This window comes from Rhinolophus sinicus, linkage group LG06, assembly GCF_036562045.2.
Source record: "Rhinolophus sinicus isolate RSC01 linkage group LG06, ASM3656204v1, whole genome shotgun sequence".
NCBI lineage: Eukaryota > Metazoa > Chordata > Mammalia > Chiroptera > Rhinolophidae > Rhinolophus > Rhinolophus sinicus.
In genome coordinates this window covers 55,473,520-55,617,698 of record NC_133756.1, presented here as the reverse complement: position 1 = coordinate 55,617,698, position 144,179 = coordinate 55,473,520, and the positions used below count along the sequence as shown (strand labels likewise).

Below are 144,179 nucleotides of genomic sequence, written 5' to 3'. Positions count from 1 at the left end.
CTAATGCACCTAAAATAGAATATAAGACAGGCCAAAATAGCCTAAGTGTCCACATTAGTATCTGCACATTATATTTATCTGTGCTACATGTTTTGTATGACCTTGTTATAGCTGCTAAATATATATAGATGCATAAACTCAATTTTTGCAACCTATTTCAAGGATTCATGGCTCCTCTGAAATCATGGTCTCTTAGAATTTATTCAGGTCTGTGAGCCATACTATTGGATTTCAACATTTTGAATCATACTTCCCTTGGCTGTGAGAGGAAATACATTTCATGGGAAGTAGTATTATAGTTCTTAATGCACCAAGAACAAGAGGGAAATGAGTAGCCCACCCTGTTTGCCTGGAGCCTTGTTTTCGGTCCTCACTATGTAAAGTATAAAATCATCGTGTTACTTACGGAAACCTAAAAAGAAAACCGTGGTAGCTAACATTTAGGAGCCTCCATTATGTGCTGGGCTTCTAGGTACTCTACACACGTTCTCTCATTTTATTCACATAAGCTTAAGAAAGAGGTTGGTGTATTATCCCTGTTTCACAAACAAGGAAACTAAGGCTTCATTAAGGCACTTGCCCAAGAGCACACAGCCAGTAACTGACAGAGCCAGGACTCACACATAGAATTGTCAGATTACAAAGTCAGGGCTCTTAATCTTACTATCAAATAATAGGTGCTAGTGCTTATGCAGTTTAAGATACCTTCACACGTCTTTTAACATGTCAAGACAGCCAAACCGGAGAATATAATGGAATTACCTGGTAAATTGACAACTCCGTTTCCCCTCACTGGCAAACCTCAGTGGGCGTGCCATTCCTTGCTGTCATTCCTTTCTTCTCACCTAGTTTTCCTTTCCCATTCCCCAACTCCCTCCCCCCACCCAACCTGCACACTGAGATGAAATGGGAAATCCAGCCTTCAGGGTCTCTGGCATCTCATTCTACTTATAATCCTCAGCCTGTAGACACATGCCAGCTTCTGAAACCCATTAAACAAGAAAAGACGCTGTGATTTCTATTGTGGAAATCACTAGTCTGGCAGGTGACTTATTCAAATGGGCAGAGAGATCTGACTGATGGGAAAGGCAATAGCATGGAGTTTATAAACCAGAGTTTATAAACTCTGGAGTTTCTGACTCCCAGAAGTGCCCGGGCTGGTGTTCTGTGCGGGTGTGTGAGGCACAGAGTCTAAGAACTTGGAGAACTCCTCCAGGTAATCTGCCTTTATGATCTGAAGACCCAGCTACAAAGATGGGAGGGCATTTGATATTTTTCTCATAGGCCACATTTGGGCAATGAGTATTTATGGATACAGAGGTGAAGAAAATATGTTTCCTGTGATGAATTTTCAATCTAGAGATCTCAAAAGCAAGCAGAATAAGATCCTCTCTATTTTGGTTCATTTACTTGAGAAATGGTACTATGGCTTCTTAGGCCCAGCTAGTATAGTGCTTCTTACGTTTGTAAACTATGGAATTCTTCCAGGTCTACATGTATGGTCCTGTAACATAAAATCTATTAATGTAATTTTACCTGGGGATGGAGTGGGGGTAACAACTTTAAATGTCTGCATCATACTTAATAGAGCAACAGGACTAGAAGCATTCTGATATAGAGAAACAACAAGAATGCCTATTGCTACTCCTAGTTAACTACCATTTAACATTGTACTAGAAATATTAGAAGTAAGCAAGAGAAAGAATGCAAAAGTAAAAAACTTGGAAAGGACAAGATAAAATGATCGCTTATTTATAGATGAAATGTGATTGTTAACATAAAACCGCAAAGAGAATCACTAACGAACTATAAACAATAAGAGAATTTGGTAAGATGATGGGAAATTTTAGGAAAAGGATCCTAACTGAATGAGTAACACTTAACAGCTATCTTGAAATAGTATCATTGACCCACCTAATAATAATTGCCTCTGGGAAGGGGTAGCTACACAATTGACTGTTCTGTTTAGAATTTCTGATTTAAAAACAATATGTTTATCCTCCCAACTCTGAAAATTCTCTTCAAGTCCGTGTCCTCAAATTACCCAAGAGAATCTTCCTGAACCAATATGGTTAGCTAATTAAGTATTTTTTCCTAAGCAGCCTATTAAAAAAGAAGCCAAAAAGCCTCAGTGGAATTTTTGACCTGTTTGCCATCTGAGGGCCACCTCAGTTTGCTCCCTCTGTTATAACATTGGTAGTCCTACCTGAGACTTTTCAATTTATGTGAATTGGGTCTTTTGAGCATTTACAAAGAAAAAGCAACTTTCCAGGCAAGGTTATTGCAGCGATTTCAATAATCACTGTGCATATGTCTCCTGTAATACTACTTAAAATCAGATGATGCTGACCCAGTTAGATAAGCTCAGGATTAAAGAAAGCTGCTTAGAATTTAATTGAGTCCACTAGAGTAACTGCCAAGAGAAATACCTTCCACAGAGTGCCCTTCAGAGAACCTCTCATTAGCCAGACTGCAAACCTTTGATTCCCTTACACTTGATACGTGACTGCCTGGAATTCATTTAAACATGCATGTAATGTATATTTGTACATGTTCACAGCATATTGGTTTAGTCTTTCATATTTCCTGGACAGCATATATAGTCTTATGTAGAACTTAGTTATTTGTAGGTCTACCCTAAAATAAAAATTAGAGGTCATATAATTTCAATACCAGTTGTATACACTCTAGATACTTTCTTTGTATAATTTTTATACAACTACATCAGAATTATGAAAAAGTTAAAGCATTACCTTTTAAACTAGAATCAGTTTTTCTGACTATAAGCCTTTAATTTGAAATTCAAAAACAAAAAACAAATGCAGAATCTATTACTCCTACCACCAACCACATGAAATAGAATCTGCCCAAAAAACAGCTCTGTGGGGACAGAGCCCCAGAGAGCACTTTCTAGGCTCTTGACCTCACGTGGAAAGGTGCTGGCTTGGGTAGTAGATGGCCATCAGCTGTAACCAGTCAGCCATTAGCCACTGATATAACTGCCATGGCTACACTAGGTGGTTGGTTGGTTGGCAGAGAAGTGGATGATGGATTGCAGCTAGCAGGTGTGGTTAGCAAGCGGATTACATTGCGGATCGTGTTGATCCTACTTCTGTGTCTCGCACGGCCTCCAGCGAGACTGGGGTGCAGGAAGGTTGCATTTGTGTCTCGACCGGCTGCCATCAAGAGTGTAGAGATGTGGCTCCGCTATTTGTGACTCCGTGGGTGTTCCTTTTTGGCCTCACCATAGCCTGCGTTCTTATGTGGGGAGCGGGAGCTGAGACCCTGCATGACATTGCCCCTAAAGCTTTCAGTTCAGTAGAGGTGGGATGGGCCCATACTTCAACATTTTTAAAAACCTTTACCAGTAATTCTGCTGCTCAGCTGAGTTGAGAGGCACTCTTTGTAAAATTATACCTAATTCTGTCCATAGCATCCAGCATCATTCCCTGGCACATAGACCCTCAAAAGCTGCTTGCATAATTGGCGAATTGGTTTGGGATTGAGCTTAAGGGGTTATTGGAAAAAATCATTACATCAAGTAAGTCCAATGATTTTAAGGAAATAAAATGCCAACAAAGCCACAGCGGCACTTGCTCAAGTTGTGTCATTTAAGTCCACCAAATTATTGGTTTAACCCAGACAGGCCCAATCTCTTCTGTAATTTTTTTTTTAAAACAGGTCCCTTTTTTTTTTTTTTTTGGTAAAGACATTCTGGTTGCTAACAATCTAAGACTGCAGAAAGGATAGACCTTTGTTGCCACAAAACATTCTTTATATTTATGAAGTCCTTTTTCTTGAATTAAGCATGAGTAAATAACCATGCACTCAAATAAGAAACTCACATAAAAAAATCCTAGAGCTGAGTTATATGGCTCCGTAACTTAAAATTCCCAAAGATTTGCAGGTGATGTAATGGAAATCAGTATTACATTTTCTTAGTATAAACCAATTCTACTCCTGGTGGTTCCTACAATAGCAATTAGTTTGAAGTAATCCTAAAACTGTGAGAATTAATTAGACTCAGATGCCAGAGACTGAAGGCAAACCCTGACACCCCAGTGGAAGCTTGGCCTGTCTCCCTAATCTCTGGGGTGCTTCTCAAATGCTAGCTGGATCAGAATCACCTGGAAAGCTTGTTAAACCTATAGATTCCTGGCCTCAACCCGAGATCCTGACTGAGTAGCTCAGCCAGCGAGTCGGGGCACTCTGCGTGTTTAACGGCCATTCCAGGTTGATTCTGAAGCAGTGGTTATGACACCTACAGATGCTCTGGGTTGTGCTTTGGTTTTTTCACATCCAGTAGCTAAAGGAAACTTATGCAAGGGCTTGACAACAGAGGCCGTTGTGGTAGTTTTCCCATGCTAGGTGTGTGTAATAGTGTTTTATTAAACCTGTTTTCTTAAACAAATGTATTTGTGCACCCAATAACCTTACATGTCCTTGGAGACATTTATTTCTGGTTGAAATTTAGTCTCAAGAGTCAATGTTTTCAAACCCAGTGAACTAAACTGTTTTATCAAAGCTGCTGGAAGTGTTTTACAAAGCCTACCCTTTAATCTGAATGAAAATAGAATGCGGACCCCACTAAAACAACTTCAAATATAATCCATGATCTTATCAAAAGAGGATACTACTAGGTAATCTGACACAATAACATTCCTCTACAGCTGGGAGCAGTTAGGAAACCACTTAATGTTGCAAAGGTGTTCAGCTAAAATGGTGATTCAGCTGGTGAAGCATTTGTAGGAGGCGAGGAGAGAGGAAAAGGAATACTAGTGACCCTTCCCGACTGCATCAGTACCACTGGATTTCCCCCACTTGGGGCTCAGGTGTCGTGAGAAGGACCTGAGGTTAGCGCCTTCCCTTCTCTCTGCTCTTAACTTTTCTAGTCGTTTTCCACCTCTCTCCCTTGCTCTCCATTTTGCTTTCCCTTACGTTTTCTCAGAAATGTGAAGTCAGACCTAGAGCCCTTTGAAGGGGGTTATTTGACCTTTTAAAAAGATAGCTGGATGATACACTCAGCTGCAGGCTCTCAGTCACAGATCTCATCTTCAGGATTAAAAGGGTATAACAGTGGGTAAAACCAACCCATCTTTCCCTTCCTTTGGATGCTCCCAGTGGTAATTAAAGTCTATTGTTATGATTTCTGAAATGGAGAGGAAATAGGAAGTTAGTCTCCAGAAGCTGTATTGGGACCCCAGACAAACTGCCAATATGTGGCTGAGTCACCAAAAGGTCTGCAAGCTATTTGCCATCTATCAGCACAGAAGGAGGTTAGAATGGAAATCAGCGAAAAACAAATGACTCAGTTTTCCCCTTTAGAAAATGCTCAATTCCAGCAGCCTGATTTCCCTATTGAAATAAAAGGGATAAAACCACGATTGACCAATGGCAGTCCAAGGTGGAGAGTTAAGGACTGCTTTCTGCACTGGTGTCAGTCGAAAAAAGGACGTTTCCCACTCATTGATGCCCTGGGTAACTTTTTGCAGAAGCTTATGACATTATGTACCAGGAAGAGGAGATGTAAGTCAAAGGAAGCGTCAATCATGTATTTATTTCCTGCTTTGTCAGAGACTCATGTGGTGGGAAAGAATGAGAAGGCCTGTGTTTCCGTCCCAACTTTTCTATTTACACACTTTTTTTGTTTATTTATGTGACCTTGGCACGTCATCCAACCTTTTGAGAGTGTTTCCTCATCTGTGAAATGAGAATGATATCAGCATCACAGGAGAGTTGTGAAAAACAGGTGAGTTAGTATGCTTGAATTAATGCACATTTTACGCCTTATGAAAATGAAAGTATCTTGGCTGCTGCGAAGGTATTTGGAGGGATGGTGATGGTTTCTGGGTCACAGAAATGAGGCAAGAGAGGAAAGTGTACTGTTATTGCATTGAGAGGGGAAATAGTAAATGTTTGAATGGACTTATCTAATATCACAGGTATATTTTTATACATGTGAAGATGGACCTCCACTTTAAAAGCTCAATCATGTCACCATTGATTTCAAAATATTACATAGCAAATGCATCAACAGTACATATTTCTTATCAAAAAATAATAGCCATCCCTTAATGCTCCCTTTAGATTGAGCGTGGTCTTCTTCTCGTATCATCTCAGTTAATCACGGCCCTGTGATGTAGGAGTTCTCAACAGCCACTATCGACAACAACCCTATGCAACAGATATTATTATTCCCACTTTACCGGTGATGAAACTGATCAAAATTAAAATTTTAGAAGCTTTCCTAGGTTCATACATAAGCAATGGAATAGAGTTTCAAACCCAAGTGTGTCTGACTCTAAAGCATGTGTACTTAATCACCAAAATCTTGAAGAGAATGGCAGCCACACTATTTTCCGTTGAATTGGAACAGAAGTCTTGTCTCTGTGACAAGTTGACCTTGACTTAAGTTCCTGCCTTTGATATTGGTACATGATGATGAAAGTAGCTTAAACTCATATACACACACCTGGGGCCCTGTCAACCATGAGTTTGCTAAGAAGGAGAAGTGTGATGTAACTTATGAAGTGTCAGAAAGCTCAAGTTCTTATTCCTGCCTTAATAAGGACGAGCTATGTGTCTTTGAGTAAGTAATTTAAACTCTGAGCCTTAATTGCCTCTATAAGTGCAGGTCATAATATTTATCCAAGCCCACCTTACAAGGAGTTGTGAGGATCACGTGAGATGGTGTACGTGAAAGTACTTTTAGATATTTAAGAGTTTCTTCAACCAGAAAGAGGCAGGGAGAAGGTTTAGTAAGTAGTATAGGAAAAAATTAAAATAACCATCAATCCCCTGCCTGTAATAGTCACTCCTTTCATGATATATTTGACCATCTAAAGAAGTGCCTTTCAAAATATGGTGTGCCTACTGGTGAGACATAAGATTATTTTGAGAGATACATGAACAATGTAGTTTAATAGTTCTGGGCTCAAAAGAACTCCAGAAAAATACGTATAACAACACCCCTGTGATTTCCCAGATTATTGTTGAGGCTTCAGCTAAGTATAAAAAGTGAGGCAATTTAAAATCAATTCAACTTAATAAAGTACAGGTGTTACATGGATCTGGCAAGCATGGTAAATTAAAAGACGAAGGCAAAAAATCTTAGGAAGCACTGACGAAAGCTTGCTTTGAAAACAGACTTATTTCAGAGGAGCTTGTCAGGGCTAGCTCTAGTTGATCTCTAATTGATCTCTACATGTCTCAAACAGCAGTAATAATAACAGTAAAGAGGTCTGTAGACATTCTATCCAAAGCTCACCCATGCCCCACCTCCCCTACTCTAGCTGAATTCACCCACCTCATAAGGAAGGCAACTTGAGTCAAAGAGTTGTTTTCTTCTTTCTCTAAGAAATATGCTTTTCACTCTGCATTATATAGAGCATGCAAACCATGGATGCACCTTCTATACAGGACGTGAGTCTGTAGTTTGAAAAGTGAGAATTTACTTTTGGTATCTTGAAAGTCCTGATCCAACAACTTTCAGAGGGAAAACCTAAATGCTCTGGAAAAGGATTGTAACAGCCCTGTTGGGATTCATGCCTTGGTTTAGGCCCTGAGTGTTTGCCATTCTTCAGTTGCAATTGAGTTGCTAAAGGTTGAAAGCTGGTGATAACTTTTTTTTTTAATTTTTCAATTACACTTGACATTCAATATTATTTATATTAAATTCAGGTGTACAGCGTAGTGGTTAGACATTCATATAATTTATGAAGTGATCCCCTGATTATTCTAGTACCCACCTGACACCACAGTTATTAAATATTGCTGACTCTATTCCCTATATTGTACTTTACATCCCCATGACTAGTTTGTAACTCCCAATGTGTACTTCTTAATCCCTTCACCTTTTTCACCCATTCCCAACCCCTCTCCCATCTGGCAACTATCAAAGTGTTCTCTTTATCTAAGAGTTTCTTTCTGTTTCATTTGTTTATTTTGTTCTATAGATTCCACTTATAAGTGAAATCGTGTAACATTTGTCTTTCTCTGTCCGACTTAACTATACTCAACATCGTACCCTCTAGGTCCATCAATGTTATTGCAGATGGTATTATTTCATTCTTTTCTATGGCTGGGTAATATTCCATTGTATGTATGTACCACCTCTTTATCCATTCATCCATTCAGGGACACCGAGGTTGCCTTCATATCTTGGCTACTGGAAATAAAGCTGCAATAGACATATGGATGCACAGGTTCCCTTAAAGTAGCATTTTTGGTTTCTTCAGATGAATTCCCAGAAGTGGGATTCCTGGGTCCTTCTTTGTCTCTTGTTATAGCCTTTGTTTTAAAGTCTATTTTATCTGGCATTAAGTATTGCTACCCCAGTTTTATTTTTTCTTTTGTTTCCATTTTCATGAAATATCTTTTTCCAGCCCCTAACTTTCAGTCTGTGTGTGTCTTTCAATCTGAAATGAGTCTCTTATAGGCGGCATATGTAAGGGTCCTGTTTTCTTATCCATTCAGCTACCCTATGTCTTTTGATCTGAGCATTTAATCCATATACATGTAAAGTGATTGTTTTTTTGTTTTTTGGGAAAGTTGGTTGACACTTTATGCTTTATTGCTTTGGGGGGTGCTCAGGAGCTCTGGGAGGGGCGAGCCCGCTTCCTCTTCAGTGTCATGACTCCTGGCTGTGCAGGTCCACGCGGTACTTGTTCTTGTGGATCATGTTCAGGAAGCTGCTGATGGGTCCAGGGCATGTTGATGGTGGTCCACACATAGGAGGAAATCCGCTGGCCAGATCTCTGCATCATGATGACCACCACACCTTTGCGGTCAGCCTCTGGTGCCACGTCCACCGTCTTGCAGTGAATCAGCTGGTTGTAGCAGAAGGAGTTGTGGGTCTTCAGATTATTGGGTTCGGTGCTGTACCTCTGCTTGTTCCTTTTGATCAGAACTCTGGAGCAGTTGCACACAGCCATCCATTGCAGATGCACGGACATGGCAATAGCACCTCTCGCTATGGCGGCTGGAGACGGAAAGAGCTAAAGTGATTGTTGATAGATATGTAGTTATTGCCATTTTATTATTCATAATTTTGATCTTTTTAAATGTTTTATTCATCTTAAAGCAGTCCCTGTAAGATGCCTTGTAATAGTGGTTTGGTGGTGATGAACTCCTTCAGCTTTTTCTTGTCTGGGAAGCTCTTTATCTGTCCTTTGATTCTAAATGATAGCTTTGCTGGGTAGGGTAATCTTAGTTGCAGGTTCTTACTTTTCATCACGTTGAATATTTCGTGGCAATCCCTTTTGGCCTGCAATATGTCTATTGAGAAATCAACTGACCGTCTTATAGCAGCTCCCTTTAAGTAACTAACTGGTTTTCTATTACTCCTTTTAAGATTCTTTCATTGTCTTTAAACTTTGGCATTTTAATTATGATGTCTCTTGGTGTGGGCCTGTTTGGGTTCATCTTGTTTGGGACTCTCTGCAATTCCAAGGCTTGAATATCCATTTCCTTCACCAGGTTAGGAAGTTTTTTGTTATTATTTCTTCAAATAAGTTTTCAATTCCTTGCTCTCTCTCTTCTCCTTCTGGTGCCTCTATGATGCAAATATTGGTAAGCTTGATGTTGTCCCAAAGACCCTTTTGGTTTTTTTAGATTATTTTTTCTTTTTGCTGTTCTTATTGGGTGTTTTCCGCTACCTTATCTTCTAAATTGCTGATTTGATCCTCTGCTTCATCTTATCTGTTGATTTCCTCTAATGTATTCTTCATTTCAGTTATTGGATTCTTTATTTCTGACTGGTTCCTTTTCATGTTTTCTATCTCCATTTTTGTTTCCTTTCTCTTTGCTGAAGTTCTGCCTGAGATCACCGAGCATCCTTATAACCAATGTTTTGAACCATGTCTGGTAGATTGCTTGTCTCCATTTTGTTTAGTTCCTTTTCTTGAGCTTTGTTCTGTTCTTTTATTTGTCTCCATATTTTGACTGCCTCCCTGTGTTTGTTTCTGTGTATTAGGTAGGGCTACTATGCCTTCTGGTCTTAGTAGAGTGGCCTTATGTAGTAGGTGTCCTGTGGAGTCCAGTGGTGCAGTCTCCCTGGTAACCAGAACTGGATACTCCAGATGTGTCCCTTGTGTGGGTTGTGCATGCTCTGCTATTGTAGTTGAGCCTTGGTTGTTGTTTGTACATCAATGGGAGGAATTAACCTTTAGGATGATTGGTTGTGAGGCCTGGCCATAACTAGGGGAGGAATTGTGGTGCATGGGCTTATCCTGCAGAGAAGGATTTGTGCTAGCAGGGCTCTGGTGCCTGCCCAGTGTACCCTTTGGGTATGTCACTCTTGGAGGTGGCCAGGTGATGATCTGGCTTGGTCCAAAGCTGGTAACTGGGTGTGCCAGCCCCAGGGCCTCCTGGGAGGGGTCCTGCTATAGGCCAAATTCAGCTGCACCCTGTGCCCTGCCCAGGGCCACCTGGCATGCGCCACAAAGCAATCAGCTACCTGCTCTTCGCTTGGAGGTGCCTTGAGAGGCCAAGCTGCAAACCAAGTCTGGCTCTCACTAGTGCAGGCTTAGGGCTGCTCAGCCATAGGTATGGGCCACACTGAAGCCAGATGCTGCTTGTTTGGGCTTTGTGAACCTTTATGAAATTTTAGAAAGTCTGCAGCTGAGCCAAAGCAGGCGGTTTGTACAAAAAAGCCACTGGAAGTGGCTGGGGTGTGCCCATAAGTTGGGTGGGGCAGGGTCTCAGAATCTTCATGGTAGGGCCAGGTTGATGGAGATTCAAATATGGTGGCTGCCTGCATCTGCACGCCAGGAAGGGGAAGGGCCCAACAAAGAAACAATAGCTTCTGCCAGCTCCTCTATCCGGGAGAAAACTGCCCCTCTAGCCCTCACCCTGCAGCCAGACAACTCAGTTTCTCCCCATGTGTCCCTGTCACTTTTCAAGCTGTTGCCCCAGTGCTGGAGCTCATAGTAAGTAAGTCCATCAGCAAGTAAGTACATGCTTGGGCCCTTTAAGAAGAGCACTTGGGACTGCAGCTGCTTTCTGTCCCTCTTAACCACAATATCTGCTGGTTTTCACAGTCAGAAGTTCTGGGGACTTCTCTCCCTGGCACTGGAACCCTGGGCTGGGGAGATTGGTTGGGACTGCAACCCTGGGTTGGGACCCCTCACTCCTCATGGGGGACTTCCACAGCCTAGATAACCCTCCTAATTCTCAGTGGTCACACATGAGTGTGGGATGAGCCCATTCCACATCTCTGCCCCTCCTACCAATCTCGAGGTGGCTTCTTCTGTACATCCTTAGTTGTAGGGCTTTGGTTCAGCTAGACTTCAGGTGATTCTCAATGACGGTTGTTCGGTAGTTTAGTTGTAATTGTGATGTGGTTTTGACAGGGGGTAAACATAGTATTTACCTATTCCTCCATCTTGACCAGAAAATCCAGTGATAATTATTTTACTGCAAGGTTTGTTTTGTCTTTGATGACAGGGCTTTCACTTAAGATGGCGTCTCCAGGCCTTGTTAGGAAACAAATATTGACCTCATATGACCTCTTTAAAAAGCAACACAGTCTTCTGTATTAGGGGACTTTGATGGACCATGTTCAATCTTTCTCCAAATACACGTATAATCTAACAAACGTAAATATGTGTTGAGAGAAAAGTAAAGAAACATCATTTATTTTTTTTAAAGAAACCTTCATATATTTTCTTCAGGAGCTCCTGGTTTAATGCAGACATTTTCTCTCATAATTTTAATAGCAACATCCTGCTTTAAAAAAAAAAAAAAATCACACAGCTAAGGGGCAGATCTGAGATCTGAACCCAGTTCTGTCTTTTTTCAAAGACCACGCCTTTCCACAATACCACAGTACTCAGACTCAAATATTTATTGATTGATATAGAGAAATAGCATTTTTCAAATAATTTAATTTCATTAAAGAATAAAGAGAATCAGAATTTGGTTAAGTTGTGGGGACGGAACTGCTTGCCCACCATTCATGGGGGCTTCCGGATGGCTACTAAGGGGGACTGCTTATACCCCAGTGCTCCACCGCTATCTGTGTTCTGTTAAAATGGCCAAGCAACATTTCCACTGGGTTTGAGACAGAGATGAGTCCAGGACAGGGACAAAGGCTGACACACCATGTGTCACTAAGCATATGGACCTCTTCCCCGTTCCAGCTTTCCTTGTCCCAAAGGATGTAAAGAGGAGGAAGTAGCGAGCCAGGGTGCTATGAGTCATTAAGGAAGGGGGTGATATGGAGCTGTTTGAAGAGAGAGAGTTCCCTCATCCAAGAGAGGTTTTTATCCCTTTGACAAATTTAGCCAAGGGAATCTGACAACAAGCTACAAGCTTTCTTTGTCAGGCTAAGCAGGCAAGAACCTTGGGAAATATTGTACCACGCTGCTTTTGCCACCTCACAGAATGGTGCTTATGTTGTTTCCACTTTCCTCTGTTTTCCTCATGCTCAAGGTCAAACAGTAACTGAAGAATTGACATCGTTTTTGGTCATTGTGTGGTTTTTGCCCATTGGCGGGTGAATTGGAAGCGAGCGCCCCCCGATCCTTTGCCTGTTGCAAGGTGGCACCAGGAGGCAGGCTGTGCACCTGTTGTGGAAAGTTTTGCAGACACACATGGCCCCGGTCTGGGGGAGGTTTCACTTGCCAACCTCCTGGTTGCAAATTCCTAAGGGCAGGTGCCAAGTCTTCTCTAGAATTGTGAGGAGGCCCATACCTCCCACACAGGTACTCAAAGCACTGTTATTATTTATCTTCTTTAAAAAATCACCACAAAGAAGTTGTTCCGAATGACTCCTGGTCCCTGATTCTCAAAAATTGTTTTTGGCACTAGAATGTCTCTTTCTCTGTGTTAAGTTTGTCATTGGTTGTGTTGCTTGACCCTGGCTGGCTGGAACCTTTTGAAATGTCTAACTCTTGAGGCCACGCTCACGATGCCCTAGGATAGTGGAGAGGCAGATCTGGCCAGGGAGTGGAGTTATTCAGGTGTTATCAGACTCAACGCACAGCCAGCAGCTCAAAACTCCTGCTCTAGCTTATGTGATAACAGCCCAGACTAATGGTCTGCTATGAAACACTCCTCGGCAACCCCTAAGACTCTGTTATCTGGCCAAGTATTTTACACTTAATACCCAGAAAACATAAAATCTCTGAGCTCTGGTGGGTTTTCTGAATGTCAAGTCAGCAAAACTCTAAACTGCTTTTGAAGTGAGGGTATAAAATGTGCTTGGAATAGCAATCTGCCTCCTCATGTTTGATAACAGCTTGATTTAGTTTTATTCTGCTAGAGCAGAGTTCTTCTTGCTCCAGTGTGTAGACTACCCCTTCCCCCACTTCCTAAAGTCCATGAAGAGCTTCCAAAGAAACATGGATACATTACAAATCTTTAATTTCCATACGAATAATTTCTTCCAAATTGATCTGCGTTCGATAGAGGTGGGGATGCCAGTAGATGCTCCATGCAGTCTGAAGAATGGGGAAAAAGTTGGACCAACTCCAGAGATAGGACTGGGGCTGGGTGCCCCGGAAAGAGAGGAGTACAGGGAAACCAACAGGGGCCTGGAGGGTGTGGCATAGGTTGAGGTGGACGTGAGACCCAGAAACTAGGACCTTGTTTTCCCAGGGTCAGCAAACCTTTGAAATGGTTCAGTTCTCCCAGTGCAGAAATAACTGTAACTGAGAAAAAAAAATTCCAGGAAACATTTTTATTGGTGCTGACTATTAGTTTAAACTATCAATCTGAATTGAATAACAAGACTACCTGTGATTTGCCAACTAATTAGATGAATATAATAGCGTGTGTGTGTATGTGTGTGTGTATGTGTTGGGAGGGGGATTGTCTAGGAATAATTTGGCCCCTAAGATCTACACCCTGTATATGAATTACTCTCCCATTTTAGGTGGCTAACTAAACATGTGCTTTGCTTAACAAAGAGTCAAAGGAGGGCAAAGAAAAGATGAGACTATCAATTTGCATGTTGGTTACCGATTTATAATTTATAAGGTATTTTCACATTATCTCACTGAATCTCCTTATTTTCCTATGCCACATTTAAGATAGGAGCACCTAGGGTGAACACCCTCAACTCCGGGCCTTGGCCTCCCCAATGAATCTGCACCTATACCTTCCTGGCCTCCTTCCTCTCATCCCTCTCACAAGTGTCCCTGGAATGCAACATGCCCCTCCCCCTGCCCAAGGCTAATTCCACCTCCTCTCCTTCCTTGGGACCCCATCAATCATCCATCAGGAACTTTAGCATCTTTCTTTCAACTGGCTCTTTCCCACGTATTAACATGGTCAAATCTCTCCTATCTTCAGGGAAATGAAGAACTGCTGGCCCCAGGCTCCTTCTAGCTACTGTCTCTGTCACTCTTTCCCTGCACAGTCAAGTTACTTGAAAGACCAGCTGCAGTCTTCATCTCTCACTCTTCAGCTTTCTGCTCTCTGGTTTCTGCCTCCCATTAAAACTCTTCTCTCAGAGGTCACTTATCAAACCCAATGGACCGCGTTTCGTCTTGATCCTTGTGCCTTTTCTTTAGCCATTTGGTCGTGAGGACCAATTCCTCCTTCTTGAAATATCCCCTTTCTGTGACTTCCAAGGCACCCCTCTTTGCAGACTTTTCCCCGTTATCTCTAGCTCATCCTGCTCTGGCTTCTTCACTGGGTTCTTTTCCTTCACCTGCCTTTTAAAAAATGATCATTATTGGAGGATAACATACATACAGAAAAGCATACAAATCAGATGTTCACAGGGTGATAATTTTCACAAACTGAACACACCCAAGTAACTAGCACTCAAATCAAAAGAGAAACTATTTCCAGCACCCCCAGAAACTCCCTTCCAGCCACCATACCCCGCCGAAAAGTAGCCATCATCCTGACTTTGACGCTTGTGCTTGAACTTTAGGTAAATGGGGACTACAAATGCTTTGTGTCGGGCTACTTTTGCTCAGCACTCTGGCTGGGAGAATTTTTGTTCATGCTCATCGCTATATGAGCTTTGACCTAGAGAATCCACCACAATTCGTTTATCCATTCTGCGATGGACATGATGGTGAGTTTTAGGTTTTGCTATTAGAAGGTGTGGTGTGATACAACACTCATGTGCCTGCTTTTAAAGAACTCCCTAGATTTCCATCCTAGACCTCTCTCTCTGCATAGTCTCCCAGAGCAGCTTTGGGGTGCTTGAGGAGCAGATGGGCAAAGATTGCTTAGCCATGAAAGCAGTGTCTCCTCTCACTAAGCAAGAATGAAGCTTGTGGAAATGTTTCAGGGGAATATTTTTTCAAATAGTACTATTTTCACAAACTAAAATTCAATGCCTGCCCATTAACCCAACAATAACAACCTGAAGTCCAAAAATCTTACAGGAAAGAAATTAGTGCTAGCTGATGGGCAAGACTCTCATAAGAGAGATTAAATTAGTAAAATATAACTTATTTCTCAGTATATGGGACCAGTGAGACCATAATACCACTGAACGCTGAAGTTCTATTAGTTTGGTTGCTAATTTCTACTCCACAATAATTAGTGAGGAGGCCTGGACCTCTTTTAACACAATGTAAATGTTGCTATCAATGTAAAGTAGAAAACGGTCATGCCTTCTTGCTGCAGTGACTGGTCAGGTCAAAGCAACAGACAATAATTCTAAACCACAAGACTCACGAATGGGACCAAGTCAAGTAAGAGTCAAGATTGGTTAAAAGATGAAATTGAGCTGTAGCTACATTAGGTAAAAGCCAAGTTCTAGGATTACACTCATATCAAGTTGGTAAAGGAATTTTTTTTTACGTCTTTTGATATTACTTTAGTTAATTCAGAAAGTATTCTTATTTTGGTATAATCATTCTCAGGAAAAAAATTGTAAATTTAAATCTAGTAACATAGTTTGTGATCCATATTAATAGATATTAATTTTATATTATCCTGAGGAGGTAGGAAAAAAATGCACTAACCAAATTCTTGTGATTTCTAATTCTTTCTCCCCCAAAGATGTTTTTAAATATGGGACTTTTAGAGATTATTTTTCTGGAGAAATTCCCACTTTGTGCCAAATGGTATTGACAAAATTCATCATTTTTCTCTGATGACCAACTATGTGGTATTGCTTCTACTTTTAAAAACAAAGGAGAAATGTGTTTACAGTTTCACTTTGAGGCTGTTTAGAAAGAATTCTTGTAACATTTAGTGAATGGTAAATAAATTTTAAACAAATGGTTCAAAACCGGAAACAAATATAAATACCCAACTTGATTCATTGGCCACCACTGTATTTGAAGGATTAGCTCATACAATTTTTAATGTTTTGATAAATTATGAAAGTGCTTCAGTTCCAGCTAATATGCACAATGAGTGATGTGTTTAGAACCTGCCACACATCATTCTACATGTTATGCCTTCATACTGCTTAGCATGTTTTAACAAATTGTCAACCTTTTCCTAATACATACAGGAATTGACAATATTGACTATTTTGAAGTTCTTTTACTTTCTTAAAAGATACGATGGTATAGCGCTTCTCCTTTAAACTTCACTGCAACTCTTTCTCCTTATATTAATATTGCAATCATGTACCTACCCAGGCACTTTATTCAGAGACATTCCAATAGGCTGCAAATAATTTGTTTTGCCTTATGTCAGTTAGTCCAGGTCATATCCTCTCCTCGATTAATATAACTCACATTAGTCAGGACTTTTGGTTGCAATTAATAGACCAAACTTGAGCTAAGTCAGGCAAAAGGAGATTTTATTGGAAGGATTGGGGTGTCTTACAGCTAAATTGCCTGAAAGAAAATCAGGGAGCAGCTGTGTCCCAAGGACAGCTGGAAACAGGGACACAGCTGCAGCTGGGACTTATGCTGTCTGCCTTGGCCTCTCTCTGTGCATTCTCTTCATTCTCTCTTACTGTAGATCAGATTTCTCCCCCTGGTGGGGTACATAGCCTCAGGGCCTTGACTATCCTGTATGGCATGTTTCTGCAAATTAGAAAAAGCGCTCCTCTGGGTAGAGGCAGTCTCCCAGTTGCATAGTTTGGTGAGCAGAAGGTACCTTTGTGAATTTTTCTTGGATGCAGCTCTGTTACACCAGGGCCCAAAATGTGGTCAGCAAAAGCCAGTGAGATTTCAGCCCAAATTCCACTTTTTACATGGGCACCTTTGCATGGAGTACAAAATGAATCAAGTGCCCCAGCATGGCTCCTAATTTCTCATAGCTTCTGAACTTCTGTAATGACGAACTCATGCCTCTCACAGGTCCATGGTCAAAAATTCTGTGAATAGGCACTGACTGGCCTAGCTAAGGTCACGTAACCACACATGACCAATCAGCTATGCCCAGAGTGCAGGGATTTACAGCATTGACACGTCTACTCTAGACCTTCCTTTGGCCTTGGGGTCACCCTCAGAGAAGAGCAAGTCTTTGTGAGCCAGGTAGAGAAACCGCTAGTAGCATCTACCCAGCCTTGAATTTTTTTTCTATATAATAGTTTGTAACTTTCATAAATGGATTTTTATTCATTTATTGCAGTATTCCCTCATCAAATATTATTGCATAAACTGAGGAAATATTTATGGTACTCATGATGAGCGAAGAAGTTTCAGGTTTTAATTGCCCAGTGATTTAGTTTTGAATTGGGTAGGAATAAACTCAAATTTAGAAATCAAAATATTTTTCCTTTATCTTACAGTTATGATGTCTCAAAGTTGTCTTTATGCTTATAACATAGATTCATCATGCTTCCTACCTCACCTCTAATCCCTGTCTTCAAACAAATATATATTTAAAGATGTGTTTGGGAGATGTTCTATTTTCCTCCGCTTGTTTCAAGTAAACTGATGGCTATTTATAGGTATTAATTCATTATCAAATTTATCTCCACTGCAAAATTACAGTTATTCTAACTCATTTAACTTGTACATTTTCCAGAACTTTCTTCCAAATGGAAAATTTTTTTAAGTTATAAATTATTTTTTTATTACTAAATTTTTGTTGGCATAATAACTGGTACAAGAAACAAAATGTCACTTTCTTATTAGCTGCATTTCAATCCTCAGAAATAGGAATGACAAAATACGAAAAACTTCACCATTGATCCTGACTTCTTTTACTTCTGATGATAAATATGGGTTGATATGATTCATCACTGAACTTCACAACTCTCAATCCATGTGTATGGTTCTAGCCTGAAACCACTGCATTCTCAACATTTACATCAATTCCAGATTTATCTCTATTAATTAGAGTTACTGGTGATAACAATGAAAGTGACATATGCAGTTATCAGCACCATTCTTGACTAACTAGGCATATTCTCAGAAATACTTGCGATAACTGAGAACAGAGGCTTTTATTTTGACATTGTTTTTAAATGCAAATCAAAATAACAATAACATGCCATTGAACACCCATTAGGATGACTATTATAAAACAAAACAAAACAAAAAACAAGAAAATAACAAGTACTGGTGAGGATGTGGAAAAATTGGAACCCTTGGGCACTACAGATGGGAATGTGAAGTAATATAGCTGTTTTGAAAAACATTATTGTAGTTCCTTAAAAAATTAAATATAGAATTAGCATTTGATCCAGCAACTCCATTTTGGGGTATATACCTCAAAAAATTGAAAGTAGAGACTTGAACAGATATCTGTGCACACGTGTTCATAGCAGCATTATTGACAATAGTGAAAAGATGGAAACAGCCCAAATGATTATAGATCAATGAATGATCAACAAAATTTGGTATATATACATACAATGAAATACTATTTGGCCTTGAGAAGAAAAAAATTCTGACACATGCTACCACATGAATGAATCTTGAAGATTATGCTAAGTGAACTAAGCCAGATACAAAAGGACAAATATCATATTTAATTTATGTGGGTAGCTAGAGTAGTTACATTCATAGAGACAGAAAATAGAATGGTATTTGCCAGGGTCAGATGAGGGGGGAATGAGGAGGTATTGTTTTAATGGGTATACAGTTTCAGTTTTGCAAGATGAAAAATTTCTGGAGATGGACAGTGGTGATGGCTGGACAACAATGTGAATGTACTTAACACGATTGAACTCTGCCGTGAAAAATGGTTAAAATGGTAAATTTTATGTTATGCATTTTTTTTATCACAATAAAAAGAGTAAGTGTCAACATCAACAGACACTTATTCAGGCAAGAACATCAGCTGGATGGGAATAATGATATTGGAGTCATATCAATACATTATAACAAAATGCTTATAGTTTAAGTTTTTCTTTTGTAACTCAACAAAAAATGGATTCTTTTAACACTATGACAGAACACAATTTATATATCTGATATCTGCTGACTACAACTTTTTTCCCTTTAGGAATTAGGAAGGAGGTATATTTCTTCACCAGCTGTCGCTCCCCCACAGTGACCCCCCACACACTCCAAGTTCATTGTCCTTTGGGAATCTGCTTAATCACGCCCAGGGTTTAATCTATATGGTGACCATTCCCATATCTGTGTCTCTATCCTGGAACTGCCGGCTGAATATCTCCATTCAGATGTTGTCATAGGGACCTCAAAGTCCATATATCAAATGCAAGCCTGTCTTCTCTCCCACGTCATCCTACTCCCGAGGGTACCCCTCTGGCACTCCCCTCAGTTAAGAGCACCACCATCTCACTATCCAGTGAACCAAGCCCTAAACCCCAATCATCTGGCTGCCTTCTTCCTCGTCTTCACCACTGGCTTCCAGTAAGCTGCTCTGTCTCCTTCCTCCTGTCACCCCAATTCCTCCCCTATTACTGCCTTTGCTGAGGCTCTCTGCTTCCCCCATCCACCCCACCCTGCTGCCAGAGTGAACTCACTACTCCAGGCAGCCGTTGGACCAAAATCTGCCATAGCCTCTTGCATGGTAAAACCCATACACTTCAGCATGCAACAAGATCTGAATGATTCTGCGCAGGGCTTGCTTCTCTTGGGGGGAGCCCTGCACCTGTGGGCCACTTAGAGATCTCTTTGGAGGTGCTCAGGAAATCTCAATCGAGTCAATAATTATCATCAGTTCTTGAGTCGGGTCCCTATGTCCCCTTCTAGCCTCTTTTTTCATCACTTCTCCATCCATACCCTCCACGCCAGCCATGATTCACTTCTTGTGGTTTCTCTGGGCAGGATCAGCTCTTCCTGCCTCCTTGTTTCTGCATAGGATGTAAATGACTGGAACCTAGCTTTGTCATGTGTGACCCTGAGCAAAGGACTTACTCCCATGAGGCTTCAGTCTCCTCATCTATTAAATAAAGTGAATATGTACCTCACAAAATTGTAGTGAGGATAAAATGAGATAACACGTGCAAAAATTGTTTATAAACCATCAATGTACCATAAAACATCATTTTGTAATCCATCAAAGCCTATCTTTAATACCACCACCTGCAAGAAGCCTTTTCCTCCTTCTCTTGGACAGCCCATAGGCCCTCATGGCTTCCATCACATCCCCCTTTAATTTGTCCAAGTTTGTGTTTTATGCCTACAGCCAGATCACAAACCCCGGGAAGTCAGCATCCATTCCTACTCTGTGGCTCTCCTTCCACGCTCTGTAGGTCTCAAGTGTCTAGAGTCCTTCAAAGAGAAGCAACTTCTGTTTTGAGGAGACAGAGACTAAAAGTTCCCAGTGGTGAAATAACAGGGAGTTTGGGATGCCCCTCAGGATCATGGATCCCTCTCCAGAGGAGACATACATCCATCAACTCCACACTGTGAGCTGCAATGACAGGAGCTGGCTCACCGGTTGCCTCTCCTCAAGCCCGGCCAGTTTCAGACATGGCTGGTCAGTCATGGGCGCTGTCCTGCTGGGCCTAGAGGGTTCCAGTGACTTTTACAGCACAGATCCAGGTAGCCATGACTTATAGATCAATTTTAGCACAAGAGATAAAAAATAAAATAAAAATTACCATCCACTAAGCTCAGAGATGCCACCAAATAGCTGATCTAAAGTGACTACAGAGCAAGCCAAAGGGCTGGAAAAAAAAAAAAAAAATGATGGGGGGTGGTGGGGAGGGAGAAATCACCTCAGATCTGGCAAGTGGGTTGATTGGGTTTACAGGCACAGTCAAACCCTGGATTACTCGGGGCAGGTTATTATGGAGGACAAAGCCCAGCCTATAATTATGCAAAGAGATTTTGTCCCAAATTCTAAGGTCACAGATTCCCAAAGGCTTCCCCTTCTAGAATCCCCTCTTTCACGGAGGCAGGAGCCTGAGGGTCTTGGTTTCCCATTAAATGCCCCCACCTAAGTTTGCTTAGTGCCCAGCCACTTGTGTCTGTAGGTTTCTCTTTCCCTCCCTAAAAAGGAGCCAGCCAAGTGTAGGCCTGCTTTCCTTGACAAAGGGTTTATGTATAATTAAAAGGGATTATGCTTTGAAGGGGGAAATTAGCCTTTAATCACCCAGCGAAAGACACAGCAGGCTGAGTGGGAGGTGCTCTGGGCAGCATTTACGTCCATTGCTGCCCATCAGCCTCGGCCATAGAGGGAGGGCTCCGACTGAGTTACCTGCCGGTCTTCTGTGGTCACCATCATGGGCTTTGCAAGACAGATCCAGCTTTTGCTCTGGAAGAACTGGACTCTGCGGAAAAGGCAAAAGGTAACAGGTGCAGTCTGTGGTCTCAAAGTGAGGTGTGGAGCGAATAAACAGGTGGAAAGAGTGGGAGAGGATGGGGACAGGGAGGGTGAGCAATCAATGGTCTGGTTGCCACTTAGCACTGAAGCAGCGGTTAACTGCCTGGCTGCTCCACGAGCCTCTCACAGGTAGACACGCTTCTCTGTCCTGAGATGGACGCTTTCCACCCGCAGCCCAGCATGGCCACATTCAAGTCTGCTTTTGCCCGCCCATCCCTCCCTGGTGTGTAAACCTGCCAGTCCAGTCCTCCCAACCTTGAGCCTCCATGCTGTATAGTGGAAAAAACCTAAGCCCTGAAGAACAGGCTCAACAGAAAACAATGCTCTCCACGGGCTTCCCAGCCCAGTGATACCATATTTCCCTGGTTCTATGAGGCACGCTGAGTTTTCACGTTGTCACATTTCTGAAATTGGGATGCTGCTCAGTCACGTGACAGTTTCACAGGACACATTTGTCTCTTCCGCAGAGTGTGAAAAGTAAGGGTGGATCTTACAAACTTGATGGTGTCTTAGATCCAATGAGATACAACACCTTATCAACCATCACAGGCATTCACTGAGCCCTTTCACTGGGCAGACGCGGGGCTGAGCTGCATCAGGTCCTAAAAGAATAAGACACAGGTTCCACCCTGGACTCGCTTCTAGTCTGGCTGGCAAAACTTGAAGTATGTTTTTAGACCAAAAGCAATAAAAGTAGCAGAAACCAAATATCCCCTGAGAAATACAGGCAAGAGCCCCAGGAGATCAGAGCACCCAGAGGTAACATGTAAATGGCAACGCTTCTAAATTGTTTCTGGAAAGGGGTAAAGAGTGAATAAATAACTGTAAGAAAATATGTGCTTTGCTACAGGCTTCCACCGTCATGCAAATGCCAAATAACTAAAAAAATGACTAAAGGAGCTAAAAGAGGAAAGGGAAAGGGGGTGAAGAGTGGGCAGGGCTGAGCTTAGAAAGACAGGAGCCAGACAGGAAGGGAGAGCTTGGAAGGAGGACAGGGAGAAGATCTTCTGTGGGGTATAAGAGAACAGATTTATTCCAAGCCTCAATTCAGGATGGATTTATGTAGGCAGATCAAGTTTTTCCTTGGTTTTGGAAGGAAAGTGAGAGAAGAAAGGGGGCCAATTGGTGGGACACCTGAAGACCTATGATTGAGCATCTCAGTCAGAGAATTTAATATAAAATAATGTTCGCTATGTACAAAGCTGGTAACTGAGAGGATAAAAGAGTACTGCAAGGTGTCAGGGAGGTAACAACGGCAGGACACAGCTACCAGCCCTATATCCGAGAGAACCAAAGGAAGAAAGCGGAATTGTTAAGACTTGGAAACCCAGAGGAGAGGTCGGTGGGGCTGAGACTTGGACCTGTGAGGAAAGGGTAGAATGAGGCAGCTGCTGGGGTCTCTGAACCCAGTCTCAGGTCCAGACCCATGAAGAGGGAGCCCTGGCTGGCTGGAGGGTTTGGACTGAGGGACAACTGCTTAACAACTAGCACAAAAGGGAGCAAGAAACACAATCCAACCAGGTGCACAGATGGTCCTTTCCTGTGTGTGGCTTGGATAGGATTTAGGGAGACAGGAGGGGGAAGCCAAGTTAGAACCTGCTCACCTGTGGGAAACACCACTGTTCTCAGGCTGCTTTCCTTTGTCAAAGCTGATGTGATTTTTCAAATTGGTGTTAAAGTTATTTGTTGTCCCCAGGAGCCAAGTGCTAACAGTAGTCAGAGACTCAATCCCTTGCTTCTAGGAGCTTCTCTTTTAGAATGAATACAGGCAAAACTGAAACAAAACTCGTTATTAAATTCATTCATTTGTTCCTGTAGTCAACAAATACTTAATAATCGCCAGGCACTGTGCCAGGTGCTGGGTACGCAATGGCAAACAGACAATCAAGGTCCCTGACTGCATGGCAGTATACAGAATGCCGAGGAAAAGCCAATATTGCAACATTTCCCCCCCTCCCCTTTTCCATAAGAAATTACGATTCTCACTTACTCTTACTCTCAATGTGCTCTTTGTGGCCATCAGAAAATATACCTGAGGACTGTGGCTGCTGGCCTGAAATGATCCCATTCCTGTGGCGAGCATATTGCTGTTACAGAGAATAACCCTCTTTTTACAGACAAGATTTGGCTCAGAGCCCCTCACAGTCTCTGCTGCCTTTCCTTGGCATTGGTGGGTGTCTCCTCTTCAGAGGTTCTGTCTTCTCTACCCCTCGAGCACATTACCAGTCCCTCTGTGGTGAGAGGGGGCCGTCCAGGCTGAGGACCGTCGCTGGGGGAATCTCCCAGGATGCACCAAGTCTGGGCTGACATTCCTTTGATGCCATCATGATGGCCTGGAAATTGAGATCTCTTGTCTGGGGTGTCTCCAGCCCACTTCCCCACTGCTACCACATTCCAGGAATTTCCAGGATGTCTGGGGAAAGATGAAGGCATCCTCCACAAGCCCTCAGTAGCTCTGAGAGGGGTCTGTGGCTCTTTCACTAAGGTTTTGGTGCTTCTGGGAGCTTCTGCCTGCACAAAATGGTGACTCTAAGGAAAACAGTACAACAAACTCAGCCCAAAGCTCATCTCCTAGGTTTATAATTTCTCAAACTTCCATGGTTTGGGGTGTTTACTATTATGAGTAAGAGCAAAAATAGATACCAAATTCCCCCATCCCTCCTCTTCCCATTCCCTAAAGGCACAAGGTGAAAGTCTTTACATGTTCTGCCCTCCCTTTTCTTTCTTCCTCCGTTAACATTTATCAAGTATTACTAAGTACCTGGCACTGTTCTGTCAATCTTATTTAACCCTCACCTCAATTCCGTGAGAGAGATACCACTATTGTCCCAATGGGAACTGATGAGTCATTGAGGCTTCAGAGAAGGTTAGTGACTGGCAGACATGGCTGTCACCCCACGCTGCCCCCATGTATCGAGCCCAGTCTAATAGGCTGGCCATCTAATTTTTCATCCATACCAAGGCATTATGAAAGTGAAAGGGGGCACTATACAATCGCACCAGGACAACAAATGTAAACTAACTCGGGACAGAGCAAACTGGGCTATATAGTTACCCCATACGTCCCAGGTGAGTTAGACACAGCCCCTGCCTTCATGGATTTTGGAGCCAGGAACAATTACTGAACAGAATAACATGTGCAACACTGGAAAGGAAGGAAGCCCGGGGTGGGAGGCGAGGATGAGCTCTGGGAGTTCAGAGCAGACCCCGGGGGTTGGAGCAGCTGAGAGATGACTTCTCAAGGACCTCATCCCTAGAACATGCATTCCAATGACAAGAGCTCTCTGCCCTGCTTGGGACAAATACACATCCACCCGTATTTGTGATGGGCCAGCAGACACTGGTAAGGAGAGTTTATAAAGACCGTTAAGTGTGTCTCTTGCCCCTGACAGCTCACCATCTAGGGCCCCTTGGTGTCATCCTTTGGTCCCAGCTTCCATGTCAGGGCAGGATATTTGGGGGAGGCCCAAGGACTCATGAGAGTAGGGGGCTTTTTATTTCCAGGAGCCCAGACCTGGGCACTGGGTACAGCTGCAGGCTTTGGTTCCTGGCCCAGCATTAGGCGAGGAGAACCTCGCAGGTGCAGGGAGGTTGGGCAGTTAGCTCAAGTGTAGTCAGGTCCTGAGTCATTCTCATCCAGGTTCAGAATCCTGTCCAGGCTCTGGGTGCAGAAGGGAGACTCACACAGCTCATTTCAAGCCTTGCTACCCACTTTTAAATTGAAAACAGAGTAGAAGAAAAAAAAAAATCTAACTGGCTAAGATTTAAAACAACAAGCACAACTCTGCCCTTCCCTGCGACCCCTCCTCCCCCATGTAGGTTGAGTGGTAGAGAGGGGGAGGGGAAGCAAAAAAGACAGAGAACAAGGAAATACCAGTTTGGGGGGAAAAAATTCCACCGACCCCTTCTGAGTTTGGCTGGGCTTAATTAAAGTTACAGACATGTTTAAAGGGGAAGGGTGGGGGTAGTCAGAGCTGCTCTGAAAACATGTTTTTAATTACGTTGTGGAATTTCTCCCTAGGGTATGCCCTGCACAGTGGAGCATCAAGGACAGAGATGTCACTCTGGGGTGTGGGCGCTGAGCACGATTCTGGGGGAGGGAGAAGAGGTGATTGCGAGGACCTGCCAGGCAGGAAAAGAATTGCCGGTGGTCTTTGTGCAGGGAGTGAGTGTGAAATGCAGCTCCTCCAAAACAAATGCTCACGGTGTTAGAACAATAACACTGACCTCTCAACAAATGTTTTTTGAAGATAACCAACCACTACCTATGCTGGTGGTTCTCAGCCCCAGCTGCACATTGGAATTACCATAGAAGTGCTAGAAAACAAAACAAAAAACAAAAAGTGATGTCCCACGACCAGAGGTGCAGGTGTAACTGATGGGGGGGGGGGGCATGGCCTAACCTCCCCACATGATTCCAGCACAAAGCCACTTGAGACCTAGGTAAGTGAAGGGGATCACGTCAGGGGCAAGGTTGCAGGCAGAAAACAGCAGCCCGAACTCAGAGATACAGTGAAGAGGAGCACCTTGCAAAGCTGCACTTGTTCTAGAGCCGGGCAAAGAGTAAAGGAGAAAAGGAGAATTCTGACTCCACGCCCCCACAGATGGGAGGACTTTAAATCACAATGCCTTGCAAAGACCAGATACTTCAAAAATACAAGGAGTGAGTGAGTGAGTGACTGAGTAAGTAAGTAAGTCAGTGAGTAGTGAGTCAGTGAGTCAGTGAGTGAGTGCTGAGTAGGTGAGAGAGTGTGTGATTACCATTGCAAAGAGGGGTGACACGCAAGAGCTAGGGTTTGAGAATTGTATCTGTGGGGCAAGGTAGGCCAGGCTGGCTGATGCTTGCCCACCTCCTCCAAGCCACTCTAAGATACAGAGCGTGTGTGGTTAATTTCTCAGGAAGACCCACGTTTCCAAACTGGCAAATGAGCTGTTCTGAATCCAGACAGGGAGAAAGGGAGGAAGCATGAATGTGAGGCCTAAGAGCTTGCAGATAATTTTAATTATAACTCCTGGCTCTTAGCCTTCACAACTTGCTGTCCCCTACAGTGTCCCAGTGGTTCTTGTGAGAAGTGAGGGTCAATAATAAATGGCTTGTGTTTATTGAATGTTACCTTGGGCCAGGTTCTGCTTTAGGTGTTTCACATGGTGAATTCACTTCTTCCTCATAACTGCACTGAGAAGTGTGTCCTGTTATCACACCCTATTTTACAGATGAGACCCTGAGGCACAGAGAGGTTGAATGGGTTACGAAGGTCATACAGCTAATAGGGAGCAGAGCCGGGTATGGACCTCAGTACTGACACACTCTTAACCCTCAGTGTACACTGTAAAACAAAATAGTCCCATTCCACAGATGTGAAAACTGAGGCTCAGAGATTAAGCAAGCCCGAAAGTGATTCTTAACCCAGATCTTCTCACTCCCAAACCAGCATCAACATCTAACATATCAAACTACTCCCAGATAGACTCTACATTCAAGGAGGTTGACTTACTTGGTAGAAAGACAAGATTGCAAGCAGTTGTCTTAAGGAAGAATCAAATGTGTAGAATCTGGACTGGTTGTCTCATTTCCTTGCTAAAGACACCAAGAACAACTTCCAGTTTCATCATTTGTATCTATTACTTACATTGCTATCTTGCCAGACTTGCTCCTCAACCTTACTCACTGATGGGAGGACCTGGGATGCAAGTTGTGCCAGACAGATTGTTAAATCTGAAAACTGTTGGTGACCTGAGCCTCTGTGTCACCTCCAGCTTTTCCAGAGGAGCCTCCTAGACCAGTCTTGACAAAGACTCACGCGTTCCATATTTATTGGGCACCTGTTATGAGCCCAGCCCTGTGTTGGGTGCTAGAATCACAGCAGTGACAAGGATAGATATGGTCCCTGCCCTCAGGAAGCTTACAGCCAGTGAGGGGTCCACTTACATGAAGGAATAATGACCCTGACACTGGTTGAGTGATAGGACAAGGGGAAGTGTGGGCTGCTGTGGGAATTCTTGTGCCGGTTTGATAAGGGCAGGGTGTTAACTATGAGATAGGGTAGCTGGGAAGAGGCTCAGCCCCTCCTCCCTTGATTTGCATGCCCGGGAGGAACTGCCACATTCCAATGGCTGTCAAGTATGCTTGGGGTCAGTCCCTTTAATACCGGATGGGAATTGTCCAATATTAGTGTTTTGCCTTCTTGTGGGAGAATGTGTAGGGGGAGCCCTGAGAAATAACTGCCTTAAGGAAAAATCTATTCTTTCTTCTTCCCATAATATTTGTGTGTGTGTTTCCTATGACACATCCTCCCTAGACATATTTTGGGTAAAACATTTTGTAATGTTACAACTGCATAATCACGACCTGTCCTAAACAGTTTTTGCTGTTTGTTTCAATGCATTATCTTTTTTTCATCATAGATTTATGTTACAATGCTCATAGATTTGTAATAATTCAGGAAAGGAACAAACATTTATTGAGCACCTGCTATGGTGTCCACAGTTTTGCTGAGAGTTTAAGTACATTTCCTTGGAAGGAATTTGCATGACTGAAGACCATGCAAATAGCTCCTATCTGATCTATATACTTGTATACTTAAGTCTCTACCCTTAGCCACCTGCTTAAGTTCCCCTTTAAATCTTATTAGTTTCCTTCCTAGGGTCTCTGGAGCAGGGCTTAGGCAAAAGAACTATCACATCCACCAATTCACATCCCCCTTTCCTCCCTGCCCACCCCACCCCCCCCATAATCCCACAGCTCCAGCCTCCACCCTCCTGTGCAAGGCCTCAGAGCGTGGGCGGCAACAACCAACTGCTTCTTCCTTTGGAGTCAAGAGTCCTTGAACTCTAAATTGAACCTAAATTTAAATACCAACTTTCAGCCATGTGTTGGTATCAGCAAACTCTTCCGGCATTGTAAAAACCCACTATAGTATGCCCTGCTTTGTCTACTCAAGCAACAAGAAATTGTTTAAGGAAAAACATTGGTAAACCCAGATTTCGATGGACTTTGCTATGGATCACAGTAGTTCATAGTCATTTGCGCGTTCATTCATTTATCAGTGACCATGCAAAGTCTAGTGTGTGCTGGAAGGCAGGGCAGTGGGGGAGGGGCAGAGCATTAACCCTGGAGACGTGAGGCTAGATTTTGGTTCCAATGCTGTCACTGCTGATGTGATGCTGCACAGGTCATCTGCCCTCCTTGGGCCTCTGTTTCCTCACCTGCAGGAGGAGAGGTAAGAAATGAAATCTTTACTCCCCGCAGAATCAGCATTCCTGGGAGCTTAGACATGCAAGATCTGGTGGGGCCCTAAGAATCAGAATCTGAATTCATGTACACAGCAACATCTGAAAAGCCCCGAAGTACATATGTTGATGACCCTTGATGAAAATCCTGTGCTAATGCAGTTTTCTAAAATTGAGGCAGAGTGACACCAAGTCTTGCTAGTCTGACATATCAGAGTAGAGGTAGGATGGGAGAGGGGATTTAAGAAAGGAAGTCCTGTAGGAAATACCCCACAACCAAGGTCCTATTGTATAGACAGGTGCTGAGATGAATTGTGTCTGCTCTGGGTATGTTTCCTATAAGCTCTTAGCATCACTGGCCTTTCTTTTTGTTTTGCTTTTTCAGATTCGCTTGGTGGTGGAACTTGTGTGGCCTTTATCTTTATTTCTGGTCTTGATCTGGCTGAGGAATGTCAACCCACTCTATGGCAAACATGAATGTAAGCATAACGGAGTAGCCTTGGTAGACCTGGCGGTCCCATCTTTTTAGAAAGGTCTTGGGGGTTGGGGGTGCCGGGATTGAGGGTCTTCTTATCATCGTTTCACGCCTGCAATGCAGAAAACAGAGATCCATTAGTGTTACACAAACTAATCTTTTATTCTTGCACATTCTATGCAAATACTTGTATGTGCTTACTGAAGGATCGTGTGATTATTTTTTGTTTGTTTTTATTTTCGTTGGGTTTTTTGTCTTTTTTTTTCCCTGTACCTGAGCTCTTACTAGTTTCAAAGGGAGCAGAGTATAGATGAGTACTCTAAAATATTTTGGAGACCAATTTAGGGATAGGTTATGCATGGTGCTAGAGAAGGACGAGAAAGGCTGCTATACAATCACTCTTCATAAAATGTTGGTTTTTGGACCCCAGTTGTCCTGGGACCTAGAGTGAGCCTGTCAGTACCTCTTTTATACTATAGGCCTCTGGGAAAATCTTCATCTGGTTTCTGGGCAGGATAACATCGTCGTCTAGGCAGCTGGTGTGGAGAACTCAAGTGATGCAAAGCTGCTCAGTCCCCTATTCTTGCTCCTCACCCTTTTCTTCATGAGTTCCAAGCCCCAAGTTCTGAGTCACCTTCCTGTCCTCCTGTCCATCAAATTCTTGCTGCTGCTTCCCCGCCCCTGACCCCCACCCCTCACCCCAAGAGCCTATAACCTTCTACTTTCTTGCCTGCTTGGGGGTAGGTGGTCATAAGAACAATTGTTGAAGGAGTAGGTGAACCTCTTCTCAAGTGTCAGCAAATCATGGAGGCTTCTTGAGCTAACATCCCTTCGTCCTTCCGACCATAGAATGATGCATTCCCATTCTGCTCTCCTTCTGTACTTCCACCCACGCCTCTACTCTGAATCTTTGCCTGCCCCCCCAGTACACTGGGAGCTGGAGAGAAGCGACCCTGTCTCTAGCACCCAGTGCGGGGCCTGACAGATGCTCCTGCTTCTTAAATGTTGACAAGTGAAGGAAAGCACCAGGGTTAAAGGCTTCTTCCTGCAGAGGCCCCAGCACCTAGGGCCTGTGTCCAGCTTGGTCAAGACGACTAACCCCTTGTCTTCATTTCCTGTCTTAAAGGCCATTTTCCCAACAAGGCGATGCCCTCAGCGGGAATGTTGCCGTGGCTCCAGGGAATTTTCTGCAATGTGAACAATCCTTGTTTTCAAAGTCCCACCCCGGGAGAATCTCCTGGAATTGTGTCAAACTATAACAACTCCATGTAAGTGTTGAGATTTCCACCAAAAGGGGAAAGAAGTTGTACACCCCTTTAGTCTTGTCATATGCTAGAACTCACATGGCACAGACACAGCATGTAATGCTGGATGAATGTTTTTGTGGCGTGCTGAACCCTTAAGCTCATAGGAGCAGGGCGTATTTCCTCTCTGTGGCTCATTCCATTAGCTGTCGAGGTGCTTGGGGAGAAAGCTTCAAACTAAGACCACATGACATGATTTCTCAGTCCTTATATTTCTAAGATGTGACCTGAAGTCTGATGGCTGCACTCCGCTGAGATGTGTCCAGGGGACTCCAGGTCATCCATCCACTTGGGTGGAGTCACTGAATGAGAAAAACTCCGTTCCCCTTCTGCTGTCTTACATCAGTCCATCCCAGTCAAGCATGACAGATCTCTGTTCCTTTAAAAGCCTTCTCGGTCATCTAAAGGCTAAGAAAAATGTCAAGGAATATTTCAAAGGGGAATGAAATCAGATTTGCAAGGTGAAGTTTTCTTCCTGGGAGAAAAGGACAAATTCCAAGTTTTCTCTTGTAGATGCCATCAGTTCTCTCGGGCAACAAAATCTTCGGATGTGGCGGGAGGGCAGTGGTTCTTAACCTGCGGTTGCTGAAGACCACTCCGAGAAGCTGATAAAACTGATGGCCCCTCCTCCAAGAAAAATGAACACACACACACACACACACACACACACACCATTACACTGATGTCAGGGCACTTGTGGACTCCAGGTTAATGACCACTGGTCTGGGGTCGAATTTCAAGCCCAGTCTTACAGGAAAAGAGTCTACCTTTGGAATTTCCTTTCAGGGCAGGAGGTGGGAGGTCATAATGTGAGCATGTCCTATAGACAGCGGCTCAGGAATGAGGACAGTGTTGTCCTTCACCCACTGGGCTGAACTTGAGCTGCAGCTTGTGAAACTTACACCCAAGGGTCACCCACGAGGACTTGGTGGAGAGCAGACTTCACGTTACTTGTATAAACACCAAGTCAGATGCAAACCAAGGTTTTTGGTTACTCCAGTTTTTCCTTAGAGGAGCTCTGGATATAATTCTAGGACAAAACTGAATTTTGGCTGAAAATAAAAGAAAATTTGGTAAGTCAGCCTAATGCCCAGAGGTAGCCTTCTCACCTGGAAACAAACTGTGGCTGCTTTTGCCCTACAATGGCATAGTTGAGTACTTGTGACTGAGACGCTGTAGCCCACAAGCCTAGAATATGTAACTGTCTGCTGACCCCTGGATTATAGGAAGGTAAAAGAGGGAACACCAGTCTTCCTGGGAAAGTCAGGGAGGTGACATTTCAGCTGGGCTCCCAGGGCTGCAAACACTGCCTGAAGGCTTTAAGTTACAATCTACGCTTTCAGCTTGAATCTCTTTGAGGTGCCTAAGAAGAAACACCTACTCATCTAGAGAGATCCCATGGGTTACAAGGTGGAATCCGGGAAGCCTTGGAGATGTCTCCGGGGAGGTTAGATGGAGCTTTGGTGGTGTCTGTAGGCTGAGGGGTGAGAGCTGAGGAAGAGGGCCTTCAGACTCCAGTTGTATGCTGCATTTGAACCAAGAAATTGGGGTTTCATATTTCACACACACACATTACAGGTGAAATAATTGGCTTATTCAAGTGTCTTTTGCTTGCAAGGCACAGAAACCCATTTAAATAAGCTTAAGGCCCAGAGTGAAATATATGATTTGGAAACTATACCTGCTCACGGCAGGTCTCAGGAGAGGTACGGCAAGAACTGCAGGGCTGTCAGTAGCTGTCAGGAGCGGCTCTCTGCCATCTGGCCTGAAGGTCCATCCTCTCTGCCTCTCTCTGGACATCCACTCCATTTGTCTCTCTCCATGGAACTGTGTCCCCTGCTTCTCACTGCTCAATCTGGTGCTGATTGCCCAGTTCCCAGCACCTTATCTTGGGCAATCCGAAGAGCATCCTTACATATCACTTAAATTCCTGGGAACGAATCTGGTTGGCTTGGCTTCATTCTCCTTGTCCAATCAGCCTTGGCAGAGGTGTGTGCACACACAAGGGCAGGGAGGGGCTTGTGGATCAAGTATGGCTGGCAGAACCTACCCCTGTGAATGGCTGGAAGGGCAGGTCTCAGTGAAGCTGGGGATGGTTGGGAAGAACCTCTAATCATATCTATGAATGCTAACCTGTTTAAGGCTTCTCTGAACAGGAGACACATAGAGAATGGGGTTGAGAGGTGACCTGGCCTTGCCAAAGTTAGAATACTGAGCAAATTGTTTATCACTCCTGTTTGTTATTTTCTATGTACAAGGAAGTAAAACTATCTTTCTCCTTTTGTTTTGGCAGTATTCTAAGGATACATTATGTAGTAGCTGGGAAAAGCAGGTGGTATCTTAAAACAATTGCACAAGGCGGGATGATGATGATGATGGTGATGATGAAGAAAATGGCAGCTATGTCTTTATTGATGAGGCGTTGTCTTTCTTCCAGCTTGGCAAGAGTGTATCGAGATTTCCAAGAACTCCTCGTGGATGCACCAGAGAGCCAGCAGCTTGGCCATGTTTGGACAGAACTCCGCACCTTGTCTCTACTTATGGATACCCTCCGGACTCACCCTGAGAGAATTGCAGGTAAGGTGGGCTTCCATGTTCTCAGCCATCCCCTCTCACTTGCCTCGTACATCAGAGACACGGAAGATACAGTAAAGAGTGGGGAGATTTGGTGAGAAAATATACTAGAGGAGACAGGAAGGGATGGCATCTAGAGGTGGTGTGAGGCTAACCTTGGTGAGGAGTCCTCTCCCTACCAGCCCAGAAGGTAGGAAGTTAGGAAGGAGAGCAGGCAAGGTCTTACCCTTACCCCTGGTAAGTCCAGAGACAGAAAGGGGCATGCCGGGAGAGCTTGTGCCCTGGGAAGTAGGGGAAAAGGGATTTGTGGAGTCAGGTAAATGTGTGGGACAGTTTTCATAGAGCCCTAGAGAGTGAGCTAAGCAGGAACATGGACAAGCAATGCCTAGTAGCACTAAGGACTCAGGGAGCTCAGAGAGTGTATGTTCATCATGACATAAATATGTATAGTCGTTGGATTTCTTTCAGTAATATTCAGCACCCCCGGCCCTGAGGCAGAGCAGGTGCACAGTGGGGGGATACAGGCGTGGGTGTGTGTGGGGAGGTACCACGAAAGGTCCAGGAGGCAAGGGGGTTGAGGGAGGTTTGGACTACACATGTCAAGTCCAGGATGCATAAGGGTGGACGAGAAGCCAGAAGTACTGAAATGGCCCAGGAGAAAATGGAGGGGAGTGGAAGTCTCAGGGGGTTCCATGACCCTGTTTAAAGACTGAGAAAATGAGCGTGATAGAAGGATTGATAGCTTTGGTCAGAAAGTGAAGTATGTGAATTCAGGATTTCAAAGGCAGGCAGAAAAAGTGAGAATGAGCCCTGAAGTGGGGACGTGGTGGTTGAAGTGGAGAGAGAGGAGGTAAGGGTTTAGTTGATGAGGAGGTGAAGGAAATGAGAGACCCGGCTGGATGGGTCACATGGACACTGAGGCCCTGTGGATAGGACAGCTGTTTGGGGTCAGGAACAGTGAGGAGGAATATCCTGTGTCTCTCCTCCCCAGGGGAAAAACAAGAAACAAACAAACCCAACCCCAGTAACTACTCTGACATCTCTTCTTAAAGCACAAGTGGATGTTGTGTGGTTGTCATATGCCCAGTAGGCTCCTCTGCAGACGGCCGGACGGACTGCACATGGCAGCAGCCTGGGCACCAGCTAGAACCCATCCCTTGGGAGGAGCAAATGAGTGGCTGGGAGGGAGCAAAGCCTACCAGGAACCCTGAGATCATTGCAGTCCAGGGGTGGAGAAAAGGCCGCTGGTGTGGGGAAGATTGTTCACGGGAGGAGGCGGACTCAGAGTCTGTGAAGGAAGCAGTTTGGAGATGGGAGATGTCTGCTCCTAGGATGGGGGTGGGGCGCTGTGACTCTCGGGATGGACTTAGAAAATGACCGGGATAAGGAAGGCGTCTACCAAGGGGACTGGGGGGGCTGGCTAGAGCCGCTCCTACTTAGGACTCCAGACAAGGAAGATTGGAGAATGGTACCCATCGGCCCAGGGAGCCGCACATATACAGCTGTCAACATTCAGCAGGTATTTGGCAAGCGCCTACTGAGCCAGGCGCTGTGCTAGTCCCTGGGGTCCGAGAGACACGTCCCACTATGTGCCTGCCCTGCTGCCAGGGCAGGGTGGAAGGACTGAGTGAACAGTGACCACACCAGGTTGAGGCGAGAGCCGGTGGAGCTTCAAGAGCTCAGGGGAGTCCGCGGGGAAAGCTCTGTAAGGAGATCTGGTCCTCCTCACATCGGCCACCTTCTCTCTTCTCACCCCACTGGAGCAAAAAAGGACAGGAGTTCAGATGGGACATTAAGCTTACTTCATCGCATTCTAATTGTTTCAAAAACAGTAAAGCATGTACTTTATGTAGTAAAACCAAATTAAACACTACATTCTTGGCTGCTTTGGATAGAAGAGTTTACTTAGCTCAATTAGCATTTTAACAATAAGGGGGGAAAAAGGGGTGGGGGGTGGGGACACCAACCAGAAAGCATTTTTTCCCTAAGAAGCAGTAGAGGAGAACGTGGCTCTCCAAGCCCTAGAGTGATTGCCCACCCCGTTCATCCAGCAGACATTTTATTTTGGTGTTTGATCATCAGATGGAGTCCAGCTGGGAGGACGTGTAAAGGAAGTCATTTCAAACCACAATTTCTCTGTGGTCTTTACAGTGTGTATGTGAGAACCACAATCACTACTTCCTAACCCCAAAGTAGGACACGGAGTGAATCGGCACACAGGTGGTTCCTTCTGCAGGCCTTCGGGGTCTGAGGGAAAATCCCTAAATGACATCTGAAGTCTGAGACCAGTTCAGGGAACGCCAACTGAGGTTCCCAACAAAATTTGGGGGAATGGAATGGAGACTATGCAGAAACCCTGACCTCAGTGGCCATCAGGAGGGACAAGGGACCAACCCCAAGTAAAGTCTGGGACACAGTCTCTGAAGGAATTCCAGGCTGGGGAATGAAGTCCACTGTCAGCACTCAGACGATTTCAAAGTCTGTCCCAGTGTCACCTGGGGACGTTGCTGGCTGCGAACATGGAATCCTCAACCCAAACTGCAGTGGATGGTTAAGTCATTGAAAGTGAGGTGGGTGTCTGTCACTGGTGTGTGCTTTTGCCTGTCAGTTCCCCAGTCACCTGGGAAAGTATGCTGATGGGAGACCAGGCAGCATTTTCCTTTCTAGCAAACCTGTAGTACAGCATTCTCCACAGGGGAGGATTAGTGGTAAATGACAGACTTGAAGCCCCCTCCCCTCTCACCCCAAGCAAGCTCTGCCGGTCTCTCAATCATCTTTAAACATCTTCTTCCCAGAAGCCTCACATTCTCCTGGCTTCCCTCCCACCTCAGCTCCCCTCCGATCTATCGGCCTCAGCAGTTCCCTCCCCCATACTCTAATCTTCTTGGGGAAGAGAACAAGAAGAACCACATTTTAAACTAAATTTATTTTTCTTTCTTTGGGCCCCCAGTTCACATTTCTCCCTTGAGAGTCTAGTGAAGCCTCTGTCTGGTATCGGCCACCTCTTACATTTTGGGCCCCACACTCTCCCTACAGGGTGGCCCCCACCTCCCCTCAGGTGTGTGGAATCAGAACGCCCCTTCCCCCTAGGGTCACAGCAGCTCAATCACCTGGGAAGGATACCGTGCAATGCCAGGGCAAAATCGCTCCCTGTCTCCCTCATTTTGTCCCTCTCCCCAGCAAGGAATGTGTAAGTAAGGTCAGGTGAGTGAGTTAAAGAATAACAAAAAGATAAACAGTCAAATGGGGTCCTAACTCTCAGGTCAAGACAACAGGTATTTATTGGGTGCCTCCTGCCATTCCATTTATGGAGGCCCTGATTCCATGTCAGAGTCTAATGCTGGGTGTCAGAAACAAGTGACTTCAGGGCTTATATCTGTGTGCCCAGCATTGATTGCTAGGTATGAAAAGGAGAATTAATAAAAGTAGAATCCATAAGCAGACGTGTGTGTGTGTGTGTGTGTGTGTGTGTGTGTGTGTGTGTGTGGTTGCTGGAGGCCAGAGTATACAATATAATGCTGTATATAAAAAAGTGATTGGGAGAAGAACAACTGAGCTGGTGCCCCAGGAGATGGACGAGAGGAAGCAAGAGCTGAGTTTGGAAGATGGCAGGATTTACATTATTGAAAAGGAGGGAAGGCAAGAACCAAATAGAGCAGCCCCTCTCAGAACCTTCCTCCTCCCTTCAACTCCTGCCTGTGTCAGATTGCCCTGCAGCCTCTGGGCCTGTCCTCTGCAAAGGGAAGTGATACTGGGCTACCCGGCTGCACGACTCTAAAGGACCCATTCTGGTGAGGAAGGCGGCTGAGCAGTGGGACTCAGGAGAGGTTGCCCCTGCCCTAGCTACATGGCCAGGCCTGTGGTTGATCCATTTCCCCTTTCAAGAGGAAATTAGCGGCAATATCAATCTGAACAAGGCACTATACAGGGAGAGTCACAACCTGCAAATGGAAGGGATGGCCCTGTCAAGCACTCCGGGGGCTGGGCCTCTTGGCTGTCTGGTGAGAGAAGCATTTGGGGAGGGAGGAGATGAGCTCTGTGGTGTTAGGGCCTGGAAAGAGCAGGAGCATTTGATGATTAAATTTAGTTAAAGAAGAACTAAGCGATATACGATCAAACGGGTTCCAGGAGAAGCTGGGATGTAGAGATAGGCATTGTCATGTAACCCAAACGCTTTCCCTTAATCTTGAAATGGTTCCGTAAATATCTGGGCCTGACCTTCTTCTCTGGCCTCATGAACTGTAACAGTGCGGCCCTGGAAACAGGTAGAAGAGGTAGGTACCCTGGGTGTGACTGCCCAGGGAGGGGTAAGAATAAAATCAGTGCAGTCAGAACAGAACAAGCATGTATTGGGTCCTCACTCTTTGCAGGCTTGAGAGCTAAACACTTTGTATTCCTGGTTCCTCGTCAGCCCTACAACAACCCTGAGCGGTAGATGTGGAAAGTTCATACACAGAGAGGTTCAATCCCTTGCCCCAAGGTTACCTAAACTGTTAGCAGTCCTTTATGCCTCCCCATAAAGAAATTTCTGCTTCCAACAGGTACTGCGTGGAGCTAGAGAGAATGTTACTGGAATGATCAGGGCAAGAAATTGCAAGCCCGACAATAGGCCATTCTCTTCTTTCCCAGTTGAAGCTTTTTTTGCCCTAAACAGCCTCGTCTCTCTTAGTTCATGTCGGTATCTTGAGCTTAGAGCCTTAACTGAGATGACAAAAGCACGAAGACGAATCCTGTACCCCATGACAAGGGCGCTGTGGACAGAGCACGAGTCTCCTCTAATCCTAGACTAACAATTTTCAACCTTGGAACTATTGGCATTTTGGACCAGATAGTTCTTTGGGTTTTTGTTTGCTTATTTGTTTTTTGGTGGGGGGAGGTTTTTGTCATATGCATTGTGGGTCATTTAGCAGCATCTCTGGTCTTTATCAACTAGCACCTTCCAGTTGTGACAACCGAAATGTCTCCAGACATTTCCAGATATTCCCAGGGGGACAAAATTTCCCTGCTCTAGTTCCTCACCCCCATCTCCTTGAGAGCCGCTGTCCTAGACCAACCCCCTAAAGTATCTGACGACCCTTCCCCCACCCTGAGCTAATGTTGTCAACCTTCTGTGCCTTCTCATTAAATTTGGCCCAACTGCTTCAGCAGTAAATGCTGTGACTATGTGGGTGACAGCCGATCGGCGGGACCCCTGACCTCCAGGCACTCCCAGGGAACCCAAGAACAGAGCCTTCTTCTGAGAGGCCAATTAAAAATGTTTCCAATCAGTTCTCCATGTTTTCACTTTTTTGACCTACCTCCCCTTCAACACCCTGATTTTTTTCTCATTCATGTACAGGAAAAGGAATACGAATCCTGGATGTCCTAAGAGATGAAGAAACACTGACACTATTTCTCGTGAAAAACATTGGCCTTTCTGACTCAGTTGTCCACCTTCTGGTAAACTCCCAAGTCCGACCAGAGCAGGTAGGACTTGACATGAATCCGGTCAGTTGTCCCTGAAGGGGAAGGGCAAGCGTGAGCCTGAAAAAGACAAGAAACACAGGCATTTTTTCCTTCTTGCTTTCATACTCAGAACCCATGATGCATGCGACATTCAGAAAAATACCTCGGGGTCACTTGAGATGATGAGTGTTCCCCTCCTAGGATTCTGAGTTGGTATAAATCCTGGTAACAGAACCTCTCCAATTTTTATGACAAGAAGGAACTTATAGATCATATGGCTCAACCTCCTCTTCTAGCTGTGGAAACTGAGGCTTATTTGTGTATTCATTAAATATTCATTAAATATCACAGTGGGAACAACATGGGCAAGGCCCTGACTCTAGGAGCTTATATCCAGTGGGGGTGACAGGAGATAACAAAGTCAGCAAAGGAAACCATGAGTTTCCAGGTTGAGGAAAATCTAGCAGGGTCAGGAGTTTGGGAGGCACTGAGGGGTGTGGGATGGGGAAGGTTTTAAATGAGGTTGTCAGGGAAGGCCTTCCTGAGGAGGTGGTGTTTGAGCAGCCCTGACTGAAAAGACGGTGGCCATGGAAATAACTGTGAGAGTTCCAGGCAGAGAAGCCAGCAGTACGAAGGGGCAGAATTTGCTGAGCTAACTCCCAGGTAACGGCAGCATGCAGAGTAGACCCCTGATTTCCTGCACCATTTCTTCTCCGTGCCAGGCAAACTCCTTCCTCGTATCCCCCTTGCACAGTATGGCCTACTCCCGCCACCACCCCCCAAATCTATTTCATCTATTTTCATACTCTCTTATATTTATTCAGAGCATTTTTACCATTGACACATGACTTTCACGTCTGTTAGCTGTGTGTTTTTCACATGAATCCTGACATGGGTCAAACAGATGGGGAAACTGAGGCATCTGGTGACTGAGTGATTTGCATGAGGCTTTAGAGCTAGAAATTGTCAGCATGGCAGTGGAATCCAGGTCTTCTCATTCCTAATCCAGTCGTCTGTGCTCCATCCAGTTCAGTGGTCCCGTAGCATCAGCAAGGACTGGGAACTTGTTTGTAATGCAAATTCTCAGGCCCCACCCCAGACCAAGCAGCAATCTGTGTTTTAACCAGCCCTCCAGGTGATTCTGACAGGCTCCAGGGTGAGAACCACGGCTATAGTTTGGGGCCTTACGGCTCCTGACCCAGCATTTTGGGTGTGTGTGGGTTCCTAGTGGGATGAACTCAGTGAGAGTGCAGGGTAAGCAGCAGTGAGAGTGCAGACACCCTTCCGCGCCTTCTGGCTAGGTCTGTACCTCCCACCCAGACTCCAGGGGAGACCAGACATAAACAAGAGAATTTTGGGGCCTGTGTCAGTCCTGAGATAAAGGTCTGCACAGGGTACTGTCTCAGCCCAGAGGAGGGAGGGGCACCCCACCTGCCTGGTTGGGGCTGGCTCTGCTGAAGGGGGTTTATACCTGCTTTTCTGGCTTCTCAGACCCTGAGGTTTTCACCGAAACTAGACAAGGGGAACTGAGGATAAGCCCTGGGGGCTGTGTGTCAGGGCCCTTGGAGCATGGCGCCCGCAGTACCCAGGCCTTGGCTGCTGTGGGCTCCTGGCGAGGCCCTTGGAGTCAGGCCTGGCTGCCCCACTCTACTTCCCCTCCCAACCCCACTGAGGGTGGGGGTGGTGGAAGCAGCATTGATTGTTCATTTTCCCTCCTGCTTTCTCTTCAGCTCATAAAACTCAAGTCCTGGAAATGCCTGTCATGACTTCCAGTTGGTAATAAAAGGGAGGTGCAGATAAGGGCAGGAATTTAGGGGAAATTTCTTTCCAATGTCTCAGAGACGTGACATTTGGATCGCTAGCTGCTGTGCTACTGGCGTTAGGGCTGAGGCCTTTCATGGGGGGAGAAGGAGCCAGGATCACTGGGTTATGACTTTATTTAGTAATGAGCTAATGCGTCCCTGACCAGTGAACCCAGAATTTAAGAGGAGCCCAGCGGTCCCACGCTTGGAGATGCCATCCATGCCCCCTCTTCACCCGTGCCACCAGCTTCCCAGCTGGTTGCCTCGTGCACCTGCCTCCTGATCTGTATGTTGGTCTTGGTCTCTGTTCAGCTTGGTGGATCTTTAACAGCATGTCCAGTAGAACCTTCCTCCAAGATGGCAGTGTTTTCTCTCTGTGCTGTCCGCTGTGGTAGCCAGTAGCCACATGTGACAGGCAGGCACTTGAAATAGGGCTAAAGCAGCTGAGGAACTGAATTTTAAATGTAATTTAATTTTAATTACTTTCAATTGAAACAGCCACATGTGGCTTACAGCTCTCTAACTGATTAAACATGGAGTTTTGTTCTTTACCATCAGACTGGATATTCCTCCTGGTCCTTTCTGCCTAGTGTCTGAGCATCTTTCTCCATCTAGGGAATTATTAGATGATGGAAGTGGTACAATTCTCTGGTTCATCCCTCATCCCACCCCTGCCCTAGCCCTGTAAACTCCTGGACTTTCTTCCTTAAATTGTTCATAAACCCTCCTTTCTTTGCCCTGACCTCTGCTTCTTCCCTACTCAACAAAGAGCTAACAGGTAATGATTAAGCACAAGCTGTAGGTTCAAATCTCAGCAAGGGCACATAGCTAACTGTGTGACCTCTGGCAAGTTAATTCACCACTCTGTGCTTCTGTTTCCGCATTTGTAAAGTACAGATAAAAAAAAAAAAGTTCCTACCATATATGGTTGTTGTGGGGGGTAAAAGAATTAATATATGTAAAGCACTTAGAAGAGTGTCTGGCACACAGTAAACACTCAATAAATGCTAGCTATTTTTACTAGTGATTCTTAAACCCCCTCTTCTGTGCTCTGGTTTCACTATATCCAATCATGCACTTACCGCTGTTTATATGCCTGCATTTCCAGTTAGCCGGTGAGCTCCTTGGAAAGCAGAAAACTCACCTGATTCTTTCTGTATCCCCAGTAACTACCCTAGTCCGGGCAGAATGGGAACTCAGTGAGTGAGTGCTGAATGAATGAGTGAGACTGAGTGAAAGAATGAGTGGGGACTTTCGTGGTGTCCCAGCTTTCCCAGTAGTCTGCTGTGTAACCTTCTCAAGTCACCTAACCACTCCTCCATCACTTTTCTCCCCTGACATATTAGAGGTTTGGTCAAAATGAGCTCATTGGTTCCCTTTACCTCAAAATGTTCAGACTCTGGAATCAGGGCTGGGGGTAGGCTTTTGCCTGGAGATAAGAAGCAAAATATGGGCAAAACAGGAAGGCTCCGCTGGAATGTGTACCCAGTGACAGTCCCCTGAGATTGACGAAGTCCACACCAAGCCAGCATCAGCCATGACGAGTACCTCGTTTAAGTACCAGGCTTCCATCTGTGGTCTGGACAGTCTCCACACAGAGGGTAGAGGGTAGCAGAGCCTGGGCCTGCTCTGCTTTGCAGCCTGGGGGGCTGGGGAAGCCATGGGGAGATTGCAGAAGCCAGGGAAGCTCGTGAACCTGTTCGTGGTACTCAGGGTCCTGTCCTCTGCTGGGAGGCCAGGACTCCAAGGGTGTCACTGTGCTGGGTGGCCAAGGATCCCTGGCCAGGGTTGAGGCCTCCTTAGCCTCTGGCGGCCATTATGGAGATTGTCCTTCAAGAGTCACTGTCCATGAACTCCACAGGAGCTGTAGGTTATCCAGGGGTTAGGGTCATCAGACAAAATAAAGGATGCCTAGTTTCATTTGAATTTCAGATAAACAAATACTTTTTTAGCATGAGTATGCCCCCTTTAGACTTTATTTGGGACACACTTGTACTAAAAAATGTTCATTATTTATCTGAAATTCCAATTTAACAACGTGTCCAGTATTTTTATTTGCTAAATCTGGTGAGAAAGGAGAAGGGGGTTGGTCATTCTCCATAACTCCAAATTCTAGCCACTCCCCCACCTCAGCTTCAGGGACTACGTCCTGATGGCCCCTTGGCATTGTGTGCTAAGAAGGGAATCTCTCAAATTTTAAATGGCTCTCTGATGAAATGTGGCTTGGGAGTAATTAGTTTCCCCTTGCTGCTGTAACAAATTACCATAAACTGAATGACTTAATGGTCTGAAAGTCAAGGTGTTGGCAGCACTGTGTTCCTTACTGGGGTGGGGGGCGGTGGTGTAGAGGGAAATCCATTTTCTGCTTTTCAGAGACTGTCCACATCCCTTGGCTTCCTTTCACCTACAAGGCCAGCAGCGGCCAGTCAGGTCTTTCTCACATCGCCTTACTCTGACATTGTTTCTTCTGCCTCCTTCTTCCACGTTTAAAGGACTTGTGATTACATTGGGCCCACCCAGATAATCTAAAATAATCCTGTATCTTAAAATCAATTGATTAGCAAATTTAATTTCATCTGCAATCTTAATCCCCCTGGCCAAGGAACGTAATGCGTTCACAGATTCTGTGGGTGAGGACGTAGACATCTTTTGGGGGCCAGTATCCTCCTATAACAGGCAGGCTTCCAGTGTTGCTTCTCCTCCCTGCAGTTTGCTCACGGAGTCCCAGACTTGCTTCTGAAGGATGTCGCCTGCAGTGAGGCCCTCCTGGAGCGCTTCATCATCTTCAGCCGGCGGCACGGGGCACGGACAGTACGTGACGCCATGTGCTCCCTCTCCCAGGGCACCCTACAGTGGATGGAAGACACTCTGTATGCCAACGTGGATTTCTTCAAGCTCTTCCATGTGGTAAGGGAGATTTTGAGCTGCTTGCCCCTTGGAAGGTCATTCCTGGGGCAGCGGGGCCTGGTTGCAGGCCATTGGGGGCTTGTGAATTGACAGTCGGGCAGGGCATAAGCCTGGTGTTCAAGAGAGTCCTTGAGGAAGCTCCAGGCTCCAAAGGCCCAAGGACTCCTGACTAGTGGCGCTTCTAAGCATTGGTCCAGTGGTCACCATTGGGTATGTGGCTGCGGCAGATCTGAGTTGACCCCAAAGATGGGATAAATCCTCTCCACCCTCTAGCAGCATGGAAAGGAGAAGGAGGCCTGGTTTAACTCCCTGCCCTGTCATTTCCCAGCTAGGTGATCATGGGCACCGTAGCTGACCTTTCCTGGTCCCATCACTCACCTGTAAAACAATATAATATTTATAGACTGATAGGAAAAGATACATGAAAAAACATATGCAAAGCATTTAATAAATTCCAATACAGAAGAGCGTCACTCTCCCTCATCTGGGTCTGTTCTTGACCCCAAATACTGTTTCTGGGTAGAAAAAAAAATAACAGAAAATTTCATAGTTTCAAAAATTTGGAAAGCCCTGATCTAGCTCAACCCTGTGTCCTGGAACTGCATCCCTTCTTGGGACCTGATATCTCTTCTTTTGCTAGAAGGATAGAGGTAATTATGTAAGGGAATTTTAGAGCAGCAGTTCTCATATTTCAGAATATATGAAAATCATCAAAGAGCTGGTAAAAGATGCAAGTTCCCAATTCCTACCCCCAGAGACCAATTTAGGAGATCTGGGCTTGGCCCAGAGTCAGTCCTATAACTTTAGGTAATTCTGATGTAGTTCACTGTAGGTCATTGTTTAAGAAACACTCAAAATTAGAATCCTTCAGAGAGAGTAACATATATAATGATTCCAGCATTGAATTGTGGTTTTTCTTGTGCCTGCATTTTAATTTCTGGAAATGTGTTATGGGAAATGTCAGTCACTAAGAGCTTGGTTGAGAAATTTGTGTTTTGCCTTTTTATGGTTACTCTTTCAAGTCCCAGAAAACCCCCTCTCAGCTTGTTTTTAAAAAGCCAGCTGAAGTCTTTTTAAAATTAAACAAAATAAAACAAGACTGCACAGTTTCTAGCAGTGTTCACACTTCACCCCTTTCAAAGTGTGACTTTTCTTAGAAGGTTACTCTACAATGTGCCCAGCTCATCAAGGTAGTAGTACAGTTGGGACCTGTGGAGGCCACCACCACTGAGAACCCAGGAAGGACCCCAGGAAAGGTTTCTCGGCTCCCCACACTGCAAGGAGAATAAAGAACCATGGGGTTCAAACTTCTCTGTCCAAAGTTCCAAAGGAACCCAATTTTAGACACACTCCTTGTTTTATTTTCAGAGTCAGACAGAATAGTGAGTAAGGTGAGAACCATCCTTCTTATTCTGGGCGGTGAACACCAGCACAGCTAGGAAACCAGTACCTGTGTTTGCAGAGCTGTTGGCGGTTTCCTGGGTCCCCAGGATCGTGCAATCCTCCGGTCACTAGAAAAGCGGCAGGGTCTTACCTCTCTTTTTCAACAACCTTGGCTGCTGGGATAGGTAAATGTACCTTTGTGGCATGACCAGCAATTCTGGGGGGCAGTTCTGGAAGTAGCCGGATAAAGGGGGACCTGGGTAAGCTGTTTCATTAGGAACTGGAACCCAGCACTGGCTTCAGAATGTTTATTTGATAGACAAGAAAGACCAGAAAGTCATTCTGACCTTATATGCTGCTCTGGCAAGTACTAGAGTTCAGAAGCCAGAGGAGAACTTGGGCCAATCACCTTCACTGACCTGAGACAGACCCTGCATGCTCGCTCACCACCTCTGTGCCCGTGTCCATGCACTTAAACCTGAACTGGGCCCCTGCGAGGTGCCAGGCATGAGCGGAGGCCAATGCTCCAAGCATGCCCCTCCCACCCTCGCTGAACTCTGTTAGCAAACAGGCCATGATGCCACAGAGGGCAGCTTAGAAACGCCAACATTTGGACCCTGGATCAATTGTTCCCAGCCACACTGCACATTGAATCCCCTGGGGAGCTTGCAAACACTGTGAATGCTCCGCTCCCACCCCTGGGTTCTGATTCTGTTGGCCCTTAGTATTTTTCAAAGCTTCCCAAGATCATTCCAATCTCCTGCCAGTTGAGATTTACTGGCCTAGAACATAGGAGTTTGATTCACAGTCTCGATCTCTATACAGCAAGCATCGTAATAATAATATTACCCCAAATGCCTCTAAGGCTTTGAAGCACTTTCATCTGATCACCCATAAGACCAGGGTGCTGTGGAGAATCATGCTTTCTGTGAAGCCAGCGAGTGGCCCCAGAGACGGCTTAGAGGAGAAACCTAGTGGGAGACAGGCCGAGAGGACTGCCCGCCCGCCATCTTCTTACTCCTGCTCATCTCAATGGGGACAGACCAGAACAATACAGGACCCATGGGCCCCAAGCAAACAGGACAAACACCCAGTCCGGTGCCCTTCAAATGTGCTTCTCCGTCTGACAAATGGACAAAGTGGCTAAACATTTTTTTTTAATTACTAATAAGGAAACCTAAAAGAAATTATAGGCATTAAGACAGGATTTTTGCTTTTATTGCTTCTATCACTGTTTCTAGAAAAACAACCCTGAGGCAGCACAGAAAGGCTCAGGGCAGACCCCCCACTCCCACCCTCTGAGAGGGGCATCGGGGAGGCAGGGGCTGCTCTGAGGCCAGGGGCCGGGGCCTCTCTGAGATGAGGCTGTTATTGCAGCTGGTTGGCCAGCAGCCACGCTGAGCTGCAGTGTGGGGAACTCTGGGCCTTCTGCTCTCCTGGGCTGTTTTCTCATACGCCAGTGTATAAATAAGGTTTTATGAAATGCCAAGTCAGTGCTCATTAACAAAGAAAGAGGGACAACCCCGGTAAACCACTGTGATGGCACCTGGCCTTGTTGTGTAAGGAGCTGGGGAGGTTTCTGGAGGGTGGGAGCGCAACGCACCAGCAACTGGGGAAGCTGTGAGAATCAGAGAGGAGGTTTGGGGGTTTAGCGCCAACTGGGGCCAGCTGTATTTTTCCTCAGCCCCTTGGAGTCAGTCAGTGTTGTCATCTTCAAATAATCCAAATAGAAGACCATGACCTTATTTCACCCCACCCATCTCCTTACAGATACTTACACACTCTCAAGCGTGCAAGCACATGCACGTGCGCACACACACGCGCGCGCGCTCACATTGGATGCCCAGTGACCTAGGTGAAAGAAACAAGCAGCCAGGTGGTTGGATTTTCTCCAGGGAGATTTAGCCCTTCTTGGTTTCACCTTGGTTGTGAATTGAAAGAGCTTGTCTTCACCTGTGGTCTTTCAGGCTTACCGCCCCAAGCTGGAAACCCAGCAGCTCAGACCTGGGCCCACAGTATCGTGACTGCCAACATTACCTGAAATGTTTCACACCTCATAAAAAATGGTGTGTCAGTTTCGGGAGAGGGGTTGGGACGTTTCCCATCTGATTTGGCCCGAGGTAAGCATGCCCCTCCTCCTCCTTCTCCTCCCTCTAGATCCTTCCTGTTTTTTCTCCACTCTGGTGCACAGCTTTGAAATCTTGCTGAGAAGCAAATCTGTCCCTTCTGCTCTGATGTTTATTTGTGGAAGTTCGGCAGGGGAACTGAGGCGGGTGCCAAGACCTGCCACACTGCTGGGAAATCTGAGTTTCCCTCCCTACCCCCCGTCAGTGGATGTTGATAGAGGAAATCTGGCCTCCCCGGCATTTGGGCCCATGGTTTTCCCCTTTGCAGTCTCTTCCAGTGTGGCATGATTCAGCTTTCTTTCCTTCCCCTCAACTATTACTCTGGCATGGTTTTTACCTTACTGACTTCATTTTACCTGAGTCTCTTTGAATATGGGGTGACTGAACATTGCCTTGCGGGAAAGAAAAGACCCAGTCTTGGGTGCCCTGACTCCATGCTCCTTTCATTGCCCTGCTTTGTTCTTGGCTCTGCTCCCTAAATTCCTGAATCAGGGTGAATCAATGTGGGTGGACTACACACTGCCTGGTATGAGCTGGCCATGGTTTCTGCCCTCTGTGATCATTCATTGAGGTTTGTTAAATTTCAACTATGTGTTTCAATTGGGGGATGATACTGCTGCGTCAAAATTCTCTGGAAAAGCCCCATGTCTCCAGGATTTTATAGTGAGGTCTCATTAATGACTTAACTTCATGATTTCCTCTCCCTTCCAATAACCTTAGTCTTTGGTGTATCAACTTTCTCCCATTTCTGTGTGACGGTTTTGGGAGGGCAGAAGAGACAGGAGTGAGGCCCAGTGCCAGGAGCCTGGAGAGGGGGTGGGAAGGCAGGAGGGCTCCCAGGTGAAAACAAAGTCAGAAAATAGGGTGTTTTTTGGTTTTTTGAAAATTATTAAGCCACAGCAAGCACATTTTATTTTCAGCTTTAGTATAATATTTGTTTCTGCGTACATCTACAAAACTGTGTCTATGACAATCAAACTCTCACCTGTGTAAACAGATTTCAATAAAGAAGACGTAAAATGGCAATAGGAGAGAGGAACATTAATGTGCATACATTAAATGTACATTAGGCCCATGGGCTTGACTGACCTGCCTTGATTTCTTTCAGGCTCCAGACATACAGTGGACCAGGGCTTATTTTCATGACAGATCCTATGCTGTTTTTGTGCATTTAAAGAGACAACAATACTGAGAGGTCAAAACTAAAGTCACTTAGGACACGAGCAGGCCCCAAGGCTGCTCTTAGAATAGCGGGTCCTGCGGTCCTGTTCTTTGTTCAGTAGATACAGATTTAGTGCCAGGTATTAGGTAGCAATCAGGTTCTCTCCAGGGTCAACTGGTTTTAAGAAGAATTTTGGCCTCTTATATTTCTTGTCTTTATATAACAGTAGTTCTTAACCTTCTTATGGATTAGGACTCCCTGTGAGAATCTGACAACAGCCTTAAACCTTTTCCCTAGAGAAATACAAGTTCACACAGACACACGGGGGCTGGGGATTCATGGAACCTGTGCAGCCAGATGCCAGAGCTTTTGCATTAAAATTTCTTTCCTGCCTCCTGTTAATATACGTCCTTTTCTAACGGATCTCAACATAGCCAAAGATTCTTCCTTAACACTCATTATGAAGTATTTGGCTTCTCCCCTGAGCGTGGGACCCACTGGTGAGAGGACCAGAGCGTGGGCAGCCCTCGGGAGCACATTTCTCCTGGTGGCCAGGCGACTGGGTCCTGGCTCTGGGTTGGCCCCTAACCTGCTGTCATTTAAAAGGATCTCAGTTGCCACATCTGTAAAATCGAGATAACATGACCCATGTTATGTATCCCATGAGGTTGCAGTGACACTCCCATTAGAGAAGAAATGGGAAAACATTTTTGTTCTTATCAAAGCAAGAATGCAGCTGCTTTGCCCCACTGTTCCCCCATTATTGTTCCACTCCCAGAAATGTCCTCCTCAAACACTTAGGTGGGACATTCTCCTTCCACAGACCCCTCAGATTAGCAAGAGGTCTGTCTCATAGAGTGACCTTTGGACTGCCGCTAGATTCCAAACTCAGTTTTGCTTTCATCAACCATAAATACTGGGACTGAAGTCACAATGGAGAGAAAGGGGCCTAGTTTCTGTTGAGCCAAAGAAAGTCCCATAACTTGTCTGTTCACATACCCTAGAGCCTACCCTCTCCTCAGACACTCTGTCCCCTCCAGTCCCGGGAGACAGCATGTTTCTGTGACCTCTCCTATTAGAGATAGTTTGGCATTTCCCTCCCACCTCTGAGTGATTTAGTCTAAATTCTCTCCTCATGACGCATTTCCTGGTACTCAGGGTGTCCCCTCTGGTTGCCCCCTCACCACTGAAGCCAGCTTCCTCTCTTTTCATCTGATGCTTAACAACTGTCAGGTTGCAACAAACATGCTTTAAATCCACATTCTCCCAGTTGCCTAGCAACAACTTCCCTACCGGATAAATCTGGATTTCCTGTAGCAGCAGCCTAGGACTGAACACAGCGGGTCACACTGTCTGTCCACCACTTCATCTGCTTTTCACCTCTGTCTGGGTGCTTTCAAGACAGCTGCCCATCCTTCGCCCCAGAATCTACTGGTTCCCAGACGCCATGTCATCCTTGTAGACATGGTAACCTAAGGCTACCTATGTACCCTTGTGTTAAGTAGATTCTCAACTTAGAAATCCACACTGTTTTCCAAATGGTGTTCTTTGAATCAGAGAAAGTGAACAAAAGTCAATTCATAAAACGTTCCTTTTGTGTGCTGGCTGCCTGGCATCTGTTTAATTAATCCATTGGATCCAAAGCATCAGCAAATACTGCTCAAACAAGACTTTTTTTGTAGCTGATATGTTTTATGCTGCCTTCAGAAAAAATATTTTGTCCCAAAAGATAGGCATGTTTCTTGTCCCATGAGAACCCAAAGAGAGATTTTTGACTAACCATAATCTTCTTGGCTACTGCATAGGGCCTTGTATCCACAGGATCGAGGCCCAGGGACCCCTCAGACCAACCATAGCTGATGGGAGATAATAGAGAAATACCCTTCCCATAATCCTATTTATATATCCAGTCTCCTTATGAGGTCTAACCAGACCTTGAACTTAGGTTGGTGGTGCTGGGCCAGTTGTGACGTGGAGGTGTTACTTGTTATTTGGGAAATTAAGAGAACTTGTTTGGCATAGGAAGCAGTGGGTGTGTGTGTATGTGTATGTGTGTGTGTTACTTGCCATTTGTTCTATGACCTTTTTTCCAGAAATGTTTTTACATTTCCATTCAAATAAACTTACATTCTCTTCTGATTCTTTTGGCAGGAATAATCCATGAGAATTTGAATAGATAACGGGGGAGGGAACTAAAGGAAGAGGAGAGTCCTGGGAAAGTTAGTTTAGAATTTATGGCAACATCATTCAGACAATTGGTGATCAGATTTTATGGAGGGCTGGCTAGGAGGGGTTGGCACTATTCTGAGATGTAAGTGGTATCTAAAACGAAGGTGTTAGTGCAAGATTCTTATCATCTTGATGGGAAAGCGCTCAGAAAGAAATTGCAGCTATAGTACCAGGCAACAGCTGAGCTCAGTGAATATGTGAATAATGAATATTATTAAATTATTCACAAGATTGAAAAAGAAAGTGTTAACCAGACACAAAACTGCACCTCAAGCTGCTGTCTCCCAAATTCCTGGTCTTGTTTTTATCTGGCCATCTCTATAGTCACTCTCCCTTGCTGACTTTCCTCACATTCTTCCCTCCACCTGGATTTCCTGGCCCTCCCCTTCCATCTACAAACTCTGCCCTCACCCTCACTGGTGTCAACTGGTCTTTCAAATATCAGCTAAAGTGTCACTTTCCCTGTCCCCAAGGTGGAATTGACCACACCCTTTCTGTAAGTCACCATCATACCATAGAGATACCCCATGGAGCCTAAAACCTCAATAGACTGTCTCTTTTCCACTAGATTATAGTTAATTTACTTATTAATTAATACAACACATCTGTGTAGTATGTTCTGAGGATATTTTTTTAAAAAGCCTATCCCTATGCTTAATGAGTTTATAGTGCAGTGGAGAGGCAGATACATTAAAAATCATAGCAAACCAATATAAGAGTGAAAAATGAATGCACTGAGAATTCTAGGAGCAGCTAGGAGGGTCCACCTAACCCAGGGGGAAGGGAGGCAGGTAGAGAATGGTCATAACGGAAAGAAGACCTTGTGGAGAAGGTGAGTGGCTTCAGACGAGTTGACTCTGGTTAGTAGGTCAGGATGGAGTGGAATGGGGCAGGTTGGCGGTTCATCTATTAGGCCCTAAAGCGGTAGTCATAGCATCTAAGAGCTGCAAGCTTTGCAGAGGCCTACAAAAGTGTGTGAGACTTGGAAAAAACGAATTATGGCTCTGAAATACCAGAATAAACTTTAGAATTGAACTTAATAAACATTAAATGTTTAAGGAAGATAATATTAAACTTTATTGTTAAATTTAGTATTCATAAAATTTGAAATCTGAAAACTAGTTTATTGTTCAGGTTTCCCCACTTTACAAACAGTCCCAAGTATTTGCAATGATTGCTGAGAAAACATACCAGATCATTTATTAAATGAATTACACAAGGTCCGATAATTTCAAAAACAAAATTAAGAGCCTAAAAAATGTATTTATAGATATCGATCTGTATTGGTAAATAGATATTGCCACATATAGATAGGACTAGAGAACAGGTGCTTTTCAATATGTTGAATTTGACGTGGGATGGGGTTTTAAGACCAGTGTGCCTAGAGCCTATGGAGGTAAAGGAGAGGGAATGGAGAGATGTCCTCTTAGGCAAAACACAGCCACAGATAATCTCCAGCCCACAGTAAAGTGAGGAAAACAGACAACAAACTTACAAAGAAGGGAAAGTAATTAAAAGTGATAGGAGCTGGTGACTGCTTGATGTTTAATCTCTTTGGACACATGAATGTGACAATTCCTTATTTTCTGTGCCTCTGGGCTCCTAGCTCCTTTTAGGTACCTTCCGATCATCTAGTACCTGATTGTTTTTTCTCTGCACAGCGTCTTTGGACTCTGGTCCTTGATTCCAGCTTCCTCCCAAAGCAATATTTTAGATGTTCCTTGGCTATCTCCTCTGTAAATCAGAGGGCTTATCCTGCCCCACACTCAGACCCGGCACGACTTCCTAGATCTCCAAGCTGGGGATTTTGACACTGGGATTAGAATTGGGAAAGCTCAGGATGACTCCCAGGCTTCTAACTTTGGTGACTGGTCAGAAGGTGATGCCATCACTGAAGAAGGGCATCCGGGAACAGAAGCTGGTTTGGGGGAAGGTGACGTGATCAGTTTAGGACAAGTTAGATCTGGGCAAATGACCAGCAGACAGTTGGATGTATAAATCGGGAGTTCTGGGGAGAGGTCTGGGTTGGAGATGGAGACTAAGAAATCATCAACAAAAAGGTAGCAGATTAAATGATAAAGGGAATGGAACTTCTCAAGGAGAGCGTGCAGAGTGAGAGGCAGAAGGTATGGAGGCCCTGGGGACCCTCAACACTGAAGGGGAAGGTGGAGGCAGGGGAGCTCATGGCAAGGCAGACAAGAAACAGAGCAAACTAGGGGAGAACAGATGTCAAGTGAGGAAAAGGACATGCCAAAAGTGTCAAGAAAGTCAGAGAGGTCTGAAAAGACAAGAAGCCAAAGTATCCCTTAGACTTAAAAACTAGGAGGAAATGGAGGGTTCTAGTTAAAGCTTCTTAGTAGCATGGTGAGGGTGGGAGACATGGTGAGGAAGTAAAGCCCCTGAATGTGGACTACTTTAAGTGCAGGAATACAGGTGGTGATGGGGGGGGGGGGGGTAGTTAGACTATAGCTACAGGGGAGGGGGTGAAAAGGGATCAGAAGTTCTGTCTTTCATATGTGAGAATATTGAGCACATATACATAATAATAATGATTGGAAGCCTAAAAATACATCAGTGACATTCTTGAAGATACACTTCATAAAGGCAGGACTTTGCCTTGCTCATTGCTGTACTCCCAGCAGCTGGCACAGAGCAGGCACTCAATGTATGTTTGTCAAATGTGTAACTGTGTCATTTAGAAATTGCCATTGGGTATAACAGGATGCTGGAAAAACAGTGGGTTTCATTTTGCTCCCAAAGCAGAGTCCTGTGGTGGGCCATGCAGGAATGCTCTGGAGGCTCCACAAATTTTCTCAAGAACCAGTCTCCTCCTCTTTTCCCTCAGGCATCTCTAGCACGATCTCCAGATGTCTGCTGTACCTCCCTCAGCACATCAGTGTTCCAGGCAGAGGGACAGTGAAGGGCAGAGGACCCTTTTTCAAAAGACCTTCCCCAGAAGCCCCACCCTATGACTCCTCCTAATAGCTTATTGGTCAAGATTATATCATATGAACACCCCAAGGGAGGCTGGGAAATGTATATACAAGGGAGGCTGGGAAATGTAGTTTCTTAGGCAGGCATTATCACCTTTAGCCAAGTTGGATAGACAAACAGCAGTCTCTGCTGTCATAGTGAGAATCAAGTCACAGCAGAAGCAGAAGGGAAAGGGTCAGGAGCCTATGTGCAGAGATTGTCCTCAAACAGAAGGGACTCTGTTGCTTCTGAGCATGGGTGTGATGTAGCTCAGTTTGGGGGCAATGGACAGGAATGTGAGGATGACCACTGACGTCAGTTTTCTCAGTGAGAACAGAGGTCTGTCCATTTTTGTATCTCTCATGTCTAGCACATGAATTCAGTGCTAGTCAATGTTTATGGAATATATTTGAATTATCAGGACTCTTTTAGATAACAAGGTGATGAAAATGTGGGGTGGGGAGATGCTTTTCTCATATCCTTGGAGTGAACCCTTAGTCTTTAGGGAAAGCAAAAACCCGACTTGAGACAGGGTATTCTACAATCCCTGCCATACAAGCTAATGCGATTAAAATACAAACTGTGTTCAAAATGCAGAAGTCTGTGGAATTGTCAACCAGGGGAAAGATGGGGAAAAAAAGTAAAAGGTTGTTTTTTCTGGAAGGACACATGACAAATTGTTAGTAGTGATTACTCTTGGAGGGTAGCTACAGATTGCAGGGAAAGCTTTACCCTTCATGTAAGTAAGCAGGTATTACTTTTATCTTTAAAAAATCTAAGTGCTATATGATTCAGAACTACCTGGGCAATAAAACTGATTGAATTAGTAAAACTGGATAATTATGAAATTTCAGAAAATGGTTAACTTAGCACTCCTTCACTGCATTTACTTCTAACAGGATCTCAATGTGGGGGAGTTTGACTTCATAATGAAAACACCAAAAATTATTTGCTCTTTTTGAGAACACAACTTAAAAGTAGACTTATCTTGCAGAGACTTTTCTAACTGGACGTTGATGAGTGTATCATAGCCTCTAAGGCAACCTTCATTCCACTGTCCAGTATTATAATTCACAAATGTTTCCTGAGCTACTATAAAAAAGGCAATGGATAAAAAAGTTTGAGAGATACAAAGATAAAAAGATAGCATCCCTGCCTGTGATGGTTCATTTTATGTGTCAATCTGCCTGAAGCATGGGATGCGCAGATATTTGGTCAACTGTTATCCTGGGTGTTGCTTTGAGGGTGTTTTTGACTAAGATTAATATTTAAATAAATACCCTAAGCAAAACAGTTTGCCCTCCTAGTGTGTGTGGATCTTGTCTAATCAGGCGACGACCTAAACAGAACAAGAGGACAGATCCTCCCCCAAGTAAGAGAGAATTTTTCGTGCCTGACTGCCTTTGAACTGGGACAGTGGCTTTTCTTCTGCCTTCAGACTCAAACACCAGCTCTCCTGGGTCTCCAGCCTGTCTACTCACACTGCAGATTTTGAGACTTGCCAGCCTCCATATGCATTAGCCAGTCCCTTATAGTAAGTCTCTCTCTCTCTCTCTCTCTCTCTCTCTCTCTATATATATATATATATATATATATATATATATATATATATTTATTTATTTATTTATTTATTTATATGTATATAGTTCAACACATATACACACACACAATGTATGCATATATATTATATACAGTAAGTCCTCACTTAACATTATCGACAGGTTCTGTGACTTTAAGCCAAAGAACATGTAACAAAATCAATTTTACCATAGATTCATTGATATAAACAAGAGTTAAACTCTTATGACATCTCATCAGCATTATAATAAAACGACATTGAACAAAACGTTATTCAAGGACCTGCTATATATATATATATATATATATATATATATATATATATATATATATATATATATCTTATTATATCTGTTTCTCTGGAAAACCCTAATATACTGCCCTAAATGAGCGTATCATTTCATGGAGTATCATGTATATAAACAGTTATAACTGATTTGCTTGTTGCTATAATAAGAATATTTATTCATTCATCAAATTATATATAAATATATATATAAATATATATATGTATATATTTATATATATATATATATATATATATATATATATATATATATATATAGAGAGAGAGAGAGAGAGAGAGAGAGAGCCAAAAAGAGGTATACACATTTTAAGAAAGGAAAAAATTATTAAAATTGTAATACTCAATATACCAATAACAAAAGATGAATACAAGTCACATTTGACGTCTGCAATTACAAGAGATGCTCAAAGTGGTTACCATCAGTGTCCAGACACTTCTGACTATGGAAAACTGCTTGAGCGACGTTGACCAAAGTGTCCACTTGTATACATTTTTTTGGCACTCCCTCGGTATAAATGTAAATAACAGACATGGTTCCTGTCTACATTGAGCTGTATAAGATGACAAGTAAATAACAGAATAATTACCAGTGGTGTAGCCTGTAAGGAAGGGAAGAACGTTCCCTAAAACACAGAACAGGGCAGGGTGAGCAAAGGAGCATAGAGAAGGGAATGTTATCTAAATCTACCATGGCGACAATTGGTTTTCAAATAGATAGTTGTGTTAGGAGTGAGACTTGAAGGATGAGAAGTTTGCCAGGCAGAGAAGGGCAGGGGGAACGGTGTGCAGAGTGAGGAGGCATGAGAACGAGACTGCCTTGCATGTTAGGGAATGTAGGAAATATAGGAAGAAGCCCAGCCTGTGGGAGGAGAAGCAAGAGAGAAGGCTAGAGAGGGAGCACGTACCAGCCCATAAGAGACCATATGTCCAGGGCTGGTATTGACCCTCTTTCCTGGAAGCAGTAGCGAGCCATGGAAGATCTTTGGGCAAGAGAAGTGACATGATTGGATTGGCCTGTTAGGTAATTCAGGCTACATTGTTGGAGGAGGTAATTCAGGCTACATTGCTGCACATTGGAATGGAGGAGATTAGAGGCAAGGGACCAGCCAGAAGGCTGTTCTAACACAATGTTCTGGGAGAGAAGCAAAGTGAGCCTGAGCAAAGGCAATCCTCGTCAAGAAGAAAAAAATATAGGAGAGAATATTTACTTAGTCTTCACTTATTCAGCAATTTATTTTTGCAAGCAAAAAAAAACCCCTTTTATTTTAAAAACTTTATTATAGAAATAAATATAAAAAAGAGAAAGTATTATAATGCAAGCCCATGTACCCATCACCCAGCTTCAGCTATTATCATCATTTGGCTGTTCTTGTTTTATCTGTTCCTCACTTTTTTTCCCTGAAGTCTTTTAAAACAAATCACAGACTGGATCATTTCACCCTTACATACTTCTTTACGTATCTCTAACGGATAAAAACGTGCTTCTTTTAACAAAACTACAATGCTATAATCACACCAAACAAAATTAACAATAATTCCTTACTATTCTCTAATACTTGGTCATATTCACCTGTCCTCTGTGTCAGCTGGTTTGTTCAGATCAAAATCAAGAGAAGGTCTACACATGACATTTCATTAATGTATCTCTTAGATCCCCTTTCTTCTATAATAGTTTCACTGTCAATAGTTAGAAGAATTGGCAGGAGTTGGTGATAACTTGCCATTGGCATACATTTTTTACCTGCTTGCTTCCTCCTTTATACCGATTTTTCTCAGCCCCACCCTCCTATGGGAAAAATAAGAATTAACATGCTTTGCCCAGTATACACGGAAGCTATTGTCAAGGAGTGTGAAATAAATCATACCAAGACCAATGCCTAAGCTTAGTGTTAAGGTTAAAAGATACTTCTCAGTGGTATAGTTTCAATGGTGCCTTCGCTGTTCCTTCTTCTGGAAAATTTTCCTGTCTGCTTTGTAGCTCTCATGCATAACAAAGCCTTTCATCTTACATGAGAAAATAAGCCTGAAATGCTAATGTCCCAGGAGTGTGCCTACATTTATTTTTCAATTTCAGGTCAGAGAGAATGTGAAGACCCCTGCACCTACAGCAAGGAGAAAGGGGAGGCAAGGCTGGTCAAAGCCTAATTCCACCTGCTTCAGTGCTTTGCCGTAGCTCGATCCATCCACCCGTCATTTAGGAGAACCACACTGGCAAATAAAAAGCTGAGGTTGTGGCTTGTGGTCCACAAATACTTGAATCAGAATTACATGTCGAGCTTGTTAAAACGCAGGTTCCCTCCAGGCCTACTCAAAATGCATACTAGAGTTTGAAAAACACTGTTTTAAAACTTAGAATTCAGTCCTGAAAAGACATAGGATCAGTGATTCAATCAGTTTTGAAACTATGAAGAATGAAGTCATTCATTCAGGACTTGAACTTGGTTTCCGGAAAACAGGGTGTTCCCAAGAGGCTCTGGGACTCAGAGCCAGCAAGTGGACTTTCACATTCCCCACCACTGTGGAAAATGCACGAACAGTTGTGTGTTGTCACATGGGCCTGAGGTCACCAGAACACTGCTGCCAACTGGAGACTCTGCAGGAGAACTTCTCTCTCTTTAAAGCTACCAGCAGCCGCTTTGAAAGAAAGGTGATGTGACTGGTCAAATCTTACATAAAAAGTAGCGTCGCATAGAGGAAGCAACCCAACCTGCCTTCAAGGACACAAAGGGAGCAAAGTCGTGAACAATGACGAGGAAGTCTGCGAGTGTATATAAAGCTGGTGGTGAACAGATGGGGGCAAGCATAGGCGGCCTTCCTCCACACTCTGTTTTCCTTCCTCCAGGAATCTTGTCTGGTGTCACTAAACCAGCAGTCAGAATCACTTTGGCGTGTTTAATGTCACCATGAAACTATTTCTGATTGACTAGCTCAGCAGGGTGACTTGGAATAGAGCCTTTGATTTTCCCAATTAGATAAAAGAAGTTTGTTTCTAAAAGCAATCTTGCAGAAAGAAAGGGTCCTGATCAAAAAGAAGGAGGATGTTCCAAGCACACAGGAGATCAGATATGTGTGTATGATGTATGATGTATGTATATATATATAATTTTTTTTAATATATATTTTTCCTATCAATTACAGCTTCCTACACTCCTAGACAGTAGTTCCCAAGGTATCGATCTGAGATCCTGGGGAAGAATATTATCTGATATGTCACCAAGAATTCAAGAGGTAAGTGGCCAGATCATAGTTTGTAATTCCATTTTATCTTTCCACCATTTTACCATTTTATCAAACACAATTTAATTGTACCTCAAACCTGTTCATGGAGAAACACATTTGAAATTTCCATCTAGTGATTTCAGAGCACTTGTTCATGTCCTACATCATCTGTGCTCCTGAGTTGGAAGCAAAAGGAACGGAACTATCGTGATTTCACACCTAGGAAGAAATGCCACCTTGTCTGCTGTGGCACAGATTGTCATTAGACTGACGATCAAATCTAAGTCTTTCCAGTGTGGAGGTGGCCTGTTACTATGTTTTGCTCTTAAAATCCACATAAATCTATACCACAATAGTAGCAGCACACATTTATAGAGGGCTTACAGCACTAAGTGGCTTACATATATCAACTCATCACAAGGAAAATAACTGATTCTTTTATGCTGTTTTGTGAATGTTGTCCACATTTTAATTAACATCTGGTTGCACAGCCTTTGCCCTTATAGAAACTGATATTTCACGCAATAGATGAGAGCAGCTGGGAGCATGACGATGCTATGGCAGCTGCCCTTGTGCAACGTATGGTCCAATGGGGAAGAGAGATGTAAAATAAACAATTACCTTCAAGTGTGATGAGTGTTATTAAGGGACGCAAAAGGTGAAAACCATGTTCCCCGAACTTTTCCCTCCTCCATTATTGTCAGCTGACTTGGGCTTAGCCAACCTGGAAAACTGCGTGGTTGGGATCTGTTTTCATAAAACTCAGCTCAACCTGGGCAGAGTGTGAGCAGGGGAAGTTAGGGCAGAGTGCTGTGCAGGGAGAGTTAGAGAAGGGCCCATTTTTCTAATGGCCACCTGCTATGGTGGGAGTCTCTGTTTAACATTTTTCACAAGCATTTTAAAAATTCATGTCAGTAGAATAGGGTTAAAGTTGATAAAGAATGTAATTTAAAAAGAAATCCCCAGTGCATATCAACACTCTTAATTCTGTGCGGGAGTTCCAGAAGATTCCTTGTCTGTATAGATAGCAAGTCTGAGCCTTTCTGAACTAGGTTGAAGCAGATGGCCTACTTTATATGAACCGATACTAGACCATTTGACCCTGGAACAGCCCCTTCATTTCTGAGTGCTTTGATAAACAAGCAGCATAATAATAACCCCCTTACAAGACTGTCATAAGACTTACTGTTGTTGAAGCAATTTGAGATTCCGACTTTATTATTGAAGCCTAGACTGTGATTATAGGCATGACTCACTGTGTGGATTCTACACGGTGCTCAATGCTTTCAGAGGGCAAGTGTTGGCATGTGGACAAAGAGAGGGGATGACAGGTAAACATCACTTAGTGCAGTAGGGGAACTGTTTTCAGTTTCACCTGATTGAATCCTAATGGTTTTTGAAATTCCCAATTGCCTTTGAAAATGATTAATAAAGTGTGTTTGGGGAATAAAAGCAGCATTGTTTTTATTTGTATTTTCCCCTAAAGCAAAGCCAGGTAGCATTATGGGAGTCGAGACCCTGGCAACTCTGGGAGCACTCAACTTATTTCCCAGCATTACAGGTCTACCTTCAAAGGATGAGGCCAGCTAGTGCCGTGGAGAGGAGAGCACCAGACTCTTCTTAGTTGGGTGCAGAATTTAAAAAGAGTTTTTCCAAAACAATAAAGTGTTTTTCCAAGTGTGGGTACTTCATCTATTCTATATTTGTTTGGATCTTCACACGCAGACACACACACACACATACACACACACAGAAACCACAAACCACACATTTCAGGAACATGGAAGAATTCACATTTGGTAAAATTAAGCTAATTTTCCAAAGAACATAATTTTCCAAATATAAGAAACTAAATTCTAAATTATTTAGCAAAGAAATTTGCTCTGACTTTGCCTTTCTAGGACAGAGCCGTTCCTCCATCATTTTATTTCCCAGTTTTTCCCAGTATCTCCATCTTGATGGAATAACAGAACCCACGAACTGGCTCATAGAGAAATATTCTCTGCATTCCCCCATGGACACATTCCCAAGGAATTCAAGTAAAGGGGACTGGAAGGCAGAAATGATATTAAAATGCTTTGGGGATTCACTCTTTGATGTTCTTTAAGGGTCATCCTAGTTTCCTCTTAGTCCCTCAGTGGATAGCAGTGTGTGTAATTTTACAGCTGAATTAAAAATTGCTTAGACTATGGATGTTTTCTTTTAAACATGGTAGTCAAATAAATATGTGGAGGTCTCCCTGTACTTTAGAGCTTTGGCGTCATGGTAGATTATGATTCTGACTGCTTTAAAATAATCCAAAGCCTTTGCCTTGCCCTAGTTCATCCATCGACCAAGTGTTCAAGACCTGTTGCGGGTGACCGGGCCCCTCATGCAGACTGGCGGTCCGGAGACCTTCACACAGCTGACAGGCATCCTGTCTGACCTCCTGTGTGGCTACCCAGAGGGAGGAGGCTCTCGGGTGTTCTCCTTCAATTGGTATGAAGACAATAACTATAAGGCCTTCCTGGGGATTGACTCCATGAGGAAAGATCCTGTCTATTCTTATGACAAAAGAACAAGTAAGTTCCCTGAGTCCTGTGTATAAATCGGGCTCTGATGTTGGTGAAGCTGATGGTTTGACACGTCCAGGTGAAACCAGGGTTGGAGGTGACTCTCCCTTGGTCTTGTTGAGGAGCCTTGAGCAAAGAGGCTTCTCCTCCCAGAAAGTCCAGTTCCCTCATAGGAGGGGGGTGGCGTGCATAAAGAGTTCCGGGTGTGAGCCATGGAAAGAACTGAGACCCACTTGGCAAGGGAACAGAGAGGACATTTCCCACTGATCTGATTGAACTAGGGTTGCGTTCTAGAGGAAGAAAAGAAAGATAAATGAGGAGGCAGCCCAGAGTTGCAAGCCAAGCTCAGGTCACAAGGGCCCTGGCAAGTAAACATGGCTGTGGGATGTTTTTACAAACACAATGCACTGAAAATCTGTGTGTGTAGTACTGAATTACGTTCCACATGGCAAGTCCCTGGCAAGTCCTCTTTCCCACCTTTCACTATTTGTTTTGGCTCCTGTGGGGTAAAGGAGAGTGGAGTGGGGAAGAAATGCAACGGGGTAACCCTCTTGTTAAACATTAAAGAGGCAGCAAGACATGTACGGAAAGTCTTTGGGCCCTAAGATAGCCACACACAACCAAGAAGTTAAGCAGCTAATTGAAGAGAAACTGTTGAGACTAAAGCTGAGATTCCAGCGGGAGGCCTCGTGTGGCCTCTCGGTCCCTTTCATCTCCGAATGGCCTCTGTTCCTTACAATAATCACAAGCAGGCTTCTCAGCCTCCTCCTTCTGAAGCAGAATAAACCACAGGGCAAGCCCCATCCTTTGTTTCTCTGATGAGGCCCTTATTGAGACGAACTGTGGCATTTTGTTACTTACTAATGATGAGCTTGTTATTGGTGGGGTACAGCCTATTAATTTAGGTTATTTGTCAAATCCTCCCGCATAGAGTTGAATAAGACATGTGATGTGAACACACTAATGACCATGTTTAGCTCTGAGCAACGGGAGTTTCAATAAAAACTGTCCCTTCTCTCTGGCAGCGACCTTTTGTAATGCATTGATCCAGAGCCTGGAGTCCAACCCTCTGACCAAAATAGCCTGGAGAGCAGCAAAGCCTCTGCTGATGGGGAAAATCCTCTTTACTCCAGATTCCCCTGCTGCACGCAAGATACTGAAGAACGTAAGGTCCCAGCTGGTCTTGTCCCTTCTATATTGGACCATTCGGAAAAATGAGAGAGGGGGTGGGGTGAAGGGGGGAGAGAGAGAGAGAGAGAGACTGTGCCCTCCTGCTGGGAGGCTTCTGTTTGTTTTTTTGCTAAGTATACTTGGAGTTCCTCTGCCATCCACAGTCATCATCAGGATGCTGTGTGCCCGCACCCCTGCTTGGGTCCTCCCCTCTCTATGCAGCCTACACTGAGGTTTTCTTTCTCAGCACCTGAATTATATCTATAATAGAAGGGTTCACATTGTCTGAATCCCGGCTACCTGAAATAGATAAAGATTGGGAGGAAGAGCATTTGCTCATACAGAGTCCAAATCTAGCTTTAATGGGGTTGTGAGACAGTAGCATCATCAATATTACATGTACCTCTGAGATACTAAGAAATTAGATTCTGTCAGTCTGGGAGGCTGGGAAATAGCAGATTGTTCGTGGGGAAATATCAGTAGACTGAGAAAACTAAGACATGTCCTTGAAAAGCCTTTCCTAAACATTGAGAGTTTGTGACATGAGCAGGAAAGATACAATGAAAGGTTATCTCTCACTTTTTTCTTTCTTTCCATTCTTGTCTCTATCTCTGTCTGGTTTTAGGCCAACTCGACTTTTGAAGAGCTGGAGCATGTCAGGAAGTTGGTCAAAGCCTGGGAAGAAGTGGGACCCCAGATCTGGCACTTCTTTGACAAGAGCACACAGATGACCATGATCAGAGTACGAATGGCAGGGAGAGGGGAGGAGAAGGGTCAAGAAAGTTCCACTTGTTTCCTTGTTCCAGTAAAGGGTTAATCACTGCTGGAGTTAGATCAAGATACAACACGCAGGGCCCAAGGGCACTGGTTCTAGAAGCTGTCACCAAGTAGAGTCACTAACTTTGGGTGGGAAATATGTTTCTTGAATTCTGGAGGAAATGTAAAAACTGCCCCAAGATGAGTGGCTTCGTGAGGTTTCTTGCTTTTATGAATTGAGGGTCTCAGATTCAAAGGGACATTTCCCCAAAGGCCCAGCTCTGTGACTGAAAAGATAGTTGAGTGTGTCTGTCCTCATTTCCAGCTTTGCAAATCCAGGAGATTAGTGTCCTATAGCAGAGATAATTAAAAGAGAACAAAAGATCTATAAGAAAAAGAAAGCTTTCTGTATACCATTTTTCCCGCCCCTCTCCCCCAAGCCCCAACATATGCACCTTCCCTCCATAGAGACCTGTGTATTTGGGGGGAAATGGGACATTGATAGGTATATCTTATGATGGAAGAAAAGCCATTAGCTTTTTAAGGGAGCTTTAGATTCTCTATCCTTCTTCATTAAAAATTGGAAATGGCCCTAGAACAAGACCAAAAATCCTGTGGAATTTCTAAATGCTGTGACTTGATTGCCTCTTCCCAAGGACACCCTGGCGAACCCAACAGTAAAAGCATTTTTGAATAAGCAGTTTGATGAAGATGTTACTGCCGATGCTGTGCTGAACTTCCTTTATAAGGGTCCTCGAGAGAGCCGGGCTGACGACATGGCCACCTTCAGCTGGAGAGACATATTTAACGTCACTGATCATGCTCTACGCCGGGCTAATCAGTACCTGGAGGTAAGGGGCAGCAAGCCACCTGCGGGCCACACTGGGCTCCTTGAAGACAGTGTGGTGGGTGGGGCCAGAGATCTCCTAGCAAGTCAAGTGCTCTCGGGTGTCAGCTCTCATTTTCCCCACTGAAGAAGCAAGAATTCCCCCAGCCCCCAAACAGACATGGATCCTGTTCTCTAACAGCTTATCCACACTGAAAGCAGTTCCTCTGCACATCTCCTGCCTCCTGACAGCTCCCCAACTCCTCCTTCCTTGCAGCCCCTGAAGTGTCTGTGTCTGTTCTGTGTCTGTTCTCGACCCTCTCCTGTCCACCATTGCTTCAGTGGCCATCATTGGCCATCAAACCTCGAGTCTGAGGTCCCATGGCTTGTTGGCCACTCCCACCTCCAGGTTCTGCCGGCACATCAGACTTATGTCCAAAAACAGATTTGTGTTCTCCTTCCCCCCAAAACTTACCCTCTTCTGGCCTTTCTTATCCTGAATACTGCGCTCAGCATTTTTCCAAATTCTCAAGCTAGAGATTTTAGGGTCACCCTTAATTATCTTTCTTTTCCCTCTTCCACGAAACAGCTGTAATTTATTGAGTGTTACTTTGTGCCAAGCACTGGGCTAAGTGCTTTTACACGTGTAAATGAAAATAATTGTAGACTATAGTAAAGAATTTTTAAAAAATATTTATTGGGTAAAAAGAGCTGCTTCCCAGGAGACAGATCAAGTAGCAATCTAAATTGTATTCTGCTGAGACAAAGGGGAGGCTGCCTTTTATAGTGAAAGTTTCTGCCCAGGTTCCCATTTAGGTCCATTTTATATAAACAATGTATCCAAATTTGTACACTTCTGATTGACCTGAATTTCACTGTCCTGACTGGTTGCCATTATGTGGTTATTATGGAGCAGTCCTGATTGGATAGGGCAGATCTTCATCCATTGGTTGAAAGATGAAACCAGTAACTCCCTTATAATAGTTGATTCAGCCCATTTAAAGGAGCAGGGCATAGTGTGGGAAGCTGAGAGTTCAGTCTGAGGGTCTTCCCAACATACAGAGTACGTGAGAAGCCCCTGTCAGCAAACAGTTGCCAAGCCCAGCAGATCAATTCCTTCTCAGGGTTCACATCAAATGAGTCTTTCTTCTCGGGTTTACACACACGTTAGCTCCTTTAATCCTCACAACAGCTCCATGAAGTGTGCACTATGCTCATCCCCATTTTACAGATGTAGAAGTTAAGGATTAAAGATGTTAAATAAGGTCTCATCCCACACCTGCTAGACAGGATGCAGATCTGAGTGTGCCTGGATTCAGAGCTTGCCCTTCTGACCCCTCTCCTGTCTCTGTCGTGTCCACTCGCACGATTATTCTGCACCCAATTCAATGCATGGAGTTTTTTCCTACACCACCAAGCAATTCTCCAACACTAACTGGGTGTCAACTCAGTTCTGACACTGTCTACCTGGAGTGGCATCACATCTCACAGATTAAGGGCTCAGCCCCACAGCACTGCCTACCCCCCAACTTTAAACACCAATCACAAATCCAGGTTATCCAATGGGCTATAGATCAGAGGTTTCCATGACCCCCTTTATGGGTTAGATTAATTTGCTAAAGCAGCTCACAGAACTCAGATTAACAATTTACATACTAGGTTACCAGTTTGTTACAAAAGGGTATATATAACTCAGGGACAGTCAGATGGAAGAGACGCATAGAACAAGGTCATGGGGAAAGAGTGCGGAGTTTCCATGGCCCCTCTGAAGCCCCTCTCCCCAGATCTCCAAGTGTTCACCAATGCTGAAGCTCCCAGAACTGCATCCTATGGGGGTTTTATGGAAGCTTCATTACACAGGCATGACTGATTAAATCACTAGCCCTCTGCCCTCCCAGGAAGGGAGGTAGAAGGAAGGGGAGGGTGGAACTGAAACATCCAACCCAGTAATCACCTGATTGTCCTGGCAACCAGCCCCCATTTTTAGGTGTTTTCCAAAAGTTACCATTAACACAACAAAGACAGCTTTCTGGTGCTCAACACATAGAAAGTTCTAAGGGTTTTAGGAGCTCTGTACCAGAAACAGGAACAAATGCCAAACATGTATTTCTTATTACAAGTCATAGTATCACAGTGAGCTTGGTCTATCTCCTAAATATCTGTCAGCTCCAGCTCTCTGTGGCACAGAAGCTTTGTCGTCTGTCCACCAGCCTATTCTAACTGTTTCCGCTGGGATTCCAAGGTCCAGTTTCTGTTGGCTCAGGCATTTCTCCACACTGACACCAGAGCTACATTCATTCCAAACACATGTCTGCCAGCATCACCTTCACACTTAAAATCTTAATGACTCCATCCCCAAGGAACACAGTCATTCCAAACCTGCCCAGCCCTCCTTCACAGCCATTGCTCACTCACTCCTCTACTCTGGCCTTTTTACCACCCTCAGGCATGCCCTGACCTCTCCTGATTCCACCCTTTGCAAATGTTGTTTGTTCATTTGTTGGAGCCTTTTTGCTTAAACAAAAAAGAGGTGTATCGGTTGACATATCTTGGAAGGTCAGGGCGTCTAGGAATTAAATGTTACCGTGAGACTCTCCGGCTCACCTTGCCACTTGCGTCCTCCCTCTTCCATCTCTGCCAGGCCCTCTTCATTTGATGATGTGTCAGTAACTCATGGCCTTCTGTGGTCATCCTCGCACCAAAAATTCTGCTGGAAGTGGGAGTGGCTTCCCTAGAGTGTAAGCATTACTCCTAGATGGTTCTCTGATTGGCCTGGCTCTTCTACCTGTCCCCGACTCCCTCAGGGGGTTGTGTACCACGATGGGGGTCTGGATCATATGCCCACCACAGGGAAAAGAGAGTTGTCTTCATCTGAATCTCATGGACTGAGCATGGACTGAAGTGGGGGAGACTGTTTCTTCAAAAGAAGAAACATAAGGCAGAAAAGCCTGAGATGACTTTTTCTTCCCCATCTGTTGAGCTTTCCTATTCATTCATTCTTTGAGACTCAGCTCTAAGTGTCATGTCTGCTTCTACTCACTCCTCTGTGCTTCCCTGGCCTTCTCTTCAGACTTCTCTTCGACCCTGTTCATGTTAGATTTGAGTTACCTGTTAATGTGTCCATCTCTGGCTCATCGGCAAGACTGGAGTTACTTGGGGTCAGGGAGAGCATCCCAATTATTTTCAAAATCGTGACCTCAAACTCCCAAAGAACCTCTCCATCTAAGGGCTTGTCACACCTGCCAAGATCAGGGGGGCCAGGTCAGAGCCAGGTCTAGGCCTTGTGTCATCTGGAACCATTAGAAGGTAGGAGATGTTGTGGGCAATAGGGTAAGGAATTAGGGTAAGGGCCCCCAAGAGCAAGCCCCCTCCCTCCGACTCCTGGTTCTGGAGGATAACTAAATAGTGAGAAAAAGCCTGCCTTCATCTGCCCCACAGTGCTTTTGAGGGCTGTCTGCTGCCCCTAGTGCCACCAGAGTTTCACCCGAGTATGGGACCTTCCCTCTAGAACCGTGGAAGTGGCAGCACAGGCTCCCTAGGTGACCTTCCAGAAGGAGCCAGGTGTAACATCAGCAGCAGCTCCAGAGTTCACGTCATTACAAAGTGATTCCCAACCTGTCTGAGGGCAAGAACGACCTTGGGTGCTTTTTACAAAACAGATTCCTAGACACCAACCCAGATCCGCTGACTCAGAATTTCCGCAGATGAGGCCTGGTCATCTGTATATTTGCACACCTATTAGATTGGTGGGGCTTTCAAATCCCCTTGTATAATTACTCAGTTGATGTCACCCTGCCTCTGTCACTAAGTCCCTCTCCTGGCCATGCTTACCACCATCCCCTGCATGGTTATACTATAGGCAGAACTCTTGACGGGGGCGTGGATGGAGGAGAAGGGGTCTATTCTTTTATTCTTGCAGAAGGGAGTTCAGTGGTTCTCACAATGGTTTTGACAGGTACTGTCAGTAATAAAGAATACTTCTTGTCAAGTGTTTGACTTGACATTTGCATGGTGGCATAAAGGTCATGTTTCCTTGAAGGATTATTGTTTTTCTGTGTAGCTTATGCTTAATGTAGCACCAGGCACCCAACAGATACTTAATATATATCAACTGCTTAAATGGTTAAGAAGTCAGTTTCCGGAGCCAGGCCGCCTGGGTTCAAATCCCTGCTAGTTGTGCCTCTGTTTCCCCCATTTGTAAGACGGGGATATTAATCGTTCTTTCCTAATAAGCCTGTGATGAGAATTGAGTTAATTCATGCCAAGCACTTGGAATAGTTCCTGGCATACAGTAAGCACTTAATAAATATTAACTTTTAAACAAAATACAAACCAACAAAATTACTGCTTAAGAGGAGGAAAATGGCATTAGTGAAATCAGGCCCAGCCACTCCTGATCCTTCTCTGCTGATTACAAAGCTGCTGATTCCATCCAGCTTCAACCCCCAACACTTCCTGAGGACTCTGCAATCCCATCAGCAGAGCGAAGTGCTCCCAGGCAAAGGCCTGGTGGCCACAGGTCAGGTCAGTTGCCTCCCCCAGGGGTTCCTAAGAGGGGTTGTGATGGGGCCAAACTCTCAGCAGGTGATTATGATGAAGTTTCTGATCTTCCTGCCCTTTTGGGAGGGAGGAGGGAAGTGGGGGGAGGGGTGACATGAACCAAAAGGAGAAGGTAGGAGGGGGAAATGTGCAGTGAGGAAAAATAACAATCATTGCAGTGGGTCCTGGATTTCTCTGCTGTTCTTGTGTGTTGGAAATTCTGGAAGAGCCTTGGAGACCCTCAATCCCATTCTCTGGACTGCCGAGGAGCAGACAGGGCATGAAAACCCCTCGTAGGCGGCTCTAAGGGTCTCTCCAGGACAGGGCAGCAAGTGTGTTCCTTCACAGACTGTTAACAGCTTGACTGAGGCTCTCCTTTTCAGTAATATGACTTGTCTGAAGATCTGTGAGAGCTTCCTGGACCAGCCTCTATGCTTAGTTCCCTACTTATGACAAAAAAGAAAAAAAATCCTTTAAGGAAAAGTAAGCAAAAAAAATTTTTTTAATGAAAAGCATGTCAGTCTAGGTGCACTTAGATTGATATTGAGCAGTAATAGAAGTTCTGAGAACTAAGATCAACGACCTTTAAGCCTTTTGTCATTATAGGAAAAGGAGTGATTCATTAGGTTGTCTCTTCAACTAACAGAAGGGCTAAATCCCCTTTCTTTCTGCTTGGATTGAGGCCTTGGTTACTGGACATTCCATTGAGTGGCCTGGAGGAGGGCCATTCCCCAGGAGCCACCTTGCTGGGTCACTTGTATGTGATATTAGACTACTGCTGGTGGAAACTTCTCACCCATCCAGTGAGGACAAATGGGTCTGGATCTCTGCTTCTTATTAGCTGAGTCGCCCTAAGAAAGTCACTTTACCTTCTAAGGCTCAAGTCTCTTACCTGTAAAATCCAGGTAGTAACACAACGGACCTTACAGGGTTGTTGTTAACAAAATAAGAGAAGCGTGCCGGTGGTTAATAGTGTTTCACACTCATGCCATTGATCAGTTAGGCACGATTGTAAATCCTCTGCCTTCCAGTCCTCATCTGTTAGGAGGCGGTGGTGATATCCTCCTTTCCAGGTGGCTGTGAGGATGAAATGGGAAAAGGCTGGGCACACAGCAGACGTTCGGTGCATAGCAGCTCTTACTATTAACCTCCTGAATGTCTCCCCCTGAACCACAGACCAAGTAAAGAATGTGCCTTTTCTCAGATTCCAAACTTTGTGTACACATCAACCAGGGACTGTGAAGCTACTCTTTATATTAACTCTAGTGAATCGGCTTAGAATCAGGAATGTCAGACCATTCCTGAGGGCCCAGTAGATTGGGCAGCGTTCTGGCGCTTCTGTAGATGAAGGTCCAGTCCTCTGGACCTTTTCTTGTCCTTGGAGCACCTCCTCAGTAAGAGGCTTCTACAACCTCATTCATCCCATAACCATGTTCTGTCTATTCCCTGAGGCCCAGCCTTCAGCAGCAGAGAAATTAATGAATGATACGCAGACCTTCTGGTCAGAAGGTAGACAGTGGACTAGGGAAAGGGGTGATGGTGACATCTGGGGAGCTTCATATCTCTAACATGTGGGAAGATTCATTTCTATAGGCCTTCTGATCATCCTCTTCTCCACATCTAAGGAGACCAAGGGCAAATGAGTCTTCATATCGGTAAATCTCTTAAACTAGTATGTGTTTACTTGTATAGTCATCATTTACATGTGTCTTATTCATGTATTTTTTTCTTCCGGAGAAAAGCACATTTAGAAGAATGAATAATGTATCTCACTGATTACCCTTGCGTTAAAACAAACATACACACCCCTCCCCTTTGATTTCTTTGTTTAGGGAAATGTTAGGCCTGGCACAACTGCAATACTATTTAGAGGTCACAGTGTATTCTAAGTTCATAGCATATTTGAATTTCAGGTCTTGAATTTCACATCAGGAAGCTGAATTCAGCCAAACTTTAATATGATAATAGCTCTGGTCAAGGCATAAAATTGTGCATTAACCAGTCACAACTACCTTTCTCTATGTCTTGGAAAAACATGTATTTATTAACTGTTTGTTGCTGTGCTGTCCAACACAATCAGTATATGTGCATAACTCTTTATTATCTACTTGGTGATTATCTTGTTGATGAATTGTCAGTAGTGGGATATTTTGTACTACTTTTCCTTTATACTTGGCATGCTCCTGGCCACATGCCACCACCACACAACCAGAATGTACTCGGGGAGTGTATTTTTCAGGCTAGATTAAGAAAAAATAAAAATAGAATTGGGAAGATAAAGCTACTGATCCTATAATGTTCTTTAGCGTCAAATGGATAGATGTTTGCGGAGTATCTTTCCTATTGCTTTCTTCTGTTGATTCGTTGATGCCACACATGCACTGGCAGGCTAAGGAAAAGTTGGAGGAGAGGTAGGCAAGGTACATAAGTCTACACCATGAGTGCAGTATTATTTCAAGAGCTGTGAGCTGGATCATTAGCAACTCATGGGCAATAGTCTCATTTAATGCCTCATCAGTCTCTCAGAAACATGGAACTGGGCTGAGTAAAGAGGACACAGGTGGGGGTGAGCTGGGGTCATGGGTGGAGGGAAGGGACTGGTACTTGAGCCTGCTATGAGCCAGTCACTACATCAGGCATTTTTACATGTCACCTCACGCAGGGCTCCTAACTACCTGCTCAGGAGGCATGATTGTTGTCATTCATAGAATTAAAAACTGATGTGCCTGACATACCACAGCAGATGAGCAGGGGTTCCAGAATTCTAGGTCACACCTGTCTGACTCCGATGAGGATGTTCTTTCTCTCATAATATGAGGGGCCCGTTAGTAGGGGACTTAGGAAGAATTGTTCAGATAAATTGTATAATGAGTCTTATTCATATACATCAATTATTTGATAATCCTGGGAATGACTGACACTATTTTGATTGGGTCTTTACTGCTAGGTTTATGGTAGAAAACCAACATGATTTGAGCTCATTTAGTCATTCGTTCATATATTTGCATGTATTGACTACCTACATCTGAATAAATACAATTAATCCCTAACCCCTAGAAGCTCACTTTCTATGGGGACAGATAAGCATGGCGTGAAATAGCACCATGGTAGTGGGATCTCAGAGGACATCTAGAACAGTCATTCAATCTGATGGAATAGAAACAGGTTGCCGAAATCCAAGGTCACAATGTCACAGATCCTCCAAGGATTGTCAGTCCTTCCTCCAGATGATCTCTGAAATCCCTCCTTCCTCTCCCTCTCTATGTAAGGCCTGTACCATTTCTCCTCACTGGTCTCTGGGCCTCCAGATACTCGCTCCTTCCATTCAGTTCCCACGCTGCCTCCAGTGAGATCTTTCCAAAACCCCAGTGTCTCCATGGTGTTCCCACCTAAAGCTCCTCAGCGGCCCCTCATTACTGTAATGGTGAAATCCATCCCAGGCTAGCCACTTCATGACTCTTCCACGGTAGATGGGACGGCATGCAGCTCTGGGCCTCCCGCCTGACTGGCTCACCTGCTGCCTCTTCTGCTCCCCTACAGGACTCAGCTCCTGTCTTTCAGGCCTTCTATGCACCATATTCCCTCCATCGTAGCCCTTGAGAATTACTTGTTCATATGCCTCCCCACCCCCACAGGTCTGAACCCCTGAGGGTCCAAATTGTCTTAATTTATCTTTTGATTTCCCAATTTACCTTAGTGGAGCTGCACTGGCATAAAATAGACACCCATAAATGCCAAATTAAAAATGAAAACACATTTATGCGGGGCCTTAAAGATTGAATTTGCTGGCCAAGCAAGGCGGAAAGGCCATTTCAGGCAGAAGGAAAAGCATTCGCAAAGCGCAGGGGTGTGACTCTGTAAGACAAGTTCCAGAGAAGCAGATAGTGTGGGCAGGGCTGTGGCTGCACATCAAGGAAGTGGGTGGGCGTGGGAGGAGCAGCAGCGTCCAGAGACGGGGCTGGAAAGGGCAGCGGGCCTGGCTGTGAGCAGCTTCATCCTGCAGTGACCACGTTGTCTCGCGCACTTATTTATGGGTTCTGTGATGGTGGGCAACATCCTGAAAACTGGGGTGACACTGGAGCTGCAGTCTTGGTGGTGTTCCCCGGGCCGGGTGATCTAGGTGTTCAGGACCAGAATATGCTCTGATTGGCCAGTGCCCGGCTCTGCTGACGATTAAATATTTTTAATATAGTAGCACCTACTTCCCAGAGTTTTTGGAATGATTAAAGATGAAAGCTTTGCGAGCTGAAGTCCCCGGCAGTTGTCAGCCAGGTTGTTCTGTCTTCCCTTGGAGCCCGCTAGACAGCAAGACTTACCCGGGGGCCTTGTCCCAGGGTGAGGCTTTGTGCTCCAACGTGCCTTTTTATTTGTTTCTTTATTGTGTTTGTTTATTTTAGAAACAGACATTTTTTAACAGCTGTGCATTTCCTGTCCCTTTGTTTCCCAGTCGGTACATTTCCTCACTCTTTGTGATGGAACGCTTTTAGATGTCTAGTCACGGGCCCAATGTGTTGGATAAAATTTATTGCACTGCCTTGGGCCTCTGTCTCACCATCAGAAGCAACTCAAACAGCCCAAAGCTATTTTATCCGTTGGCTTTTTCCATGTGGTGGGATATGAATCTTGAGTATTACAGTCTAGATCTGCCAGGAAATTCATTCTGGGATGTTTGCCCACATCCACTGGCATTTTTCTAAAGGAATGGCAGGTGTCTACGTTAACACCAGCAGGACCACTTCAGGCCTCCATTGGCACCATCGGCCACTTTGTTCTCAGCCTGAGTTTGGAAGTTCAAGATGTAAGAGGCAGGATTATAGAACCAACATCTCTAAGGGTGGGTACAGGGCCTCCCTTCTCCCTGAAGACTCACCCGCCACATGTCCTGGGTATATTCGTCAAAATGTGTCAGCCTGGGTGCCAGGCCCCTTTGATTATCAACTTCAAACAAAAAGTGAGATTTTCTTTATTTCTTTGCTTCCACTGGGCAACGTTTCCCACTTAATAGATAATTTAATTTATCTATTACTTAATGTGTTTGAATTAGAGTCAGAGAGGTCACAGTTGAAGAAGGAAGCCTGCTGCTACTGTGGCTTCTTCTCCCAAGGTGGTGTTTGATTTAGCTGTGTAAACAAATGATTGCATTCTCCAGCGGTCTTGGTCTTGAACACAGCTGCCTGCCCTGGAGAGAGAGCTCCAACCTCTGCTGCCAGGGTGAACTCTGCTTACTGGTGACTATCAGCAAAACCACCAACAGAGAATTGTAGGACTTGTGTGGACTTCACATGGTGGCAGCCCTGCCACCTGGGTTTTGCTACAGCAGTTGGGAACTGAAGGGGACAAAGAAACTCCTTTTCTTGGTCAACTGTCTTTGGCTATCACAGAGCTATAGGGTTCTCTTTGAGTTGGTGATCTCTGGTTGTGCAATTTGCCCAGAATCTGCCTCGGAGGCGTGAGACACTGTCTTCTTATTCACTGACAATGCCCTTTGAATTCTTCTCCCCATAGTGGTGCTGTCTTTATATTGTATTCCTTACACTGGCCGGTTCTTATCGGCCTCTACTCTTCCCTAACATCCATGATCACACAGTTTCTCTCTGTGTAGAACTAAATAGCTTTTACAGATAGACTCCAGGGCCTCAGCCTCATTAGAATTTACTATGTTTTAACTTACAGCTAATCAGACCAGACCAAATACATATGTCAAAATCAATGACCTTGGCTAAGGGTTTAATCATTCATCTTTGCCTCCCAAATACACTCATGCACACACACGAATAGACACACTCATTCACCACAATTTTAACTTCAGGGACCAGAGCAAGTACCAGCAGGGAATGAGGCCACTTGGCTATGAAGTAAGTGGCCTCCGCGTAAGAATGCAAGGGTGCACGTGAGTTATACCTCAGAGGACAGCCCAGGGACTTCTGACTCAAGTCCAAGGCAGCTTCCACCATTGCTCAGCCTTGACCTCAAGCAGATTTGGTGAGTTTGACACTCTGGATTAGCTTCATGACACCTTCCTCTGGGTGGAGTTGTCTGATTTTCATCTAATGGCCTGTTAGCTGCTAGTGAACACCAGTGGGTTAGTCCTCCCCTCCTCCCCTCCCGCCATTGCTCAGGTGGGGTGCGGGGCTTTGGCTTCTGTCCATAGCATTGTTCTAACCAGATGCAGTGCTGCAGATCAGCTCAGGATGAGTTGTGTTCCTAGACATATTATTTAAAGAAAATAACTGCCTTCCTCCCTGGATAAACAGCTGTCATGAATGAAAGGTAACCTGACAGGGGCTTAAAGCCATTAGACTCTGTTGACTTTCAAGATGTTTTGCAAAAGCAGTAATAAAAATGGCATTTATTGAGACAGTTTAACTATGTGGTTAAAACACAGGCTCTATCCGGAGGATGTTCACTATGGCTCATTGGGCCTCATAAGTGAGCTTGGAGTGAGAATTGTAACTGACTTCCTCAGGTGGTTGTGAGAATTCAAAGGCTTAATCCAAGCAAAGCCCTTGGACAAGTTTGGGACACATGGTAAGCCTTCAATAAGCATCAGCTTTTGTTCTTACCAGGAGGCACTGGCTGGCTTCACGAATGCTGTCATGTGATTCTTAAAACAGACTTTTGACGTCGGGCATATCTCAGTTCTACAGAGAGGGAAACAGAGGCCACACAGGTAGGAAACAGCAGAGTGGGGATGGCCTCCGAGGCTGTTTGCCTCTTAAACGTTATGCTATCCCACTTTCCAAGATGGGGAAGATAACCAAACTTTGAAAATGGGTCAGATGTTTCAGGGTAGAAATGAGTGTTTGCAAACCTTTTAAGTTTTGTTTTTCCAGAGAGTATCAGGGTACCAATCTAGGGGGACACAGCAGGAAACATGACTGTGAATCAGGCAGCTGTGCCTGATAAAACAGCCAGGATGGAGCCCACGTCACCACAGGACTCAACAATGTCACTGAAAACATCAGCCGCTTATTCCCGTATGGATTTCCCTTTAAGACATGAAAGGGGAGTTCAAAGAGCGTGGGCTAGCCAGCTCAGAAAGTCACATTATGAAAATGTATTTGTTTTTATTAGCTGTTTTGCTTCACTGAGAGTTATTAGCATCTTAGCAAAAATTCGCTTTTTACTAATTTCTCCTGGTTTATCATCTGTGTCTGGGGTGCACAGGATTGCTTTCAAAACACGCAGCTGTAAAGCTGTATTTCTTGGAGTATTCGAGGCTTCTAAATTTAAATCAATTTGATTCAGTAAACACTAATCTAGTTGCTTTCATGAGAAAATAGTAAGTATTCCAGAGACCACAGTGAACAAGACGTGGCCTCTGGCCTCAAGGATCTTATTGCAGCTAGAGCGGTGCTGACCTATACAGTAACCAGCAGCCACAGGCAGCTTTTTAAATTTAAATTAATTAAAGTGAAAAATTCAGATGCACTAGCCACATTTCAAGTGCTCAGTGGCCAAATGTGGTTACTGGCCACCATATCGGATAGGGCAGATAGAGAACAGTTCCACATTCTAGAAAGTTCTACAACATTCCACACAGTGCTACTCTAGGACAAGAGATCTTCCTGTTCAGGAATTCTGTTGACCCTACTTTGTGCTTAAGAATGTGACTTACTCTTAGAGCAATATGTGGGGAACAGCACCACCCTCAGGCTTGACACTTGAAGACATGGATTCGGGTTCTGCTTCTGACCTATACAGACCCTTTGCCCCTCACCTCTCTGATGCCAGTTTCCTCACAGGAAGCAAGGACGTCAGACCACAAGATTTCTGCAACTTCTTTTGTCCAAATGCCCTGTAATGCTGTGAGTGAATTGGTAGAGCAACGTGTATGTGTGAGTGTGTGTGTGAGACAACATGCTACAACTAAAAGAAACTGCAAAGAAAAATTGCATCTCCCAAAATAATTTTGCTTTTTATTTTACAAATCTAATTTCAGATTCACTCTGATTGTCAATTCTAAAATTTTGTATATGTAGGACGAAACTAGCCAAACTGACTTAAAAAATGAGATTATTTCATTATTCGTCTTTGTAGAATGCCGAGGTCTCCCTAGAAGAAACATAAGTGTGTGTGTGTGTGTGTGTGTGTGTGTGTGTGTGTGTTTTAAATATACCCTAGCAGTTCCATTTTGATGCCTCCTTGCCCAAGCAGCATACTGCCAACTCTGTCCCCATAGCAGTGTTGTTGAGCTAAGTCCTGACAAACATTGGCAGCTTGATCTTGGCGCCAGAATACATATTAGATTCCGCACCAAGAAAAGGGGGAGGGAAAGCATAAAGTAGCAAATCTTATATTATTTCTGTGTAGAAAACAATGAACATTTATTAAGGACCTTTGGTACTTAAGTCCTCCATCTCCTTTAAGCAGTGGCTAGTGTTAGTCTGGGCAACGCCTGTTTGCAAAAGCATAGCTGGCTAAAGAAAGTTTATCATTTCCCTTAACTCTGTGACTACACTGACTGGTATTTCTTTAAAAAGTATCAATTCCATTTCCTTTTCAAATAACTATCTTCTTAGTATGGTGTCCCTGAAGCCTTAGCCCTATAGATTTTCTCCTGTACCTGTATTCCTCGTTTTCATATCAGCTGGAAAACTAGTAACTTCCTTTGTTTTCTTTCTTTTCATCTAGAAGACTGAGAACATTACTGGGGACTGGCTCCCAGGGTTTGCAGCCTGAGGCAGGACATTTAGTTCTTAAGGCTCCAGGAAGGTGGGTTTGGAACAACGCTGTCAGTATAGAGTTCTGGCTGACCGTCTGATGCCCTGGGGTGGGATTCAGCAGTGAGGGGTTTTCAGTGAATGAGTTGGGTTTGCCGGCTTCGGCTTCTTACGGACCAGTGCAGTGGGAGCGTGGGTCTCTGGTCAGGTCCTTATGAGTGCTCAGTCCACCTTTCTCACTTCTTCGTTTCTCCTGGTAACTGTTGTGGGAGCAACGGAACTGGGGAAGTGAGCCTCTTTGAGCCTAAGTCTCCGGGACTGCAAAGTGGGGATAAATACTAACTGTGCTCTCCGACTTTACAAGACAGTTGTGAGCATCTGGGGGGCCTGTGGACCCGGCTCTACCTGTGGCTCCTGGTGTGGGGGGAAGAACTCAGGGCCTGGAGTGGGGATGTGGGGAGAGAATCCAGAGTCTGCCCCTTTCATGCTGCCTGACCTCTGGCAGGTCTCCTTCTGTTCAGTTTCCTCTTCAGTAAAATGAGGATTCCAGGTAACTCAGCCTCTGTGATAATGAATTTGTTCCTTTAAGCCTGCATTACATCATCCACAGCCTCTGAGCCGCTCTTCCTGCTTCCCCTTGCCCCCCACCACCCAGTGATCGTTCAGAAACATGATCTGGTCCCATATATCATACCCCTGCTGAAAAGCCTACAGTGACTCCTTAGGGCTTCTGAGGGTTTGCTCACAACATGCTTGATTTTAGCACGGAAAGCCTCATGTCCCAGGAAACCCCTCTGTGAGTTGGTCACACTACGAAGTCCAGCACAGCAACTGGTCCAGTCCCCACCTACCGTCCCAGGGTTCATCTCTCATCACTCAGCTCTGTTCACCTATGCGCTTCTCTGCACGTTGGAACTACCTGATGAGCATTTGACAAAACCTGGTGCATTGGCCCTGCCTCCTGAGAACCTGACTTCATTGCTTGGAGTGGGGCCTGAGAGTGGGTGTCTTTTTAAAGCTCTCCAGTGGCTCAAAAGCACAACCAAGGATGGGAACCACTGCTCTGTTTTTCCAGATCTCCAGATAACCCATGTTCCCTGTGCCTGAGCAGACATTTCCCCTGCTTTCCTCCTGTAAGTGAATTCCTGCTCATCTTCCTTATTATACTCAGGAGTCTTTTCCTCCAGGCAGCCCTCCTGCACCCCTCCAGGTAGACTTAGGTGCATTCCTCCACTAGGTTCCCTGACTACCCTGGGCTTGCTTTCATCAGAGCTCAATCATTCTGCTTTACGATTGGTGGTTTATTCCAACCCTCTTCTTCATTAGATCTTGAATTTCCTTCAGGAAGAGATTTTATCTTTCCTCCTTGTAGCCCTGGAGCCGAGCAGGCTCTGGCACATTGCAGGCTCTCAGTAAGTACTTGGTGAACAAATTAATCAAGACAAGGCCATCTGACCTCTTGTGAGTTACATTCTAAGAAAGAAACAGTGACACAATAACCCTAGTGTATTATAGGAACAAGAGGTTAGGGAAAAAACAGATCCAAGTACACTATAATACTTTAACAAATCTATAAAAGTGGGCAACGCTAATATTCAAGTTAAAAGAAATTCTTAGTTTTGCTCTTTTGTGGGTAATGATTTCATTTTTTTCTCTTCCAGGGGGGGAAAAAAGACACATTAGGAAATTCCTCCTTTACCAGTATTACTGGTCATAAAATTGTGATTGGAAATGATTCTCTCACTAACTCATTTTGACCTTCTGGTATTTTCTTTCTTCCTCCTTGATCTTCCCTCAGCTGGCCATCCTAGTGTGTTTGCAGAGTGGCAGAAATGTTCACTGTTTCTCTCTCGCTTTAAAAATCTTTTATCGGCAGGCTTTCTGATCTTCAAAGCAGCCTGCATTTAATGTGATCCACACTCCCTAGACTCCCCATGCTGGGGAGTGGAGAGCTGTGAGTATTTTTGTCATTTTGACGACTTGCGTATTTGGACAGCCTTGGACAGCCGGAGAGTACAGTTCTCACTAAAACTGCAGGATTTAAAGCAAGTCAGCATTTCCTAGCTCCCTTTCACCTATAAATCTAGACACATTGAAAAATTGACACCAGACTCTGGAGTTAAGTAAACAGTAAGTTTATAGGTCCCCTTGCATTTGACCCATCCCCTGGGGCAGCAGCCTGCCCTTTATTGCAGTTGAGTCTTTGCAATTGGTGTTCTTCAGTCTCTCAACCTTTGCGATTATCTGCAGTGCTTGATCCTGGACAAGTTCGAAAGCTATGATGACGAAATTCAGCTCACACAACGAGCCCTGTCTCTGCTGGAAGAAAACAGGTTCTGGGCTGGTGTGGTATTCCCTGACATGTATCCCTGGACCAGCTCCCTACCACGCCACGTGAAGTACAAGATCCGGATGGACATAAATGTGGTGGAGAAAACCAATAAGATCAAGGACAGGTGATGTTTTGGGCAATCTCAGAAGGCCCTGGGCACCCCCCGGGATGTATGAGGCAAGGAGAGGAAACACTCATTTCCTCCAATGGCAGGAGAGTCACTTGGAAACGTACAGAAACACTGTGGCACCAAAGAACTAAACTAACCAGTTGGTGGGACCAGGAGAGCTCAGCTACCCTGTCTTCACACCCTCAACTCTGCACTTGTCCCTTTCTGGCCTTTGTGCAACTTGGAGATAGAAACTTCTAGATACTGAGTTACCTTCACATAGAGATTCTGCCAGTGGGGTTTCTCCAAAGTCACTGGCAAATTACTTTTGGTACAGAGTAAGGGCTGAGACTGGACTCAGCCTCTAAATTCATGATATGAAATTAAATAAGAGGAAATAAGAAATTTTGTAAAGCTCAAATCAGAGTCTTTGAATGAAAGCAATTATGAACCACACTGTGGCTAATATTCATAACTGAGATTTAAAACATGAACTAGAAAATAGAATCAGATAGCTTGGAAAATGTTTAGGGCCAGGTTTCAAGAGAGTGAGTGCTGAGTCACCTCGTGTTTGTGAAGTGTGTGTGAGCTGTCCATTCCCACACACCCTTTGCCCCCCACTGCGGTTTCTTCTTAGGTACTGGGATTCTGGTCCCCGAGCTGATCCCATGGAAGATTTCCGATACATCTGGGGAGGCTTTGCCTACCTGCAGGACATGGTTGAACAGGGAATCACGAGGAGTCAGGCCCCAGCTGAGGTTCCAGTTGGAATTTACCTCCAGCAGATGCCTTACCCCTGTTTCGTGAATGACTCGTGAGTGGGAGGCGCCCAGTCCCGTTTCTGGACAAGCTAATTGGGTGGCTGGGTGGGGTGGGTGCTCCCCAGCCTTCAAACTCTTTGGAGAGAAACCGGGGACTGGGACCGGCTTGGGGAGAATGGAGCTCTGACCGAGGAACCTGCTTCTGCCAGGCTCCGGGCAGGGCCAGATAGACAAGTGAAGTGGCAGGGAGAAGGGAGTTGGCGTTTTGGATAGAAAAGGGAAGGTGAAAATTAAAGCAAGGGAAGTGAGGTTAGGGGAGGGGACAAAGGCTCTTTAAATTTCTACTGCGTAGTATGTTTGGTATGTGGAAGGATTCTGGCCAGAGTGTTTGCCCAATGATTGCCAAATTAGCAAATGAGGACTCTGCATCACAAGTAGGTCCGGTTCCTAGGAGCCTCGGAATAATGCAGCTCCTTCCATAATTAACATTCCCATGATGTATACTTAATGAAAAGGTAGAGGAATGTGTTGGATGAGCTCATGTTGTCCCTCCCTGCCCACCCGTATCCCCAGGCCTGAACATTTGTTGGCCAGTAGCAAGCTAAGCAAGTAGCTTACTGTTTTCTGAATGTTCATTTGAAGGATGATAGAAAGAGGAACAGAGAGGCCGAGGGGCTTGGGAGGGCTCACTTACCATGGTGGGTGGGGGCAGAACCCTACAATGGGCTTAGGGACTCAACACCTAGAAGAAAACTGGGAAGTTCACCATAGTCTACATGTGTGACTGCAGGGTTCAGGGATGAGAGAAACACGCACCACCTAAAGAAAGGAAGAGTCAAATTGCCAGCTGGCAAAACAGTAAAATAAAGCCAAGGATGGGCACAGGAAACTCCCTCTCAACATCCTAGTCCGATCGGTTCTCCTTCCTCAGCTCCACAGAAGATTAAAGAGATAACAGTGGCTATTCTGCAGTCAGTTTGGGTTTGGACAATACACACAGATGTGAAGTGGTGCCAGGGAGCAAAGGCCCAATTCCACTTTTAGAATCAGAATAGGAGTGGCTTGCAGGGAACTGGGGGTAACAGCCAGGAGGCAGTAGGGATTCTGGCCATTCAGTGTGGGAGAGCCCTCTGGTGGCAGTTCTCAGAAGAGCAGGCTCTATGAATTTATGGTTCTCTCCCTAGGGCCATCTTGAGTGAAACCCTCCCGTGCTGTAATTGGGCCCTTCCTGTGATACCCAATAGTTTTCAATAGATAATAATTCCAGGGGCTTTACTAGCACATCAAGCACAGGGACATCATGTGTAAAGCTCAGAATAAAGTAATTCCATGTTATAAATCTACCTTGCTTTCTGAAATGGATATCCATGGATTTATGCCATAGGTGCATGGCTGGTGGAATCAGTGGCTGGTGGGATCACTGATTATTTATTGATAGCCTCCTGAAAGTGCCACACTCATTAGTTATTTTGTGCCTCATCCTGCATAACTGGGGTTTGATCCTCCCGGGTAGACCGTGCTACATGGCTGACCCCCTTGGGGAGCCCAATTATTGATCTCACCACCACCAGTTCCCTTTATAGTCCACCTTCTTGGCCTTCAGTGTCAGTTAACATATATCTGTCTACTCCAGTCACATGCCACAGCAAGTCTGCAGTCTTCTCCTAGGAGATCTTACAAGTAGGTATATACCGTGTAACAAACATAGTATGTTTTATTTAGACATTTTACTTATAGGGCATTCATCTAGGCTGACTAAAAAGCTACCACCTTGTTGTAAAGGAAAACTAATCCTTCAGGGCAAAGTGCTATGTATTAAGACTCAAGCCTATTTTTCTACCTTTCCTTTCACCTGGGCTTTGTTCTCAACGCATTCGCTCAAAACAATTTACTCCACCTCTACCAGGTACAGGGCATTCTGCTATTCTGCTTCTCTCCTCTTGCTTCAGTTTCCTGATCATCCTGAACCGCTGTTTCCCTATCTTCATGGTGCTGGCCTGGATCTACTCCATCTCCATGACTGTGAAGAACATCGTCTTGGAAAAGGAGTTGAGACTAAAGGAGATGTTGAAAAATCAGGGTGTCTCCAACACCGTGATTTGGTGTGCCTGGTTCCTGGACAGCTTCTCTGTCATGTCAATGAGCATCTTCCTCCTGACAATATTTATCATGGTAAGCCAGACGGAGAAGGCCCAGGAATTTTCCAATAGCTTTGTCCCTCCAATCTTTCTTTCTGTTGATGAACTTGTGCCTGGATCTGGCCACCAAGGATAGCATGACATGTAGCTGCCCAGCCATTTCAGACAAGGTGGAAGATACTGGGAGAGACAAAGTCTTCCTCAAGGAGCCAATGTATCATAACACCTTCCCTGCTCCCACTCGCTGCCCAGGGAACCACAGTCTACATAGATTATCCAGCCCCTTTCCATGAACTATCTGGAGAAGCTGCTGTTAGCAGAGCCCAGCATAGGGTGATTATATGTGCAAAGGGTTCTCTCTTTCCAAACAGAAGAAATGAGTCTAAGGAGTGTTTTCTTGGGGTCACTGCCCCAACCACCAGGTGGGGTGGGAATGTGGAGAGCTTTTTCACCATATTAGAAGAGGAGATCTCAACTGTTGATTAATTATCTTTGTGGTCTCACCACTAACGTCTTGACCACTGAACATTCTGCTGAGATTCTGCAGAATCTCCAACATCTCTCTGTTTCAAAGGATGGAATTTGGAGTCTATCCTTTCTCAGTGATAGGAGTTTTCATAGCCTCAGATAGCATGCACAAGCCCATCCTTTGCAAAAGTGCAGTTCCTCACAAGCTAGGTTTGGAAATAAAACATTATTTCACAATTATTTCAGATTATTTCACACTGCTATCCTTCATTTTTAGTGCCTCCACAGTAGATGATTTTTTTGTACTTGTAGAATGATAAGGACATAAATCTAGGTAGTTTTTATATTTATTTGATGGGATTTGATATAAGTTTTAGACTTCAGGCTTTGCAATCTCCTGATACAGTGTCTCCAAGCTTGTTCTGCCTCTTTACCATCATCATATTACGTGACCCTTTGCACGAGGCGGGCTGACCCGCAGACTCTGGTTAAGTGTGTTCCAGCCATGCTAGACCATACATGGTGCCTATTTGATCCAGGAATGTTCCATCACATATCCTGTCCAACCAACACATACCCATTTAAACCTTGCCCCTTCTCTTTTCAGTAAAATGTGCTAAGTCTGAGGGGTTTTGATTTTACTGTTGCACTGAGATCTAGTGAGCTGTGGCCTTAGCCAAACCCTGTGCTAGAGCCTTATCAAAACCAATGCTGATGTGGAGGTCATTCTGCTCAACCTGACCCAACCCAGCTGTGACTTTAAATATGCAAAGGATCTCAGAGCTCCACAGAGATGAGGGGAGAAGCTGAGTACTTTGTCTTCCTTTAAGGGTCTCATTCCTTCTCATCCTTAAGTCTGCTACTTGCGCCACTACCAAGACATTTGTGCCCTCAGAACTATAGGAGTCAAAATGCAAAACATCATTATGCAAAACACTTATGCATAAACATGTGCAACATCTTGCAATGGCCATGAGACTTGTGTCTGATAAGTGACACTGAGATCTGCCTTCCTAAGAATGAGCATTAGGACTTCAAAGCTTCTAGGATGTGAGGTAAAGAATGTTCACCAAGAGTTTCGTGCACAAAAGTGTTTCTCCTTGTGGGAACCAGAACATTGTTCTAGTAATGACGGAAACAGAGCCTTCCACACCAAAATAGGATTTTCCTTTGAATGACACGCCCGTCTTTCCCTAGTCCTTCTTTCTCACCTCGACTATGCAGGAAAGAAGCTGGAAGCTGGTACAATGGAAAGGTTCCTTTGTTAATTCAAGCTACTGAGAACCAAAACAGAAAAGTGGTCCTTAGAGGAAGGCAAGGCCAGTGAAACTGTTGGGTCGGCCAAGTGAATCTCATGTTTGCCTTAAGTCAATGAGAAATTACGTAGCCCTAGAGGTTTGTAGGATTTTGCTTTGAGCTGAGATAAGAAATTAATTTTATTCTTCTGACAATAGCAACAACCACCTTAAAATTATTTTAGCCAAAAGCCACAGTTTCCGTTCTGGACTTGCTTTTATTGAGTTGTGTGATTAAAGAAAAGGGATGAGCTTTCCCGGGTGATGTGGAGACCTCTTTGACACAACATTAGGAGCTCTGATTGCTAATCTTGTCTTTAGATTTCCTCAGTTTAGTTCTAGTCAAGAATGGCTCTCTTCCACCTCTCTTTGTCATTTGTTTTATTCTATCTTTTAATCTGTTGAGCAGGAGAACATGAATGGAGGAGAAATGGTAGCAATAGCAGCTAATTAGCACATTTGTTCTACTCAACTCTCAAATGCGAGGACAGGCATTGCTAATTGGTCTCTTGTTTTAACTAAGAAGAACCCATGCTGCAGGGCACCACTACCAATTAATCAGAACCAACTCAAGGAATGAAACTTATTTGTACTTTTATGTTCCTAAGAATAGGGCGACCTATATGTTCCTCATAGGATGCCATCGTAAAGGAGAACCAAGAAGGTCGAACCAATTTGAGCATCTCAATGTATTCTATAATGTCATTTGGCAGCAGTTCGTTAAAAATATCTAGTTTGGTTTTATTTTCTACATAGCTATCGTGATTGAATCATTAGTTAATGTGAAAGATACTAAGTATTACTCATGGATTCTACGGTATTTGCATGATATTATGGATGGGGGATTAATCTACTGCCAAGTGATGTGGATTAATTACTGATATTTTCAGTAACTAATGTGAGTGGCAAATCTCAGAATGCAAGCACAAATGATTGAATCAGCTGCCACACCCCGGGAGAATGTTAAACTTTGTTGAGTGCTCTCCCATTTCCCTCTTTTCTTTTTTTTATTTAAGCTTTTATCTATTTCAGTGTGTTTTTCCAGCTCCCATCAGCTCCAAGTCAAGTAGTTATTTCAATCTAGTTGTGGAGGGCGCAGCTCACAGGCCCATATAGGGATCTAACCAGCAACCTTGTTGTTAAGAGCACCGCGCTCTAACCAACTAAGCTACCAGGCTGCCCCCCTTCTCCCTCTTTTTTTCCTCATCTACTCAGTATATCCAAGAGCTGTTGATGCTCCAAGACCCCCTATGCAGATCTTCTTCTCTGCTCAAATCCCACCAAAGATTTGCTTACTTAACACATAATAATTACTTGGTACTGATAATATGTTACCCTCCTAGGGAAAATGACACATAGGATTTGAGGAACCCAACACATTGGGTCTTAAATATGGAAACTTAGGCACCAACAACAGCTGGTGGGAGAGATCCTTCTGGGGCAGAAGGTTTCTGAGGGCCCCAGAACCACTGCACAGAGGTCACCCACTGAGAAGGATGGTGGCCCTGGATGTGGATGGGAATTATTGACTCAAATGGCCTCTTTGGTTTCAGCATGGAAGGATCCTACAGTACAGCAACCCGTTCATCCTCTTCCTGTTCCTGTTGGCTTTCTCCACCGCTACGATCATGCAGTGTTTCCTGCTCAGCACCTTCTTCTCCAGGGCCAGCCTGGCAGCAGCTTGTAGTGGTGTCATCTACTTCACCCTCTACCTGCCTCACATTCTCTGCTTCGCCTGGCAGGACCGAATGACAGCTGACACAAAGATGGCTGTGGTGAGGGACCGTGGGCTCACTCCTGGCACATGATACAATTGCTCCGAGAGGTCTGTAGCAATCCGAGAGGTTGGCCCGCTCTGTGAAGGGATCTACTTTGCCTTTTGGCTCAAAGGGGTGTAAGGTTCAAAGGCACGGGGCAGAAGTGGGGGTGACCTGAGGGTTCCTCACCACCAATCCTGCTTGATTAGTCTGCCCTGGGAAGTAATTGAAAACCAGTTCAGCTCATAGGTCCCTTTGTGTGTCCACAAGAGGAAAACATCCAGGCCCATTTCACTCAGTTTTCTTTTCCTAGCATTTGAGAATATTCAGAAGGAAGGGAGGTTGTCCCACTAACTATTTGGTCCATGACTTAAATCCATGACTGTACAGTTCCCTGAATTAAAAGGTTTTGTTTCTCTGCAAAAGCACTTACTTCAGTTGGGGCAGCCCTACCAGTGCACGCAGAAAGGGATGCAGAAATGAGCTAGTCTAGAGTCAGGCCCTCTTGCTGGGGGAGGTGTCAGAAATTGATTTTTGATTGCCCAAGAGAGCCTTAGTTCACGATTCCCAAGCACCACTGTCTTTTTCTCCAATTGTTTTCAAATAGGCCATTTCCACCCCTCCCGCCTCCCCTCCCCCCATTAACCTGTGGGATGCAGTTGGAGCTTGTCCACAATTCTCTGTGCAGTGGAGTCCAGAAAGGACTACCACCTGCTTCTGGTTAAGGAAAGATCTAAGGTCTAAGTTGTTCTCACATTCAAACTTATTTGGCTCCAGAGCTGCCAGGGCATCTGCCTTTTATTTCTCATGTTAAATAAGAAACTAATTGCTACTATTTATAGCACCCAGTTTTCTAAAATGATCACAATGGGCTAGTAGCAAGAAATTCTTCCTCTGCCTGGGGAGAGCGGGACAATCTGATACACTGTGTAGATGGCCAGTCCTGTGAGGCCACAGCTGGCTTCTTGTGTGTGTGGATCCACCAGGAAGCAACAGTTCTGGCAACTGTGGTCCAAGGCTGGGCTGAGATTTTAAAAATGATTTTTGTGAACATATAGGTAAAGAATCCCTTCTTTTTGCAGAGAGACACTCTGAACCCTCCTTGGGGTCCTCTAAACTGTGGGGAGACCTCTGAGCAGAGGAAATGGGAAGAGCCCATCTCTCTGCCTGTGCTTCCGTGCTTTCTGTCAGGTCAGGGGCCACCCATGAGATGTGGCTGGGGATCTTCCTCTTCAGACATCTTTCTGCATGCTACCTGTTCAGTTGACTTGTACTCTCCACAGAGAACATAAAACAGTGATTGTTCCCAGTCTGAAAATGGGAAAAACTGAGGCTCTTCTGGCCTTTCTGACAGACCTCAGGAGGTCATGAGACCGTCCCCTGCGTGACTCCCTAGCCTGCCCTAGAAAACTGATGACTTTGTGGACCCTTTGAATAGGATTCTCACAAAGCATCTCAACTTAGCTTCTTTGTTCTGCCAAGAACTGTGTGATCTTAAGAAAGAGGTAGAAAGAAGTGGGAAAGATAGGTCGGTGAACACGAGGACCCTCGGCCCTTTCATGTGTTGTGCTTATTATATTTGTCCTCCCTATTACACTACTGTGTTCCATTGAGCAGATGAGAGGTGGCCCCGTGGGTAGTGGGCAGGGGTCTCTGAGACCTCAGAGGCATTCCTAGAATTCTCTTCCTGTGGGAAGACTGCCTTAACCTCTCCCTGGGGTGGCTTTACACCTGGGCACAATGTGCACCCTGTTTTGTCCCTCCTTCCTACCTGTGAGCCTTTGGGTGTCGTTGGGTTGGGTTAGAAACCCTCTGCTCATTTTGGACACTCTTTGCCCCACTGCAGAGCCTGCTGTCTCCTGTGGCATTTGGGTTTGGCACTGAGTACCTGGCTCGCTTTGAGGAGCAAGGCCTGGGGCTGCAGTGGAGTAATATCGGGAACAGTCCCATGGAAGGGGATGGATTCAGTTTCCTGATGGCTGTGAAGATGATGCTCCTTGATGCTGCTCTGTATGGCTTGCTTGCCTGGTACCTTGACCAGGTGTTTCCAGGTAATTGTCCCTCTTCATAGCGTAAAGGTATTTGTGTTCTTCATATCTCCAGCCCTCCCCTTTCATCTAGTTTAAATCTCATCCTGTCTAAGCTGCTTCAGTTTGGGCTCTCAGAACCAGCATTTGAAACTGAAATCCAGGAGTCAAAAATCTTTCAGTGGATTCTGTTGGTTCCACATTAGAAATAGATCCAGAATCGGAACGCTTGTCACACCTCTACACAACCTTTCAGTCCAAGCCTCCTCCTTCCACTGTCACCTCCTGCCAGTCTGTTCTCTTCACTGTAGTCAGAGATCCTTTCATATTCTCAGTCAGACAGTGTCACCGTTCTGTTCAAGTCCCTCCAGTGGCTTCTCCTCTTGTTCAGAGTAATTCCAATGTCCCAAGGCTGGCCTGCAAGATGCTTCATTATCGGCCTCCAACTATCTTCCTCATGTCCTGTCCCCCCATGTTTCTCTGCTCCAGCCACACTAGCCTCCTTACTGATAGTTCTTCACTCAACTGAGTTTATTTCCTCCTCAGGACCTTTGCACATGCTGTTCTCACTGCCTGGAGCATGTTTACACACACACACACACACACACACACACACACACACACCTCTGCAGGCTTGCTTCCTCATTTTGTTCAGGTCTCTGTTCAAATGTCATTTTATCACTGGGATCTTTCCAGACTGAAATGTCTAAATCCCTATACAAATAACATTCTTTTAATGCTCCTGTCCCCTTATTCCTTTTTTTTTTTAATCACCATCTGACGTGACATTTCTTCATGCGTTTGTTTATTGACTCTATGCCTAGTAGAACCTGGGCCCATGAGAGCAGGCCCACGGTCTGTTTTGTTCACTGTTATAATTTCAGTGCCCAAAGTAGTGCCTGACTTTTGGTGGGTAAATATCCGATTCATCTGCAACATGGAAAATCAGCTCTTAAATCAAAATGGGCTATTTGCATACTTTTGGATTTGCTGTGTAGAAATCAGATTTTCCTTCGAATTAGTCTTTCCTGGTAGCTAGAGACGTCCCACCTCCATCTGATGGTCTCCAAGCCAACCAACAGCCACCTTGTGCCCTGGCGTCCTTGGCTGGCTCTCGACACCGTGGCTGGGAGCTGGCAGGGGAGAGAGAGGCTGGGTCTGGTCCCTGGAAAGGGATGAACTCACAGCTCTAGATCATCTCAGGGCAGCCTGTGCTGGCAGAAATATGTCGGCAGCAAGCCTGAAATAGGGGAAAGATCACTAGGCTGAGTCAGGAGGCCAGGGTTTGGATCCTCGCTGTGTGACTGTATTAGTTTCCTGGGGTTGCCATAACAAAGAATCACAAACTGTGTGACTTAAAACAACAGAAATTTATTATCTCATAGTTCTGGAGGCTAGAAGTCCCAAGTCAAGGTGTTGCCAGGGCCACATTCCCTCTGAAACATACAGGGGAGAAAGGATCCTTCCTTGCCTCTTCCTAGCTTCTGGTGGATTCTCAGCAGTCTTTGGCATTCCTTGGGTTGTAGATGTGTCACTCCAGTACCCCATCTTCACGTGATGTTCTCTCTATGTGTCTGTCTTCACGTGGCCATCTTCTAATAAGGGCACCAGTCATACTGGATTAGGGGCCAGTCCTACTCCTGTATGACTTAATCTCCTCTAATCACATCTGCAACGACTCTATTTCCAATAAGGCCACAATTCTGAGGTTCTAGGAGTTAGGACTCTGGTGTCTTTTTTTTCTGATACCACTTCTGATACTAAATGTATCACTTTTCCCAACACCAGACAATTCTCCGATATCAACTGGTGTCCAACAATTCAGTTCAGTTCTGACAGTAACTGACCAGCATTAGTGCTGACCCCCCAGGTTCAGTCCCACAAGACTGCTCACATGTCAGATGCCAGCTGCACATTCAGTGCCCAGGCTACCCACACTTGTGTTCAGCTGACGACAAATTCAGAGGTTCTCACAAACCCCCATCAGGTTCACTAATTCACTAGAACAACTCACAGAACTCAGGAAAGTGCTTTACTTACAATGACAATGTTATAATGAAGAATACTACCCAGGAACAGCCAAAGGGCACAGATGTGTAGGGTGAGGTACGGGAGGGGTGATGTGTGCAGCTTCTCTACCCTCTCCAGGGGCATCTCTACCCTCTCCTGGCACCTTGACATGCTTACCATCGGGGAAGCTCCCTGAATCTCCCTGTCCAAGTTTTTATAACCCCATCTTCTATCCCCCTCCCCTCCCCAGGGGTGGGAGGGGGTGAGGCTCAAAGTTCCCATCCTCTTTTTACAAGCTCTGACTTCCTGGTGACCAGACTCCATCAAGAAGCTATCTAGGGTACCCATGGAGTCACATCATTAGCATAAATTCAGGTGTGGTTGAGAAAGGGGCTCATTATGAGTAACAGAAGGCAATCCTATCACTCAAGAAAGTCTCAGGGTTTTAGGAGCTCTATGCCAGAAACTGGGGACAAAGACTAAGTGTGTTTTGTATTCTACCACAGACCTCAACATAACCATGTTGAGGGTGGGGGGCAGACAATTCAACCCATAACAGTGACTTTGAGCAATACATTTGACTTTTCCCAGCCTCAGTGTTTTTTTCACTGGCCATTACAAGGAGATGTAATAGGTAAAAACCAGTTGGATTAAGAATGAAATTCATGCACAATTCAAGAGCTTATTTTAGCCAAGCTAAAGCTTTCGTTTGTTCGACAACCACGTACTGAGCAGCACTTGTGTGTTAGCTCAACACCAAGTTCTGGGAAAAGGTGGAAAAGACAGAACCAGGCCTGCCTTGGAGGAGCTTACAGTTCAACCGTGGCCATAAAACATGGGGTAACTATTAAATAAGCAAAGGCAGTGTTCTTGCAAAATCAACGTTTTATAGGGAGCAAAGCTTGCTAAGCAAACTGGGCTAGAAACCTGGCAGTCTTTTCCTTGAAACCCAGATCATTCCAGCAGAATGGGGTGCTTAAATCAGTGGTATCAGAACCAGATTACCTGCGTTATAATTCCTGCATTTCTATTTAAGTAGCTGTGACCTTGGGCAGATGATTCAAACTCAGTGTGGCTCGGTTTCCTAATCCACAAGAATACTGCTATTACCTATCTCCTAGGGTTGTTTTGAGGATAAATTATTTAATCCTCATGGAAAGCACTTATAGTAATACCTGATACAGAAAGGGCATCTAACAAACGTCATCATTATTATTATCTGGTAATTGTTGAAAAGGTCGTGATTAAATTCTTTAATAAAATGTTTTCTTAGAAAACTAATGTCAACAAGTCTTGCTATCGCTGGTCCCACCCAAAGCAACATGACCTTTTGAATTACAATATGTTGGAAGGAGTAAGTAGTCTTTGTGGTATCCCATGAATAGCCGTGCAATGGCTTATGCAGTGTAAATATCTATGGTGACAATTTGAGGTTCAGATAGATAAATTCTAGATTTTATAGAACTGTCATAATGCAGGATGACTTGGACTTTTTCTCTTTATTTGCCTGTCTATTTTTTAGGGGACTATGGAACCCCACTTCCTTGGTACTTCCTATTACAAGAGTCCTATTGGCTTGGTGGTGAAGGTGAGTATTTTTAATTTAATTTTTTTTTTAATTCCCCAAACTTTAATGTTTGAAACTAGCTTCTTTGCCTATGTGTGGGATATGCATGGATTACACAAGTGGCTCTTCTGTCAAGTGTTTGATTCCTGATTACTCTGCTGCCTCCTGGGAGCTCTGCCACCATCCAGCCTCCGGGAACCCAACTTTGGTGAGTTGCTGGGCATTGACAGATCCTGTGTCCTGTACAGCTTGTGCCCAGTGGATTAAGTTGCCCCAGTAAAATAAGGCCAAACCACTGCAGGGTGCAATTGATTTTTGCAGCTTCTCAATTTAAAGCAAAGAGATCCACAGATTCCTGAAAGAAAATTTGCACTTATCTTCTGCCTCCCCTTCTGTTGTTTTTTTAAAATTATTATTATTTTTATTTCTCTCTACCTTTTCAACATATAAATTAATTCATTCTCTTAAGGTAAGGACCCAGCCAGAGGCTGGGTCAAATTCCCAGAGGATCCCTTTGTATTGAGCTTTGTGGTGGCTAGGGAAGGTTAAAAGGCCATTTGCCCAGAATGCATCTTAGATAAAATTTACCTTTCTACTAAACAGGACAGGAGGCTGAGGGAGAGTTCTAGAAGTGGGGGAAAACCACAGATTCTATAATGAGGTATGAGAAGGCAGACAAATTCCTGACCTGAGAGCTGGGGACTCCCCTGAAGCTGAGAGGTTCTGGAAACAAACTTTCCAATCTGTTTGTTCCTCACCTACTTACTTTTTCCTTTGTATCATTGGGCTTGGGCCAGGATTTATCCTTTAAGCACTTAGAAGTTAGATGTTTGTTTTCTCTAGGGGATTAACCTAGGGCCTTTAAAAAGGCTTGGTGGGTTTTTTCTTTTCTTTTTTTTTTTTCAATGATTCAAGCAAACAACACTTCAACAGCTCAGTATTTTTCCATTACATTGGTTTGTCTGTCTTGTCTATCTATAAACTTTTAAATTTCTGCTATAATAAAGTTATAATCCGTCATAAATGGGGATTTTCAGCACAAGAGTGTGTCCCTGGAATTTTTCTAATTTCAATACTGTTTCCCCGAAAATAAGGCCAGATCTTATATTAAGTTTTGCTCCAAAAGACACATTAGAGCATATTTTCAGGGGATGCCTTATTTTTTCATGTACAACAATCTACATTTATTCAAATATAGTCATGCCATCTTCTTCTGGAACATCATCATAACATGCTGAATGCGTCCATCTGGCTGACAATCTTAACTGGGGCTTATTTTCGGGGTAGGTCTTATTTTCAGGGAAACATGGTTTATTCATTGACTATTATGCCCAGATATTGTGGGTGTTTTATTATTTTTCTTCTCTACAATCTCAGCAGATACACTGCCTCTCAAAAAAAAAAAAGTAAATTTAAAAAAATCTTAAGACAAATGTGCTCCTTCAAAAATGAATCACATATTGTTGCCAACAGGAGCCAAATATTTTTCACCTGTCTCACAGGCTAGACTCAAATAGATTCCTCAAGTCTCTCTAAAATCAAAAAAGAGCTGAGTTTCTCCACCTAACCCCCTCCTTTCACAGATTAAGAAATGGAACCCAAGAGTCATCCAGTGTTCTGCCCAAGCTCCCATCGGTCACTTGGGACAAAATCTGGAACTGGGACCCACTTTCTGGACAAGGAACTCACTCCAATGACTAAACTATCAGAATATTTCCCCCTGCTATTTTATTGCATGTTAGTACAATGTAATAGCTAATAAAGTGATCAAAGATCTGTGGGCAATAGATTTAAAAATCATTTAGGAAGCACAAGTGGAAATACTGGAGGGGGCGGGTCCCTGGTCACCGGGCTCATTACTTGCCATTCCAGCACACATCCTGCAAATCTACTGAGAGCAGCGTGGACAGAGAGGTCCTGACAGCTGCTGCATTCAAACCTCATCCTGCCCAAGTGGGTGCCCTCGAGGCCGGAGGGTTAATGCTTGGAGACAGCGTTTTCCTTCTGCCCTTGCGATCCTCTCTGGCTGACTTGCTCTCCTGCTTCTCTTCCCCTTCCAGGATGTCCTGATGTCCTTTTAAACCAAATGGCAAGGTTACAAAAAAATGCCTCTTGTGTGTGTGTGTGTGTGTGTGTGTGTGTGTGTGTGGCATGTGTGTGTTTACACCATACTTCATAATTTGTGCGAACCTGTACCTCAACCATGCTTAGCTGTGATGTTAATCCCAAAATATTTGACTGTCCATAAAAGTGGATTTCTCAGGTAAATCATTTCTCAGTCTGTAAATTAAGCTGGCTGCCCATCATATCACCTTGCACGCACTTTTACTCAAGGTTTACTATGACTTTGACATGTTTGCGATGGCAGTGAAAAGTATTGTTGTTGAGCTAAGGAAAAGTAAACCATTTCAAATTCAATTTTGGTTTTGTTAGTTTTTAAAAATCACAATTTCTGACATTGTGACCCCCTCCTGGCATGTTAAAAGGATGAGGTGAAACTCCTGTTATAAAACTCCCTCTGGGCCGGGCAAAGGTCACACAATCCAGCCTGCTAGGGGCATCGCCGGCCACTTTCAGAACCTCACAGACCCACAGGCCAGAGGTTGATGGGACCAGCTTGTGCCTGGTCCCTGGGAGTGCTGACTTGGCCTTTTGAGGGAACTATGTTTTCCAGTTATGGTAGGAAACTGCTATCGCCTGTCCTCCCCTCCTTTCCTGCCATTACTGACTCACAGCTCTCACCAGGGGAGTAACAGTGGCTTCTGGTTGGTGCAGGGTGTTCAACCAGAGAAGAAAGGACCCTGGAAAAGACAGAACCCATAACAGAGGAAATGGAGGACCCAGAGCACCCAGAAGGAATACATGGTAAAAACCTCAGTCAAGAACGCAGAGGCAAGGAAAAGGCTCGGGATGCTGCAAAGGGCCTGAGCAAAACTGGGGCGAAATGGAACCCAGGAAACTGACTCTCTCTGTTGACAAGGGTTAAACCTGGTAGCTTCTTTAGGGTCCAGCTGCACGTGCGTGGAATGAATGGGCCAGCCAGACATTAACGCATATTTCCTGGAGAAAGCAAATACCAAGTATGTGGTGTGTTTGTGCCCTTGTTAGGCAAATCCCAAGTGAGTTGCACAAATGTGCTGACTTCCGAGGATTTAGCAAGAACAATAACTTGGGTCACTGGGACTTAAGGCGGATATGAGCTATAAGGAAAGACAAAAATAAATGCTTCTGTGCACAGGGGGAAAGAGACTGTAGTACTGCTGACTTCACTCGTGGTTTACAAATCTAAGAAGCCCATTCATTCAAGCCATCAAAAGCCCTTCCTGACCATAGAGGTTACCTAATGATTCCTGAACTGATGAAGTAGGTTTGCAAGTGTTTCCCTGGCCTTTGCTCCCCTTGGCTTCCCTCGTGAATCAGTGCTGTACTGTTTCCCCCCACGTTCTCCATGCATTTCCCTGTGGATGCTAAAATGCTGTCCTCACCCTGGCTTTAGAGAAGGAGCCTAGCCTCCGGACTTTGCCCAGCGTCGTATGAGAGGGTCCGGCCTCCGTGCCCATCCCAGGTGCCATTTCACAGAGCTGAGGTTAGGGGCCTGCAGATCCTCAGAGAAGTGGTTTGCGGCCTGCAGTGCCTCTGGGAAGACCCTTCTCCCAGAATGGCATTCCAAGGCTGAAAATCAGAGCATTGGCGCTGGTCCCATCTCTCTGTTCTAGGCAAGGCCAGGAGGCACAGAGAGAAGAACCACTGGGATGTTTTTCTCAGGGGAATACTTGCTCGCATTATAATACTAAGATGACAAGTAGTGCTGTGCAGAGTGAACTGAAGCAGGGAGAGATTAGAGGCCAGGAAGAGGGTGATATCACGGTCATGAGGGTCTGCAGTGCAGGGCAATGTGGGGGTAGAAAAGTGGAGGGGTTGAGTTTGAGGGACAGTGATGAGGATGAGTGGGCTGTCCTACCCACTTAATTGGAGAAACTCTGGAGTCTGAGGAGCAAGAAGTCAGCTTTAGTCAAAGTTGCCTCGAAGGTTTGAGCGAAGGTGACCAAGAGAAAAGCAGATCCAAGAAGGAAACTGTTGTTTTGGGAAGAAGATGAGGAGCTTGAACTGCTGCCAGAAATCCATGAGGAAATACCCCACAGACTGCTGGAAGTGAGGGCCTGGGGCTGAAGCCTGAGTTTAGGGCCGACTCTCCATATAGACAGTGAGTACGTTCTGAGTTTGAATCCCAGCTCTGACACTGATGAACCTTGTGACTTTGATTGGACACTTGATGCCTCTGTGTCTTAGGTTTCTTAACCTATAAAAATGGGCATAATATCTACCCCATAGGGCTGTTCAAAGGGTGAAATGAGGTCATCTATATAAAGCACTCAAAACAGTGCCTAGCACATCGTAACTGCTCAACAAATGTTAGGTACTATTGTTACTAATATTATTCTGTAGTTGTTCTGATAAAGGTCATAGCTAAAGCCATGGGGACAGGTGAAATTATAGGCAGAAGACAAAGGTCTGAAGAAAGAATTTGGGGGTATTAAGACGTCATATTTACCTCATGTTCATTTGTTTCCCTCCAAGACTCCTTCTTTGAACGTGAGCTTCCAGGCTTGGTTCCTGCGGTATGTGTGAAGAATCTGGTCAAGATTTTTGAGCCCTGTGGCAGGCCAGCCGTGGACCATCTTAACATCACCTTCTATGAGAACCAGATCACTGCATTCCTTGGTCACAATGGATCAGGAAAAACCACCACCTTGTAAGTCTTCAGGCAAAGAGGCTGGCTGGCCATTCCATCCTGTCATTTTCTGATTCCATTCTTTTCCTATTAGCTGTATTCTACTCTTTCCCAGTGAATTTTAGTGACAAAAATGTGCTCTATATTTGTGTCCCACTTCAGTATTCAATGCTCCCTCACATATATTGTTTTATTTGATCCTTACAAGAAGTTGGAGAGGGAGGTGAAGTACGTTTATTGCCCCCTTTGTGTGCCAGGGAAGTGGACATTAGAAAGGTGAAGTGACTTTCCCCGAGGCCACCAAATCATAATGGTTCAGTGGGGGCAAGAGCCAGGTCCTTCCACAATTATCTCTGGTCTCTGACACTGCAAGCGTATTCCCCCACCCCCCACCTCTCCAATGTTACTATCATGGATGGAAGTGATAAAATCATCATCTTCACCATCATATACACTCAGCCTGTAAATTCTACTTATTTTCAAAGAGCGTATGTTTCCTACCTATGAGGGTTGGTGGTAGTTCTGGAGAAAGTAAAAAAGTTGCAGTCTCTAGAGGGCTAATAACCTGGTGATTGAAGGCCAAGTTCAGGGACGATGAAGACTAGACATAGGCCCCTCTGCTCAGGAAGCTTCCTTCCCTTTGCTAAGGGACCTGAGCGCCATCTGCTGAGAAGGAGAACGTAGACAGCTAAGGTTTCCCAAGGAGCAGCAGAGGCGGCCCTCTCAAGGGATAGGGAACCCATGTGATACGCAGTCTTCAAGTCCTTTGGCTTCTTTCAGAGCCCCAGGAAGGAACAGCAGTGTACACCCTGCGCTGGAATGTTCTCCGAGGGCGGTTCAGCGTGAATGGAATGTGGGGCTGGTGCCATTATACTTGGTTCTGTTTCCCTCTAGTGGTTGATCAACAGAGATTTCAGCTTTTAAATACAAATTCAGATAGCCTGAGATAGTATCTGAACTCAGGGACAGAGCTAGGTGGGGCAGCACTAAGTCCGTCTCATTTCTCTCCTTGTTGACAAATATGGTCAGGGAGCCTAAAGCTCCATCGAGGACCCCAAGGCTTCTCACAGGCAAAGACATTACTTCATCGACTGCTGAAATGCAACTTCCCCTGGGGGTTGAAACACAATGTTGAATAAAAAGAATATTTTTGAGTTTTGCTTTATTGCTGGCACTGTTCTCGGTGCTTTTTGGGTATAAACTCATTTAATTCTCACAACAACCCCATGATGTGGCATCATTATCTCTCATTTTACAACAACAACAAAAAAGACAAACATTACTATTGGGTTCTTTATGCTTTGGATCCAAAGATGATATTGCTGGTTGTAATTCTCATGCCTGGCTTCAATCAATTAATCAGCAAATACATATTGAATGGCTGGGCTTCTCATTAAGACCCTCCCTCTATGTTTTATAATGGTGACATCAGGCAAAGCATCGCCCCATGCACTGAATACCTTTCATGGAGTCCCTAGAGCACCAGGAGCTGTTGGTTCCCCACAGCTAATGATGGTTTGGGTTCGATTGTGACTGGGGTGCTCCTAAGGGCCATCCTCTCTGACACTGACTTCTGTGTTCGGCAGGTCCATCCTGACGGGTCTTTTGCCACCGACATCAGGGACTGTGCTCATTGGGGGAAAGGACATTGAAGCCAACCTGGATACAGTCCGGCAGAGCCTTGGCATGTGTCCCCAGCACAACGTCTTGTTCCACCAGTAAGCAGGACAGGAATTGAGACCCTCCCCAAGCCTTGTCCCCGCCCTGCCCTGCAGCACACATGTTCTCTAGAGGCCCACCTCAGGGATGCCAGCTCTGGGAACAGGAGGCAATACGCTTACTGGGTTTTCCCCATGTTCAAGGTCCTTTGTACTGCTTGCCAAGAGAGGTGTCCCTCAGAGCATGGGACTGTGCCTGTGGGGCTCAGAGAAGCTGAGGTGCCCCCCTCAGAAGAGTGATACCCCTTTTCTCTGACAGGGTGGCCAGCCCTTGGGCCCCTTGCTCAGCCCTGAAGTACTCCCTCTCAGGGACCAAGAGAGGAGATCATTGTTCCTTTTCCCTCTTAAGCTAGACACTAAAAACTGACTTTTTCAGGAAGATTTTCAGTTGCTTCCCCTCCCCCCCAAATGTTTATTTCTTATCTAAAAAGTTATATATAATCACTGAAGAAAGGAAGAAAGGACATATAGATTAAATGAAGAAATCAAAAGTCGCCTGTAATTTCACCACCCAGAGATAACCACTATTAATACCTTGGTATATAATTTTTCTGAACTTTCTCTTGTGCATGGATAGATATACATATATATTTTAAAATTATACAAGACAGTAAAACGCTACAAATAATTTTGTAGCCTCCCATTTTTTAAAAAAGCGTGATTGCATTTTTAAACTAAGATGTCATGAACATCTTTTCATGTCATTATACATTCTTCTATAAAATACTTTTTTTAATGTTTATAGACTATGCTGTTGTATAAAGGTACTACTTAAGCTGTCCCCTCTTATTAGCTATTTCAGCTGGGTCTGTTTTTGTTTTGTGTTTGTATGGTAAATCACGCCATGACGAACATCTTGATTGCTAAATCTTTGCGCTTAGCTATTTCTGCAGGGTAAATTGTAGAAGTGGAATTGCTGAGCCTGTTGCCTTTCTTCTTGCTCCATCCCCATAGTCTCACGGTGGCTGAACACATCCTGTTCTATGCCCAGCTGAAAGGGAAGCCCTGGGATGCAGCCCAGCGGGAGATGGAAGCCATGTTGGAGGACACAGGCCTCCACCACAAGAGGAATGAAGAAGCTCAGGACCTCTCAGGTGCTTGGAGTCAGAAAAAGACAAGACTGCTGATGGCACGTCCATTGTTTCCCAATGCACAGAACTCGCGTGCGTGCACGTGTGTGTGTGTGTGTGTGTGTGTGTGTGTGTGTGTGTAGGCTTATAACCGGAAATTTCCTAAGAGTTGGAATATCTCTCTAAACTTATTCTGAGCATCTATGAGCACCGCCCTCCCCATCATTTCCCACGTGGAACATAGCAGCCTGGGCTACATTTGTTCTGATGTTTATGTGTTTGAATTAAAAATGTGAGAACAGCCTTCAAAAGTTCTCATCCTAAGAGGAAGGGGTTGCCCTTTCTGCATTTAAAGAGACCTGTACACCACTAGGGTTTGAATGCTGTATAAACATATAAGGGGGCAGCGTCAAACCACTGCCCGACTACAGCACCCCCCATTTACGCTGCCTGTCCAGGGCCTTTTTCATCCTGCCCTCCACGGCCCCTGTGACACCCCCTACCTTGTGCCTCTAGGTGGCATGCAGAGGAAGCTGTCCGTTGTCATTGCTTTCGTAGGAGAGGCCAAGGTGGTCGTTTTGGATGAGCCCACCTCCGGGGTGGACCCCTATTCGAGACGCTCGATCTGGGACCTGCTCCTGAAGTATCGCTCAGGTAATGGCCACTGCTCAGTGCCCTGTGCTCTCACTGAGACTTTATCTATGGTCCCCACTTTCTCACACCTGGCATTTTGAAAGTCAGGATAGTAACAGCCATAACTATACGTAGATGGAGCTCTATCAGTGACTTGGGTGGATCTAAGTTCCCGTGGAAGCCTCCTGCGATTTTTACACAAATGTAAGTAGAGTCAAGGATGGAACAGCCTATTTACCCATGTTTTAGAAAGGTCTCTCAGCTTGCAGCCCTTCTGCCTGGAACAGTGGGTACAGCTCTGTGTGAAATTCCCCTTTGACTAACGGGACCCAAGTCACCTGCAAACATCCCAAGAAGCTCCACAGCTGTCAGATGACCATCCAGGGCTAGGTGTGTGGGCGATATGCCCATATTCAGTGCTCCAGAAGACTACTGCAGATAGAAAGGTCTCAAAATGGGACATTTCGATCTGTATCATGGCACCTTCCAAGCAGAGGGTGCAGATCCAGAAGAGATAGCAAGCGGAGCTGACGGTGGGTTCACTCCTGTGGTCAATTTGCCATCCTGGAATCCCCATTACCATTTTCTTTTAATGACATTTCCAGCTAGTATAAAAGTGTGTGTGTGTGTGTGCACGCGCGCGCATTTTGCAAAGATTATAAATGCTGTGCTTAATGATACAGAGACTATATATAGAGAACTCAGTAGACACTGACAGACAATAATAAATATGTCCCATATATGGTGATTTATTTGAATAAGGTCCTGTGCCTGATGTAAACGTACTGTATGTGACAGCGCTTTACCCCTTGGAGGAGGCTGCACAGTGTTAGCTGTTGTCATTATTATTCTGGTACTCTGGACTTTGCTGCAGAATACTTGCTTTTATTTATTAACTCGCAGTTTATGAACCCATGTAATGGGGAGGTTGCTGTATGTCCTCCCCCATCCAGCCTGGCCCAGACCTGCCGGTGAGTCCCCGACCCCTGCCCTTGCAGGCAGGACCATTATCATGGCCACTCACCACATGGATGAGGCTGATCTCCTCGGGGACCGCATTGCCATCATTTCCCAGGGAAGGCTCTACTGCTCGGGCACCCCTCTCTTCCTGAAGAACTGCTTTGGCACGGGCTTCTACTTAACCTTGGTGCGCAAGATGAAAAGCATCCAGAGCCAGAGAACAGGCTGTGAGGTATGTGTCTGCCAGGGAAAGAGTCCATGCTGGTTGAGCAGGAATGCACAGTGCGGTACTGCCCTTCTGGACATTTCTACCCAAATCAGGCTCCAGCTGGCAGAATCGATCTCTTTGTTTCTGGGGCCATCTGTAGATTTTGATAAACTGACACTCTGAACACTCCTACAGATGCTTTACCCCAAATGAAACCACTAGTTTTAAGTGACCTGAGATTATTGTACTCCAGAATCCTAAATAAACCACGCACGTTGTATGCTGTGACATAGAAGTGAATGTCTTATTCTGCAAGGTTATACTTTTTTAAGGAGAGTGATTGTTTGAGCTTCCGTTTTCCATTCCAACACTTATGTTCCTTAATTAAACCCGAATGCCACTGGCAAATGAAAACCAAGAAAAGGCTTCTTTGAGAACTAAAACCTAAAAACAATAAGCCAAAAAAATACCAACCAGCAGAGACCTCCTCGGCATGTCAGGAGACCCAGGTTCAGATCTGGGCCGCAAAATAGACAAAGTGTGTCATCCAAGGCAAATGACTTAACTCGTGTCATTGTTGGTGTTTTTGCACACAGAAAATAAAACAGATAGTCTCTGCTTCCACTTCTTAGGATTTGGTGAAGACAAATAAGATAAAGTATTATGAATGTGCTCTGGGCTCCTTGAGAATAGTCATCGCTCACATTCAAGTTGTCACAATTACTATATTGTAGCAGCTTTTATGAGTCTGGCCCCTGTCATTTAAGGGTCTGGCTGCTTCTGGGTTTTCCTGCCCTGGGTAGATTTCCACAGCCCAGCCTACATCCATGGGGAGGGCGGGGTAGAATGTCTCGCACAGTCAGACCTACGTCTGTCACATAAGTAATGACAAGCCAAAGGGATCCTTTGAGGTTCTGCTTCTCTCTGTGCCTGACTCACACACTCTGCAGGATAAAATCAAATAGTCGCACCTTTAAAATGCTCCAATGAAGTAATAGATTAAAACCGTGAAGGAAAATGTGTGGACCACACTTGGTGAGAAACAAATAAGGCACGGTGGTGACAGCAGTCGACATCAGGGAGATGCTATCATTGAAGTGACTGGTGTCCATCTGTTGTAGGGGTCCTGCAGCTGTGCCTCTAAGCGTTTCTCCATCAGGTGTCCAGCCCATGTAGATGAGATAACTCCGGAACAAGTCTTGGATGGTAAGGACGGCAGCAGGCAGTCATCTCTTGGTATTGTTGGGTGTGCCTCCTGTTGTCACGCATTTTAATGGGAGCAGAGAGAACACTGTGTGTACTTCTCAAGTCCACGTCATGCATTTGCTTATCTTTTTCTTTGAGCTCCTTTCTCCTCCTCCATTCCCAAAAGGATTTAAAAGTCATGGACCCAAGGCTCTCTCCCTTTAATGAGGCTTCTAGTCTTTGTCACTCTGTGCACTTGACCGTAATTAAGCCTCCATTCCTGGGGTCCTCCTGGCCTGCCCCAGGCCACATTCCAGAGTGCCCGAGAGATGGGCTTCTAAAGATGCCAGGTGGAGCCACGATGCTGCACGGCTCTCACAGTAAACTTTTCCAGAGAGTCAGATTGCACTGAGTGGGTGCCAAGTCTGCGGAATATCGCACATCCCTGTTACCCTCCTAACTTTCCTCTCAATTTACCAGTTTTCCAGCAATTCTTCCTTGGGTTAGGGTGCATTATACCTCCAAAGGGGTGCCCCCACCTCCAGGGCAATGCAGAAGAGAGGCTGTCACTGTAGAAGCATTCTGACCTCAAGGACCCAGAGTGCTTGTCAGAAACTCTTTCCATTCTCCATTAATGCCCACCTCCCAACTCTCCTCTGGACTGTCTTTGCAAATGGAATACCACACACCCCATATACCTAAATATTCATAGGAGCACAATTAAACCTGTAGACTGACCCAGGTTAATGAAGCACGAAAGTATCTGCTTATCAAAGAAAAACAAAGTTTCCTATTTAGCACATTTTTTCCCCTAAATCTGAGGAATATATAAACTAAAATCATGCAAAACAAGAAAATGAGACAATGTTTATGTACTATGCTTTAAATTTGAGGGAAAATGCCCAAAGTCGTATCATATTTACTCTCTTGACCTTTTTTTGCACTGGCGGAACCTGTGGTGAGCATGACACATCCTTTTAGGACAACATTTCTATGTTGTTTTCGTAGCCTGCTTTGCTGTGGGTTCCTCCCTGTTTTCTGAGGTTCCTTCCCAGGACAAATCTTGGTCAGGAAAGTGATAATTTTTCAAAATGAATACTAATTACTGTGGTGTACCAAAGTCAAGTTGGAAACAGAGCCTGCTATCTGGGGTGATTTTTAAAAAAATATTCCTTTATTTCTAAATAAAGTTTTATTTTCTTGGAATAGAATAGGGATGCTATGAATAGTGAGAGGCACAGTAAGTAGTTCTGCCCCAAATCAGAGATCATTCTAATCCCCAGTTCACTCCTGGGAAGACTTTCCCCTCACGTGCATTACCATAACTCACTCACAGCCCTTCCTGGCATACGCTGGCAGCCCTGCTGCCCTAAAGGACCACTTCTGTAGAGGCTGACACACACATCTAAGACACAATTCCTGGGAATCCAGCAGCTTCAGGTTGGATTTCCTTCCTAAGAGAACAATGAACGTGACCCCTAGAGAGCTGTTAGGGCAGAGCTGCTTCCTCACGCAAGGAGCCCTTCGGCCTCTGCATGAAGTCATCTCTGAACGAAAGACAATTGTGTCCAGCTTGCAGGTTTGACATAAAACAAGCCTTCCAGTCCAGGTAGGCAGAAGGATTGGGGTTGAAAGCCACGAAATCCCTCCACATGGGTCATGTCTTAAAGAAAGAAAAGGAACCCACTGGATAATCCTGACCCGTGAAGACTACTTGTGGTAATACACACGAGAGCTGGATTCAGAGCCTCCTAAATCCCTTTACCTTTGACCTGCCTCTCAAGATAATGGGCTAGGGAACTGCCTCTTCAAATGCATGCTTTAAACTTTTTTAAATTAGATTTTTAATTTTAAAGTAACACATGCTTGTGCATAAAACTCAATTCTGACTGTATGCAGGTATGGGGTCAATACTTGATACCGGACACTGCCCCACGCCCCACGCTTTGCAGTCCATGCTCCATCCCCGTGGTCCGTTTCCACAGCTTCCCAACCCCCTTCTTCATTTCCTTTGAGCTGGGCATTACTTTTTTGGTTTGTTTTTTGTGGGGTTTTCTTTGTGTTTTGTTTTTTTTTTGAGGAGGCTGGTGCAGTCACAAGGAAATTGGCACAGTCCTCCAAAAAGTGAGACCAGCCTGGGTGTGTGATTTAGGAAGGGGAATTCTCGCTCAGTTTAGTTACCAGTTCCAGGTATGTGCCTTGGGCAAGTCCCTTATAGCTTGAGCCAGACCAGGAAAATGAAAGCAATTTGACTCAACTCTCAGGCTGTGGTGAATAAAAACAAGCAGCAATAATGACGAGGGCTTTGTTACCTGAGATAATGTTCATCCTAACAATAGCAGCTAATACTCACCTGTGCACCAAGCACAGCATTTTCAATGTCTTATGTATATTAACTCATCTAGGCCTCGTAGATAACAATTAAGTCAATGCCATTATTTTCCCCTTTTCACAGATGAAGAGATTAGGCTATGACCTACCCAATGTTGCATAACTTGTAAGGGACAGAACATTCGATTGAACAAACTGGCACGGAGGTGTTACATGACCTCCCAAGGTTGCACAGCTGGTTAGCGGGGGCACTTTTGTTCCATCTCCCTCTCTCTCCAGTGCCCATCAGAGGGCCAACTAAGCTAAAAACAGACATTGTAGAGTGTCAGCCCTCCAAAAGAGTCACTCCTGAGGAACAAAATGCCCCTTCCTCAAATGGGAGGAGAAAGAAAGTCACAGTGTTCCAGGTTCTAGAAAACAGCGTTGACCTCCGTGCTTCTTCTTGTCCCAGGGAATGTGAATGAGCTGATGGATGTGGTTCGCCACCATGTTCCAGAGGCAAAGCTGGTGGAATGCATTGGTCAAGAACTGATTTTCCTTCTTCCAAATAAGAATTTCAAGCAGAGGGCATATGCCAGCCTCTTCAGAGAGCTGGAGGACACACTGGCTGACCTGGGGCTCAGCAGTTTTGGAATTTCTGACACTCCTCTGGAAGAGGTAAGACAGAGATCACAGCTGGTTTCTGTCAGGTACCAGAAGAGGTCGTTCTTTGTAAAAGTCTCACACTAGAGGGAAGTTTTGTAAAGGCAAAAAGCCATAAGCCCCACCCAAGCATGACAACTATCTTCATGTTTGGCTTACTTTCTCCTGCCCTTTGTCCATATGTACACGTTTTCTTTAGTTGTGGTCACCATGTGCATACACTTTTGTATTTATAGAAGACTGTGGTCTTAGACAAAGTGTCATGATGTGTTTTCTTCTCATTATGAGGCAATACCCCCCAAAATTGAGCTTGGCTTAGGGTTTTCTGAGAGAGGGAATGTCTAAACCAAATTCTTTCTCTTTTCCTTCTTGACAGATATTTCTGAAGGTCACAGAGGATTCTGATTCAGGACCTCTCTTCACTGGTATGGTGCTGGAGTTTGTAGCTTATTCCCTCCCCTAAGTTCTAGCTTGAAAATCTAAGGAAAAATTCATGAAACAGCAAAGCAGATAAACAGTCCTCCGTAATATTTATTTAACCCCCAAATAACAGGCATTTGGCATTCTTGGTTCTTTTGAAGGACAAATGGGGGTAGGTCTGGGAGGGAAGACTGGATGAATCAGACGGGTAGCTCCCCCATCCCTGCGCTTCTTATCCCACTTCCATGTCTCTTGGTCCTGCCACGTCACCATCCTCATCTCCTCCCTCTTATCTCCACCAGGCCTCAGGTTGGCTCCTGTCTGCGTGAGTGATAGCCTGCAGAGTCCTTAGAGATAATGGTGACAGTAAATACAACCCAGATGCCAGCTAGGATCCCCTGACCGCTTTGAGATCAAGATAAAATTATTCTGAACCCTCCCATAGTGCCCTGTGGAAATTTGAAACTGCAAGGAGCATAATTCCGGTGGATTCCGGGGGACTCTCGTCTATATATGGGAACCTCAGTACCATCTAGCCGCGTCTGTGATTTCTACCCAAACCCCCAAGGCACACAGCATTCATGAGTGCAGTAGACTTTACTGTGGAGGGTGGGGGTGGGCAGATGAACATGTAGGAGAAGTTACCTGCCACAGCACTTCAGATGGAACAACAGGCATCCACCCACCCTGATAAAACCATCTCCCTGGCTCCTTTATCCCCATTCGTGTTCCTCTCTCCTGCAAAGCTATGTGGCAATTCTCCTTTGCTGCCTCGGGCTCCTGCCACTGGTTACCTCCCTCTACCCAATGTGGCATATCGCAGTGTTTTCCTATGCAACAACTGTTTCCTCCCTGTGGCATCTCTGGTGCCAGCCCTTGAGATAATATGGTTTTCACTTGCTTCGTAAGTGATTCCAGAAGTTTATTTGTCAGCTATGCCTAGAGCTTCCAATGGTCAAATATTCCAGCCCAGATGTGCTCCATGACCCAGGTAGGTTGTGTGGTAGCCAGAAGAGGTGGCCACCTTGGCAGAGTGGGGAGCGAAGGGCAGTCCTTGGGAGGAAATGGGAGCAGCACACCACAGGGCAGCAGGTTTTCTTCCCAGCTTTGCAGACACAGAAACTGAATTCTCTCGACTCAGCCAAAGTCAAAGACTTACATTAACCAAGATCAGAATGAAAGTATGCTAATTTATATCAGAAGCTCTGCTGGATTCCAGAGTTGGGGCTTTCATCTGCAGAGAATACTTCTTTTTAGTAATTAGGCCTTCTAAGGAGAATGAATTACACATCAGAAGACTGGTCAGCCTGGGCTAGAATGGAATGTTCCAAAGAGATAGTCAAGCATAGTGGTTAAGAATAACCACAAGCATTAAGTCCAAGCTTCATAATTTGCTAACTGAGTAGCTTTGGGTAAATACTTATCTTTGTACTTCAGTTTTCTCATCTGCACAATGAGGGGAATAATATTATTGACCTTTTAGGGTTGTTGAGAGAATTAAATGAGTTAATACATGCCAAGTCTTAACCCAGTATACAATTTCTGATTAAGATTTAACAACACCCTAATTTCAACATTTACAAATCATCTCTTACCTCAAACTTGTATAGCCCTCTATACTTTAGGAAGCACTTAACATGCATTGTTTTATTTGATTGTCACTATAATCTCATGAGGTGGATAAGGCAGGGATTAGCCCTGCCTGGGGGAAACTGAGTTCACACAGCTTGGATGACTTGTTTAAAGTCACAGGCTTCTGAGTCTTGTTCCCTGGTTTCAGCTTTCAAATCTAAGACCCAGGAGACCAACCTCTCACTGTCTTCCAGTTTTCAGATGGCTAAATGCATCTGTTTTGAATTGGCTCAGTTTTAGAGGATGACATTTTCTGATCTAGTCTGCAGAGTCTAAAGGAACCTGTCCACTGGGGTCACATGTTGCATGGTACCAAGAAGGTCAGTGCCACTTCTCAAAGGGATGGCTCACAGCCAGTGACCACTAGAGGGCAGCAGAGTCAGGACAAACTGGGATTCTAATTGTGAACTTGGCTCTGGCTGGGAGAGTGGACTCCAGGCTGGATGGGGGCATCAGGGATAGACATGATAAGAGGCAGCAGGGATCCAGAGGGAGGGCCAGCCACAGCAGACATCAAATCTGAGCCCACATCAGGAGAAAATAGACTAGAGAACTAGGACTCTGGCATCCCGTAGTCAGTGAGCCTGGAGTTCTCTGCCCTCTGAGCAGCCTGTCCTGCTGCATCGCAGGTGCCTGAGAACACTAGCTGAAAGGATGACAGAGCTGATGCAACCCCCTTTGCAGCTGCCCTTGTCCTGGGATACTTTAGAAGGGTTAAGAAAGCAGCTGGGGACCAATGAAAGATTCCCCAGGCTTTCCCTTTATGTCCAACAACACGTTCTGCAAATGAATATTAAACAGTAATGATAAACTATAGCTTCAGCATAACTGACGACTTGCAATGTGTTGATAAAGCACATTCACATGTGTTAACTTATTTGATCTTTATAACAACCCTGTGAAATGTTCTCATTTTCATTTAACAGATGAGTAAACTCAGATTCAGGTAGATAAATCACTTCGCCAAATTTATCTAGTAAGAGTCAGGATTTAAACCCAGGTCTCCTAACACCTAGTTCATTAGTCTTTCCACTACTTCAAATCATACAAAGAAGACTAAAATCACCCTTCCCACTTCATCCCCCATCCGTTACCCAGCTCTACCTGCAGTGTTAACCTCTGTCAACAGGTGGGCAATCTTTCAGAGCTTGGCAGTTACATGCGTGTGTATAAAATATCATGTTTCTTTGTATATGATATATGTGCTCTCTAACATAAATGTGATCTTATTACACATATTGTTCTGCAACTTCATTTTTTAAATTTAGTTATACGTTTTAGACCTCTGTCGATGCATTTAGGTCTATCCTGTTCTCGTTAACTTTCATAGAGAATTTTTAAGTGATTTCAGGCAATTCTGTCTATAGATGATTTACACTAAAAATAAAAAAAAAAATAGAATTTTAAGAGTTTATTAACCTCCCTGGCCTGAGATTTTGTCACTGACTTCAATGGACGGAAGACCAATGCAGTAAGAAAAAAATAGCATATGAGATTCAGACCTTGTGCATGTTTTTCTAAATTATTAATTCACTCTCAGGCAGCACCCAGCAGAAAAGAGACACCATTGGCCTGCGACACCCCTGTTTGGATCCTAGCAAGGAGGCCACACAGACTGCCCAGGGCTCCAGCACCTGCTCTGCGGAACCAGCTCCTCCTGCCGAGGGCCAGCCTTCCTCGGGGCTCCACACGGGAGCTCGGCTCGTCATCCAACACGTGCAGGCACTGCTGATCAAGAGATTCCACCACTGTGCCCGTAGCCACAAGGACTTCCTGGCCCAGGTATTGCTGAAGGGTTTGGCTGGGCTTGGCGGCTCGCGGCCAGTGCCTGCCTGCCCTCTCCTGGCCTCTCCATCCTCTCCCAGGCTTTTCTGTGCATGTGGGCTCAAACGCAGCAGGGAGCACCCTCTTTAAGTTCTCTCGGCTCTGTTTCCTCCTTCTCAACCTTCATTTTGATTCTTGGTTAGCATAACACTTTTCTGTAAGTATTTGACCTCACTTAGCAGAGAAAATAGAATAATAGTGAACGTGTTAATATTATCATTATTTTTACAATGAAGGGTAAAGTCATGTTTTCATTCATTTTTGCAATGACCCTACATATCCAAGTCATTGTCCTCTTTTTTTCTTTTTATGCTTTTTTCTCTAGAAAAAGAAACTCTTGTTCACCTCTGGCTAAACACTGGCCTACTCAGTGTGCAGTGTTGGCCTGCTTCAACCATTCTTCAGTGGTTACCAGATCATTCCATTTTCTCCTACACATCTGACCTTTGCACGTGCCGCCCATAATGTTCCCCAGAAGCCTGAGCTTCCACCAGGGCCCAGTTATGAGGCTTCAGGATACGTGTGTGTGTGTGTGTGTGTGTGTGTGTGTGTGTGTGTCTTCCGTGTCGCCATGTTTATTTTCCCACAGATTGTGCTTCCGGCCACTTTTGTGTTTTTGGCTCTGATGCTTTCCATCATCATCCCTTCTTTTGGTGACTATCCTGCTTTGACCCTTCACCCCTGGATGTATGGGCAGCAGTACACCTTCTTCAGGTGTGTAGACTCGTCCCCAGAGGTCATCATTTGCCTCCACGGGTTCCGAGGCTCCTAGGTCACATGCTGCTTGGTGGGGCTCTGACCTTCCCACTCCCTGGGACAGTCACCAATGTGGTTGGAGTCCTCAGGCGCCCTCAGAAAGGAAATTAGGGGAACTGCCACTTGGGAAAGGTGATCCCAGTGGACAAGCAGAACTGCCAGGAATAAGGAAAGAGAAAGTAAAGGTTGGGTGAGTGCTTGAAGCTCCGTCTTTGTCAGATCCAGACATAATATGCCATCAAATCACTAGGCATGTTCAGGGAGCCTACCCCCTTTCCAGGAGACCTATAACCACCCCAACATAGCATTCTGTACCCTGTGTACATGCCTGGCACGTAATAGCCACTCAATAAGATGCTTGTCGAGTTGCATGTTGACTGCTTTGTCCCTCTGTCCTAGTCACATGTCCATTGAGTAAGCCCCTCTCACTTTGTCCAGCATGGACCAGCCGGGCAATGAGCGGCTCGCAGCACTTGCAGAGGTCCTCCTGAACAAGCCAGGCTTTGGCAACCGCTGCCTAAAGGAAGAGTGGCTTCCGTAAGTCCCTGTGCACCCCTGCCCTGTGTAACAGCTGCCCTGGGAGACCAGATGGTGGGGTCCTGGGGTGGCAAGGCTGGGAGAGGCCCCAACTCAATCCTGCTCCGTATTACACAGACACTTCCGTCTCCCTGACCAGCACTCACCCAGCTTCTCCTTCAGCACCTGCATGCAAAGGTGTTTACTACCTCTCAAAAAGCCCCTCCATCACTGGACAAGTTTCTATTTCTATAATTTCCAATATTAAAAGTTCCATACTAAGTTGACATATGCTTCCCACAACCTATTTAAAGGAATCTGAACAGGGTTAGGAGGGAGACGGGAGATATGCTGTTGGGTAATTGGACCTAGATGGCATTAATTACAAATATGGCCAACTTTCCATTATTGCTGTAAGTATAGAGAAGGGCGTTACAGAGGGCAGTTGAAATCCACCAAGAATTTTAAAAGGTCAATACAATTTTAATGCTTTTTCGTCCAGTCTTTTTCAGAGCTATTGATAAGGACCAAAATAGATTAATTTCACATTCCTCTTTTATTTCTTCTCTTAACCACTAGAGCCACCAGAAGAGAAAAAAGAGATAAAACCATCCACAAACTAGATGACTATTCCCTAGCCCCACACCTAGTGATTCAAAAAACATTCCTGGTCTTGATGTTTCTTGAGCACAAACTAACCCGTAAGAGAGTAAGAAGAAAACGCGTGGGTCTGAGGACAAGGAGAAAAGGCTGTGATGCAGACAATCGGGCACGATGTCTCATTTCTAGGGAGCTCTCTCAACTTTCGAGCTGACTGTGAAATATTTTCTTGTCTTCCATGAGGGAGTACCCCTGTGGCAACTCAACCCCCTGGACGACCCCTTCTGTGTCCGTGAACGTCACCCAGCTGTTCCAGAAGCAGAAATGGACGCCAGACTACCCCTCACCTTCATGCGAGTGCAGCACCAGAGAGAAGCTCACCATGCTCCCCGAATGCCCACAGGGTGCAGGCGGGCTCCCGCCCCCTCAGGTACCATGACCTCCATGGAAACCAGGGGCCCTGAAGCTGCCTGTGAAGCATGGCTTGGGGGAGATACATTGTGCCTCCTGAGTGTCTAGCCAGCTAACATTTCAAACTGACAGCTGAATGAAGGGCTAAAGGAGGCTCTGGGTCCTCCCAATGGGGCTTCCCAGAGAGCCCTGTCCAGCCACTGGAAGGAAGTCATTGACCAAGAGCTTCCTTTTCCACCAACTACTTCCTGTTCAATCTAGTAAGAAAATATCTTTAAACATTGAAAAAATTATGCGTCAAGTATGCTCATTATAGAAAAATTATATAGGAAATATAGATAAGTCAGAAGAAAAAATCATCCTATCACTCGGAGACAACCACCAATAACATTTGGTTTTTATCCATTCAAATTGGATTATATTCAAAATGCTGTCTCGAAACCTGCTATTTTCACTTGCTAGCACATTATGGACATATGTCCCTGTCAAATACACATCTACATCATCCTTTTTAAAGCCTGCATACTATCTCACTGTTTGGGTTTACTTTAATTTATTTAACTAATCTCCCATTCTTGGACCTGTGGGTTTTCAGTTTTCTCCATTATAAACAATATTGTAGTGTCCATTCAAATGCATATATGTTTGCACACTTATTAACAATCTTAATTAAGAAGCTTGCCATGTGCTGTGTAACTGACATGCATACACATGCACACACACAACACACACACATACACACAACACACACACACAGCCAACAACCTGTGTTTTGCAGGGACAGCAACAATCTTGGCTCTGAGTAGCATCCTCTCTTGGGGTTCTGAACTCCAGAATATATCAGTGAGCCCCTCCCGGGGCTTTCAGAGACAGAAGGGGCCTTTGTCTTGGGTTGACAATGACCCCCCAGCTGACGTGCACAGAGTGGGCCCTTACGTGGTCATCTCTAATGATTTGCCAACAAATGAATGATTCCCAGACAGGCAGTGTGACATAATGGCACGAGCACAGGCTTTGGCATCAGAGGACCATGGGTTGGTTACTTGGTCTCTCTGAGCCTTAATTTCTCACTTATAAATTGAGGATAACTGTAATTTATTTCATAGCATTATTATGAGAATTCAATGAAATAATGTGGGTAAAGAAACTGTATTATTTAGAATTAGATTCAACTCAATGATGACAACCCAAAACTAACAGTGTATAAAATAAGACACACTTTGTTTCCCTCTCAGGTAACAGTTATGGGGGTGGTCCAAGACGCTCTGTTTTCTGCTCCTCCATAGTAAACAAGCCTCAACCTCTTCGGCCAAGATGGCACAATCTGCTTTCCAGGCAGCAGAATGAAAGAAGGGATGAAGAAAGAAAGAGGGCAAAGTGTGCAAATACGCTATCTTTTAAGAAAGATTTCCAGAAGCTGCCACACAGCACTTTCACTTATACAGCTTTGGCCAGAACTGAAAGTCTAGGGAGACTGGGAACTGTAGTCTTTATTTGGGTGGCCTTGTACCCAACCAAACAGTCTATTACAATGGCAGACGGCAGAAGGGCAGAGCAGGTAATGGGGACAACTCAATTTTACCATATCATCAATCACAGTGCCTGGCTTATAAATGATTCTGTGTTTATGAGCATCTTAGCTTTCTCTTTTCTCTTTTTTTATGTGCTAAAAGCATATACCTTCATATTTCTCAAGCACGATTATTTTCCCCTTGAATCATAACTCGGCCACTGCAGCATCACTCGGGGAGCTTGTCCCAATTCTCTGTACCCCAAGATGAAATTGTACTTCTATTGGGTTTGTTGAGAGCCCCTGTGGCTGTTTCTACTCTAATACATCCAGCCTCAGGACACAGAGGCTGTGACAATGCACCCTGAGTTCTTGGCTAGGGCAGCCAGGGAAGGCAAGAGTAGCTATGTAGAGATTCCATTTCCTCGGTGAATCCTAACTGCACAGCTGCCTGTCTAGCTTACAGAAACTTATTTTCAATGCTTAGTCCTCGGTCTCTGGGGGGAAAAAATTTAACAGGCCACTACAGCCAAAGTCCTGGAGAAAGGCAAAGCGTTTCTATGATTTTGTTTCGCTTGTGCATTGCCTTATCATTTATGCCTCTCTTGGGAGCAAAATTGAACGTCACCCATCTGTACAGAAGCTGCTTCTTCCTCTCTCTCTCTCTCTCTCTCTCTCTCTCTCACACACACACACACACACACACACACACACTCTCATAGTTACACCCACTCACTCAAACACACTTTCTCATTCAGCCTGGAATTAAGCCAGAGAGTATGTATGGGCTTGGTTCAGAGGTAGTAGACTGTCCTCATCTGGAAAACAGGGTGGGGGATGCAATCTTCTCTGAGGTCCCTTCTCTGAGGTCCTAGCATTGTTTGATTGGTGGTGGGTCCTGGGGCGGAAGTGCTCCATCCCTGACTTCTAGAATACATAGGGTTCTAGTTTTAGGAGTATTTTATTTAACAGAATTTTTAGAAAACAGTTTATCATAAACTTCCCAGACACCAGCCGTTGTTCCAGCCTAGATTCCACCAGAGGAGCTTGACAGTTCCCCCTGGGTGACATTCTCAGCTTGAGAAACAGGGTGATGGAGCAAAAAGAGTGAAGGCTATGGAGTCAGACAGGTGTAGGTTCAAATCCTAGGTCAACCAGCCGCAAATGCTGCAACATGGTCCAAGTTTGCTAACCTTGCTGAACCTCACTTTCTCTGTCTGTTTATTATTACTGTAAATTAAAGTAATAGTTCCTCTTTCATAAGGGTATGAGGATTAAGGGATATATTATAACGTATGTGGAACATTTAACACAGTGCCTGTCACACAATAAGCATTCAGTAGATCCGAGTTCTCCTCCTAGCATTAGAGAGAAGAACGAGGTATAGAAAGTGAATTGAAGAAGCAAAATGGGAACATGGGAGGGCGAGTCAGAAAGTGAAGAAAAATGAGAATGTTATGTGATGATGGTGGTTTCAACACCACCAAAAATTCCCTCAGCTACCCAAGGTTTTCTGACCAGAAACTAAACACTATGTATTCCCAAATTTAAAGTAATAGTGCCACCTGGTGGCCACATTCATGCCTCTTAACTCTCCAATGTCTTTTTTTTTTCTTTTCAGTTTAGGGTGCACAAAACAATGTAATAGTTAGACATTTCACCCCTCACAAAGTGGTAACCCCCTCCCCCAATCTATTGCCCCTCTGACATCATATATATCTATTACAATTCCATTGACTCTATTCCCTATGCTGTACTCAATATTGTATGTCAACTATAATTTTATATATATGTATATATACACGTATATATGTACATAAAATCATGGGATATGGAGTCCAATGTCTTTTGAGTACTAGCTTCCGATCCTAAATGTATTTTGAAGTTATTTGTAAATTGTAAGGTACTGTTTGAATTCTTTCATCTATGTCACAAATTTATTGTTTCAACTGTATGCCAAGTACTATTCTGGGTGCTGAGGACACCACAGCTAACAAGTCAGAGAAAGTCCTGACTCAGAGAATTTATATCAAATGGGTATAGCAGACAAAAACAAGTAAACAGATCAATTAGAAAATTTCAGATGAGGACGTGGCGATAACACAACAGTGTACTATAATAGAGAGTGACTAGAAACACCAAGTACCTCTCTGAGGAATACAGTTTGGGCTGAGGCTTGAAAGGTGATGAGCTAACTATGTGAGGTTGTCCAGGTAGAGCATTTCAGACAAAGGGAACCACCAGTGCAAAGCTGCCTCCGGAATGAGGCGCACATTTGAGAAACAGGAAGAATAGGCGGGGAGGGTGAGGAGGAAGAGGAGAGTGACAGCAGGTGAGTCCAGAGAGCAAGGCAGGGCCAGATCACGAAGGCTGTATCAGCCTTGGTAGTGAATTTGGATCTGATCCTAGGGTGTATTAGAGTGTGCTACGCAAGGTGGCTGGGGTATCTGATTTACATTTTTAAAGCTCAATCTGGCTTCTGGGTGAGGGATATCTTATGGAGGGCCAACAGTAGAATCGGGAAGACCAGTTTGGAAGTTTCTGTAGAGGTCTAGGCGAGGTGTAGGTAGAGGCTTGGGTTACGGTGATAGGGGTGAAAATGGAGAGATGCAGGTGTACTAGAGATTGATTTGGGAGCTAGAGCTATCCTGTCTTGTCAATGAATTGGAGAAAAGAGAGGGATCAAGAATGAGTCCCACATCATCGATGCGGGGACACGGGAGATGCCAGGGCTTTCTTTGGTAGCTTCATTTTCCACCAGCTAGTCCATAAATAACTTTTGGGGAAGAACAAGCAGTTTCACAAACTGTAAGGCCTCAAATCCCAAAGCAATTAATGCAAATGTCTTATTGCCCCAGAGAATACAGCGCAGCACTGAAATTCTCCAAGACCTTACAGACAGGAACATCTCGGACTTCTTAGTAAAAACATATCCCACGCTTATACGAAGCAGGTATGAAGAGACCCTTTTATGCTTTGTATCCTGGTTCCCTACAGAGAATAACTAAGGACAGGAAATAATTTATTCACATGATTTCTCAATAATTAGGGCAGTGGAATTTGTTTCTTTTTCCTCATGTGAGGCCCTCATCCAACAGAAAAAGCAATTGAGATATATACAAGTACAATGCAACTGAGGATTAATTTTGTTTTTATTTTTTGTTTTGTGTAGGCCAAGTAGCCTTAATGTTTAACCCATGTGCTATTAAAAGTAAAATAAGAAAGTCTACAATTTATTCAATAATGCAACCTCATATTTTAACTAGTTAAGAGAGAAAAGGTTTGGAGGGATGCGGAAGAGTAAAGGGGAAAAGGTAGAGGAAAACAAAAAAAGAAGGAAAAGTAAGAAGCAAAAGGGAAAAAGGAAAAAAAATAGACCAAGATAGGATAGAGGCAATGGGATACTGTCTAAGTGAGCCCACAGGTTGGCCAGGTTAGCTGCACCTGTGACACTCTTCTATCGCCTGTATCACTGCCCTTTAATATGCCAGTGACCTCTTCTATAAGTGTCTACTTCTCTCAGGTCTGCAGCTGTTCTTAGCAAGACCCAGCTGGGGACGAACTGGTTTCAGCAACCCCTGTCAGCTATGGAGAGAGTATCCCAGGGGACCCTGATCCAGGCCTCCTGTGCTCTGGGGTTTTAAAATTTAAAAAAATACTGTCTAATTTTAGTAGTACTTTCAGTTGCTTCCCCTGTCAGAGCCATGCCCAAGGAATAAATGAACTCAATTAACTAGAACACACTGCAGATGGCGAAAGCAGCTGCCAAGGAGGCAGTGTCAAGCCAGCAGGTAGCAAAAGAAAGAGAGCCACCAAGCACAAAAATAAAAGCAGAGTGCATAGAATTTATTCAATAATGTGATAAACAACAACCATTCCAACCTTTGTTCTCAGCGGCAAATTTGCAATATGGAATTTTGGATTTTGTGCTTGGTGATAAAGATAGTTCATGGACTTAAACTATGAGATCTAAAATTGGCATCTTCTCGTCTTATATCTTGTAATTTTACCCCCGGTTAGCTGGAAGTCTGTCTCTGAACTTTGGGCTTGGAGTAAGTCAGAACTTCCCCCAAGTGTGCAGGTGATTATTAGAGCCTCATTGGTACAGGTGGAAGAGGAGAGGGCTGCAGCTTTCACTCCACACTGCTATGGTCATTGTCATATTGTCTGGTTCCAGATGGTCTGACAAATGACCTGACAGCAGGGCCACCCAGAAGGCCCAGCATGTGGGATGTGACTTGGAGAGTCAGCAGTAGAAAACATTGAGGGTTTTTTCTGCATGTGTATTCAGGCTTGGCTCCTGGGCTGGGGAGGTTTCCATATTGCTGGGATATCAAGAAATGCAGAAATGCCCCTTAAGACTGAGAAGCCCCAGTGGGTGTTTGGGAAGGAACGTTAACACCACTGCCAGCCCTATGATATTCATTGCATGATTTGTTTTCACTCTCAGCTTAAAGAGCAAATTCTGGGTCAACGAACAGAGGTAAGAAACTATTTTTATCAGAAGTGAAAATCTCAAATTGATCTATTTAAAAGACGTGCCCATAGAAAAGCCACACCTCAAAGCCATGCAGACGGAATGTTCTGTATGTGCTCAGGAATCACAAGACACATCCTGGAAGGTATGTGACCAGGGACACCCTGGACCCAGAAGATGCTCCATGCTAGACCTCCTTGGAGTCCATAGCTGGGAAGTGGTACTCCCTGAAGACGTGCTCCAGAGCGTTCTCACTCAAGGGAGAGTCCAAAAGCTCAGAGCGTGTAATAGTTTACTCTGCCAATGAAAGGACACATGACCTGCCACTCCTTGGCCCATTCCTTTTAAGCCCCAGACTCGCCCCGTTCCTGAGGCATCCTGGAGGCGCGAGTGATTCCAGAGGTTTGGAGAATCCTCCAGGGATGTTCTAGAAGTGAGCTGGCCTCCCAGGCTCCCTCAGCAGCAGGGCCTCTAGAATGAATGTAGAGCTGATGTTGATTTGATTCTAGACTATAAAAGTGAAATCCAACTTTTTTAGGGCCTTAGTGGGAGCAGAACCTTGGATGGGCGTGGGCAATTTGAGTCCCTGAAAAGTAAAGGTTAGCAAATTAATTTTGTTTTGTAGAGGAGTTTGGCTTTCATCCTGCCGTTGAAGAGTTTTAAGCCAGAGAGTGACACACCCAGATATGTGTTTGAGCACGCTCACTTGAGACTTCCAGAGGAGTGTGGAGCATGGGTTTGAGCGGGACAGACGCAAGGCTAGGATCCCAGTTAAGGGGCTAGAGCTTGAATCAAGGCAGGAGGTGGTGAGGGGCTGCCCGAGGAAGGGCGGAACTGAGAGGCACTGAAAGGTGGCACCGCAGGGCTGGGCCTGATCAGATTAAGGTGAGTCCAGTGCTGCCAGAAATCCCTATAAAGTACAGAATGGCACAGGACAGGATCATTGTTGGGATGTGGGGAGGTCAGGGAAGACTTCAAAGAGAAGGTGACATATGACAGATGAGTCGGAGTTGGCCTGATGCTCAAGAAAGGGAAAGGCACCCCTAGCAAGCTAGCACCCCTGCAGAGGTAACCCAACCCATTGAGAGCTCACTCTAGAAGTGATTGGACATGGCCGAATATGCCATTCAAGGAAGGGCATGAGGAGGGGTTGAAGAGAGAAGCAGAGACCAAGCTCAGAAGGGATCAGGATTTCATCTGGAGGCAATGAGGAAGCATTAAAAGCTGGTTTGTAAAGTGGAGACATGTCACTCGCTAGTCCAGACACTTTGCCCAAAAGCACACATTTCCCTACAGAAACCGAGAGAGCTACGGGCCAGCATGAAGTAGCACAGACATTATGGTTCATGACACTTGTCTGAGGACTTCTTGTTCCCTTGTCAGGTATGGAGGAATTTCCATCGGAGGAAAGCTGCCAGTTCTCCCCATCACTGGGGAAGCACTTGTTGGATTTTTAAGCGACCTTGGCCAGATAATGAACGTGAGCGGGGTAGGTAAACAGGCTGGAGATTTGGGCAGGACTTTCACTGTGCCATGAAACAGAAATTATCATGACTGCTAAGAAGAAGAAAAAAAACCCTCTCGCTTGTTCCTTATGGTTTTCTAGGGCCCTATTACCAGAGAGGCCTCTAAAGAAATGTCTGCTTTCCTTAAACATCTAGAAACTGAAGAAAACATTAAGGTACTGGCCCCAGGTAACCTGCCCTAGAGCTAAAAGTTCACATGAGCTGGTTCCTTTATTTTTATTTTCCCAGCTTAATTAAATTCCATCCCTTCTCCTGTTGAAATCTAGCACGGAATGTCTTCCAGCTGCCAAACCCTTCCTCCCCCTCACATTCTTTTTCCTGCAGTTTGTTTTTCTTTAAACAGCTGTTGTTAGTGCAGCACCCCTGGTGTCCTGTCCAGGGCAGCCTAACAAAGCCCATCTCCGCCCTCTAGGTGTGGTTTAACAACAAAGGCTGGCATGCCATGGTCAGCTTTCTCAACGTGGCCCACAATGCCATCTTACGGGCCACCCTGCCCCAGGACCGGAACCCAGAGGAGTATGGCGTCACGGCCATCAGCCAGCCCCTGAACCTGACCAAGGAGCAGCTCTCAGAGATTACAGTGTAAGCCGTCATGGCCCACGGCCTCTCGGCTCTCTTGTGACCCCCTCTTCTCTTTGGATACCCTGAGGGGATTTTCACTACTGTGAATGGCTGGGCTGGATGGCAAGGTGTTGTTAGTCAGGAAAATGTGATCATAAGACTTGTGACACTTTGTGCACCAAACTGCTTGACCATTCTTTCTCCTCATACTTAACCGTATTAAGAAAGGAAGTACATATTTGGTTCCGTTCCCTTTTGGCTCTTGATAAGAAGTTGCTCCCGGAGCTTACACAAATACTCTCCTTTCTAGCATGCAAAATGACTGCCGGGAACTGGGAAAGTTCAATAAATCTTTCATCTCCCCAGCAATAATTATCTCAGATTCCAGTAATTTCCCTCAGAGGGTCAGGCTTCAGAGATGTCGACGGAGCTTTGCCTTCCTCAAGCTTAGACTCTTACTGCACACCTTCAGGCAGTAAAAACATCCATCTTGTTCAATTTGTAGTGTGTTTGGTGAGATGTCTTTGTTAGCACAAATTTCTGGTTGGCGGTAAGGTCCTCAATTTCCTGTCCCCGTATACTCTGAGTGCCCTCAACACTGGGCCCTGAACATACCAAGTGTCATCGGCTAAAAGTTGGGCCCTGGCCCCTTGGGGACTTCCTCTGGACACCATCCAAGGCCCTTGACTGAAGAAGGGACATAGTCTGTCCTGTGTTTTCTCACTCAGCCCAAGTTTCTGTACCTTCTGCCAGGTCTTTTGAATCTAAAATATGAAAGAGGAGTCTGTGATTATAAAATAGTGTATGTTCATTAAATAAAGTTTGGAGAACAGAGTTTAAAGACCTTAGTATCTATAACCCTACACAGTTTAAGCTATTTGTTCTAAACATTTTTGTGCGTGTCCCTTTCTGTCATTTGTTTTACTCTTACTACGTGTGTGGGTCATGCTGTCTGTACTTTTATCAGAACAGTGACTGGCGCCTGCAGGACCTTTGTGGGAATTAGTAAAAGGTGCTTCTTTCTCTAGGTGGGCACTGTCCCACGTGAGGGCCATGACTTACATGTGAAGTTCAGGTTGGATTTCAGCCCACACTTGCCCCCCTCAGCTAGATGCCTTCTGCTTCCTCCAGGAAAGGGGGAACAGAGCCGAGTCCTGTATAACCGGCCTGTTCTCTTTTCACTTAAACTGACGTTATGAACATTTCCCCACATTATGATGTATTTCTTGGAAACATGTTTTAACAAGATAACTTACTTCTTTTAACAAAAGGAATAAATTTCATAGACCATGTGACTGTCTGCATAGAAAAGTCAAGAGAATCTATAGACAAATTATTAGAACTGATAAGAGCATTGCAGTATGAGATTAATATAAAAATCCACTTCTACATACCATCAACAGATAATTAAAAATGTAATAAAGTTTATCTAGACTTTCATGTTAACATGGAAAATATTCAGCATTAACATTAATATTAATATTTAATATTAGCATGGAACAGGAAACCCAAAAATATCCACTTAACCTTGACACAGTTTAAAACAATTGAATGAAATGACAGACATCAGGCTAGGGATGCAGATTCTGGAAGCTGTTACCTGGGGTGGGTGAGGCTCCCCAGAGCCTGACTTTGTTCTCCTGCTTCTGTTCCTCCTTCTCTCTCTCTCTCTCTCTCTCTCTCTCTCTCTCTCTCTCTCTCTCTCTCTCTCTCCCTCTCTCTGTCTCCCTCTCTCTCCTATCCTGCTGCAGGCTGACCACTTCGGTGGATGCTGTGGTTGCCATCTGTGTGATTTTCGCCATGTCCTTTGTCCCAGCCAGCTTTGTCCTTTATTTGATCAAGGAGAGAGTGAACAAAGCCAAACACCTCCAGTTTGTCAGCGGAGTGAGCCCCACCACCTACTGGCTAACCAACTTCCTCTGGGACATGGTAAGTGTCAGGTCATAGCACCTCCCTCACCTCCATGGGTCCAAAGTGGGTGGGTGCTGTGCCTGCTCTGACTGAGGGGACACAGCAGGGTGGGGCTCTCGCACTGCCAGGGCTGCTGGAAGGTGCTGTGTCGAGGGCCTTGTGTATCTGTTGTCTCTTGACATCTTCTTAGAAAGGCACAGAACTAGGACCCTCAAGCTGGGGAAGGATGTGGGGCTCAGCTTAACAACTGCTGTGTGGGGGGCTCTGTGTGCCCTGCTGCAAAGGGCCTTCTGGCCCACCAAATAATCCCTGCACTGCAGGCATGAGGCGGGTCTTACTGGGAATAATCTGGAGCTGAAGAAATAATACAAGCTGTCCTGCAGCATACGTGCTCTTCGTAAATCCTGCCCCACCCCTACAGGGATAGGGATGGAACTTCTCCTGCGGTAGAGCCACCGGATACATATAGGACACCCAGTTAAGTTTGACTTTCATGTAAACAATGAGTAATTTATAGTGTATGTTCCACTCAAGTTTCATCAACTGCCCGAAATGTCTTCTATAGAAAAGGATCTAATTCGGGATCATGCACTGAGTTTAGTTTTCCTGTCTCTTCAGTCTCCTTCAGCCTGAAATGTTTCCTCAGTCTTTCCTTGACACCCATGACCTTGACATGTTTGAAAAATCACAGGCCAGTTATTTTGCCGAATGTCCTTCAGTTCGGATTTGCCCATGTTTCCTCACGATTAGATTCAGGTTACAGCAGCAGAATCACGAAGGAGTGCTCTGTTCTTCTCATTGCATCCTATCGGGTAGCTTTTGCTCGCAATTTGTCCTCTTGCTGACGGTCACTGGATTAAGATGGTGTCTGCCTGGTTTCTCCACTGTAAAGTTCCTCTCTTCCTTATTATAATTGATAAGAATTTGGGGAAGAGCTACTTTGAAGCTATGCAAATGTCCTCCTTCTGCTCTGGCTCTGATACCCACCAGATCAACACCGTCCTCACCCACTGGGGCTCCATCACCCCACCAGCCTGCCCTCTGCAGACGCCCTCCTCACCCTTCTCAGGTTCTCATCCTGTTCGGGACCACTGTGACTCTTCCTCTATCCCCATCTTTACCTGTCTGTCCTAACGGCTTTAGGACAGAATTCTGTAGGAAGGGAAGAGAAGACAGAAAGTGATAAAAGGATATCGTCTATTTGAGCTTCATGAGACCAAGAACTATATCTTAAGTTTTTCTGAATTCTGAAGACGTACTTAGAAAGTAGAATCCATAGGACTTTGTGACCAATTAGAAAGAGAATGAGAGATGTGGTGGAATTTTACAATTCATTATTTTGAAAGATACAGACTGAAGGTCACCTGTGCAGGGAGGTGGAGTAGGATGACCAGGGACAACTTAACATATGTTTACTAAGCAAGAACTGTTTAGACAAATAGAATCAGAATCCCAGACTATGTGTGCTGGGGGACCCGGGCACAGGCTGTTTGACAGAACAGGGAGGAGCGGTCTGGAGAGGTAAAGTGCCTTGTTGTCCTCTTCTGTCTTCAAGATGAATTATGCTGTGAGTGCTACACTGGTGGTGGGCATCTTCGTCGGGTTTCAGAAGAAAGCCTACACCTCTCCAAACAATCTTCCTGCCCTTGTTGCACTGCTCATGCTGTATGGGTGAGTGGTTGGAGCCATTAGGTAATGCCACCGAAAGGGAAGCCAGGGGAGGGGTGTGTTCTTCTGATAGAAAGCCAGGGTCCCTGGTGGCAAGGTTAGCTTCCAGACCCTGGCAGGTTGTGTGGCTGCTGACCTTGAGTCTGCCTGGCTTCTGTTTCTGACTCCACCCATGGAGGTATTCCTGAGGCCCAGTCCACTCAGGGACAGTGGAGCCCCCCCTCATGTTCTGTATCTTCTTCCACTAAGACTATGGCCTGACTGAAGTCTGGGAACCTGCACTCCCCAGTTGCTCACCCAGCTGTGATTCTGAAATGACTAATCTGTCTAATTCACTGTCTCCGCCTGTACTGGCCAAGAGTTATTTACACACAGTAGAAGACTCCAGCTGAAAAGCCGTTTCTGAGTCAGGGCCCGAGGATGTCACAGAGATTAATTCAGTAGAATTATAGAGCAAAGCATGCAACTTTGTGTCCAGGCCTAGCACTTACTATCTGTGTAACTGCGGACAAGTAATTCACATCATATGGGCCTCAGTTTCCTCATCTGTAAAATGGAGATAATATACCTGGCCCTTCCTACGTGGGCCAGTAGAGTCTTACCAGAGCAGTGGTCTCCATTGATCTCTCTTGAAAACAGAGGTTTCAGGAACCAGCGTGACTGTGACAGTGGACTGTGAGGATGAGCCTGTTGGGATCTCAGCTCAGCTTTGCTGATCCAGACTAGAGTGAAAAGCACCGCAGGGCCGCGAATGCTCCTATGTGCTGTACAAGGCTTTATAATTTACAATGTACATTCGCAGCTCCTCACAAAACCCCCATGAGGAGGTCAGGGAAGGCATTACTATCTCCATTCAAAGATGAGGAACGAAGAGCAAAGGCTGGAGTATCTCTTTGGTCTCCCTGGGACTCTCGCCACTTCAAACATGTCACCTCATGCATGAAGGGAATGTGTTATATCTAGGGGTACAGCAGATGGAATTGAAATCGGCACTCCATCCCACTGAGTGGTGTCATTTCACACAGATGGGCGGTCATTCCCATGATGTACCCAGCATCCTTCCTGTTTGATGTCCCCAGCACAGCCTATGTGGCCCTGTCTTGTGCTAATCTGTTCATCGGCATCAACAGCAGTGCCATCACCTTCATCTTGGAATTATTTGAGAATAACCAGGTGAGCATGACTTCCTTGGCTTTCTTGTTTGATTATTAGGGTAGCAGAGAGTATGTGATGGTCAAGCAGAGCCATGGGCAAGCACTGTGTCAGGGCAAGCTTAGTGCATAAATGGATGTTGCCCCTTCCTTCCTTCCTTCCTTCCTTCCTTCCTTCCTTCCTTCCTCCCTCCCTCCCTCCCTCCCTTCCTTCCTTCCTTCCGGCTCCTTGTTCATGTGTGTGCTCTGAGTATCATGGTTTTCTGAGTTCATTCTGCAAGCTGTAAATGACATTTTATGATCCTAAGCTTTTGTGTTTTCTAACTCCTTCAAGAAGGTTTCCTTGGGGACTTTGAGTGTTAGGTTTTCTACATATACACATAGGTAATGCATTCGTGTGATTTCAAAATTTCAAAGGAACAAAAAGGAGTACAATGAAAAGTCTCCTTTCTGTCCCTATTTCTCAGTAGCCCAGTTTCTTTCTCCAGAGGCAAGCTCTCATTTGAGTTTCTTATGTGTTCTGAAGACGTATAAGCAAATATATACATACATTCTTTCACCCACTTATACAAACTGTAAGAGAGTAACATATACTATTCTACATGGAAATTAATCCTGAGGACAGGATTAGGAATTTATGGTGCTGAAGGACTCATTTTTATGAGCTAGACTGTCCAGCTGTCCCATTCCCAGTCTTTTCTTTGTCCGGAAAGAGCTGTGTAAATGTCAAACTGAGTCTACAGTGAGGTTCCCCAAGGGGCTGCCTGGCTGGAGGCATCTCCTGTGAATATTCCAAAACTTCCCTATCTGCTTGACAAATCCCTGCTACGGCCAGCCTGGCTGCTAGGCCCCCTCTGTGTGCAGGCCTTCCCCTAATCCCGCCCAAGGAGGGCATCCAGACACCACCCTGCAGAGGAGGGGGCAGGCGGGCTTCACTCCCATTCCTGACTATCCTGCTTTTCTATGTTTCAGACGCTGCTCAGGTTCAATGCCATGCTGAGGAAGCTGCTCATTATCTTCCCCCATTTCTGCCTGGGCCGGGGCCTCATTGACCTGGCGCTGAGCCAGGCTGTGACAGACATCTATGCCCGGTTTGGTGGGTGGCAGTCACAGCCCATGGAGAGTGGCCCTGGGTCCTCTGGGGCTGGGAAGGCTGCCGTGGGAGTTCCTGTGCCAGACGGGCAGCCTGGGCTGGGGCAGGATGGGGGGGGGGCTCCTGATTGGTCCAGGCTGTCCTGCCACCTAAAAGGGACCAGTGTACCTCTGTTTCTTTGGTTGGGAAGCCACAGGAGGGGTCAAGGGCAGGCTTTCCTCTTCCCTGCTCTGACCTGAGGAGCCAAGATGAGACTTGGATTTGATTCTTGCTTAATCCCTGGTCTAGCTGGGCCGAGTGTTGTCGCTATGTCTTTATGGGGCAGCTGGGGCAGCCAAGTGGATCTAATTTCTGTCACTTTCTGGTGGCCTCCATCTCCAGGTGAGGAGCATACTTCAAATCCATTCCAGTGGGACCTGACTGGGAAGAACCTGGTTGCCATGGCGGCAGAAGGGGTGGTGTACTTCCTCCTGACCCTCCTCATCCAGCACCACCACTTCTTCCTCGCCCAGTGGTACGTCCACGTCACTGTCCTGAGGGTACCAAGGTCCAGGGTCTTGGCTTCACACCCATGTGTTGTCTTTTTCCTTATGAGCCCCCCACCATGATGGTTTTTATGTTCTCAAAGCCTGGCTTACTCTGAGTAATGCAAGAAGAGACACATTAATTGACACAAAAGAATGTGTGAAGAACGTAAATCTTCAAGTACTTAAAATGCAGTGTTATTAGTTCCAATCACTAGTATTTAATCCCTCTCATTTAATCAATGGATACTCATTTTAAATTGAATGATAGCATTGCAAATGATCATGGTTAAAGAGTGTCCACAGTGCTAGGAAATAGCTGTATGTATTCACAAGCAGATAGGCAGAGCAGGCCCCTTTACTAATTAGAGATTTGACAGTTGGGACAGGTCCGGGAAAGAGAGGAATATGGGGGTGATATGAGATAAGTGCCTCCAGGAGCAGTGTGGAGGGGCAGAGCAGTGGTGGTGCCCCTGGAGGCATGGGAGGAGGCTGCTGAGCATAATCCAGCCCAGCAGCACCATTCTTCCCCAGACCCCACCTCATGTGGGCGCTCAGGGTTCCACAAGGCAGCGCCTCTGCAACCCAGGCCGACCTTCACTGGCCAGCGGACTGCATTGAGCACCACGGGACCCTCAGAACAAGCTTTCCTGGACAGTGTTTTGCTTCTTACCTTTTCACCCTCTCAGGCTGAGTCTGGTTACTTGTAAATAAAGATTCAGAGGACTGTTTCTGGGTGTTGATCCCTAGGGAATTCAGTTATTGGAAACACATCTTCCTCCCTACACCCTGGGTTGTGAGGCCTGGATGAGATCACGGCGACTAGAAGTGAGGGCTGACTCTGGACTCGAGCACTTGCCCTCTCTGCCCAATGCCTCTCCTGTTGGGAGTCCTTTTGAGAATTCAAGTCTTAGAGAAGGGAGAGCCAGCCTGGGGAAAAAGTGAGGGGATGGGAGGAAGAGGCAGAGGACAGTGCCGAGGGCACTTCCTGTCCCCGTTCCTTCCTCCAGGATTGCCGAGCCTGCTAAGGAGCCTGTCGTGGATGAAGACGATGATGTGGCTGAAGAAAGACAAAGAATTATTCGTGGGGGAAATAAAACTGATATCTTAATTCTAAACAAACTAACCAAGGTAAGAGAATAGGTGTAGGAGAGTTAGTTTGGAGATGCCAATCGGACCCAGATATGGCACGACGCTGTAATTTGCCTTCTACACAACAAGCAGTGTGCCTATGCAAGCAATTTGTTTTTCTGATTTTATGTGGGGTTATCATCTTTGTGTTTAACTTGTCTTCTAAGAACATTGAATTCCAATGCATTTTCCTAGTATTCGTCTTTGGGCCTCAGCCAGCACCACTGCAACCAACCTCACCAATCTCTCTGCAGTCCGTCTATACACAGTGGGTCAGCTTCAAGATTCCTCAGTGCTCACAGCACCTCTTTAAATGCCCATGTCAGTCTGTAACCTCTTCGTGTTGGCAGTTTTCGCCTAAACCATCCTTTGCTCTCTCTTGCCCTTCCCGGCTCTAACCCTTTCTGTCTTCAGTCCAGTTTCTCTGATCTTGCAGATTTATTCAGGCACCTCCAGCCGGGCTGTGGACAGGCTGTGTGTGGGAGTTCGTCCTGGCGAGGTGGGTACTCTGCAGATCACGTTTTAAGGGGCTTCAGAAAATCTGCCCCCATGCATGTCTCTTCTCCCCTCTAAAGCCAAGCTATTAAATAGAAATAAAACGCAAGCCATCACGGGTCATTGCAAAGTTTCTAGTAGCCACAGTAAAAAGGTTAAAACAGGTGAAATTAATCTTGATCACTTATTTTATCCAACATATCTGAAATACTGTCACTTCAACATGTAATTCATATAAAACATTATTAGTGAGATATTTTATGTTCTTTTGTTGTGTTTTTTTCTAAGTCTTCAAACTCCAGTGTGTGTTTTACACTTACAGCATATGTCAATTTAGACTAGATGTGGTTTTAGTGCTCAGTAGCCACTGTAGAGGAGGAAATATTCTCTTACCTACTACCCTCCTATTTCTCAGGCTCCATAAATTGTCCTAACAAAAGACACGTTAACAAGAGAAAAACAAAGATAAGTTTGTTAGTGTGTGCCTCGCACATCTAGGAGGAAACATGACTCAAAGGGTTGGTTAGAATTGGGGCTTGTATAGCATCTTAGCAAAGGAACAATATATTTTTAGAGAACTGACAAGACAAAGGAAAGGGACCTTGATTTCTAGGTTGGCCAATTGTTAGAAGGCAAGTATATGGGAAATGAATGGTAAGTAAAAGCTAGTTAGTAAAATTTGTTATGTAGGTTCCTCTGGTGCCATCTCCTAGCTCATAAGGATCTAAAGTTGTCTCCAGTGATTAACTTCCGTCTTGGTAGAGAAGGGAGGGGGGACAGCTTGTAAATTTATGTCCTGCTTTTAGGCAAATAGGGGGAGGGCAGAGAGCTTTTCTTGTATTTGCTTCTTCTCAATTGCCTTCAGCTCAAAATCATACTCACGCCAAAGCGGCACATTTGATGTGGCATATTCTGCCCCCTACACCACACGCAGCTAGTGGTTTCAGTCATGGCCGTACAGGTCTGAAGTGCCTCCCCCCACCTACACACTTGCCCTAGGGCCTGGCATTCCAGACCCCCTTGGGTTCGAAGGTGAGGCCCGTTCTGTGTTTTTCCCCTCAGTGCTTTGGCCTCCTGGGAGTGAACGGAGCTGGCAAAACCACCACTTTCAAGATGCTCACTGGGGACACCGCTGTAACCTCTGGTGATGCCACTGTAGCAGGCAAAAGGTGAGTGTCCTGCTCGTCCTGTCTCAGGGTACCTCTAGCAGGTCCTGTGCCAGGCCCCCATCCCAGCCTAGGGAGGGTGAGCAAGACCTGGTATCTGAGGGTGACACTGACTGAGAGCCTGAAAGCTCTGAGCAGAGGGGTGGCCCTCCCAGTGGGCAGAGTCCGAACAGTCTGAGACATAGAGCCTCTGGAAAATTCAACTGAATTGCGATTGTTAATACATTCCTCTGTTCACATGGCTTCTCAGAAGTCGGGGAAGCACCGAGTCAGTGCTTCTTACTCTTTTTTGGGTCGTGGACTCCTTTGAGCATCTGATGAACACTTGCACCTTCTTCCTATAAAAATACCCCATTGTCCCCCATTACCCCTCTCCACAAATTTTTGCAGAATTTCCGGGAATTTACTGAGCCCTGAAGCTTATGATCCTGCAAGACCCCTGGGCCCCAGAACCTCTATGATGAAGCATCCTTTCTCTGGGTGGTGTTTCTAGGTGGGGGCAGATGCAAAGGTTGTCGGGGCCTTAATCTCCATTGGCTATTTCTGTGCTGATGCTTGGATTACCCAGGTCAAGGAGCCTTTATAAAGGGAAAATTGCATGTGCCCTTGGATTCCAGTGGGTACCTGCTGCTCTCGGTAATAAGATGTGAGTAAACAGACCGGTCCTCTATGGGCACAGGATGGAGAACATGAACTCATTTGCCTCTTTCCAGGCTGCTCCTTGGACAGCAGAGCTCACACACATTAGAATTGCCCAGGGGAGGCTTCTGCCTTGGTTTATAAATGGAGTTAGGCACTGCTCATCTGCCTGACTGAGACCTCCTCTCACCTAAGAGCCATCCTCAACATTACCCAATGTCCACTGAGCAGGGGGAAGACTGAGCATGCTTCACTGGCCCAGGCAGGATGGTCCCCCTGCCTTCCCCAGCCATCCCTGTTGGGTCTAGAGCAAATGGATTGGCAGGGGTGGAGCCAGCTCAGGGCTGGATTTATCTCATCTGCAGATCCAGCTTAGCTTGCAACCAAGCCAATGACTTTACATGGTAACAAAAGAAGTCTTGGGGGACAGAGGGTGGAGGGCAAGGGGGATGCAATAGAATTTGCCATGAGACATCAAATTATAGTCTAAGTGAGACATAATCTGATGCCCAAAAGTTAAAAGCAAGATGGAAGCTAGAAAGAAACTATAGCTTTAAAACACAGAATTGGGGTTTTCCGGTTTGGTAGCTCCTGTGAATTTGGCAAAGGGCCCTCCTTACTTCCCTGGGTGGTTTTAATTGTCCCAGCCGTACCTGAAGTCATTTTTGTCATAGTGAGGGACTGCATGGCCTCTTTCTGTTTCATCCTTTATTCATAGACCCTAAATTATAAAGGAAGGGGGAAGAGATTGACTAGTCTATGGGCAGTTTGTTTTTTCATCAAGGAATTGTATTTTCTAGTGGGGGAGAATATATTAGTCACAGGGAGTTGATAGAACTCAGTTCACTTTATCTCTTCTCACTGCCAGCCTCTTGCTCTGGGTGTGATCTCTTTGGTTCCTCTTTCATTGACTGTATCTCTGCCAATAAATACAGATGGAGAATTGACTTTGATTGGGAGGTCTGTGTCTTCTCTAGCTACTTCCCAAATGTCTGAAAGGGATCAAAAACCACTGTTCATATTTTAAACCTGCTTTCTTTTGTTTTTAACCTGACATGTCAAATGATCTAATCCAAAACCAAAGTTAACTTGTGTAGCAGGCATTCAGTTTATCCTAGACAGGGAAATTTGGGAGGATATGACTGGATTCAAAGCTCAGAACTCCTGAAGTTTATCAGTTTCTAACCAAAGGGCCCCTACTTTGTTTCCTCAATGTTGTGCACATTTGTAAAGCAAAGTAGGAGAAGCTTCCTTACTCTGTTGGCAAAAGTCCTCCAGCCCAGCTCTCTGATCACCTCCTATATAAAAGAAACTTGCTAACTGCTTTTTCTTGTTGTAGTATTTTAACCAACATTTCCGAAGTCCATCAAAGTATGGGCTACTGTCCTCAGTTTGATGCAATTGATGACCTGCTCACAGGGCGAGAACATCTTTACGTTTATGCCCGGCTTCGAGGTGTACGCGCAGAGGAAATCGAGAGGGTAAAAATTGGTTTTTAGTGGCCACTTAGGAATTTGGTAAACCATAAGGCTATTGCATGAAACTGCAATTATTTAGAGATGGGAAAGCTGTAGAATGCTATCGATTCATTCATTCAACAAATGCTTACTGAGTGTCTACTATGTGCCAGGTATTGTTCTAGAAGATGGGGATAACGCAATGAGCAAAACAGACAAAAATATCCTTGTCCTCATATGTAACAAAACAATGTATGTCTGTCCTTCCACCCAGCAATCCCACTTCTGGGAATTTACCCTGAAGGTGTGCCTCCCACAATACAAAATGCATATCACAAAGTTATTTATTGCATTTGTAGTTGCAAAATATTGGAAATTACCCAAATGTTCAGGTATAAGATGTTGGTTGAATAACTTATGATACATACATACAAGTCTTAGGCAGCTGTTAAAAAAAAAAAGAAAAGGAAAAGCTCTGTGAACTAATATGGAGTTACTGTATTTCCAAGAACTATTTGTAAGTTAAAAAAGGAAAGTGCAAAAAAGCACATGTACAATGCTCTTTATGTGAAACTAGAAAAAAATAAGAAAGCATACATATGTCTGCTTATCTTTACAAATAGAAAGGCTAAACCAGAAAACCATGAATTTCATCATCAACAAGAAGGAACCGGGTGAAAGGGAAATGGGAGGGAATGGCACTTCCCTGAGGATATCTTTTTGTATAGTTTTGACTTTTGGAAACATGTTAATGTTCTACGTATTCAAAAAATAAAACTAAGTAAGAATTGGAAGGGGCAAAAAGAAAATCATAACACTGAAAGCAAACTGAAACAAATAATCCAATTTTATTTCAAATAAATATTATCATCATACAAAAGGGGAGGAAAAGAACTAATACAAATAACTGATGACACAGGTCTTGACTTTGTATCCTTAGTCTTAAGCAAGTGGAGCAGAGGGGAAAAACTACAAATTCTGAGCTCCTTTTAGTCCATTATTTGTTTGTTTTTTTATAATTGCATGGGCAAAGCAATTCTGAAACAAATTTTGGTGTAGGATTAAGTAAATTTTGAAGTAAATTGTGTTAATGTTGTTGAGGGCCAGAGTTCTCACTACAGAAGAAGTGACATACAAATATGGAAAGGGAAAAAACAAGAGAGACCCTATGGGGATGGATTGGAATTGGAGATACCACCGTAAACTCATGAAATATTTATATGCATGAGTTGGTGCATATGTGCTCCTATATGTTGCTCTTAGGCATGTATATTCATATGTGTGTGTGTTTGTGTATGTGTATGTCTGTCCTCTGAAATGGCTAAGAAGAAAAGTAGCCCAGTAACAGTGAGCACACTTAGTGCCCATATTTTGTTATCTAATACCGTTCCTCACTAAAAGGAACTGTGACTCCTCAAACAATTACAAATTCTAGGGCTGAGACAGCATAGGTATTAAATTAGCCTGGAACATCTTATTATACCAGAAAGTAAAGAAGTGCTTAAAAAGAAAAACAATAGAGACATGTCACAAGTACACAGGAGCCATCTTGAAGGGATCCCAATAGCCATATATGGGACAATTTGAACATCAAAATAATTAAATACTATGATAAATTATAAAACACTGGGGTGGTGTATAGTAATTTATAAGTCAATACTATTAAATAGATAAATAAATAAACAGGACAGAAGGAAGGGTTCTTGCTTACAGTGAGAAAACAGAGACAACTGGTTATGTAGAGGAAGTTATGGAGTTGAAAAATCATTTTGCAATGTCGTAGATTGGATTGTAAAAGAATCACCAATGGTTGATAAATCTAGGGGAAATTTTTTTATGAGCAGCAAAATATTTGTGTGGTTTAAAAATATCTCCCACAGATTGCTTATTGGTTGTGAGGTGGAAGCACAATCATTTTACGATGGAGAAATTAAACAACACCTTAATTGGATAATCAAAATTAATATTACCTGAGAAGTGGATGGATATCTCAGACCACTATATGCAATACCCTGAGAAGGAACACAACTTCACTTACGTAATATTCTGATTGGGAATGTAGAAATCTGAATCTTATGAGGAAACATCAGATAAACATCTGTCCTGCCCTAAGTTACTTGGACATAAAAAAGAATGAAATCTTACTATTTGCAGCACCATGGATGGACCTAGAGAGTATTATGCTAAGTGAAATAAGTCAAACAGGGAAAGACAAATACCATATGATTTCACTTACATGTGGAATCAAAAGAACAAAACAAATGAACAAACAAAATAGAAATAGACTCATAGATACAGAGAACAAGCTCATAGTTGTCGGATGAGAAGGGGTCTTGGGGGTGCTGGGTGAAAAATGTGAAGGCATTAAGAAGTACAAATTGGCAGTTATAAAATAGTCATGGGGATGTAAAGTACAGCGTAGGGAATATAGTCAATAATATTGTCATAATGACGAGTATGTATGGTGCCAAGTGGGGGATCACTTCGTAAATTATATAAATGTCTAATCAGTATGCTGTACACCTGAAACTAATGTAAAATAATATGGAATGTCTACTGGAATTGAAAAAGAAAAAAACTCTAAAGGAACATTCTATTTAAAAAACACAGGGGCTGTATTCTTCAAAAGAATCAAAGTCAGGAAAGGAAAAGAAAGATTATGGAAATGTTCCTGATCACAGGAGGCTAAGTAGACACGATGACTGAATAATGGACACCAGGCTGCATCCTGTACTGGAGAGAAAACAAGGCCATTATTGGGCCAACTGACAAAACCGAACTGCGAACTATAGATTCAAGCATTATGACAATGTTAAATTTACTGACAGTGATAAGTGTACTGTGTTTATGTAAGAGAATATCCTTATTCTTAGGAAAGCAACACTAAAGTATTTAGGACTGAAGGGCCATGTTGTATCTTATCCTCAAATGGGTCTGAAAAAATTGTGTGTGTGTGTGTGTGTGTGTGTGTGTGTGTGTCTAAGAGAGGGAGAGAGAAAAAGAGAGTAAAGGGTTTATGAATATTCTTTGTACTATTCTTCTTTTTACATGTTTCTATAGGTTGGAAACTATTCCAGATAAAAAGTTAAAAATGGAGCTTACATTCTAGTGGGAGGGACAGACAATAAATAGATAAATAAACTATGCAGGACATTTGTGGGGGGAAAGTTTTTAGGGGAAAAATAAAGCAGGGAAGAATTGTTGGGGTAGGGTTTGCCCTGTTCGATAGGGTGGCCCAGGGAAAACCTCGCAGAAGTAACTTCTGAATGAAGACCTGAAGGACCTCAGAGAATGGGCCGTGTGGATGTCCAGGGGAAGAACATTCTAGGCAGAGTTACAAGTACAGAAGGCAGACACAGGGTGGGTTTGTCTCCAGCGACTTCCCTCGTTCTATTTCTATGCCCATATGTGAGCGAGCATGCACGCTCACACACACACACACACACGTAATCTCTATTGTAGTTCCCTGTTGAGTTCCCTCAAAGCACTGTTATAATCTGTCATTATTCTCTTTATTTCGATTAGCACACAGGCCCCATCTCTGAGTACAAGGTCAATAGCAACGTTCACCATTATTCTCCAGTGCCTAGTACAGAGCCTGGCTCATAGTGGGTGCTCAATAAGTATACATCTGATGCACAAGACCTCAAGTGTGACCTGATTGAGGGGTGGAGTCAATGGGACCCACCATCTTCTCAAACTGACCCTAGGATTCTTCCTCTCCCCCTCCTAGCCATAGTCTGGGACATTGGGTAAGAAGCTCTGTTCTGCTCTTTGTAAGGCTGAAACCCATTTCTCAGAGGGCTGCACCCATCGGGTGCTGAGCTGACGAGGACACACTGGGATCTAAGGCACAGAGTGGAAAGGTGAAGCCTGGACCCTGAAGCTTGTGGACAGAGAACACGAGCCAGCAGGTGGCACTGTTTTGGCTTAGTTTTTGTCTATCATCCTAGACCTGTGAGATCTGGGAGATCAAGACTTTGAATTGGTGGAGGTTTGGGGTGTTTGGTTCTTTGCTCTCCTAAATGGGATTTCTTCCTCTTCCCTAGGTGGCAAACTGGAGTATTCAGAACCTGGGCTTGTCTCTGTATGCGGACTGCCTGGCCGGCACCTACAGTGGGGGCAATAAGCGGAAACTCTCCACAGCCATGGCCCTGATTGGCTGCCCACCGCTGGTGCTGCTGGTGAGGGGCACTGTGACCAGGGGCTGGAACCAAGTGGTGGCTCTCTGGGTTTGGGTCAGCAGATTAGAAAATGCAGCAGTCTGTTTCTGTCTGGACTGGTCCCTATTCTGCCCATTTTGAGCAAGTCAGCCCAGTGTCTGGTTCACAGCTCTTAGGGGAAACTTGAGCCACACACATTCTCACTCCGAGTCCTGGGGCGTCTCTTATGGGGCCACAGGCTCACAACAGGGAAGTTCAGCCCCTCTGTGGAATGTCAGTGTCTGCTCAGAAATGACTGCTGCCTGAGGAGGCCTGTTTGGGACTGAAGTGGACAGGAGCATTGGCCTGGATCAGAGTCTCATGTGACTCGGACTTGGAGCCCGACTCCCCCATGCCCATAAGGTGGGGTACCATGGGTCGCAGGACTTGGAGGGAGCCAGAAAAGGCACCTGAGCTATCTCCCTGCCTCATTGCAAACATATGTGTAGAATCAATGGCTCATGTGACTGTCACCGAGCCAGACCAAGCCCAGGCCTGAGGCCCCCACGCCCGTGCAGTCTGAGGTTTATGAGGGAAGGACTTGGAGGGAGCAAGAAAAGGCAGGTACATGGGCTATCTCACTGCCTCCTTGTAAATATGTATAAGGTTTGGGGGGGTGGGGTAGGGTTGTCTGTTTTTAAAGTACTTCTACCATTGCCTTACTCAACTTTAACCCATTCCTGGGATGACATGGTGGTATGATTTCATTTCACTCTCTTGATTCATCCCCTGCCTTCTATGCTCTGCACCTGGGTCCCAGGTCTCACCACGCTGGGGAGTGACGTGGTGCACCGTCTGACAGAGACAACGCTCAGAGGAAGTCAGCCAAGGAGGATGCAGTAACCAGTGGAGGCTGGCTCCAAGCGTGGCCCCTGCCCTCTCTGCTTCCCCACAGGACGAGCCCACCACAGGCATGGACCCCCGCGCACGCCGCATGCTATGGAACTCCATCATGAACATCATCAGAGAAGGGAGGGCTGTCGTCCTCACATCCCACAGGCAAGGGATTCCCAGGGGCCGGAGTGGAGCAGGGGACAGGCGGGAGTCCCCGCACCCCTCACCTCCTCTCTCCTGCCCCACAGCATGGAAGAATGTGAGGCCCTGTGTACCCGGCTGGCCATCATGGTGAAGGGCACCTTTCAGTGTCTGGGCACCATTCAGCATCTCAAGTCCAAGTAAGGAGATGGTGGAGCAGGAGGCACCTTTGTTGCCTTCCTGGGGAGCTCCACCAAGCCCTGTACTCTCTACAGTCTCTTGGGAGTGTCCTGTGCCCCCTCACTGCACGGGCAGAGGCAGGGAGTGGCCAGGCCTCATTCTGCAGCAGCAGATGGAGAAAGCCATTGTGATGAAAGAAACTGTCTATATTGGGCTAATTGTCTGTGGTCGAAGGCTCCCCCAGTCTCCAGGTGGAGGGCTCTGATTGGGACGCATGCAGAGCCTGGCTGGGATGAGGGAACCTAGTACCACTACCTCATTATCCCAACAAATCCAGCACTGATGACCTATTTAATAAGAGGCCACAACCAACATAGGAATGATTAGGAGACCAAACAGCCTGAGAATCAGTTTTCCTTTCTGGAATATCGTACGCTTTTGAGTTTGAGAAATGACCGTGTATTATGCAACAAACCAGCAATGCCAGTAACCTTCAGTAGGGTTACCCTGTCCCCATAAATTGTAAACTGCTGTAAATCATGCGTTATTAATAATGGTTTGTGCGCCAAACCTGATAATCCGTTAAAAAAAGATTAGGATAATAATGCCAGGTTCCCTTGCATTCTGGTATGCATTATAAACGAGGACGGGTGCATTTATCACTTGTTTGTTGAACAAACGCTTTTTGAGAGCCCCGAATATAAAAATCACCGTGCTAGTTAGTAAAAGGAACACACATAACCCAGTTTATCTATGCCGAGAAGCACCCAAGGGAGTGTGTTGCATAGAATACATCACCCTTATATGCATTGGGGCAGATTAGTGACTGAGAAAGTTCTGGTTGATTAGCTGTGTTTGAATATTTGACCCACAATTCTTGAGCCACGCCAGCTTGGACACTGCACAGATATTAGGGGCACTTCTGTATGTGAGGTCATCAAACATGTGTCAGCACCTCCCTGTGTCTGCTGCTGGACACATGACGTTCCCCCCTCCTTTCCCTCTCACTTCTCAGTATCCCCATGGGAGAGGCGGTGAGAGGGGACTGTCCCCATGTGGAGGGACAGTCGGTTTTCCGCAGCTAAAAGGTAGAGACATTTTATTGTAGAGGGCCATAACCCTTGATCCTGTTACAACATTGAAAGAAGTTATACCTGACACAGTTATAGCAGGACGTAAGGGTGTAGGGAAGCCAGCTGGCCGTGTACACACGCTCTGGCAGACCATTCTTTAGGCATGTGCCAATGACCGGCTCACCTGGTGAGGGGAGGAGGGAAGCACCAATCAATGGCGGTGGCCCTGTCTGCTCCATGTGTTCTGGACACTTCTACAGAAAATGCTGCCTTTCCAAGCCTTTGCTCCCACCAGGTCTCTTAAAGGGCCAGGCAGCCTTTCCAGCCCTGAGTGAGCACTGGGCCCATGTGTTTCATGGGCAGGCCTGTGACCGCTGCAGGAGACTAAAACCACCTTTGACTTCAGCAAGTATGTGAGAGGGATAGGAACAGGGAACATCCATGCTTCTAGGCGTTGGACAGAGGACACAGGTCTGGTGACCCTCTTCACCACACACACACATTTAGATCTCTGAATTTGTATCAAACTATCTCTCCAGGAATTATTATAGGTTTTTTACTCTTAGTTTTAAACACGCACACCGGTCTGATAGTATGGACTTTTAATCCCCAATAGTTTTGACGAGTCTATTCCTTATTTTGGGACTGCCTTACACCCAACTGCTAACAGGCCTGTACCACGCCACCATGGCCATCCCCTAGGTTTGGAGATGGCTACATCGTCACAATGAAAATCAAATCCCCGAAGGATGGCTTGCTTCCCGACCTGAACCCTGTGGAGCAATTCTTCCAGGGGAACTTCCCAGGCAGTGTGCAAAGGGAGAGACGCTACAACATGCTCCAGTACCAGGTCGCCGCCTCCTCCCTGGCCAGGATCTTCCGGCTGCTCATCTCCCACAAGGACAGTCTGCTCATTGAGGAGTACTCGGTCACACAGACCACGCTGGACCAGGCAAGTCGCCCGAGGGGTGCCATGTGCGGAGCAGGGCTGTGCAAAGACTGGGCTGGACCGCCTAACCTGGGCTGGAATCCACACAGGAGGGAGGCATGACGTGCCTGAGTTTTAACACTCTAGTCCCTCTGTCCATTAGGGTGAAATGCCATATATCAGACATTATTTTCTAACACTATTTCAGTTATCAGCAAACTTCGTTAGCTTTATACCATCCTTCCCCACTATACTCTGACTTCATTTTATCCTTTCTGGTTTGTGGTGGTAGCTTTACTTATTTTCTCTTTTGAATCAACTTTACTGATGCTTAATTTACTTACAATAAAATGCACTCATTTTTCGATGTACAATTTGGTGAGTTTTGATAAATGTGTGTGCCATGTGTCAGGTTTTTTGGTTTTTTAATGTGATCACTTTTTTATTGTGGTAAAATATACATAACATAATTACCTATTTTAAGTGTGCGATTCAGTGGCATTAAGTACATTCACTTTGTTGTGCAAGCACCATCACCACCATCCATCTCCAGAAATTGTTCATCTTCCCAAATTGAAACTCTGTATCCATTAAGCAATAGCAGCCTCCAAGAGCCACTGGTAACCACTGTTCCACTTTCCGTTGACTACTCCACCTACCTCATATAGGTGGACTTATACAGCATTTTGTCCTTTTTTGTCTAGCTTATTTCATTTGACATAATGTCCTTAGTGTTTATCCATGTTGTAGCAAGTGTCAGAACATCCTTCTTTAGAAGGCTGAGTAATAGTCCATTATATATATATGCTATGTTTTATTTATCCATTCATCTCTTTGGACATGAGTTGTTTCTGGGGGTTTTTGTTGTCGCTGTATGTTTGTTTTACATAAACGTCCTTAAAGACTGTTAGGAGAGCAGTGGAAATAGACAAGCTCCCTTTGAGGAGCTACCTCACCAGCACCTTCTCAGCCGTAAGCAGATGAAGGCAGGAGCAAGAGTCACGGCCACACAGCACATTGAATGAAGAACAGAAAAGACATGAGATCAGGCTCCTGTTTTGTTTTTTCTTTCTTCTTTAGAGGTTCAGGAGGACGCTGCTTGCTGAGAGCTGCCTTGTCTTGAATACCCCAAGCTCGGGTGTCCCAAGTCCTTGGGAAGTTCCATGGCAACGCCTTTATCTTAGCTCAGAATTTGAAGAAACAAGCCCCTGTCCAGGGCACTGGCGGCTGGGCTTCCTCGGGTCGGCCAGCCTCTCCTACAGTACACAAGCTGCTCTGGCAGGACTGTATATGAACTGTGAAAGAGAGAAACAAAGTGGGTGGTGGGTGAAGGGTACCATTTTTCTGGAAACATCTACCTACTCTTGCTTTTTTCTTGCTTCTAGGTATTTGTGAACTTTGCTAAACAGCAGACTGAAATTCATGACCGCCCTTTGCACCGTTGAGCTGCTGGAGCCAGCAGGCAAGCCAAGGTACCCTGCTCCTCTTTCACAGTCCATTACTTGAGGCAGATCCTCAGCTTAGGGGCCTGTCCACTGGGCCTGAGGGGTCAACCCATACCACATCCTCTCCACATCCCTACCACTTCCCTGCCACTCCCAACTCCAGTTCTGTGATAAAAGACTTTTCAATCCGCGTTTGTATGGGTTCATTTTGTAATCAGGAAACCATTTGGACGGTATCGGAGGGCTTTTTTGAAAAGAACTTCCCCATATGTTTTTGCTTAGAGTGAAAAAGAAAAAAGAACTTGGATTTTGGAAATAAGAAGCAGGGAAGATAGAGAATCTTAAAATGTCTTAGTTGTTGGGATACTTGATATCCATGTCTGGTTATGTGTTCGGAAGGGAATTAACTGGCACTTCATTTCAATGGTGGACACATTTGGTTGGAGCAAGGATTGCTGTTTTAGGAAGAGGGCTATTTGTTCTTTATAAAAATATCAAGATGATAAAGGAAGAAGCAATTCAAGTTATGTATCCTGGACTTGATTACTCTTGGGATACGTGCTTCCAGGTTCCTGCCCTGGAATGGCACCCCAGCCCCATGTAAGGAGCACTCCCACCCCATCCCAGTTCCCCAGACAGAGAGAGAGAGAGAGAGAGAGAGAGAGAGAGAGAGACAGACAGACAGACAGACAGACAGACAGACAGACAGACAAGAGAGAGAGAATACTGAAGGAGACACCAGGAACCTTGGCTTAAGACTGGGAGTTTATTTATTTATTTTTCTTATTTATACTTTTTATCTTTTCATTTTGTCTGTTTTTCAGTTACAGTTGACATACAATATTATATTATGTCACGTCCCGCGCGACGAGTGTTGTGGGGAGCGAGGAGGGTGGCGTAGGGTTAAGAGAAGACAGTAGCCATGAACAGAGTGAAGCGGGGCCTCGAATCTCAATGAAGGACTGGGTGCCAAATTGGGCCTACGCATTAGCTTGTGAGGATAAAGCTTGTCAATCTCAAGATCTGTGAATCATATACATCATAATAGGAAACTGATTCAAGCCAATCACGCTTGCTAAGTCTCAGGATGTCTGTACTTCCCCAAGGGACAAAACCTTTATGCATATGAATAGATGGAAAGCACCTCATTGAATCACTTCCCTTGCAGGTTGTGGGAAGGAATGCAGCCACAGAGACAGAGGCTCTCCTTAGCCGGGGGAAGGAGAGGGGGTTGTGCCCACTTCTATGAACACCGTGGGTTTTCTTGTTGGTCCCCACTCAACTGTGCCTGGCTTGAGTTGTCCCCACCATGGGGAATCTTACTCATCATGGCTGATCAGCCATCTTTCTGGGGCCAAACATGGAGACATAAGGTGCAAGCACAAAGGTGAAGCAAAGTCCCTGAAAGGATCACAGACTCTCCTTGCTTTAGGGGCAGGTACGAGGACACAGACGGGTAGGCTGCTGCATGGCAACAATATTAGTTTCAGGTGTACAGCATAGTGGTTAGACATTTATATAATTTATGAAGTGATCCCCCTGATAAGCCTAGTACCCACCTGACACCACACATGGTTATTACAATATTATTGACTATATGCCCTATGCTGTACTTTACATCCCCATGATTATTTTGTAACTGACAATTTGTACTGCTTAATCCCTTCACCTTTTTCACCCAGCCCCTCCCCCCCAAGCCTCCTCCCATCTGGCAACCATCAGTTTGTTCTGTCTCTATGAGTATATTTCTGTTTTGTTTGTTGTTGTTTTTTTAGATTCCACATATAAGTGAAATCATGTGGTGTTTGTCTTTCTCTGTCTGATTTATTTTACTTAGCATAATAAAACCCTCTCGGTTCATCCTGATTGTCACAAATGGTAAGATTTCATTATTTCTTATATGGCCGAGTAATAGTCCATAGTATATATGCACCACCTCTTCTTTATCCAATTGTCTAGTAATGAGTACCTAGGTTGCGTTCATATCTTGGAGGGGCTATTGTAAATAATGCTGCACTGAACATAGGGATGCATGTATCTTTTCAATTTAGTTTTTTGGGTCTCTTTGGATAAATGCCCAGAAGTGGAATTGCTGGGTCATATGGTAGTTCTATTTTTCATTTTTTTGAAGTTCCTTCATACTGTTTTCCATAGTGGCAGCACAAATTTGCAATCCCACCAACAGTGCACATGTGTTCCCTTTTCTCCACATCCTTGCCAACACTTGTTGTTTGTTCATTTGTTGATGATAACCATTCTGACAGGTGTATGGTGATATTTCATGTGGTTTTAATTTGCATTTCTCTGATGATTAGTGATACTGAGCATCTTTTCATGTGCCTATGGGCCATCTGTATGTTCTTTTTGTAGAAATGTCTATTAAGGTCCTCTGACCATTTTTTTATCAGATTGTTTATCTTTTTGGTATTAAGTTGTATGAGTTCCTTATATATTTGGATATTAACCCCTTATTGGATGTATCATTGGTGAATATATTCTTCCATTCAGTAGGTTGTATTTTTATGTTGATGATTTTCTTTGCTGTGCAAAAACTGTTTAGTTCGATGTAGTCCCATTTGTGTGTTTTTTTGTTTTGTTTTGTTTTTATTTTGTTTCCCTTGCCCAAAGAGACATAGCTAAAAAAACTGTATTACTAAGAGCAATGTCAGAGAGTTTACTGACTATGTTTTCTTCCAGGAGTTTTATGATTCTGGGTCTTACATATAAGTCTTTAATCCATTTTGAATTTATTCTTACATATGGTGTAGGAAAGTAGTCGAATTTTACTTTTTTTGCATATGTTTGTCCGGTTTTCCCAACACATTTACTGAATAGACTGTCTTTACTCCATTGTATATTCTCACCTCCTTTGCCATAGAGTAATTGACTGTCCAGGCGTGGGTTTATTTCTGAGCTCTCTCTTCTGTTCCATTGCTCTATGTGTCTGTTTTTATATCAATGCCTCTTTTGATTACTATCACCTTATGGTATAGTTTCATATCAGGTAGCATTATACCTCCAATTTTGTTCTTCTTTCTCAATTGCTTTAGCTATTTGGGATCTTTTATGGTTCCTTAATGCCATGAAATCAGAGCATTTTTCCAATAAGCAAAGATGTGAAAATCCTTATTTCCCATACAATTTTCATTTTTCACATTGTTTTTCTTTTTTTGAGAAAAAACAAATACCACTAATGATTTAAACACTCCTTTCCAAGGTTGTGCTTATAATGGATATTTCCCCTTCCTCTTGACCAGTAGAGAGCTAATGGTTACTTGACTTTTCCCACCATCTTTCCAGGGGGCCCAGAAATGCCTAAGTAAAAGCACCTGTCCAGGAAAAGTTAGTTTTGCTAAGATTTTCCAGCCACTTTTTTTCATTTATAGATCCTGTACTTGCTGTTTATACCTGTAGAAAATTATTCTTTGAAAGCCACTTGCAGTTATAAATCCCTTTCATAACTCAATAAACACTGGTAGTTGTAGTATTACCTGCAACTACCAGTGGTCTCCCCACCCCCACCTGGCATAGTCTCTCTTAAAGGGCTAATGCCAGGTCATCTCTTGGCTTGGGGAAGGGGCTCATGGTCTGTGAACTACAACAGTTAATTCCAAACTCCCCCCCCCATTGGATGTGACAATTTTTTATGTTGTTTGTCATATTTTAGCATACAAATATTAGAAAACCTACTGCAACACGTTTATTAAATTGCTATATTTCCGAACTCTGACTTTATGACATAGTACCTTTACAAAGGTTTGTAAAAATCCTTCTGTATGGCATTGTAATAAATAAATGCCATGAAACAAATAGTAATTACATTCCTGTTTACATTATACCACTTTAAAAGAATTTTCTTTAAAGTATCCTACAAATAAGAAAAAGGTCATTTCTCTCAGTTCTAGAAAGTTCTATTAGATGTTCACAATTTGCCTCTGAACAAATGTGAGAGCCCCACTTCAGAAAGTTCAGCAGGTGAGAGCCTTCACCCAGTCTGTGAGTGAGGACCACACCAACATTTCATTGTCTAGAGATCAGTGTGTCTCCTTATCAAGAATGTATAAATTCTTAAAGGGCTCAGTCCTGGAAAATATATTCCGAGAGGAGATTTTGTGGAATCTATTTTATAAAAACACGTGAGGGTCAAGGTTTTGGTAGATGACTAGATGGTAGGTAGATGATCGGTCAACTTTAGAATCATCCTGAGTGACCATCACATGTGTTTTCCAAAATCAGAAACAACTCAGATAAATTTCTGATTCTTATTCTTACACATTGTTACAGAGTTTCTACATATAACTTACATCTTTATCAATTAGTTTCAGGAGTACCTGCAGCCTTGATTGGGATCCTTGTTCAAAGCATGTTCTTAGCTCTAGAGACCATGTCTCTCAGTTAGAAAAGTCACTTTGGTGTCACCAAGGACAGGAGTTGGACTTAGTGCTCAAGCTTTGATCTGGAGCCTGCTATCCCCAAAGCCAGCTTCAGTATCTCCCTACTCTCCCATCCCCCAGTCTTTTTTCACGCTTTTCTGGAACCACCTCTGTAGGAAGTAGACAAAGGGAATTATGCACTTCAATGACGACCTAAATTATGACTTCTTGGCTTTTAAGACAGGAAAAGCTTGGTAACTTTCTTGGGCTAAACAACAACCCAAAGACACCATGACAGCCTTTGGAAACCACACAAAGGGTGTAGCTTCCGTCTAAGATGTAAGGAAGCATGGACGTACGCAGAGGATGTGAACCTACGTGACATCTGCAACGTAGAGCCAGAGAGTTCTGAGGAATCATCTGTTCCAAAGTTTTTACAGACAAGGAGACAAGCTTAGCCCATAACTTTGGTGAGCTGACAGAATTACAGAGTCCTTGGCTGAGCTTCCTTCAGTGATTGATTGACGGCTTTTTAATTTTTAACATCCCAAAGCCATTGCACCATCTCTTCAGAAAACCGAAATGACGAAATCCATCGGATCTCCTTCTGCAGATCTGATCTCCTTCCACACTGTTCATTTGCCATAGCTGGAAGGGAGGTCTGGACAGCTGGAAGTGCAGGAGCTTTTGCCGTGTGGTCATCCGATCTGACCAGCCAGCATAAGTAAGGCATTGGCAGCGGAAACAAGCA

General features: G+C 44.7%; 1 protein-coding gene and 1 pseudogene across 1 annotated transcript; one reads left to right on the top strand and one right to left on the bottom strand.

Annotated features, from left to right (window-relative positions):
• Positions 1-8,588: 8,588 nt before the first annotated feature.
• Positions 8,589-8,954, bottom strand: LOC109458617 (large ribosomal subunit protein eL28; annotated as a pseudogene).
• Positions 8,955-32,993: 24,039 nt separating this feature from the next.
• Positions 32,994-139,243, top strand: ABCA4 (ATP binding cassette subfamily A member 4). The gene is made up of 46 exons (XM_019752592.2): positions 32,994-33,207; positions 38,543-38,670; positions 43,161-43,358; positions 58,255-58,344; positions 60,656-60,896; positions 61,913-62,052; positions 62,683-62,799; positions 63,470-63,664; positions 79,092-79,297; positions 79,920-80,096; positions 81,993-82,215; positions 85,498-85,719; positions 87,548-87,752; positions 91,261-91,326; positions 94,081-94,170; positions 95,884-96,058; positions 97,624-97,755; positions 98,710-98,849; positions 99,342-99,479; positions 100,457-100,650; positions 101,748-101,832; positions 104,594-104,799; positions 105,161-105,209; positions 108,377-108,618; positions 109,250-109,374; positions 109,855-109,953; positions 110,776-110,962; positions 115,312-115,406; positions 116,904-116,936; positions 118,314-118,419; positions 118,537-118,611; positions 118,869-119,038; positions 120,769-120,946; positions 122,484-122,599; positions 123,622-123,769; positions 124,720-124,843; positions 125,222-125,354; positions 126,375-126,495; positions 126,932-126,994; positions 128,053-128,159; positions 130,135-130,276; positions 134,302-134,436; positions 135,350-135,453; positions 135,537-135,629; positions 137,385-137,634; positions 138,996-139,243. The coding sequence occupies exons 1-46, from the start codon at positions 32,994-32,996 to the stop codon at positions 139,053-139,055; spliced, it is 6,537 nt and encodes a 2,178-aa protein (XP_019608151.2). The 3' UTR covers positions 139,056-139,243.
• Positions 139,244-144,179: the final 4,936 nt, after the last annotated feature.

Bases quoted from the DNA above. Each gene is read 5' to 3' on its own strand.
- ABCA4 (XM_019752592.2), top strand. From the start codon at position 32,994: ATGATGATGATGATGGTGATGATGAAGAAAATGGCAGCTATGTCTTTA. The intron at 38,671-43,160 runs GTAGGACTTGAC...TCCTCCCTGCAG, and splicing joins CCCAAGTCCGACCAGAGCAG to TTTGCTCACGGAGTCCCAGA. The intron at 116,937-118,313 runs GTAAGAAACTAT...TTCCCTTGTCAG, and splicing joins TTCTGGGTCAACGAACAGAG to GTATGGAGGAATTTCCATCG.